Raw genomic sequence first — 144,179 nt, 5'->3', positions numbered from 1 at the left:
CGATGTCCCTCAACCATAGTTCCCAGCATGTATCCCAAACCTCCACCCTTAGCCCACTGGATGCTAGTGTAACTGGTCCATTTTGTGTATAGTGCATTATAGTTTGGGTCTCTTGATTCTATAGTCATTGATGCTTGGCCCCTGGGTCCCATCCACTTTTTTTCCTTTTCTCAATTTGTAGGAAGACAGAAATATGAGACAGAATAAGATGATTCATGTTCTATGACTCTGTAAAAAGGGCAGGAGTCCCTATCTAGGAGCTATAGATAGAATTAAAAAAAGAAAAAAGTGGAGGCAGATGTGGCAAGTTTTGCTTTTTGTTTTTTGGATTTTTTTGCATAGGTGTAGTAAACTTTTGGGAAATTAGAAAAAAAGAGATACAGGTGTTTCTACCCTTGAAGCATACTGTCATAAGACCGACTATAGGCTCTGGTCATGTTAGTTGTCAAACTCTATGGACTTTCTTTATGGTCACAGGAAAAGTTCTGCTCAGTTGCAGTTGTCAAAGTCAGTCTACTATAATTAGAGATCTTGTTTTTTGCCCAGATCTTAGGACGGAGTGTCTTCTGATTTCATCTCATCGTTAGGTGGTGAGATAGGGCAACCTGTCCTTAGAACAAGTTGTTGCTGTTTCCTTGTCGTTAGGGTGTCATATGAACATACCCTGGAGCAAGTTGGTGCCAGAGCAGTATTAGGGCCTCCCCTGGGGGTGGGCGGAGTTTGATTCTTGGTGTTGGTGTAGGTAATTGTGCCAGTTCTATGGTTAAGATCTGCCCACCCAATTTTTTAACAGTTTTTGCAACTTATATAAAACCTATAATACTAATGGTCAATATTTTATGTCTTTTTAATTAGGAATATAACAAAAGACATAAGTAATAACTATTGTGAACTATGTAACTATGGACCTTGTTCTCTCACCCATCACCTATTCAGATATTAAACATAAAAGCATTTGCTTCCATAGGATGGTCATAAACAAATGAAAATGTTTGCAGTCTGGTATCCTTTTCATTTGAGCAGGTTTATTTCTAGGTAAAAGGAAGTCAAATACAAATAATAGGTGGGACTCTACAAGCCACTAGCATGACAAAATGGCAATAAATACTAGGTCATGGTTGAAGTATTTTACTTCAGATAGTTTTATTTACATTTTTTTTACTTCAGATATTTTACTTCAATAGTTCTTAGCACATTATATTTTACAAAATATAAAAATCCAAAAGTGTTTGATATTGCATTGTGAAATTTTAATTTATCTTTTTTTTGGTAAAATTTAAATTTCTGACATAAGTTCTGGCACTGGCAAAACAATCTGGTTGCAACTTAAAAAAAATTCACAACAACTAAGATCTGGAAACAACCTAAGTGCCCAAGAGCAGATGGGTGGATAAAGAAACTGGTGTATATCTATCTATAAACAATGGAATACTACTCCATCATAAGAAAAGATAAAATCCTACAATTTGGGGCCAGTGCAGTGGCACAAAGGGTAAGGTGTCTGTCTTGCCCATGCTAGCCTAGGACAGACCACAATTCAATCCCCTGGTGTCCCATATGGTCCCCCAAGCCGGGAACGATTTCTGAGAGCATAGCCAGGAGTAACCCCTGAGCATCACCAGGTATGGTCAAAAAAAAAAAGAAAAAAGAAAGAAAAACCCTGCAATTTGCCACTTTGGCGATGGAACTGAACTAGAAGCTAGTCAGATGAAAATGGCCAAATGCAGAATGATCTTTCTCAAACATGGAATTTAAGGAAACATAGTAGGAAATATCAAAGACATCAGACCCTGACAATCAACCTACAGAGATCAGTTTAAGTAGGAGTAGAGAAGGGGCTTGGATACAAGGGGTCCATGACACATTAGTGGAGGGACACCTGACATTCTGGTGGTGGGTATGGTATTAGAATATTGTATGTCTGAAAGTTTATTATTATTTTGTGATGTGATGGCACATCCAGTGGTGTTCAAGACTTCCACCTCGCTCGGTACTCAGGAATTACTCCTGGTGGAGCACAGGATGCTGAGATTGAACCTGAGTTAGCTGCATGCAAGGCAAAAGCCCTACCCACTGTACAATGCTCCAGACCTGAAAGTTTATTACTATTATTTTCAGTTGCTCATTTTGTTTTGTTGGGCTACAACCAGTGATGCGAAAATGGCAGCTTTTTCATAAAACAATGAAATTTAGCAAACAATCCAATCTCGTCAGAGAAACTTTTCAAAGTAACGCTATTGCCTTTTTCCTTTAATTATCCGTTTCTTTTTTTTTTTTTTTTGGTTTTTGGGCCACACCCAGTAACGCTCAGGGGTTACTCCTGGCTATGTGCTCAGAAGTTGCTCCTGGCTTGGGGGACCATATGGGACACCGGGGGATCGAACCGCGGTCCGTCCAAGGCTAGCGCAGGCAAGGCAGGCACCTTACCTTTAGCGCCACCGCCCGGCCCCTAATTATCCGATTCTTTTTTTTGTTTGTTTTTTTGTTTTTGGGCCACACCCGGTAACGCTCAGGGGTTACTCCTGGCTATGTGCTCAGAAGTTGCTCTTGGCTTGGGGGACCATATGGGACACCGGGGGATCGAACCGCGGTCCGTCCAAGGCTAGCGCAGGCAAGGCAGGCACCTTACCTTTAGCGCCACCGCCCGGCCCCTAATTATCCGTTTCTTAAACATTAAATTCTCATAAGAATTTAGAGAAGTCTGGGGGCTAGAGAGATAGTGCAACAGGTAGAGCAACTGTCTTGCATGCAGTTGGCCAGGTTCAATCCCTGACATCCTATTTGGTCCTCCTGAGCACTGCCAGGAGTAAATATGACAGCAGAGCTGGGGTAATCTCTGAATACGGTCATGTACACCCCAAAACACACAGAAAAAAATAATTTAGAGAAGTTTAAATTGTAGGAAGTATGAAAAGAAGCAAAACAACCTAAGTACATATGGTGACTTTAAAAAAACACGGATTAAAAATATATTCAGAAGTGATAGAAATGAATGATTGAGTAGATTATTAAATTATAAATACAGGGTCACAGCAATAGCACAGCAGTAGGGCGTTTGCCTTGCATGTCCTGATCTGAGACAGATCCGGGTTCAATTCTGGACATCCCACATGGTACCTTGAGTCTGCCAGGAACAATTTCTAAGCAGAGAGCTGAGGGCCACTGAGTGTGCCCCAAAAACTAACTAAATAAATAATTATAAATATAAAGAAATCAATTAGAAAATATATATTACTTATTAAAAACAGTACAATAAAAGTTAATTTAGGTTATAATTAAGGCAATGAAAAGTTTTCTGGAGAGATGAGTTGCTAAGTAGGTGGAAAAAAATGTAGAAAAGAAAAGAACCTGAACATGGAAGTTATTTTCTGGATGCCATATGCAGCTCAGTATACAATATCTATAATAATAAAGAGTGATAGGAAAAAAAAAAAAAGCTAAGGCCAAGTTCTGTTGTGCATTTAGACTCAGCTCTAAGTGACGGGAAGTCAGTGGAAGGCTCTAAGTAGATGTGAAACATTACTTACCTCTCTACTCACAGCATGGTATTTGTCAAAGTTTGGGGGTACTATAATAAGTTGTGGACAGAGTCTTCTAGCAATAAATCCTGGCATAGCTGCACGAACACCAAACCTTCTAGCATGGTAATTTGATGTAGACTAAAGGAAAACAAACCACATGGGAAAAAATAGATAAAACTAAATGGACACATTGATCGATATATTCATAATAATCACATTGCTGATGTGCATTTTCACTCCAAGGCCATTTCTATTATTGGCCCTTTCTAAAATAAAAGATTCAAAATAAATAAATAAATAAAAATCAAGGTTTGTGTTTCCAAAGCTGCCTCTACTAATGTTCTATATTTTAATGTAACATCAGATAGTACGACTGTGCTATAAAAAGGTTCTTTCAGATTTTCAGAAACTAAATCTCTCTCTAGAAAATATAGCAATTGGATGATAGTTGGTAATGTTGCATGAAAGTAATGGCTTAGTAGTAATATGGAAATAAAGTGACACAAACAATATAGATATTATATAAAATCCACAAAAAGAAATAGCATTGTGTAATGTTATAAAATTAAAATTATCTCTATTTGGAATTTTGGAAAATTTACATGAAGAATTAGGATCAAAGAACTAATATATGATCAACAAAACTAAACCTCCAAAATTAAGTATTTAACCCTTAGAAGAACTTTAAAAAATTAAGATCTGCCAAGGACGGAGAAACCCCATATCTCATAGGGCAAGTGAATTCCTTTTCGAATGACCCCAATATTTACTGTGCCAGGGCAGGAGGGAAAAAAAAAATACAAAAAACACAAAACCTTTGTTATTTATATATATCTTACCTTCATCTATTATTGTTATTATTATTTTTATTTAACTAGCTATTTTGGTCGATTTCTCAGTTTGGATGTGATTATTGAAATTGTTGTCCCCAATTATTCTTATTTTTTTTTCTCTTCCTTTCTTTTCTTTCGTTATGTGCTACGCCATGTTTCTTATTTCAAGACCACGGCGTGTTTTTTGTTTGTTTGTGTTTGTTTTTTGTTTGTTTTGTTTTGTTTTGTTTTTTATCTGTTTTTTTTTTTTTGTGGTGCTTATCGTTATAGCTGGAGTCCTCACTGGATATTTGACACTTCTTTTGGTACTGGTGAAGTGTTTCAACTTCTTTTTCTCCTTCATTTCCCAAATCGATGATGAGAACCTCTAGAAGGATTCTGCCCATTTTTGGGGTATTAAACTCTTACCCCAGTTTATTTATTTTCTCTTTTTCAGGCAAAACCACGCAACTTGAACTAGCTACCCCTGCCCCTACTTAGAGGGGGAAATAAGGGAGGCATCAAGACCAAACTGATGCAAGACTACTAAGTAGTTGGTTAGAGACAGAGGGGACCACATATTCTAGCCGCCCTGGGGGTGAGGGAAGAGGAAAAGGGAGGTAAGACAAAAACGGAGGTGTAGGGAGGGCAATTTGGGGATGGGAATCCCCCCTGATTTTATGTAAATATGTACCTAAAATATTATTGTCAACAATATGTAAGCCACTATGATCAAAATAAAAATTATATTAAAAAAAATTAAGATCTGACTTTTTAAAATTATGATGATTTGAAAAATCTGTTTCAGTGTAAATATTTTATTTGAAAATATTTATTTGAGGGGCCAGGAAGGTGGCGCTAGAGGTAAGGTGTCTGCCTTGCAAGTTCTAGCGTAGGATGGACCGTGGTTCAATCCCCTGGTGTTCCATATGGTCTCCCCAAGCCAGGGGCGATTTCTAAGCGCATAGTCAGGAGTAACCCCTGAGCGTCAAACGGGTGTGGCCCAAAAACAAAACAAAAAAGAATTATTTGAAAAACACTTGAACTGAAAATTATGAGTAAAAGAAGGAGAACATCACTCACTAAACTTTTTATTTAATTAAGTATTGATGGTGATACTTGGCATTACTCTATTTCAGTGCAGTATGCCATAATATAATTTAAACATACTTTTATCATAAATAGAGTCTCAAGAGAAAATGCAAAGAATGCAAAATAGTATATATAGATTAAAAGAAGTACTTGAGAATGATTTGCCACTAGTGTTTTACAAATAACATTAAAAACATCTTGCCCAGGCCGGAGAGATAGCATGAAGGTAGGACATTTGCCTTGCCTGTAGAAGGACGGTGGTTCAAATCTCGGCATCCCATATAATTCCCCCAAGCCTGCCAGGAGTGATTTCTGAGCTTAGAGCCAGGAGTAACCCCTGAGTGCTGCAGGGTGTGACCCAAAAACAAACAAAAACAAAAACCAAAAAAAAAAAAAATCTTGCCTAAGGCAAACTCCTTACCCACTCTACTTTGTTTGGGTAGCAAAAAATGATTTGTTTTGTTTTTATCTTTTTTGTTTTTTGGCCACACCCAGCAGCAATTAGGGTTACTCTAATTGCTGTGTTCTACACTCAGATATTGCCCTATCAGGCTCAGGGGACCATGGGGGAGTCTGGGTATCAAACCCAGGTCTGCCCAGGGTTGGCCACATGCAAGGCAAATGCCCTACCACTATGCTATTGCTCCGGCCCCATCAAGAAAAGTTATTTTAAAGCAGAATTTTGAGGGCTAGGTAAAACACTAAAAGGGCTGAACTAGGAGTCTCAGATTCAATTCGAGGCACTAAATGGTACAAGACAGGGAGCAATCCTGAGCATCAAGTCATGATTAGCTCTAGGGAAGCACCACCGAGTGTGCCTCCAAACCAAACCAAAAGAAAAAATTCTTTTTTTTCCCCTTTATTTTTTCCCCCAACTGATGCTCCAGAGACTCTGGAAGATTCTCAGACAATTGGTTTGGTGGTTTCAATTCAAGGGACAGAGAATGAGATGTTGCTCCGCCTTTCGATGCTGAGGATACACAGGTTTACTCCAGTGGTTCTGGATGCCTCCAAGGTTGTAAATGCCAATACTTGGGGGACCATGTGGTGCTGGAACCCTAACTGTTCCCTAATATATGGTATATATAAAGTTTCCTGTCCCTTTATTTTTCTTTACCTGAAAATTATTTAAGAAAAATAAAACATGTCACTACCATTTCTCATTTCTCAAGTTTATAACATTGGGAATAAATTACTAAAAATCACTGAATATAACTTGCCAAATAGAAATAAAAAATTTGTACCTCAACAGATGGTGAATGAATTCAATAAATGAACACAGAGAAGGTACCCAGAAAATTATATTCAATAAAACTGGTAGAAGATAATAAAGGCTTTTACCTTCATGAATAAGTATGACTTGGTTGAATATGTTAGAAAATTTCTTTTGGGGCTAGAGAAATAGCACAGCAGTAAGGTATTTGTCTTGCAAGGGGCCAAACTGGGAAGGACCCGGTTCAATTCCTGTCATCTAATATGGTCCCCAACCTGCCAGGAATGATTTCTAAGGGTAGAGCCAGTAAGTAACCCCTGAGCGCCGCTGGATGTGGCCCAAAAACCAACCAACCAACCAATCACTCACTCAATCAATAAAGTTTAATAAAAAAAAATTTCCTATTTTGTCTTTATCCTTCCCTTACTTACCAACATACTCATTGATCCCACAGCAATAGGTTTATCCTTCAGTTCTGGATTGTCCCTCATTTCTACAGCTGCGTAGAAAGCATCCATGTCAATGTGCACAATGGTATTGTTCAAGTTCCGGTTCTGCTCCAATTCCAATGCAAATCTGTCTACCTTAATTTTACAAAGTGTTCATATATTTAAGATACATAATAATATTTAAATATCATTAATTACAACATTAGACTTACTTTAAAAAAACAGGTATCTGTTTCTGTCCATCCAGCCATCACAGACCTATATACTCATCTATATTTCACAATTTTTTTTGGTTTTTGGGTCATACCCGGCAGTGCTCAGGTGTTACTCCTGGCTCTACGCTCAGAAATTGCCCCCAGCAGGCTCGGGGGACCATATGGGATGCCGGGATTCGAACCACCGTCCTTCTGCGTCTAAGGCAAACGCCTTACCACTGTGCTATGTCTCTGGCCCCTATATTTCACAATTTTTTAAAAGGCTGCCAATTTCTTTTCCTTCCTTCCTTCCTTCCTTCCTTCCTTCCTTCCTTCCTTCCTTCCTTCCTTCCTTCCTTCCTTCCTTCCTTCCTTCCTTCCTTCCTTTCCTTCCTTCCTTCCTTCCTTTCCTTCCTTCCTTCCTTCCTTCCTTCCTTCCTTCCTTCCTTTCCTTCCTTCCTTCCTTCCTTCCTTCCTTCCTTCCTTCCTTCCTTCCTTCCTTCCTTCCTTCCTTCCTTCCTTCCATCTTTTTTTTTCTTTTTTTTTTAAGTTTTTGGGTCATACTCAGCAATATTCAGGCATTTATCTAGGTTTTTTTCTAGCTCTCACTCAGGAATTACTCCTGGCAGTGCCTAGGGAACCAAATGGGATGCCAGGCATTAAGCCTGGGTTTAGAGTAGGCAAGGCAAGTGCCCTACCCTCTATATACTATTTATCAAGTCCTGAGTACCTTTATTTATTTATTTATTTACTTATTTATTTATTTATTATATATAGGCATAGACACTTCTCAAATATCATTTACTCTAACTTTTTTTTTTGTTTGTTTTTATTGCCCACACCTAGTGGCACTCAGGGGTAACTCCTGGTTCTGCATTTGGAAATCGCTCCTGGCAGGTTTGGGAACCATATGGAATCCTGGGAATCAAATCCGAGTTGGCTGCATGCAAGGCAAATGCCCTACCCACTGTGCTATCTGGCCCCTCTTTCTCTAACTTTTTTTTAAAATCTCTTCATAACTTTAAGACATAATAGGTGAGGGCAAATGCCCTACCACTGTGCTATTGCTCTAGCCCCAAGAATCTTAATATTTAAAGATATTTTTATTTCTTTAGACAGTTTTGAAGTGATAAGAAAGATAAATAAAAAGAGGTAGAAATAGGGGCCAGAGAGATAGCATGGAGGTAGAGCATTTGCCTTGCATGCAGAAGGATAGTGGTTCGAGTTCCGGCATCCCATATGGTCCCCGGAGCATAGACCTAGGAGTAACCCCTGAGCGCTGCTGGGTGTGACCCAAAAAACCAAAAAAAAAAAAAAAAAAAGAGGTAGAAATAATTAAAGCAGAGAAGTAAGAAAAGTGTTTTTATATACCGTATATCTATTCCCATGTATTCCCCCCCCCTTTTTGGGGGGTGGCCTTTACAACAGAGGTTGAAAAACTAAGCAATTTCCTGCTTCCCCGGAAACCAGGGTTGGCTGTGTGACTATTTTACTCAATGTGACATATAGGGAAGTCAGTAAGAACACTAAAGTAAAATCACAAGAAAAGAGAGAAGTAAGCTATTGAATAAGATGAAACAAATAGCAAAGAAGAATAGTTGGCACATGGCACAAATTCCACAAAGGCAATCTATTGCTGAATAGAGCAATGGATACCTGCATTACAAAGCAATCAAAAACTGAGGTGGAGTGAACAGCTAGAAATAAGCAAATGGGGGTGAACAGGAACAAAAAACAATTTCCATCATGTGGAGATTCTGGGAACAGGTTTCTCAGTGGAGAGTTATAGGGGTATAATTCAGCTTTTATTCCTTCTTACTGCACTTTAACCTTGCTTCCATTCCATATAATTATTTTCATGGCCTCCCTTCTTAGCAGTAAAGTGGCAGTATTTGCTTTCTACCTTCAGGCTAAAACTAAATCCTCTTGTAGAAAGATCTACCCTGGTCCAGAAAGTTCCATGGGCAGAATGCATAAAACATATTCTTTGCATGCAGGGGGCCCAGGCTGAAATCTCAAGATTCATAAGGTCAAGTAACCATAGAGCACAAAGCTCTATCTAAGTTGCAACCAAGCACTACGTGTGTGGAAGTGTGGGGAGGTATGACCACCTCCCCCCCAAATAAAGCAAAACAAAACAATCACCCTGAGACATATTTGATGCTAGTAGTTGCAGAGACTCTGCAAATCTGCTTTTATTTCAGCAGCAACTCCCAGAAGAACATCGTTTTCGTTGTTCCAGGCTGCTAATCGTCTGACTCCAAGGCCCCTCTTAGCTTGGAAACAAAGTCTTCAAGAAGGATCAGCTCAGACAGTTCAGAGCAACTTAACTGGATCTCTTTACCCCGCATCATAAAATTAAATGCTACCTTATCTGTATTCCTGCTTTGCCTTTGGCTCTTATTGCATTAGACACTACATAGTGAGTACCATCAGCAATCAGACAATTCTGGCTTTCAGTTCTTTTTTTATAAGAGAAAAGAAGAGGAGATACAGAGGGAAAAAAAAAAGAATGGAATTTATATTACTATATATTTTCCACCTCTGGTTAAAAAAGAAAAAGGAGTGGACTAGAGAGATAGTTCAATGGGCTAGAGCATATGGTGGGAGGGGCATGACCCTGATTTGATCTCCCGTACCCACAAGGTCCCCCTGGAGCACAGATCCTGGGTATGGGAGAGGGAGATGAGGAGAAGAGAGAAATATCTGTAGAGTTTTAGAGAGGGTTTACTAGCAGTGAAACACCAGTTTTTAAAAAACAAGTTTTCAGTATCACTTCCATTTAAAGATTTAAAGCAAAACTATCTCTTCTAGTATCTCTCCATAAATTTTAAAAGAGAGGATAGACCTTTAAAAAAAGATGCAAACAAATAATGGAGCAAAATAAAAACAAGAGCAGCTTAAAATCTACTCTATTAATCTACAAAAATATGTGTATGATATGAGTCAATTGAGAATTAGGGAGCAGCATCCTAAATAGCTTAATCCTGAATCACTGGAGAGGAAAAAGTAATAAGTAGAAAGCAACCAAAGGAAAAAAATACTCTTTAAAATTCATATATTACAGTTGTGACTGTTTCTTTAGCAATCCATTGTCTTTGTGTGTTTAAAGCAAGTGGACAGATGCCAAAGGAAACTTCCCCACTGGATGACTCAGACACTCCACTTTCCTTTACTATCTCTCCTTATCAGCCTGGTTTGAATTCTTTCTTCTATGTCAACCAAACACACACTACCACTTTTTTCAAATTCTACTAAAAATCCTCATTCGTGTATTTTTTTGGGGGGTGGGGGAGCTCACATCTGGCTGGGCACAGGGGTAACTCCTGGCTCTACACTCAAGGTATCAGTCTTGGTGGGGTTGGGAGACCATGTGGGAAGCCAGGGATTGAACCTAGGTTGGTTACATGCAAGGCAAATTTACTTCCTGCCGTGGTATTGCTCCAGCCCCCTCGTTCCTGTAAACTTTTCTTCCATTTTCTATTCCAAGTTCTGACCTGAGTCTCTAGTCTAAACTATATGCCACCCCTTTCAAGCCCTTCACAGTTGCTGTCTTACAATGAAGAAGATTTTAATTTGTGTCCCTGTCTTTCAACTCACTTATTAGTTACATGATGAGGATTAAATCAGTTTGAAAAGGTTGAAATAATTAAAAGATAATCCATGAAAGAAGTACTGCAGTCTAGGATTACTGCTTAATATTAACTATTATTTAAAAAGTAGAACTGACCTTTACTTTGTATCTTATATGCTATAAAACAGGCTAAGTGATTCTTATAGTGATTCATTTATAAGTCAAAACAATCTTGATTGCCTTATAATGACAATTATTACTGCCATTTTATGTAAAATGTTAAGGTTCAGTAAGATCTAAGTTATAAAGCTGCTAAATATTAGAATGAGAAGGAGAAATCAAAATAATTGAATTTTTTCCATTAAAAACATAATATTAAAACATAATATTAAAAAAACATAATATTAAAAAAAAGTTTTTAATATATATATTTTTTTGCTTTTGTTTTTTGGCTTACTCCTGGCTCTGCACTCAGGAATAACTCTTGGCAGAGCTCAGGGGACCATATGGGGTGTTCAGAAGCAAACCCGGGTTAGCTGTGTGCAAGGCAAATTCCCTCCCTATCCATTATACTAACGAGAGCTGGATGGTGTAGCTCAGAAGTAGTGCATTGTTTTTTTTTATGAGTGAGGTCCTGTGATAAATCTTTAGGAGAGCAAAACAAAAAATTTTAACTCTAAAATAAGCTCAATACAAATTCTAAAGGCATGTTTTATGTCCATATTAATGTAATAAATTTAAGAACTCTATTTAAAAAAATAAGGAAAAAATGGGGCCGGACTGATAGCACAGAGGTAGGGCATTTGTTTTGCACGTGGCAGACCTGGGACAAACCTGGGTTCAATTTCCCTCATCCCATATGGGTCCCCCAAGCCTGTTAATAGTGATTTCTGAGTGCAGAGCCAGGAATAACTCCTGAGTGCTGCTGGGTGTGGCCCAAAAAACCAAAACACCACAGAAAAACTCTTCTATTATATTCAGAAAACTATTTCAAAAGTATTTATTTATTTTCATTTTTGACTTACTATTGCCCTAAGAATGTTGAGTAAATCAGATAAAACTCATGCAAACTGATGAAAATGCATTCTGTATAGTCAATTACCAGTTTAAAAAAAAAGACATGGTTGGTTGTCTATTCAATGTATGAATCTAGATTACAATGACATATTTTGAAAGTTACAAAAAAAGATTATGTCCTTAAGAAAACTAATGAAGGTAGAACATAATAATGAATAGAAAGGTTATAAAGATGATTTCACACAGTTTACTTTGCTTGGCAAACAATAGTTCATTCAGTTTTAAACTAATCAAAAAACTCAGACACAATCAAAACTAATAGAAATTTTGTGAGTTCAGGGGGCTGGAGCAATAGCACAGCAGTAGAGCATTTGCCTCGCTCGTGGCATACTGGGACGAACCCAGGTTCCATCCCCAGCATCCCATATGGTCCCCTAAGCCTGCCAGGAGTGATTTCTGAGCACAGGGCTAGGAGTAACTCCTGAGCACCACCAGGTGTGGCCCAATAAGAAATTTTAAAATTTACAAAAAAAAAATTTGTGATTTCAAAACAAATATATTTCCTATAAATTTTTTTCTATTCTCCAATATCTTCTTGACTTCTTAGAATTTCCTCAATCAACTTGTTTTAAAAGTAGTTGAACTGGAGCTGGAGCAATAGTACATAGGGTGTTTGCCTTGCATATGGCTGACCCAGGTTCAATCTAATTCCCATATGGTCCCCGAGCCTGCCAGGAGTTATTCCTGAGTACAGAGCCAGGAGTAACCCCTGAGTACAGCTGGATGTGGCCCAAGCCCCTTTCCTCTGCAAAAAAAAAACCTGTGGCTGAACAAATAAAACATCTAGTTTCTACAAATGGTTTCCACAATATTCTACAATAAATTTTATAAACCTCATGTTCTGTTAAATAATGTAAGGCACTTTTATATTCTTTACTATTACTAGCATATTAAAGGTTTTGAATTTTATTTTATTTTATTTTTGGTTTTGGGGCCATACCCGATGATACTCAGGGGTTACTCCTGGCTATGCACTCAGAAATTGCTCCTGGCTTGGGGGACCATATGGGACACCGGGGGATCGAACTGCTGTCTGTCCTAGGCTAGCTTGAGCAAGGCAGATGCCTTTATGCCCTGTGCCACCACTCCGGCCCCTTGAATTTTAAAATTAAGACAACAAAAAGTTCTATCATCTGTATTCTGCCTTTAAAATTTCATTAAAAATAAAATAAAATTTTATTAATGATATTTTTAGATTATAAATCTCCAAAAGTTGATATCTAGAAAGAAAACTGCCTAATGACTATATCAACACTATTGTGGGAAAATTGACTTCCCTTAAATTTAATGAAATGATGCCTACATTTGTTAAAAAAGAACAATAATCAGGAAAAAAATTAAGAGAAATAGTTAAGAAAGCTATTAAGCTATGGTATCATCTAGTAATTAAAACTGCATGGAACTGATACAGAAATTCTGTTTGCTTGTTTTCGGCTACACTTGACTATTTTCAGGACTTACTCCTGGCTTTGCACTCAGGGATCACTCCTGAAGGGGTTTGAGAAATCATATGTAGTGCTGGGGTTTGAATCCACATCAGCTGAGTTCAAGGCAAGTGTCCTATTTGCTGTACTGTCTAGATAGCCCCAATATAGAAAAAACATTTGATTAGAAGAGTCTAGAAAAAAATTCTAGAACAATGACAATTTATAGGAATTCTCATAGCATTTAAATTCACATGGTATTTATATCTAAATCCCACATAAACTTTATCATAAAACACCTCATTTCAATTTACTGGAGAAAGAGCTCATGATTTACTACATGGTGGTGTAATAAGTGAATCACACTTTAGAAATAAAACCATTTAGGTAAATATTATATTCATCATTTAAAAAAATAACACTTCACATCTTATATGAAATTGAATTTCAAATGATGAAGAGGTGTGAAATTGTACTCCTAAAAATACACAGTTATATAAACTAATGTAACCCAACAGATTTTTTTAATCTTTTTTTAACCCAATAGATTTTTAAAAAGAAATAAACTGAAAAGAAATATATTTTATACCTTAAATGTAATAAATAGATTAAAAGAGTGAACAGGCTCAAATAGCATTTGTATGAAAAATGCCTAAGGAAAAAAAATTTTTTAAATACTGCTGTACTTAATTAAACATTTAAAATTAAAGGGGAAGAGAGCCAAAGCAATAGCACAGTCAAAGGGCATTTGCCATGCATCCAGCTGACCTTAGACGGTCCCGGGTTTGATCCCTGGCATCCCATCTGGCCAACCGAGCCTACCAAGAGCAATTTCTGAGCACAGAGCCAGGAGTAACCACTGAGCACCACTCGGTGTGCCTCCCCCCAAAATATAGGGGAAGAATATGTAAAATAAAAATATAAACCACATATTGGAAAATATTTATGACAAATGACAGGAAAATTACCCTTAATATATAAAATCTATAAATAAAGAAAAGAACATATAGAAATATATGAAATATATATAGAAAGAAATATAGAAAATAGAACTATAGAAAAGAACATACTAGGCAAGTGATCTTGCTCTGGAACCACTAGTCAAATACCAAAATCCATTATCCTTTTCTTCTATATTAAGAGATTTTTAGCTGAGCACATGGTCATCCAGTCACATAACTATTTTACAGCTTCTTTTTCAGTTAGAAATAGCCATAAAACAAAAATTTCAAAACTGAAGTGATGTATGCAACTACATTTTCACTTAGCTAGCAAAGTAGATCTTTTTCTCTTTCAAGTAACTTAGGTCTCTCTTGCATATAAAACATGCACTTTACTACTGTGTCACATCTTCAACCCTAATCATCATTTTTTTTTAATTTGTCACACCCAGCGGTGCACAGGGGCTACTCCTGGCTCTGCAATCACTCAGAAGTCACTCCTGGCAGCTCGAGGGACCAACTGGGATGGCGGGGATTGAACTGGAGCCTGTGTTGGGTTGGCTGCTTGCAAGACAGATGCCCTACTGCTGTGTTATTTCTCTGCTCCCCTAATCATCATTTTTACCAGGGATTTTGGATTGAAGGTAATCTGGTTTAGTCAACAGTAGTAGGAGATGATGAAGCAATATGATGTAGAAGCTGGATGTCTAAATTAATATGGTGATCATAATTAATCAATGATTTGAACTACTTATTATGTGAAAAATAAATAAATTTGTAACTTATTTAAACCATTAGAGTCTGAGGTTTCTTGGTCAGCTACTTAGGCTAAAATTCCCCCAAAGAGAATAAAAGAAGAAATTACCCAAAGCAAAATATACTAATTATCAATATGATTATGACATTTCTTTGTCATAATCAAAAGTTGAAAAATTAAATCTTGAAAAAATGGGGTTGGGAGGGCTTGGGAGTCATATCTGACAGTGCTCAGGGGCTATTACTAGGTATGTGCTTAAGGGTCAATCCTGAAAAAGCTAGAGGAAACATATGGACCATATGTAGTACTGGCAGATGAATCAGGATCTTCTACAAGCAAGGCAAGTATTTTAATTATTTTGTTTGTTTGTTTTGGTTTTGGGGCCACACCTGGAAGCACACAGAGGTTACTCTTGCTCTGAGGTCAGAAGTCACTCCTGGCCTTGCTCAGGGGACAAGATAGAATGCCAGAGATCAGACCCGAGTTGGCCGCCTGCAAGGCAAACACCTTCCCTAATGTGCTATTACTCTGGCCCCCTTAAATCTTAAAATATTTTGCTGGTCCAAATTAATATTTTAGACACTTCATTAACAGAAAATTAACCATCAATTAAATTATTAAAAATAAAGTTTTAGGGCATGAGAGACAGCTCAGGGGCTTAAAAGCATGTTTTTTGTGCAGAAGACCCAGGTCTGACCCAGGTCCTAGAAGCACTTCTGGGTGTTGCCCCCAACAAAACAAATAGGCTGGGGTATGAAGATAGGGCTGGAGAGAAGATATGGCTCAGTGGCAGAGCACAAGATTCAAATGTATGAAATCCTAGATTCAATTTCAAAATTAAAATCTATTGTTAAAATAAAATTTAAATGAAATTTAAAATTTTGTATAATCAACGTTCAAAATTAAGAATCAAAATTTAACATTAGGGGCCCAAGTGATAGTTCAGCGGTAGGGCGTTTTTGCTTTGCACGTGGCTGATCCAGAATGGATCTTGTTTCAATCCTCAGTGTCCCATATGGTCCCCCAAGCTAGGAACAATTTCTGAGCGCATAGCCAGGAGTAACCCCTGAGTGTCACCGGGTGTGGCCCCCAAACAAAACAAAACAAAACAAAACAAAACAAAATCCAACAAAATTAAACATTAAGTAATGTATGGCTATACTAGCATTACTGTTCTTTGACTATGACTTATTCTACCCTACTTCACTTAGCAATGAAAGAATACCTGTAACTGCGCTTTCCTTAGCTGCTGGTCAGTAATTTGAGCTTTTTGATGCATCAAATTTTCAATTCGTTTGTTGACTTGCTTTTCTTTCTTGAGCTCATTTTCATAATATCTGGATCCCTATTTAGAAAACCAAAAAGAAATATAAGAAAAGTGTCTTTAGGAAAGCATAATGTAGTAATATAATGTAAACCTGCCTTTAAAATTTCATGATTGACAGAAAAGATTTCAGTATGTAATAACTGAACTCAAAAATAATTTCTATCCCCTTCCAGATAGGTGATCTTATTCTTTTATGTACAAGTTTCCTTATTTATAAAATTAATTTTTGACTATCTAACTCATAGGACTATTATGAGACAGAATTCAGCATAGTACAAACTGAGGTAAGTACAAATTTGCACTCAGAAAACATCTACTGGACAGGATTCAGAGGGCAAATCCAAGGCTTTAATCAATTGGGTCATCACTTTTCTCCTTTATTATTACTTTGGAAACATTTAAAATTAATTAATTCATTTACTTATTTATTTTTGGCATTTTTAAGCACAATGGTGCTGTTTTGGGGACCATGGAGCACATAGGGGACCCTATGCAGTGTCAGAGATTGAACCCAAGACACCTATGTGCCAGGCAAGTGCTCTACTCGCTGTACTGTCACTCTGGCCCTTAATTTTTATTTGAACTCTATATGCATGAAACCTAACCATTAATAGTATTGTAAATCATGATGCCTAAAATAAAAATTTAAAAAATTTAACCTGTCATTTAAGAAAATGTAGGAAATATTTTTTTTAGAAAGTCATCTATCATTGCATCATTAAACATAATACCTCTCAATTTATCAGGCTAATGAACATTTAGATTATATTTACTTTTTTGCTTATATAAAACTACTACAAGGGCTAGAGAACTAGTACAGTGGGTTGGTACTTGCCTTGCACAGGACAAACCCAGATTCAATCCCTGGCACCATAGAAGGTCTCCTAAGCCTCTTCAGAAGTAATATCGAAGCTCAGAGCCAAGAGTAAATTCTGAGCTCTGCTGGTGTAATCCCAAAATCAAAATCAAAACGAAGAAAATGTTTTGTCTGTTTGTTTTTTATTTTAATCAAAGTGGCTTACAAATCTTTCACAGTAATATTTTAGGTACATAGTGATAGTGAAACAGGGTACTTCAAGGGTGGAGAAACCCTGTATCTCCTAGGTCAAGGGAATTCCCTTTCTAATCTCCCCAATACTTACTGTTCCTATGCAAGAAAACAAAAAAGAGAAAAGCACACACACACAAATTTTTTTTTTAAGTTTTGTTGTTGTTGTTTGTTGCTGTTTTTTTTTCTTTCTTTCTTTTGGGCTTTGTCTTGTTTTTTATTTCAGGACCATGGTTCTTGTATGGCTGCTGTCTATATTGCTCTGGTGCTTTTTGAAATTTTTGTTTGACTGTTTTTTTATATTTTATTTTATTTTAAATTTTTTTGTACTCTTAGATTTTTCTTCCTTTTCCCTCTCTGCTCTTAAAAGAAAATATTTTTTAATTAAAATGAAAACTGAAAATGTTGTGATAAAAATTTTGTACATATTTTTGTGAGGACATATTTTCTAGTTCCTTCATTATATTGATGAGAACAAAATCTTATCCTCATAATTACATAGTACTTAATGTGAAAACATTTGAGGTACTACTAGAATTTTTTCCAAAGTAGTTGATCCATTTTACTCTCCCACAATCAATGCATAAGAGATTCAATATCTCCATATTCTTGCCACATGCTATTTGTCACATTTTTTTAAATTATTAGTCTAGGCTATAATAGTGTGCATGACACTGCATTGTAATTTAATTTGTAATTCCTTAATTATTAAAATGCAGAAAATCTTTATATGTATTTTTGAACTTTTCTATCTTCTCTAGTGAGGGCTCCATGTCTTTTGCTCATTCCAGACTGATTTGTCTTATTAATGAGATATAAAAATTATTTGTTCTGAAGAGATTGCTTGGGTTAGAGAGAGAGAGAGAAAGAGAGAAAGAAAGAGAGAGAGAGAGAGCCCAATGGGCTGAGTGTATGAATTACATGTAGGTGTCCTGGGTTTGATGGTTGGTATCATATGATGCTCTGAGCATCACCAAGAGTTATCCTGAATTAGCCCCTGGACATCACTGGATGTGAGTCCCATTTCTACAAATGAAAAAAAAAATTTAATTCTGGATCTAACTCTTTTATCAGGAGCTAATTTTTGCATGTAATGCAAGATGAATATGATTTTTTGGTTCTTAACTCTTTGCCCTAATTTTTAAAAAAAACTTGTTTACTGTTACTTACAGAGCTGCTAATAACAGGCTTTTAGGTATTCAATGTTCCAGCTCCAAATTCATCAGTGTTGGCCACATGCTTGACTCTCTTGGTTTTGATGTACATAGTGACTTCAATTCCACATCACCAAAATGACCAAGACCTTTCACCAAGTCCCTTTTGTTATCATCAGTCTGTTTCCTCCTTCCTCCTCAGGTCTCTCCTCTTTATTGTCCCTGCATCTTTTACTAAATAGAATAATTTTGGGTCTTGCTATTTTTGTCAAAAGTCAATGAACTATAAATATTTTCTTCTACACATACCTCTATTTATATATTATTCTTTTGTAAAAATTAGATTAGGGCTGGAGAGATAGTACAGCAAGTAAGGCAATTGCCTTGCATGTAATCAACCCAGGCTTGACCCCTGACATCAAATACTATTCCTGAGCACTGCCAGAAATTTTCTCTAAACAGAGAGCCAATATGAAGCCCTAAATAGTACTACATGTCGCCAAACTCCACTCCCTAAGAAAAATTAAATAAATTTAATTTTATTAATTAAACAATCACATTAATTATATTAATTATATAATTAATTATAAACCATAATAAAGACATTAATTACTACCTGATCCTCCCAAGTAGTATTCATGGGGTGCAGGAGTCACTACAAGTAATATCCACATAACCAGATAACTTGTTCCTTACTGCTCTATGCAAGGATCTAGCATATGGTTACTACTTGGGTTCTGTAGTGCTAAGGACAATCAATTCAGTCCAGAGAAGCTCAGGGATCACCAGGATCACACTTGACAGTGCTAGGAGCAGGACATGAGGTATCAGGGATTAAATCAGGGTGGAACCATGCTCTCCAAACTATAGACCCTGAACACCTGTGCGACCTCCTCCAACTATTCTTCCTTATGGCAATAATATACTATTTTTCTAACAGTACATTTATAATAAGTTTTGAAATAGGTAAGTCAAGTAAAAAATCTTGATTGTGTTCAAAATCATTTGGGTTATTTTAGGTGTTTTCCATTTCCATATATATGTGTGTGTATATATATACATATATATGTATATACTATATATACTAGTTTTTTGGCCACACCTGGTGGCACTCAGGGGATACTCCTGGCTCTGTAATCAGAAATTGCTCCTGGTAGGCTTGGAGGACCATATGGGATACTTGGAAATGAACCCATGTAGATCCCAGGTTGGCCACATGCAAGGCAAACGCCCTACTGTGCTGTGCTATCGCTCTGGCCCCAGAAACTAGTCTCCATTTCCATATTATCTCTAGGTCAAGTGAATATAAGAATAATGTCATTTAATGTAAGAATAAAAAATTCAGAAGCTTTTATGAGTGATTATACTAACTCTATAGATCAACCTAGGAGACATGACTTCTTTTTTTTTTTTTTTTTTTGGTTTTTGGGCCACACCCGGTGACGCTCAGGGGTTACTCCTGGCTATGCACTCAGAAGTTGCTCCTGGCTTGGGGGACCATATGGGACACCGGGGGATGGAACCGCGGTCCGTCCTAGGCTAGCGCAGGTAAGGCAGACACCTTACCTTTAGCGCCACCGCCCGGCCCCGAGACATGACTTCTTAACGATAATGATCATACTTTTGCATCTTGAGCATAGAATGTGTCTCCTATTATTTTTCATGCGATGGGTTGAACCCAGGAACTAATATATGCAAAGACTATGCCATTGTGTGGTATGCCCAGTCCCATTGTTTCCCCGTTAAAGTGTTTTTAGTTAAAATGTGGTTGATATTTCATTTGCTTGAAATACTTTAATAAAATTATCCATCCATGTCAATTTATAAAAATTATGTGTGTATGTAATACTTGGTGCTATAAATTTTTGGTGAAAGCTTTTACTTCTAATAAGCTCTCCTATATTTATACTTGCATCTATAGAAAGTTAAGAAATAAAAGACTATTCACTCTACTACCCCTCTGTAAAAACAACAGGTTAGAAATGATTTATGTCTACTAATAAAAATGAATACTGGCTCTTACTAATACATGCAAGCATAAAAAGAATGAAAACAATATCTACTTATACAAAAGATCTCCAAATTATATTGAATAAAACCCCAGATTATACTATTTTAAACTTAAAAATACATATTAGTTCATTCTTTATGCATATATGCACATATGAGATAAAACTACATAGCAAGATAATAGAAAGGTTATTTCATACCTCTTTATAGTTTAACAATATTAATATTACATATAATTACATAATAATATAAAATAATTATGTTCTATGCTTATAATAATTTTATGACCATATATAAAATATACATTATAATGTTCCACTGCTAAAGAAATTGTGGTATATACACACACACAGGAAAATACTATTCAGATATTACTATTACAAAGATGAATTCAATCTTGCATTTTGCTACAATCAGTACTAGAGAGAACATTGGTGTCGTGTTATGCAAAATAAGAAAGAAAAAAGATAAGTATGAGATATATTATTCATATATTGTAAATCAAGAAACAAGCAAGAGAATAGAGAATGTTTAGTTAAAACAAACCCTTAGATTCTGAAAAGTGAGGCAACCAAACGAAAGTGTGGGAAGAGTAGAAGATTAAAGACAGAGAGGACAGATAAAAAGGGATATAAGGTGAAGTGGTGAAGAGATATTGGCATTTTGGTGGTAGGTGTGGAGCAGTAACACTGTATACCCAAAACTGATTATTAGTAATAATTATTAAAATATACATATTAGTGTTTACAAGTATTATAACAAAATTATAATTAAGAGTTTAACTTATTAATTTTCTTTTAAGCAAAGAATTTATTTTTTTTTTTGGTCTTTGGGCCACACCCAGCAGTGCTCAGGGGTTACTCCTGGCTGTCTGCTCTGAAATAGCTCCTGGCAGGCACAGGGGACCATATGGGACACCGGGATTCGAACCAACCACCTTTGGTCCTGGATCGGCTGCTTGCAAGGCAAACGCCGCTGTGCTATCTCTCCGGGCCCTTAAGCAAAGAATTTTAAAGTAAGCATATTGAAGATATTTATTGAAAGATAAACCATACCTTTGTGGCGTCCATTATAATTTTGTTAATTTTTTCTTTATCTAGTCCTTCCATTCCAGCTTTATTATCGTTGAGTCCCATTCTAAGCAGAAGATCCTCTCTACAACTGTCATTCTCCTTTGTACTATCCATGGTATAAACTTTAAGTTAAAGTGACTTTTATTACCTGAAAAGCATATATAAAAAACACTTCTTTTCAAAACATTCATGAGAAAAGTGAACTCTTAAAAGTAACATTGATATTTATATATACCAGACATGGGAGTAAACAAGAAAAAAAACTGTAGGAATTGCATAACTGTCACTCCAAAACTATAGCTTCATTAAACCAATACAGAAAACTAGGAAAGAAACTACTGCTTCTATTACATGATGGTGCTTAGAAGACTTAATGGTCCAGAAAGCATTCCCAGAATTTTGAAGCAATGACTGTTCTCTTAGACTAATGTTAGGAATTAGAACTTTTACTTTGAGTTGGAGAATGCCATTAAATGTATAAAAATATAGGGTTTTATGCTTTGAGATATGTGAAGAATTTAACTGAGACAATATAAAACTATAAATACTGTTATTTGCTTTCTCCCCAGTAACTATTGTGAACATGTTTCCTTTTATTTTTTTTTATTTTTTTCTGGAGAAGGGCACACATGACAGCACTCAGGGGTTACCTCTGGCTCTGCACTCAGAAATTGCCCCTGGAAGGCTCAGGTCCATATGGGATGCCAGGATTTGAACCCAGGTTGTCTGTGTGCAAGGCAAATAACTTTCTGCTGTGCTATAGCTACGGCCCAGTGAACATGTTTCTATATTAATAAAATTTCTACAACCTAAAAAAAATTCACACTATTTAACAAAAAGTAAACCATCTAATCAAACATGGCAAGGAAACCTGGTAAAATACTTCTAAGAAGACAAAAACAGGGGCCAGAGAGATAGCATGAAGGTAAGGAATTTGCCTTTCATGCAGAAGGACGGTGGTTCAAATCCAGACATTCCATATGGTCCCCCATGCCTGCCAGGAGCGATTTCTGAGCATAGAGCCAGGAATAATCCCTGAGTGCTGCTGGGTGTGACCCAAAAACCAAAAAAAAAAAAAAAAAAAATCAGCACACATGAAAAAATGATAAACATCACTTTTCAGTAGTTAAATACAAGTTAATACAGGTTAAATACTTCTAAGTATTTGGAAGTATACAATACTTCTAAGAAGACAAAACATGATCAATACATAAAAAATGATTGATATCACTTTTCAGTAGTTAAATACAAGTTAATCAAGTTAAATTACAATGATCTATTCAAGTCAAGAGTGGTTTATGCAGGGGCTGAGCAGTGGTGCAGGGTGTAAGACGTCTGCCTTGCACATGCTAGCCTAGGACAGACCGCAGTTCGATCCCTGGTATCCCATATGGTCCCCCAAGCCAGGAGTGATTTCTGAGCACAGAGCCAGGAGTAACTCCTGAGTGTCACCGGGTGTGGCCCACCAAACCCAAAAAAATAAAGAGAATGGCCTATGCACACACAAAAAAATAAAGACTGAAACAAGTATTCACAAGAATATGAAGAAAAAGGAGCATTCTATACAGTATGTGAATATAAGGATGTATATAACCTCTCTGAAAAATGGTATGAAGAGGTGTTTTTTTTGTTTGTTTGCTTCTGTCTTTAATTTAGTCACTATAACTTCATTTTCTCTTGTTTCTTTTATCCCACATATGAAAAATATAATTGACTGTCCTCATCACTTTACTCAGCATGATACGCTTCAGATCCATCCATGTGGTAATGAATCACATTATTTCATCTTTCCTTTAGGGCTCTGCAATATTCTATTCTACATATGTACCATAGGTTTCTTTTATTATATAATTTATTTAAGTACTATGGCTACAAGATATATATACAAGCCATAAGATGCACACCCTCCCTACACCAGTGCAACTTTCCCACCACAACTTTCCCACCACCATTGTCCCTCATCCCTTGCCTGTCTTTAAGACAAGCATTGTATTTCTCTATCATTGTCATAGTAATTGTTAGTGTAGTTACTTCTCTAACTGCATTTACCACTCTGTGATAAGCTTCTTATCATGGGCTGGTCCTTCCAACCCTCCTCTTTATTGTCTCTGGGTATTATTATTATATTGTCTTTTTTTTAATCCCACATGAGACTATTATGTGTTTATCTCTCTCCCTCTGACTTATTTCACTCAACATAATAGTCTCCATATCCATCCACGTATAAGCAAATTTCATGACTTTTTTTTTGTGTGTGTGGTTTTTGGGTCACACCCGGCAGTGCTCAGGGGTTACTCCTGGCTCCATGCTCAGAAATTGCTCCTGGCAGGCACGGGGGACCATAAGGGACGCCAGGATTCGAACTGATGACCTTCTGCATGAAAGGTAAATGCCTTACCTCCATGTTATCTCTCCGGCCCCATGATATTTTTTCTAACCCAGCTGCATAGTATTCCATTGTATAGATGTACCATAGTTTCTTTAGCCACTCATCTGTTGTTGGGTATCTGGGTTGTTTCCAGATCCTCACTATTGTAAATAACACTGCTATGAACACAGGAGTACAGAGGGCATTACTTTACCATAGTTTTTTTTTATTAAATCATCCATTCTTGGGCCCGGAGAGATAGCACAGCGGCGTTTGCCTTGCAAGCAGCCGATCCAGGACCAAAGGTGGTTGGTTCGAATCCCAGTGTCCCATATGGTCCCCCGTGCCTGCTAGGAACTATTTCTGAGCAGACAGCCAGGAGTGACCCGTGAGCACTGCCGGGTGTGGCCCAAAAACCAAAAAAAAAAAAATCCATTCTTGTGCACCTGTGTTGTTTATGATTTTGTTATGTTTAATAGTGCTACAATGAACATAAGAATCCAAATAAATATCTTTCTGCACTGTGTTTTTGGGCCTTTGAGGACTATTCCAAGAAAAGTAATTATTGAACCTAGCTTTTTTTTTTTTCTTGACTGTCCATATTGTTTTACAGAAAGGCTGGACTTCCATCAATATTCCTACCAGTAGTGAATAAGGGAAAAGCTAACATTGTGTTTTTATAGTGATGTACTTCATTCAATTGAATATTCATGAGATGAAAAAACTATAAACAGATTTAGTATGTACTTTTGATAAAGGTAATCTCTCAATAATCAGCAGATCTGAGTATTTCAGCTGATTTAGTAGCTCTTCTCCCAATCATAAAAACATGATTAGTTTTAAATTGTTTTGTGTAACATGAATGACACCTTTGTAGGATGCATGGTATGTAAATATTATTTTTGCATTTAGTAGGATTTTTTTAGTCAATTTCAAAAACCAAAACGTTTTACCTTGATGTAACTCCATTTGTTTATTTTTGATTTTCTTTACCAAAGGAGCAGAACCACAAAACTCCACTAAAGCCAGTATTAATGGAAGTGTCTTGCCTGTTTTTTTCAGTGTATTTTATAGATGTTAGGTCTAGTTTTTTCTTTTTTAGGTGGCTAAACAGTGTATTCAATAACTTTTTTTTGAGGGGCATACTTTTTGTTGAAGAGACTTTCCTTTTTCCATTCAATGTTCTTGGTTCTTGATTGTAAATTAACTTCATATCTTTGAAGGTTTATTTCTAGACTTTCAATTCTCTTCCTCTGGCCAGAGTGTATGTTTTTATTCCAATGTCAATGCTTAGATTACCGTAGTTTTCAAGTATAAAATAAAGTCAAGAATAGATATGCTACCCATCTCTTTCCTCAAAATTGCTTTTGTGATTACACAAATTTTAGTTTTATCTGCTCTATGTCCTTAAAGAATGTCATTGGAATTTTGATAAGAACTGCATTGAGTAGATATAATTCTTCAGGTAGGATGGTCATGTTGATAATGTAAATTCTTCTATCCAAGAAAACAGACTAATTTCCCAATTCCTTCTATCTGCTATTAAAAACACAAATTATAGTTTTTAATATGTAAGTATTTTACTACCTTGTGAATGATACCTAAAACACAACTGTTTTAATGTCAGTTCTTTCTTTCCAGGTTTGCATATGGAAAGGCAACAGATTTTTAATTATTGATTTTGTAGTGTGCTACTTTAATATATTGGTACACTGTTTCTAAGTTTTGTGTGTGGAATCCATGGCACTGCCAAGTATGTTTCAAGTCCCCCAAAACAAAAATAAAAGATGTAACATATTACTTGAGATTTCTTGTTTCCAGATGCAAGTTCCCTAGAAATGTCCCTGTGAGCATTGCTTTTGCTTTGTCCTACTTGTTTTAGTTTCTATTTGTTCTTTCCTAATTTATCCAATATTTATTCCACAGTAATTATATATGTTGCTCTCTCCAAATATTAGGCAGGCTTCCTTCCTTCCTCCCTCCCTCCCTTTCTTCCTTCCTCCCCACTCCCTCCCTAGCTTTCCTTCCTTCCTTCCTTCCTTCCTTCCTTCCTTCCTTCCTTCCTTCCTTCCTTCCTTCCTTCCTTCCTTCCTTCCTTCCTTCCTTCCTTCCTTCTTCCTCTCTCCTTCTCCACTCCCTCCCTTCCTAGCTTTCCTTCCTTCCCTTTCCTCCTTCCTTCCTTCCTTCCTTCCTTCCTTCCTTCCTTCCTTCCTTCCTTCCTTCCTTCCTTCCTTCCTTCCTCTCTCCTTCTCCACTCCCTCCCTTCCTAGTTTTCCTTCCTTCCTTCCTTCCTTCCTTCCTTCCTTCCTTCCTTCCTTCCTTCCTTCCTTCCTTCCTTCCTTCCTTCCTCTCTCCTTCTCCACTCCCTCCCTTCCTAGCTTTCCTTCCTTCCTTCCCTTTCCTCCTTCCTTCCTTCCTTCCTTCCTTCCTTCCTTCCTTCCTTCCTTCCTTCTTCCTTCCTTCCTCTCTCCTTCTCCACTCCCTCCCTTCCTAGCTTTCCTTCCTTCCTTCCCTTTCCTCCTTCCTTCCTTCCTTCCTTCCTTCCTTCCTTCCTTCCTTCCTTCCTTCCTTCCTTCCTTCCTTCCTTCCTTCCTTCCTTCCTGTCAATTTCTAATTCATGACATTGTAATCTAAAAGATCATTTATATGATTTAACCTTCATAACTTCACTGATACTTGTTCAGGGCTCTGTGCCCAACAAGTGGTCTATAATGAAGGCTGTTACATATGTACTGGAGAAACACTCTCATGGCTGTTCTGTCATGGACCTGGGCCAGACCATGTGTTTCATGGGAACTTTGTGGCTCACAGGGTGGACTCATTCTAAAGTATTAGGAGACAACATGTATTACAAGTTCTTCCTTCTCTAGAATAAAGATCTCTATGACTAATAATCCCTTTATTGTTCATTCTCTTGCAGGTGGCCAAAGAGCCCAGTAGCTTTTGAAAATGGGGGTGGGAAAGAATATAACAAGTTCATTACTTCCAATATTTCTAACTTTTGGGGTGGCACATCTGGCAGTCCCTTTATTGTTCATTCTCTTGCAGGTGGCCAAAGAGCCCAGTAGTTTTTTGAAAATGGGGGTGGGAGGGTGGGAAAGAGTATAACAAGTTCATTACTTGCAATATTTCTAACTTTTGGGATGGCACAGCTGGCAGTATTTAGAGATCACTCCTGGAAGTGCTTAGGGGGGTCATATGGGATGCAGGGGATTAAACCTAGGTGAGCCACATTCAGGGCAAGAGCCCAATCCGATGTTCTCTCTCTAGCCTCTCTACTATCCCTAATTAACAATGTTTCCCTTGCAGATTTTCTTTTCTTTTTTTCTATTTTTTGTTTTGGGCCACAACCTAGTGGTACTCAGGGATTACACCTAGCAGTGGACCATATGGGATGCCAGGGATCAAACCTGGGTCAGCTTTATGCAAGGCAAGGGCCCTCCCAGCTGTGCCATTGCTCCAGGCACTCTTTGCTGATTTTCTGTCTGATCTTCCCAATGTTGAATGTATTAGTGGCCTGCTACTATTAAGTGTGTTAATGTTTTGGTCTTGAGATTACCATAAAGTTTAAGTCTATAGTTTTAAATTTATATCCTATTTTAAAATGAAAGCAGGTAAATCAAGTTTATAGGAGATCCTATTATTATTCTTTCTTTCCCACACCTTAGGCTTTTCAATTGTCTTACTAATTTTTGGGGGTTTTTTTTTGGGGGGGATCACACCTGGCAGCGCTCAGGGGTTACTCCTGGCTCTGTGCTCAGAAATCACTCCTGGCAGGCTCGGGGGACCATATGGGATGCCAGAATTCAAACTACCGTCCTTCTGCCTGCAAGGCAAACACCCTACCTCCATGCTATCACTCCGGCCCCTTGTCTTATTAGTTTTTAGTGAGCTTTGTATTTTATAGGAAACACTGTTTCTCTAAGACCCTATTTTGTGGCTATCAACCCCCTTAACTGTTGTTTGTCTAAAAAAACCCTTTTCCTTTTAGATACCATGGTTTATAATTAAGTTTCCCTTTATTATTACTTAAAATATTCATAAAATAACTCAAAATATTTAACTCAAAAAGACCTCAAATATTTAAATGATAACAAATGCAGATGACTGTTTTCCTTTTAAGCTAAGGGTCAAAACAGTACATCATTTCTTTATTGGAATTAGGCAAAGAATAATTACTTATTACCAAGTTAGAACATAAAGTTACTGGTACACACACTCCTTTAGTTTCAGTGATACACAAAAGTTGTAAATTGGCTACATAATATGCTGTTACAGCTTGCAAATTTATGCTGGATTTTCTTTTAAATTTTTAAAAATTGCTAAAGGAAAAATATGTGATGTATCTGGGTTGTAATCTGGCTCTACACATTCTCCAATGTTTATAATCACTTTAAGAGAATAGTTGTTTTCGTCTTAGTCTTAATTTTATGTGTTAAAAGTATATGAGGCTTAACGTCTTGACTAGGCGATTTACTAGCTCTCAACTTGGGCAACTTAAACTTCTTGGAACTTAATTTCTTTGTACAAAAATTAAGGATATCCATTTTCAGGATTTTGTTAAGAGTGGATTAAATGTAAAAAACCTAAAACAATGTCTGGCATTGACTAGAAGCTTAATAAATGATACTTCAAAAAGCTAGGATGAAATTTTGTTTTTCAATTCATTAATGATAATCATGCTAGTATTTTTTTCTTCTGAGCCTGTTAGCTGCAATTCCTAAATATTTCCTTCTATAATCAACTAAGACTTATTTTATCAAAAAATATTTACTTTAAATATGGACTTTAAATCTTTACTTGCTCTATAAAAATGTGGTTGTTAAAATATGTCTTCATATAACTATTTTTAGCTTTTCTGCATAGTAAAATACTGTGAAATAATCTATGGAAGATTATGCTATATCTTATTTTTATACTGCTATCAAGAAGTATTATACAAGGGGTATTAATGACTTAAATGATGACTAAGATAAACTGTCTATTGAGAAACTGCTGATACCATAGCAACATGTAAGTCTTATAATAATATTTTTCAGCTCACTTGATTAAGAGGATCTGAAATTACAGTAAAAGCAAAACAATGCAAGGGCTGCAGGAGAAAAACAGGAAGCAAAAGCCATTCACAAAATAACTATCATAAGGATCCTACTAATACATAGAAACTGCTCTTTCTTTATGAATCAAACCTATGAGTAAAATAATTTCTCAATACTAAAGAACAGATGTTAAAAATATCAAAAGTTTGGAAAACAGAAATAAAATGTATACACTCAAAAGAATGGACAGTACTATAACTGCTCATTCACTATAAATGTACCCCATGCACTTTTTTAGAAAACTGTTGTTTTAGGATCACATCTGGTAATGTTCAAAGACTACTCCTGGTGAATTGATTGAGGAACATTCCTGGTAGTACTCAGGGGTCTATGGAGAATATGATCAAATCCAGGTCTCCTGAATGCAAAGCATGAGCATTAGTTCTTTGAGCTATCTCCCAAAAATTTAGAGGTTTTTTTTTTCTTCTTCCTTTTTTTTTAGGCCACATCAGCAATGCTCCTGGCACTACACTCAGGAAACTCCTGGTAGTACTCAAAGAACCATCTGAGATGCTGGGGATTGAACTTGGGTCAGCAGCATGGAAGTACACTACCTGCTGTGCTATCACTCTTGCCCTGACTAGAGATTTTTTAAAATTATTATTAATGTAACCTATAAAGTACTACAAGTAAATTTATTCACAAACACAAGCTTTTAAATACCATAAAAACAAAAGATAATGGGATAGACTTTAAATTTTCCATAAGGTTTTAAATTTTATTCAGGAAAAAGTTATTTTGCTTGAAACATACATGGTTTGGCTCTCCTCCCTACAAGCAACAAAAATTATTATTGCAAAATGTAATTGCAATTATTGCAATAATTGCAATAAAAAATTGCAAAATCCTAAGTGTCTATATGCAGTATATGAAGGAATCAATGAGCACTCAATAGGTACAGACACCTATTGAGGGGTTAAAAGCTACACAGAAACAATAGTATTCAAAATGACTAAGCCTAGATATATGCAAAGTGACTTATGGTCCCCCCCAAGCCAGGGGCAATTTCTGAGCGCTTAGCATCAAATGGATGTGGCCCAAAACAAACAAACGAACAAACAAATATATATATATATATATATATATATTTGATGTTGATAAAAGCCTTAGTATAAGGTCTGATATTTATTCCTCAGCAACCAAGACATAAAAGTCTATCACAGAAATTGTGTGGATGGTAAATAATAGAACAAAGAAAAAGAAAGTAAAGAAGAGTAAGACTTACTAAACATCCAGCTATTTAACAGGATTACCTAACTCAGTGCAAGGAAAACAAAAATATGTGACTGGGACATAGAAAAGAGAGAACAAATTTATATTTGGAATGGAGATATAAATAGCCATCATGGGACAAAGGAAAACAAAGAGAAGAAGAGGTGTTCTTGGCATCTAATGCCTTGGAATAAAGAGATGGAAAATGGGATCAAAGTTCAAAAGTAACGGGTGTGGCTGGAGTGTTAGTATAGTGGGTAGGGCTAGGTAGGGCATTTACCTAGCAAGTGGCTAACCCAAGACTGACCCAGGTTCAAAGAACCTTGGCATCCCATAGAGTCCCCTGAAGCTGCCAGGAGCAATTTCTAAGCTCAGAGACAGGAGTAACCCCTGAGTTTTGCTGGGTGTGGCCCCCAAAACCAAAAACCAAAAACAAGAGTAATGGGTACTGGAGCCAGGGATAGTTCAAAGGACTGAAGTGATGTTTGCATATGGGAGGCCCTGAAAGGAACCCTGGTACCATATGTTTCCTTGACTCCACTAGGAATGGACTCTCAGTATCTCCAGGTATGTGGGTGGGATGGGGTGAAGGCTATCTGTTCTTTTGGGGGAGACTGATTCCACAGAGTTAACAGGCATAACATCAGCTTTTTTTTCTCTATTCTCATGAATTAAAACAAGATGGAAGGCATATTATGAAGGTTTCCTTGTGGCTTACTTTTTCTCCCAAATTCTTACTATTTCCCCCCATTCTGCGTTTCCTATCATTCCTACCAAAGATACAAGTGGAGATAAAAATAAGAGAAAATAGCAATATATAAGAATAATACATATTATATAAATAAAGAATAGTAATGGAGAGGAAGGAAAGGAATGAAGGCAAAGAAAGCAGTACATAAGTATGCAGGAAGAGGGAAATTCTTCCACTGTCTGGCTATGGGGATTATTCAGATATAAAGAATGCATATAGATTGGTCAAATATTAATTACAAGGCTACTTTTGTACTATTATTTAAAAAAAAAAAGAAAAACTTTTTTCCTGTAGTTGGGATTGAACTCAGGATGTTTCAACTCAATTGGTTGAGTTATACCCCTACCCTGACAGACTCTGTAAACTTCATTAATTGACTAGTACATCTGAGTTTCTTTTGGACATGAATAATTAATTTAGGGCAAGGGAGATAGTTTTATAGTTATATTTAGGGAGATAGTTCTGATAGTTCAGTGATCTTGGACACATGTGCTGCATGCAGGGGGCCTGTATTAGATTCCTGGTATAGCAATGCTCCCCCAGGTACAGCTGGGAACAATCCTTGAGCACTGAGCCAGGAGCAGCACTGCCAGGTGTGACTCCCAGAAACAAAAATCATTAATCTGGAGATGCCAGATATTGTTTACAGATAGATAAAATATAATACTACTTATACAAATACATTCATTTATATAGGAAATAATCTCAATATCCCTCATTCACTTGACACAGGTTTAGATTCCTTTTGTGAACACATCTGTAAAAAGATTTTATAATAACTTTGCACAAAACTACAAGATAAATGAGTCAATTTCTTGTAGCCTCTTTTATTTCTGAAACTAGTATTTACCACAGAAAAGGTCATAGGTACTATATTCACTTTTATATATAAATCTACTTTATTATACCCGTTCAATCATCAGTTTAGAAAGGCATATGGCATACTAACAAATAAGATACACATAATAATAATAAAAAGAGGTTGTTTACAGTTATAGTCTCTTAAGTTAGTACTTACTAAAAACACATTCAAAAGTATAGTTAATAATGATGAAGCATGACAGAATTCATAACCAGAAACTGTCTCAGTCTGAACTCAGTATGAGTCATCACAGAGGCAGAAATTCTTTCTACATAATTTTTTTTGGGGGGGGGGGTTGGGCCACATCCAGCAACGCTCAAAGGTTACTTCTGGCTCTGCACTCAGGAATTAACTCTGCAGGCTTGGGTGACCCAATGGGAAACCAGGGATAGAATCCAGGTGGCTGCCTGTAAGGCAAACTCTATAGCCTCTGTACCAATGCTCCAGCCCTGATTATTTTGTGTGTGGGGGTGGGGGGAGTGTTGGGCCATACCCAGTGGTGCTCAGGGGTTACTCCTGGCTCTGTGCTCAGAAATTATTGCTGGCTGGTTCATGGGGATTATATGGGAGGGGATACTGGGGATTAAACCTGGGTTTAATTGCATGCAAGGCAAATGCCCTATCTGCTGTGCTATCGCTTGGGCCCCCCCACATCGATTATTTATTATTTTAAGGCCACACACCAAGCAATTTTGGAAGAGACACACTTAGGGGAGTTGGCGGGAGACCCCTGGAAGTAGCCCCAGTGGTACTTGGAGGGCCATACTGTGCTAGAGATCCAATACAAGGGGCTGGCACATAGTAGGCATATGCTCAATAGAGCGAGTTATCTCCAGGCTCTTAGGTAAGTCTCATTCATATAGGCCTGTATATTAGGAGAGTATAACTGGATAGGTTAGTAGTCAAAAATAAAACAGGAAAAACATAGTTTGAAGAGGCAAGAAGTAAAGACTAATTGAAAATGGCTTAGGGACAGGCAGGGGGCTTTTAAATCTTTTAAAATTTTGAACTTAGTTTAGGAGAAATCTAGAATCTCACATATATACATATGCCATAAGGAGTGATCTATTAATTTATAGTACTTTCAGTGTGATATCAGTTTACATAACTTGATGGCAAGAGATGAACAAACAAGAATAAGCATTTCTTTTTTTATTCCTAATAGAAATTATTTTAACTAGAAAGACCTAGGGCAGTGGCCTACAGAGTTCAATCTGAAATCAGATTCACTAATCAGATTCACAGGATTATAGTATAATTCCTACTACTTTCAGATGGTAGAAATATAGTTTTACCTTAAAAAATAAACTTTTTAAAAGGCCAGAGCTTTAGCATAGTGGGGTAGGGCATTTGCTTTGCACCCAGCTGACCCAGGTTCAATCCCCAGCATCCCATATGATCCCCCGAGTCTGCCAAGAATAATTTCTGAGTGCAGAGCCAGGAGTAACTTCTGATCGCCCCGCTGGATGTGGCCCCAAAACAAAACAAAACAAAACAAAAGTAATTAATTCTTTTGGTTTTTGGGCCACACCCAGTGACACTCAGGGGTTATTCCTGGCTATGCACTCAAAAATTGCTCCTGGCTTGGGGACCACATGGGACTTCAGGGGATTGAACCTCGGTCTGCCCTTGGTTAGCATGTGCAAGGCAAGTGCCCTTATTGCTTGCACCACCACTCTGGCCCCAACAACAAAAAATTTTTTAAAAAAATAGTTTCACAGTTAAATGTGTATCTTTCTGTAATCATCTCTTTGAAAGCAGGAGCCTCAAAAATGATCTCCTTTCCTCAGACTATATTAATAACACCCACAGTAGACAACATGGTACTTTGCATAGTGCATCTTATAAAATTAACTGAAAGGTAATGTACAATACAGTTATCATCATTCTGAATACTTCTATGTAATGAGTACTAGGTATTAACAATAGAGATTATTTTTTAAGAGAATAACAAATTAAAATTTTTTACTCATGGTATTCACTCTTAGTGGCAGCAAAATATGTTTTGTTATCTCTCTCTAAACATTCATCAAGTACAATGTTGTTGATATGTTAAGAATTCATAATGTCATTTGTATGATAAAATTATTTTTGGGGGCTACATCCAGGCTGGTCTATAGCATCACCTGGAAACAATCCTCTACCAAGGAAGACTACACTGCTCAGACATTGTCCTGCTCAAAAGAGACTTCCATTAGCACTGAGAAGACTTAACAACAACAACGACCTGCTTACAGGACAGGGCTCCCTGCATTGCCCTTTGATTGTGAGATGAAACCAGAGGACGCTCCACATCCTGACTTCAATGTTGGATATACAGATTCCAGGATCTTTAATACAGAAGCTTGATACCAACAACAGAGACTGTGTGAAAAATAAAAGTGTGTTGGCACTACAGACAATGTCTTGGATTGGACGATCTAGCTTGCCTGGAGCCTAGAGTTGGTCTTGTGCCAGGAACCTTCAGGGGTCGGGTCTTTTTGTATTTAGGCCAAGGTTATTTCTTTCCATGTCCCTCATATTTTGGTGGGCCTATGCAAACAACAATTGCCACTCTAACACCATTTTTGCTGTGCTCCTTTGACTCTAATCCTTAAAAAGAACCCAGTTAAGATTTGAGGTTAACTTAAGCTAATATGCATGAATATGGAAATGTAAAAAAAATGCTATGCCTGTAATGTTTAAGGAGTTATGTAAGTTTTATGGCTTTAGATTGCCTTGTGTGCTGTTAAGAAATATTATAGTGTGTTACAATCTTAATGTTCTTTGGATGAAATTTCAAAGTTGGGATATCAGCAAGGGGACTTCTGAGAATTATGTTATGTATTGTCCTTCCACTGTAACTTTACCTTGTCCTCTTTCTTTGCATCCTTGTTCTCATAATTAAAAATAAAAAAAATCAAAAAAAATTATTTTTGGGGGAGACTTCACAAAAGATATCACAGAAATTCAAAGGATTGTCAAAGATTACTTTGAGAATTTTGATGTCACTAAATGAGAAATCCTAAAAGAAATGAATTACTTCCCTGGATTCCTATAATCTACCAAGGTTGTATAAAGATGATATTGAATACCTGAACCAACCTATCACTATTGAGAAAATTGAAATTATAATCAAATGTCTTCCCCAAAACAAAAGCCCAGTTCCAGATGAATTCACTAGTGAATTATTTTAAACCTTTTAAAAGGAACTATTGCTAATCTTTTCCAGATCTTCCAGGAAACTGAAAAGAAACATCCCCAAACAGTTTCTTTTTTTGGTTTTTGGTTTTTGGGTCACACCCGGCAGTGCTCAGGTCTTACTCTTGGCTCTATGCTCAGAAATCGCTCCTGGCAGGCTTGAGGGCCCATATGGGATGCCGGGATTCAAACCAGAGTCCTTCTGCATGGAAGGCAAATGCCTTAACTCCCTGCTATCTCTCCAGCCCCTCCCAGTTTCTAAGAAGCAAGCCTCATCTTGATACCAAAAGCAGAGACATCACCACCAAGAAAAAGAGAGAAAATAATCACATTTTGATATCTTTGATAAACTTAGATGTGAAGATCCTCAACAAAATACTAGTAAATAGAATTCAACAATTTCTCAAAAAAAGATCATATACCATGACCACATAGAGTTTACCCCAGGGATGAAAGGATGATCTAACATACACATCAATCAATGTAATACAGCATATCAATAAAATAAAAAACAAAACTCATAGCAATAAATGCAGAGAAAATGCCCATTCATGATAAAAACTCTCAAAAAAAGAGGAAGGGGGAGGGGCTGGAGCAGTGGCGCAGAGCAGTAAGGCATCTCTGCCTTGCCTGCGCTAGCCTAGGACAGACTGTGGTTCAATCCTCTGGCAGCCCATATCATCCCCCAATCCAGGAGCGATTTCTGAGAGCATAGCCACGAGTAACCCCTGAGCATCACTGGGTGTGGCCCTCAAAAAATAACTTAAAAAAAGAGGGAGGGGGAAAATTGAAGGTACTTTCCTTCATATAGTCAAAGGTAAACCATCAGCAAACATTAACTTCAACGGAGAAAAATGAAAAGTTTTTCCTCTAAGATCAGGCACAAACAAGGTTGCCCACTCTCACTTCTTCTATTTAATATAGTACTGCAAGTACTTGCCATAGAAATTAGGCAAGAAAAATATACAAAGGGCATCCAGATAGGAAAAAAAAATGTCAATTTCTTACTATTTATAGATGACCATACTTTATTTAGAAAATCCAATTCTACAAAGAAGTCCTAGAAAGAATAGATTTGTAAAGTGGCAGCCTACAAAATATGCAAAAATTCATGGCTTTCCAAATAATTCCAATAATGAGAATAAAGAGATATTTAAAAAGCAATTGCAATCACAATTTGCTTTAGAAAAATCAAGTACCTTAGAATCAGCCAAATTATAGAGGTGAAAGATCTATAAAAAAACAAACAAACAAAAACACCCCTACAAAACACTACTACTTCAAGAAATAAAAGAGTACAATGAAGAAATGGAAATATGTCCCCTGCTCATGGATTAGAATGATTAACATCATAAAATGGCAGTACTCCCCATAGCACTGAATAGATTCAATGCAATACCTATAAGGATAAGAATACCCATGACATTTTCCAAGAAATAAATGACACTTCTAAAATTTATATAGAAATATAAACCCCTCACTCCCACTTACAGCTAAAGCAATCCTTGGGAAAAAGATGGGAGGCAGGAAAGAAAAACACTGATACAAAAGGATGTGTGTACACCGCTATTCATCACAGTACTCAGGACAATAGCTGAGTTAGAGTCAACCTAGATGTCTTAACAACTGATTAGTAGATCATGAAAATGTGGTACATATATACAATGGAATACTACATAGCTGTAAGGAATGATGCAATAATGCAATTTGCTAGAACATGGATGGAACTGGAAGATATTATGTTAAATGAAGTAAGCCAGAATGAGGATAAATACAGAATGGTATCACTTCTACGTGGTATTTAGAATAACTGCATGAAGAAATGCAATTGTTTAAATGGGGTTGTCTAGAACTCTCTAGGCCCCAGAGTATAATGAGGTGAAGTTAAGAAATTGAGTGGATGGGCCGGAATGGTTGCACAAGTGGTATGGCATTTGCCTTGCATGTGCTAACCTAGGATGTACTGTGGTTAGATCCCCTGGCATCCCATATGGTCCCCCAAGCCAGGAGCAATATTTGAGCACATAGCCAGGAATAACCCTGAGTGTCACTGGGTGTAGCCCAAAATCCCCTCCCCCCCCAAAAAAAAAAACAAAAAGAAAAGAAATTGTGTGGAGGAGAAGAAACACAATATGAAAGAATAGGGGACAGAGTTCAATAGGTTGCAGGTGCATTGGTAGTATTAAAAAAGGACAAAACTAAAATAAATATTCAAGCCAGAGTCAACAACAATGAAATCACAAGACCAAACTTTACCAAAATTAAAAATGGACCTGCTATGCTGGCAGGCTGAAGGCAGTGGGTGGCTTGAGATGGACTGGAAATATTGGTGGAGGGATGTTGATACTGGTGGTGGAACTGGTTCAGAAACATTGTATGTCTACAACCCAACTATGAAAAACTTTGTAAATCATAATTCCAATCTCATTTTTTTAAATAGGGGAGGGTATCATTTTCCTCACTTTCAAACTACTACGAAGTGGTAGTAATTAAGATAGCATGGTATTAGAATAAGGATAAACCCTCAGATCAATGGACTAGAACTGAATATGCTGAGACAGACCCTCAGGTATATACCAGTTAATCTTTAATAAAGAAGCAAAAAATATAAAGTGGAACAATGGAAACTTCTTCAACAAGTGATAATGGGAAGATTGGTTGGCTACATGCAAAAAAATGAAACCAGACCTCTTTCTGATGCTGTGCAGAAAAGTCAAATCAACATAGATTAAATGCCTTGGTATCATACCTGAATCCATAAAGTAGAGGAAAACATAGGCAGAGCTCTCCATAACACTGAAAGTATAAAGACATCTTCAAGAATGAAACAACACTGACCAAGCAAGTAGAAGCAAAAATAAACAAAAAGGTCTACTACATTAAACTAAGAAGCTTCTGCAAAAGAATCAATGGCCAGGATACAAAAACATGCCACAAACTGGGAGAAATTATTGACCAAACACTCATCTGATAAGGAATTTATATCAAAGATATATAAAGCACTGGTAGAACTTTAAAAATCCAACCCCATCAAAAAATGTAGAGAAGAGATGAGCAGAAACTATTCCAAAAAAGGCATACAAATGACCAAAAGATACATGAAAAAATGCTCCACATCATTAATTATCAGAAAGATGCAAATCAATCAAAGATGCAATCAAAACAACGAGATATTCCATAAAGACTGTCACCAAGAAGAACAATAATAGTGCTGGAGTAAAGGCAGGTAGAAAGGGACTCTCATTCATTGCTGGAAGGAATGTAGACTGGTCCATCCTTTTTAGAAAACAATATGGACATTTCTCAAAACACTAGAAATTGAACTATTTTTTTGACCCAACAATATTGCTCTTAGGAATATACCAAGGGATCCAAAAACACAATGCAGAAAAGGCATGTACACTCCCACGTTTGTTCATTGAAGCACTATTCACAATAGCCAGAATCTGGAAATAATTCAAGTGCCTTGGGATAAGTGGGTAAAGAAATTGATACATGGAATACTACAGAGCCATTAGGAAAAATGGAAGTTGATTAAATCTACTTATACATGGATAAATATGAAGAGTATCATGCTGAATGGAATGAGATAGAGAGGGAAATGATCGCACCCATTTGCAGGACATAAAAATCATAGTATAAGAGCTAACACCCAAGGTAATAGAAACAAGGACCATGGTAGGATGCTCACCAAAAAGGGTCATGGGTGTGGGGGAATGCAGTTAGGACAGAAAAGGGATCATTATGACAATGATAGTTGGAAATGACTTCTGGACAACTGGGTGCTGAAAGGAAGTAAAGTGGTATGTATGATACCTTTTCAGTAGCAGTATTGAAAACAATGGTGCCTAAAAGGAAAAGGGGTAAAGACAAAAAAAGACAGAAAGAAAAGTGTCTGGAAAGAAGCAGCTGAGGGTAAGGGTAAAAGAAAAATTGGGGACACTGGATGTTGGAACATTGAATGACTGAAACTCAACCATCAACAACTTTTAACTCTGTATCTCACGGTGATTAAATTAAAAATAAAAAGCCACCCATTTTTCTTCAGAATGGCCTTACTCAGAAGACTATAATATAAATTTTATAAATTTTCAGATATAATAGCTTGATATCTCCATTTTTAAGTTCACAAAAGCGTGTTTCTTCTATAAATATCAAATTGTCATTGGTAATATTTTAGTTTGGAACAGCATTATAAAATATAAATAAACATGATTACGTACATTTACAGGGTAGCTGAAAAAACTGTTTAATTAAAAATGCATCTCTAACATAATAAATGTTATGAAGTACAACATATAATTTGTTATGGACTAAACTGTGTTCCTCCAAAAACTTGAAATTCTAACTTTCCAAAAGGATTCTAACTAGAGAAAAGGCCTATAAGGAAGTAATTAAAGCTAAGTAAGGTTAAGGCTATTAGGGTGGAGCCTGAATCTAAAAGATTCATATTCTTAGAGGAAGTAAAATGGGTTCAGAACTACTCAGTCTGTGACAATTTGCTATAGCATTCTAAGTGACTATTAAGGGCTCTTTATAGCATGATCAGGAAAAAAGATGGACAATGGTTTTCATTTCAACTTGAGACATCTATTGCTATTAGCAATATTGCTAATTGCTATTTGCTATTGCTAATAGCAACACCTGTTGCTATTAGGACTAGTTGCACTCCTCATTATTTTACTGATTAATACTAAAATCTCAAGTGCTGTTTCAATATTTTTGGTTTAATTTCTGTGTTTTGATAATGAGAGCAGAGATAAAGTCTTTGGTATCGTTGGTAGTTAGTGGGGATAAAAGTTAGAATTAAGGTGATGATGGAGGAGAGGGAAAGAAAAGAGGAACTGACAAAAATTCTAGTGGAATGAGCTCTGGCATCAGGACACTTAAGCTCAAAAAAGCATTTATGCTCTTAATAAAGATACATACTTTGGAAATTTATTTAATTTTATGTGGTTATTTCGTGGTCTGGAATATTTAAAGTAGAAATAATAAAAATTTAAAAAATCTAATGGGTTGAATAATGAAGTTGACATAAGAGTGGGTGGATATGTGAAAGTGAAGGGTATTTTCATCTAATCAATTCTACTTTGACAACAAAATGAGCCATTATAATTATTATTCAGCATATTCCCGCACTTTCTTTCACACAATAAACGTTTGTATTCCAAACTTTTTCATCTTTTAGGAAGATGTGAGTCTGAACAGATGGGTCAACCTTGATCTCAGAAAGATACTCCTTTTACAACGAGAAGGCTTACATTCTGATTTTATTATAAAAATCCTTCCATTAGTTAGTCGGATCTCCTCAAAATGACTTTGTACAAAATAAAAAACCCCAGATAGGAGAATGTGTCCCTCAAGAGTTAAGAAACACCATCCTCTTTTAAAGATGGGGGAAAAAAAAAAAACCCTTCGAAATAAAGGCAGAGAAAAATTCTACTCAATGAGACATTTCAAGAGAAAGGTTAACTCCCGCCTAGAAGACACACACACACACACACACACACACACACACACACACACACACACAAGATTTTGCATACACACACAAAATTTTGCGCACACAACACACACACGCACAGACATTTCAAGAGAAAGGTTAACTCCCGCCTAGAAGACACACACACACACACACACAACAAGATTCTGCATACACACACAAAATTTTGCGCACACAACACACATACACACAGACAGACATTTCAAGAGAAAGGTTAACTCCCGCCTAGAAGACACACACACACTAGAAGACACACACACTAGAAGACACACACACACACAGACCCACACACACACTAGAAGACACACACACAGACACACACAGACACACAGACACACACAGACACACACAGACACACACACACACACACACACACACATTTTGCCCGCGAGCCCAACCGCGGAAGTCAGCCCGGGCATCATCAGCCTTCCAGAACCTATGAAGTCATGCGCGGGTGGGTGAGGTTCGTCATAAACACTTGAGGCAGACCTACAAGGGGGGGGGGGGGGAAACCTTTACGCAAATCTGTCAGAGCAAGCCCACCCACCGCTAGAGAGAGAGTGTTTAGTACCCGAGGCGCGGGCGGGAGGCACTCACCGGTAGATCGCTTCAAACCCTGGAACTACAACTCCCAGAAGGCCGCGCGGCGGGCGGAGGCGCGTCTCCCCAGCATGCAACGCGGCGACGTCCCCGTCCCGCCCGCTTCGTCCTTCGCGCCTCCCACTTGGCCGGGCGGCGTCACTCGGGAGGCCCCGAGGTGAGCGGAGCGAGAGGCAGAAGAGGCGGGCGCGCTACGTCTGCTACGTCAGTCGCCGGGGAGGCGGGCGAGAGGGAGGGCGCTGGGCGGGGAGCCGAGGGCAGGGGAGGGGAGAGGGGAGGGGAGAGTAAATAGTGGGCCCGGCAGGAAGATGGCGGCGGCGGTGCTGGCGTGAGGGGACGCTTGGCAGCGGGCTCATTTCCTCTCCGCCCTTCTCCCTCCGCCTGCTGCAGGAGACCGAGGCCGGGTGACAGCTCGGGGGTCCCGGCGACGGCGGCTGACGGCTGGCGGGGCTGGCTCCCTTCGCCGCCCGCCCGCCCTCCCCGCACGCCGCGGAGTCAGGCGCCGCCGGAGCCGCACGGCGGACGCGCCTCGTCCCGCTCCCGCTCCCGCTCCCTGCTCCTTCGCCTCTCGCCGCGCCCGCCCCGGGCCCCGGCCGCCGCCTCCATGTCGGACAACCAGAGCTGGAACTCGTCGGGCTCCGAGGAGGACCCCGAGACGGAGTCGGGGCCCCCTGTGGAGCGCTGCGGGGTGCTCAGCAAGGTGAGCCAGGCGCACACACACGCACACGCACACACATGCACACGCACCCCGCCCCGGACTCACCTGCCGCCCGCGCCGCCCCACCTCACCCCACCCCACCCCAAGCCTCTGGAGGGCATGCCTTGGACCGTGGGGTGCGGCTGGGCCCGAGACACTGGCTGATTCACCGACTGGCCCACCCGCATTGGGGGGCTGCGGAATGGATCGGGGTGTGCCTAGGGTCAAGGACTCAGCCTCGGAGTGACTTGACTCCTGGGGTGAAGCGGGGAAGCGAGAGAAGGGGGTTGTGCACCCCCCTCTCTCCCGCTTGGCGATCCAGTTTGGGGAGCGCACCCGAGCTCTCCCCCCGGCTAGCAGCTGTCTGTCCCCCATTGAGGAATCCGGGTTGGGCCAGCGTAGTTTGTTTGCAAGACGACTAAGTATAGGAGCGGTGCGGAGGGGATGATGGACTTACTAGGCAAGGTTAGTTCCAAGATGCAGAATGGAGTTTAGGGGGGTGATTGGAAACCCCGTTCTGACCGAATTGAATTGGGGACTTGGGGCTGTCAGGTGAGAAGTAATGAGATCTGAGCGAGGAGGACTTTTTTCTACTTGGCCTCTCTCTCATCCTCTACCTAGCAAAGAGCTGGATAAACGTGTGGTCTGATATAATAAATAGCTATCGGAATTGGGAATGTGTCACCATCGAGACCGACTAAGTAGAACACTATTGAAGAAAAGTGTTCTTGAACACAGACAACCAGAGGTTGGGAAGGAAAATCTCATCTTTGGAAGGAGTTTTTAAAAAAAAATTTTAGACCTTAGTCTGGAGTTAGTCGTCGAGGCCTTTAAGGGGCAAGTTTTTCTTTACTCTTTGTGCTTGGTTGGGGCAGGAGGGGTGTTAGTAGTGGTGATGTTTTAGGATTTTTTGGGTTTCCTTTTTCTTTTTTCTCTATGAATAAAGCCCTTTGTCATTTTTTACTTCCTTCTTTTAAAAGAAGTTCTCGAGATAGCTTGAGCTAGCTGTTGGGAAAAGGAGCTCAGGCCAGTCCCTCAACAAGCTGGTCATAAGATACATGATCATGTGCTATTAAGAAATCACCCTGCTTCTGGTATACATTGGCCAAACATTTGGACATTGTTAGTGGACTTACTTCCTATTTAGGCTTCTATGAATGTTTCGGTGTTTCTTAAAGACTGCTGAGGAAGAGTTTAGGAAAAAGAGGAGTTCGTCAGAACTAAGATTGGCAAATTTTAAATTATTTGCAAAACAGAAAATCATAGTGTGCAGATAATTGTAGTCATTATTGGAATTTCAGTGAGAGATTTACAGTAAAGTGAGGCTCCTAAATTTAGAAAATTTGGAATTTATATAGTACACGTCGTGTAATAAATAGGTATGCACTTCCAAATGGATTTTTATTAGTGGTTCTGATAAGTTTTAACAACTTTTCTCATTAGTTGAGAAGAATTCAGAATCTATATTGTGATGATCTTAAGTATTTTACCGAACAAGATGTACTTTTTGACCATCACATTTGGGGAAGGTTTTGACCAGTGGTCTGACTAGTAACCAAGTATATAACAGTGGAAATAGTGTAGTAGGCATGACAGGAAAATGGCAAACTATCTTTTTGTTATTTAAATGCTTAGAAATAAATAGAATTTTGGTGCATATGTAAACTATCCCTAAAATATATCAATGGTTGTATATGTTTCCTGGGAACTTGTTCAGTAGTGCTTTTTGTATGAGTACATATAGTGTATATGATATATGATTATACATTAGTTTTTGGTTTGGGGGCCATACTGAGCAGTGCCCAGTACTGGTTCTGTGCTCAGGAGTCACTCCTGGCACTCTTGGGGGACAATATGGGGTGCTGGGGATCTGTCTCAGGTCAGCCCCTCACAGGGGCAGTTCCCATTGTACTATATCTCTGGCTCCTATCTTATTTTTGATATAGACCTGTTGAGTGAAAAAAATTGTTTTCAGCCTGACCCAACAGTTCTTAGGAGTTATTTCTGTCAGTACCATGGGATCTTATATGCCAAACTCTTGCCCTGTTGACTGAAATTCTATCCATCCTTAGAATCCATCTCAAATACTATCCTTTCCAAGAAGCCTATTATTTGCCCAGCTATTCTAGATCCTTCTTCCCTTGAATTCTACACCCATTTTATTTGCATTGCTTCTAAATGTTCTAGATATTTTCAATTTTTCTTTCTTACTCCTTTCTTTCAATTTAGAATACCGTTAATAAAAGGATTTCGTGCATAAATGTTCTTAACTCCACAACCTCACCAGATGTCTGCTTCCCTCCACCATTGTTTCAGGGTCCCCTCTAAAACATCCCCTATGTTGTTCTCACAGGTTTTTTTTTTTTTTCCTTGAGTTTATGCTAGCTAGACATGGGAAGTAGGGAATCTTTGATTCTCGCACAATGTCTAGCATCTCGCCTTACCTCTATTTGTTAAAAGGAAAGAAGGGAGGTTATTTTCCAAGGAAACAGCAAACACCTGCCTTTTGGGTGTGATAATCGTGACCAACAGGTTCTGCAGTGTCAGGATTTGTTAATTTTATAAAAAAAATAATATAAAATTATGAGCACACAATTATTGTGCTTCTCTTTAGTTATTTTGAAAGGAATCTATTCTAGTGAGCTGTGCTGAATATTAAGCTTCATTTATTATGTGTAATTCTACCTCCACCTTAGAAAATAATATGTGCCTGGCAGTGTTCTAAGACTATTCTTGTTTAATCTCAACAACTCTAGGAGGTAAAGTTTGACAAAGAAATAAATACAGAATGGATAAGTAACTTGACCACAATCACATGGTCTCAAGCTTTCAGAGGGTAAGTAATTGGAAGTGAGGTAGCATTAAGCCATGCCAGTCTAAACAGTTTGTATTACAGGCAGTTTGGATGTGTATATGTAGGTTTTGGAGCTGGAGATTGAGGAAGATTTATATGTAAGAAAAGCAAATAAGCTTAAATAGTAAATAATAAGGAAGTAAAGAGCATTGCTTTATAAAGACTGAATAAGCAATCAGATGTTGGGTATTTCCTTTGAACATGGTAGGGTGTGTATATATATATATATATGTATATGTATATGTATATATATAATAGTACTTAGCCATTCAAATAACATACACGCTGAAACTCAAAAAAGTTCAATAACTTGTCAAAACTCACATCCGTATTAGTAGTGGAGTCTCGTTGATCTTGTTTTTCTGTTCTGTTCATATAATATGCTTCTGCCAGATTTGGAGTATAAATTACTGCAGAAATAGTATAATAAAGGCAGTGGGAGGTGAATTTAGTTTTTTGTTGATTTTGGGGGTGAGTTTGTTTTTTTTTTAATAGAATCTAGTACATCATGCATATAAGACAAGTTCTACACTACTGAGATATATCCCTAGCCTAATGTGTCCCATTGTGTACATCTACATCATTATTTCAAGTCTGTGTCAATATGATGTTAACACATGGGAAGTTTGGAATAAGGAAATGATGATTAGGAAGAGCTCTCAGGGAGGGATTGTAATGAGGGAGCTTAGAAGATTTAAGAGCAGAACCATTTCAAACATGCTGAACTAGGGATTTGCAAAGGAAAGATTTCTCAATGGATAAGGAGTCTGAGCCAAAGCAGTATATTTTTAAAACTCCATTTGATTTCATTTTTGGCAGATATTTAAACTCTTGGAGCATAAAAATAAGCATAATCAAGAATTCCTATCGAGGTTACATTTCTGCCTTTGCAGGTTTATTGATTGTGATCTTTAGTATGCAGCAGTACTTGAGTAACTCAAAAACCATTTATAGATACTGGGCACGTCATCCAACTCTGTTTCTTAAAACAAGTTTTATGTTTGTATATAATAAATTAGGTTTGATCTTTAGAGAAATTTGGGAAAATGAATTATTTTAATGGGGGGGTGTTGGTTTTATTTTGGGGGCTCCATTTATTGGTATTCAGGGGTTACTCTTGACTCTGTACTCAGAAATCACTCCTGGCAGGCTCAGGGACCAAATGGGATGCAGGGTCCAAACCCTGGTCCACTGCATGCAAGGCAAGTGCCTTACTAGCTGCAGTACAGCTATGCCTTATTTTAAATTTGTAGCATTGAATTCTATGGAGAAAATAAAAGGTTGGCATACAAATTCTGAATATTTGATGATGTAGGGACTGGAGTGATTGTGTAGCAGATAGGTTTTTGCCTTGTATGCTTGTGGCCAACCAAAGTTCAATTCCTGGTACACCATATGATTGCCCAAGTGTGGCCCTAAAACAAAAATACCTAAATAAATATTGATGATTCAGTATTTTTTACTTAGTATATTTACTAAAATGCATCTGGTAATTCTACGTAGTTGTTGTAACAAGCATCAAATTTTCAGGTAAGAATACTTTCCAATGGAAATACAATACAGACCATATATCCAGGGGCTGGTGAGGTGGCGCTAGAGGTAAGATATCTGCAAGCGCTAGCCAAGGAAGGACCACGGTTCGATCCCCCGGCGTCCCACATTGTACCCCTAAGCCAGGGACAATTTCTGAGCGCTTAGCCAGGAGTAACCCCTGAGCATCAAACTGGTGTGCCCCCCCCCCCCAAAAAAAAAGAAAAAAGAAACTATATCCAATAGTATATTTTATTCTGTTAAATAAGGGAGTGGCTAAAACATTTTGAAAAAAATGACATGAGTGCTGAACAAGGGAGGTTAAAGGGACAAAAAGCTTTAAAGTAAAATATACTTTGGTTTTAGTCTTCAGATGTTAAAAGCAAATTTTATCCACTTTTGTAAGAAAGAATTACTGAAAATTATATAATTTAGAGAATTTTTCATTTTGATTTTCTATTTTTACTGTTTAATTAGAAATGTTAATGTTTTGATTTTAAAATTGGATTTTTTACTTTATAAAATTTGAGTTTTTGAAATATTGATTAATATTTCCATTTTCTTCCCCCATTTCTTTCTCACCTCCAGTGGACAAACTACATTCATGGGTGGCAGGATCGTTGGGTAGTTTTGAAAAACAATACTTTGAGTTACTACAAATCTGAAGACGAGACAGAGTATGGTTGCAGAGGTTCCATTTGTCTTAGCAAGGCTGTCATCACGGTAAGTTCTTATTCCTCTTCATCTTAAGCAAATATTTATTGTTCATCAGCTATATACCAATAATTTGTCCTTGGCCTTTGGGACACATTTGTAAGCAAAATAAAATGCTTTTCACTGTTGATATCATTGGAGGGCATTTTTTCTGGGCACTGTCCATGATGTATAAGGTCTCTTTCCACACTCTTAAGAGATTAAGCTAGACCTCAAGATGTGCCTACATATTCCTACAGCTTCTCAGAATCCCCTGGACCAGGACTAAGGAGACAAACTATGCAGGAAACAATGAAAAAAAGAAATTCTGATTTGTAGAACATAGTAGTTTTTTTTCCATATAGATTATATTAGAGTGTTTACTGCTGGATGCTTTATATAGTATATAACCTATAAGATAAAACATGTAATATAAATTAAGATTATTTTCGATCTAGTTGGTATGATACCTTTTAATATAGTCTTTAGAAAAAATGTTAGAAGAATAAAATGTTAGCAAAAACAGATGGTAACCTATCTGAAATGGGGAAAGTTTTAAAATTTTAACTTAAAAAGATTCATTTGCCAACTTCTTTTTTTTTTGGGTGGGGGGCACACTCAGTGACGCTCAGGAGTTACTCCACAATATCTAAGAAGTATCTTTTTTTCCACCAGAAGCAGGAAAAAATTTTATATAGAGAGTGCTACTTAAAAACAAGCTACTCTCATTTCTTTAATTTTGTAAATGATGAGGTGTTATTGTGCCTGAATATAGTTTCAGTGTTAACTATTACTTGAAAACATTCATGAATTCCTAAACATGATTCGTAACATAACAATGATTTAACTCATAGTTTCAATTTTTGGCAAGTTTTCAATGGGCACTTGGCCTCTCCTAATGATATTCATTCTGGCTCAATGTGAGGACTGAGGATGATGTGCTGCCTACATGCTGCAATCAATATCAGGGATCACCAGACCTGTTTAGCAATTCATGACATTCTCCAGAGCTGTACTTAGTGATGCTTTGGTCCATACTATGCCAGAAATCAAACCAGGGTTTGATTGATCGAGGCTCATACTTTGCATGTACCTCTGACCCTAGTTCTATTTCCCTTGATTTTCAAATTTTTAAATTTACAAATGATGCTGATATGACAGGCATTGTAGAAACCCTACTTTGAAGTTTTTAATTTTGATGTTTTACTTGACTAGCGATGTACACTGCTGAGCAGTGGCAGTGAACTACAGCCCTCAGCCAGCCACATGATTGTGAGGGTAAACATCTATTCTCTTTCTCACTGACCATACAGTATTTACAGTATTCTACAAATTGGATGGTGTATTCCATACTTGATTATAAAATAGGCTTTGTCTAATAGAGTGTTTAAATATATTGAGGATTATTCTTGTGTAGCTTATCCATAATGTGTGATAACAAGTTTAAAAAAATTGTGCTCGCTTCGGCAGCACATATACTAAAATTGGAACGATACAGAGAAGATTAGCATGGCCCCTGCGCAAGGATGACACGCAAATTCGTGAAGCGTTCCATATTTAAAAAAAAAAAATTGGCATAAATAGACTTGGGAACAGTTTACTTTTTAAACAGCTAGTAGGTTTGGAGTAACCAAAAGTAGCATACTAGTAGAGAGTTGTTCAGTCATTCATAAGTAGAAATGGAAAAACAAATCAAAACACCTGGAAATTAGCTTGCTACTGAACAATCAGTGAGTCAGAAAGGAAATTAAGAGATTCCTAGAAACAAATGAGAATGAGGACAATGACCTCCCAGAACTTGTGGGACCCAGCAAAAACAGTGTTAAGAGGTATGGTCATAGCCATGCAAGTATTCATCAGGATGAAAGAAACAGCTTATAAATAACTTGAAAACACAACTTAAACTAGAAAATTGCCAACAAAAAGATCCCAAAGCAGACTGGAAAAAAGGCAATAAAACTTAACAGCAGAAGTTAATGAACTGGAATTCCCCCCAAAATCTAAACAGTCAAAGAAATCAGAGCTACTACTTTGAAAAAGTAAAATGATCGAAAAGCACTAGCAAGATTCATAAATAAACCAAATCAGAAATGAAAGGGGGAATGTTATAACTTACTACAGAAATATATCTTACCAGAGATAACTTTGAAAATTATGCCATGAAACAATAGAACATAGAAGAAATGGATAAATTCTTAGTCCTATAACTTACCAAGGCTGAATCTCGAATATTTGGATTGGGAGCTGAGAGAAAGCAAAGCAGTAGGTCATTTGCCTTGTACCTGCTGACCTAGGGCAGACGTGGGTTCGATTCCCAGCATTTCATATGGTCCTCCATGCCTGCCAGGAATGACTTCTGTTTTTTTGTTTGTTTGTTTTGTTTTTGTTTTTTGGGTCACACCGGGCAGCACTCAGGGGTTACTCCTGGCTCTACGCTCAGAAATTGTTCCTGGCAGGCTTGGGGGACCATATGGGATAATGGGATTCAAACCACCATCCTTCTGCATGCAAGGCAAACACAGAGCCAGGAGTAACCCCTGAGTGCTGCTGTGTGTGGCCCATATATGGATCACCTAAACAGATCTAATACCTTTTTTTTTTTGGGTCACACCCAGCAGCACTCAGGAGTTACTCCTGCCTCTGTGTTCTAAAGTCGCTCCTGGCAGGCTTGGGGGACCATATGGGATGTTAGGATTCGAACTGGGGTTCGTAATAATTGGCCATGTGCAAGGCAAATGCCTTACGGCTGTTCAATTGCTCTGCCCCCCTCCCCTTTTCAGACCTATCACTTTTGAAGAAGTTAGCTTGTTCATCAAAAGCCTATTTAAATACAAGAGTGTGGGTCCCCGGCATCCCAAGGGTCCCTGTGCCAGAGAAACCCCTGAATATTACCAGGTGTGACCCCAAAACAATATAGGCATATTCCTCCCAAACATCAATAAATTCAAATCCCCCCCCCCATACTTTGGAGGTCTCCCCAAACCAAAACAAATATCTTATTTATATTGGGGTACTGGGTCATACTGGCAATATTCAAGGATTATTTCTGACTGTTTAGAAGTGAACCTAAGTAGAATTTTGGGAACCATAAGTGCTTCTAGGGACTGAACTGGGGCACATAACAAGCAGAAAGAGTTTTAAGACCTGTACTATTATTCTGGTTCCTAACATCATAAATATTTTAAATGTCATAAAATTATGGGTATTGATTTGTTTATTCTCTGAGGGTTTATTTTTCCTTTTGTTTTGGTTTTTGGGCCATAACTGGTAGCGCTCAGGGTTACTCCTAGCTCTGTGCTCAGAAATTGCTCCTGGCAAGTTTGGGGGACCATATGAGATGCTGGGAATCTAACCCAGGTCCATCCCAGGTCAGCCGCGTGCAAGGCAAATGCCCTACTGCTATGCTTTCTCTCTGGCTCCTATTCTCTGAGATTCTGAGATTTTGAACTAAATTTTTTTTTTTTTTTTTTTTTGGTTTTTGGTTTTTGGGTCACACCCAGTAGCTCTCGGGTTACTCCTGGCTTTGTGTTTAGAAATCGCTCCTGGCAGACTCTGGGGACCATATGGAATGCTGGGAATTGAACCTGGGTCTGTCCTGTTTTGGCTGCATGCACAGCAAACACCCTACTGTTGTGCTATTGTTTCAGCTACTGAACTAATATTTTAAATGCTCAACCTAAAACAATCAACTTAGATAGTAATAATAGGGCAGATAAATTCACTAGTGACTTCTTTTAAAACCCTAATAGAAGACTATTGCTAAGCCTTTCAGGCTGTTCCAGGAAGTTGAAGAAACAAAATAATTAAGACTGATATTCTTGGAGACCAGAGCAATAGCAATACCAATAGTGGCAGGGCATTTGCCTTGCATGTGGTCAACCCGGGATGGACCTGTTTTGGTTCCCAGCATCCCACATGGTCTCCTGACCATGCCAGGAGCAATATCTGAGCACAGAGCCCCAAAACCAAAATAAATAAACAAATAAATGTTAAAAAATAAAGACTGATATTCTTGATAAACAGTTGCAAAGTTATTTAATAAAATTGATCCTAGCAACTCATCAAAAAGATCATATACATCACAACAAAGCAAGGATGATTCATCCCTTGTTTGCAAGGATAGTGTGATGTAATGCAAATTAATCAACATAATACATCATATCAATAAAAGAGAAAGAAATAATTCATATGATTATGAAGTAGATACTAAGAAAGCATTTAACAAGATCCAGCAACCACTTATGATAAAAAAAAACTTTGAGGAGGGGCCCGGAGAGATAGCACAGCGGTGTTTGCCTTGCAAGCAGCCGATCCAGGACCAAAGGTGGTTGGTTCGAATCCCAGAGTCCCTTATGGTCCCCCGTGCCTGCCAGGAGCTATTTCTGAGCAGACAGCCAGGAGTAACCCTTGAGTACCGCCAGGTGTGGCCCAAAAACCAAAAAAAAAAAAAAAAAAACCTTTGAGGAAAAGGGATTTGAAGAAACTCCCCTTAATATAGTCAAAGCAACTTACTACTCATAGCAAACATTATACACAATTAAGGGAAAACTAAAGACCTTCCAAGGTCAGGCACATGACAAGGTTACCTACCTCACCACTTCTAGTCAATATAGTACTGGAAGTAATTTCCATAGCAATTAGGTAAGAAAAATATATCAAGGGCATCCAGATAAGAAAGTACTTGTCCTAGCAATGAGGTAAGAAAAAGATAGCGTGGGGCCCGGAAGGTGGCGCTAGAGGTAAGGTGTCTGCCTTGCAAGCACTAGCATAGGACAGACCCCGGTTCCATCCCCCCGTGACTCATATGGTCGCCCCTAAGCCAGGGGCGATTTCTGAGCACTTAGCCAGGAGTAACCCCTGAGAGTCAAATGGGTGTGGCCCAAAAACAAAAACAAAAAAACAAAAAAAAAGAAAGTAAAAGATAGCATCAAGGGCATCTAGATATCAGGCTCTCAGTATTCGCAGATGACATGATACTATATTTAGAAAATCCAAAGGGCTACCAAATATTCATAGAAACAATAGATTTGATGAATAAAGTGGCAGGCTACAAAATTAATATCCAAAACTGCAGGGCTTTTGTAAATACATAAAATAGAGATTAAAGAAACAATCTCATTCACAATTGTGCTTCAGAAATCAAGTACCTAAGAATCAGCTTAACTAAAGAGATAAAAAAACCTATGCAAAGAAAATACAAAACTTCTTTAAGGAAAAGAAAAGCAAACATGAGATAGAAACACATTTTTGCTCATATAACATAAAAACAGCTATACTCCTGATAGCATTGTCCAGATTTATTTCAGTCCCTCTAAGGCAGTGCTTCTCAATTATTTTCTGTCATGCCCGCTAGGAAGAAAACATTTTTTTTGTTTGTTTTTTTGGCCACACCCAATGACGCTCAGGAGTTACTCCTGGCTATGTGCTCAGAAATCACTGCTGGCTTGGGGGACCATTATGGGACACGGTTTGTCCTTACTTACAATGGGACGCAGACACCTTACTGCTTGCGCCACCACTCCAGCCTCACCAGGAGCAATTTCTGAGTGCAGAGTCAGGAGTAATTCCTGAGCACTTCCAAATGTGGCCCCAAAACAAATTAAAAAAAAAAAAGTAGGGGGCCAGTGAGGTGGCGCTAGAGGTAAGGTGTCTGCCTTGCAAGCGCTAGCCAAAAAAGGACCATGGTCTGATCCCCTGGCGTCCCATATGGTCCCCCAAGCCAGGGGCAATCTCTGAGCGCTTAGCCAGGAGTAACCCCTGAGCATCTAACGGGTGTCGCCCGAAAAACCAAAAAAAAAAAAAAAAAAAAAAAGTAGAACCAAGAAAATTTAATTATGAATATGTACACTGAGTAACATATTCAATAAAATTTTTAGTTAAGTGTATTTGCTAAGGGGTAATGTATATAATTTCTATTATAAATTAAGTATTATCAAGGGGCCAGAGTAATAGTAACAAGTTAAGGTGCTTGCCTTACATGCCATCAACTCAAGTTGGTTCTCCAGCATTGGCATATGGTTAGATTGAGAATGCAGAGATTGGAAGTTTAACTTAAAGTATTTTAAGTTTTTAAATTAAAATTTAAATTGTTTAAGATTAAACAGTTTTATTTAGGAAATTGGCTGGGAGAGGGGTTGGAAAGCTTTTATTCATTCATTTCCATAATTCCCAAATGTAAAAAAGAAGAGAAAACCATTTTGTTACATTTTAAAGTTTATAATGAATTCTTAAGATTTTCTTTCTGTATATTTTCCTGATGGATTTCAAGTTAGCCTTACAAACAACATGAAAACAAAGTGAAAACAGATAGGCAGTCAAGGGCCCTGGCATTTAGATTAACTCTAGGAACCTATTCTTTGGTTCTGATCTCCTTAAACTATTAATGATTTTGTCAATTAGCTTTAGTTTTTGGTTGAGTTGGAAGCCACTGAAGTTAAGTTGAACTATTATATGCGACACAATAAACTATTATATTTCACATGATACCACTTAAGGGCATATCCTTAGTTTTACAGATTCAGAGTGAGAGTTCATATAATGGGCGAAAATGAGTCATTTGAATAGAAAATTTGAGAAGAGAAAGGAATGTGAAAAGAGGTTACTGGTTAAGAAGTCAATGAACACCCTCCCTTCTGGACTAGTTTTTGTAATTAGGATTAGGGAGGAGTAAAAGAGAGAAGTGGTTTGGAGACAGGGAGCAGAGAATTGATTAAACCTGCATTGAATCTTATCAGTCTCTATGTGGATTTTGCTCTATATCTATTTCTGCTGAATGAGATTGGAAAATCATTGGAAGTTTGAGGGAAATAATAAGTTGGTCCTTTGTAATAGAATCACGTTGGACTGCTATTAATTGTGTTAATACTTTTGTTGCAGGTGTGAAAAGTGCTATCTACCCCCAAAATAGGGCCCCCTTAGTTCCCTTGCCAGTTATATTGCAGGTGATTTATATGACATTGAAATCAGGAAAGGTAGCCTCAAGAAAAGAGTGAGCAGTCAGAACTATCTCCCGAACAACAGAGGGCGTGGCCCCTCAAAAAAATGTGGGAATGCCAAGAAAAACGTAAGCTAGAGAGAATGAGATAGAGAACAAAGGGGGAAGAGAACACATGCTCTTAAAAATGGGCTTCTCCAGAGGGGAAAAAATAGAGAGAACACATCTCAGGTTTAGATGCTAGTCTATGAATTCTGTTTGTCCTTACAGTTTGGATTTTTTCCAAACTAACTCCATCCACCTGGATTAGTCTGTTGCTAGGGTTATTATCTGGAAGAGTATTGGATTCCTGGAGACCAGTTTTAGTCTTGCTCTACATTTTTGGGGAGTTGATGTTCAGGCTTGGGAGGTGGGGTGGCCACCTTTCTCTGGGTGGACCTTTCTCTTTTCTCTTTCTTAAAAGATCTTTGTAAAATCTCTGCAAAATGTGATCTTCATACCTTTGGGCTACTTTAGGGCTAGTGATTTAGGCAATTTTTTTTCTAAGTTTATATTTCTGCTGCCTGTAATTTGAGGCAGGAATTGGTATAGGAAAATAGAGTAAGACTGTTTAGGAGGTATTGCAAATAAAATAAGAGATAATAATGGTGGCATGGACCCAAATAATAAGAAGAGTACAATGGTGATTACTTGAAGCAATTAATGTTATTTGTAGCCCATTAAAGTGAAGTCAATGGGAGGGTTGACCTCTCTGCCCCACCCACTTTGGCCAGCAGTGCTTGGGAAATGCCTGGTTTACATTAAGTCAATCCTAACTTGATTCGTGGGTCCACTGTCTTTTCTTCCAGAAAAGAATTTCAGGAGGAAGCAAAATTGTGAAGCAAGGTAGATTTTGAGATTTACTTAGAGGAGCTGGATTGATGGTGGTGGGGCATTCGCCTTGCATGCTGCTGACCCGGGTCAGACTCAGCCAGATTTAATCCCCGCCATCCCATGTGGTCCCTTGAGCGTGCCAGGAGCGATTTCTGAGTGCAGAGCTGGCTGTGGCCCCAAAACAAAAACGAAAATAAAAACAAAAAGAAATTTACTTAGAAAGGAGAGGAAAGAAATGGGAATTGTGTTTAATAGAGAACACAAGCCTAGGTAATTCTTACTATTTCCATAAATTACATTTATCTACCTACAATAGTTGGATTCCAGATTTTGATGGTAGAGCTGACAGTTTTAAGATTTGCTGATCTATTCCTTATGGGGTTTGAGATAAATGAAGAGTCAGATGGTTTCAAGGTCTTAGCAACTGGTAGTTAAACATTTACGTAAATGTGGAGGGTCTTCAAGGGAAGTTTGTGAAAAGAGAAAGAATGTCACAATTTGGGGGTGGAGAGAGTATAGTGTATGGTGCTTGCTTATATTGTACATGGCTGAGCCAGGTTTGATTCCTTGCACCCATATGGTCACCTGAGTTCCAAGTGTGAGGGACCCCTTAGTGCAAAACCTGGTGTAAGCATAGCAGGCTGTAACGCATAAATAACCATAACAGAAAGTGCCATTAGAGAAATAACTACACTAACAACTACCATGACAATGTTAAAGAGTGAGAGAAGCTAAATGCTTGTCTCGAATACAGGCAGGGGGAGGAGGGAGATAGGGGCATTGGTGGTGGGAATGTTGCACTGGTGAAGGGGGTGTTCTTTTTTGACTGAAACCTAACTACAATCATGTTTGTAATCATGGTGTTTAAATAAAGATATTAAAAAACAATATTAATAAATAAGTTCAAAAATAACTGAATAAAGTCAGGACTAGAGAGATAGTACAGCTGGTAGAGTACTTGCCTTGCATGCTATTGAACTGGAGGAAGCCATGAGCACAGCCAAAAAAATCAATAAAATTAAATAAAATAAATTACATCAAAAAGAAAGTCACACTTTAGTTTAACCTCTTAATACATACAATATATATATATATACACACAAAAATATATACAAAATATAAAATATATTTTTACAACCAGTTTTCTAAGAGTAGTTTTTTCTATGTAGGTTTGTGTTCTATCATATGTGGTTTATTTATTGAAGGTTGATTTTAAAAAAGGGTTTTAAGAGAGCCTTGTTTATTTCAAAGCTATATTGTAAGAATAAAACTACATACTAATGTAATCAGTTATTTTGAATGTAGTTCCCATTGAAAAAAAATTAAAAAAATGTTTTAAAATAGGGTCTTGAGAAGTAACTCAAATAGTTGAATCTGGGTTTTATCTCCAGCACTACACTGTATTGGCCCTCTGAGCACCACCCCCCACTATACACAACATCTCTAGGTATGATAGCATTTGAGTATAATTGCTTTCCATAGTGTTAAAGTAATTCTACATTTTTTGACAGTCCTCTTAGCTAATAATTGCATGTTATTACCCCTGCTTTATTGAACAGAAATTAGTGTTAAAATTTTAAGTAGCATGCCTAAAATCATAAAAGACTTTATCATCATCTCTGAATCTTTGATAGGCTGAAAATTAGCATGCAATAGAAGATTGCTGCTTATAGATAATGCATACATTATGAGTTGCAGGAAGACCTCAATTGGTAATTAGTAGATGTTAAAATCAGGAGATAGGAAGTTCTGATTTAGATATCTGAAGTTCAGATCTTTCCTGAACTTTCTTCAACAAATTCTGGAAAAAATGGAAAGTATAATTCCCAAAGGTTGTTAATCTTGTGGTTGAAAGTACCTTAGTGTTACTTATTTAGAATGGTGGTGTTCTTGAGGGAAAGAGAAGGGTGGTTTGGGCTCTTCCTTTTCAAATCTCTACCCACCCCCCCATTTGATATTTGTTTGTATTTGATATTTATTTGTTTAGTGTATGTGTGTGTTTGCGTACAGTTAAGATTTGAGAAGGTAGGGAATAGGTTTTTGTATTCGAGGCAGAGGCTGGAAAAAAATCACATTTTACAGGTTTAATTGTTACTAGTCATTAAGAATGTTTTATTGTGGTGCCATGAGGAAACTTAGATGATCATTTGATTTCTCTTGGAGTTCTTAGGGTAACATATATCAAAAAATTGTATTGTGTTACATTTACTCCTCAATACAAATTATTAAACTGGCATAATGGTATGTTGACTGATGCATGTATAAATGTTTTTTTTTTTGTGTGTGTGTGTGTTTTTTGGGCAGTGCTCAGGGGTTATTCCTGGCTCCAGGCTCAGGCAGGCACGGGGGACCATATGGGATACCGGGATTCAACTGATGACCTCCTGCATGAAAGGCAAACACCTTACCTCCATGCTATCTCTCCAGCCCCTAAATATCTTATAAATATGATTGGTCCCAACTTTATCTCCCCAGGATCTGACGCTGGATCTGTTCAGTTTCATTCCCTGTTATCACAACTGCCAAAAGTGATTACTCAGCATGGAACCAAGAGTAAGCTCTGAAAACTTCTATGTATCTTGCAGTTCTTCCCCACCCCTCAAATAGATTTCGAGGGACAATCCATTTATATTTGTATTTGTTTTAGGTCATGCCCAGCAATGCTCCTTGACTTTTGGGTCACACCCGGCAGAGCTCAGTGGTTAATCCTGGCTCTACGCTCAGAAATAGCTCCTGGCAGGCTCGGGGGATGCTGGGATTCGAACCACCGTCCTTCTTGCATGAAAGGCAAACACCCTATCTCTATGCTATCTCTCTGGCCCCCGAGCCCCTCTACCTTATTTTTGCTTAAATTACTCCGTAACTTAAATTCTTTTTTCTTTTTTCAGTTTATTTATTGATTGGTTTTTGGGCCACATTCAGCATTGCTCAGGGGTTACTCCTGGCTCTGTGCTCAGAAATCGCTCCTGGCAAGTTCAAAGAACCATATGGGATGCTAGGAATAGAACTAGGTCCGTCCCAGGTCAGCCGCATGCAAGGCAAAAGATCTACTGCTGTGCTATCTCTCCGGCACCAGTAACTTGAATTTTCCTGAAAAGGAATTAGTAGGCTTAGTAAATTTAGGAACCTCTGCCTTAGACAATGAAGAACTTTCCCAAGATCATGCCATCTTTATTAGATTTAATCTATCTAGTTGGCCTTCTTTAATACTTCTGTCCTTATTTGTATAATCCACCTCACAATGAATAATATCTTGTACTCCATTAGAGGAGTACTCCATTTGTAGTAAAGATTTATTTTGCAGATTAGATAAATGCCTAAAATAATTTTTAACTGACTTTCATAATGTACTACAAATATCTTTCTTGGTTGTTAGCTATATTCATCATTAAATTGACAACCCTTTATTTTTTTGACAACCCTTTATTTTTAAAGTAATACTAAATTTTTTTGTTGGGGTCAGACTCAGTAGTGTTCTGAGTGCTTAAAGCTTAAGTTACACTTTTTTCTCTCAAAGTAATTCCTATCCATTATGAAAAACATAAAAAATATAGAGAATTTGAAAGAAAAATTTACCTGTCATTCTAACACTAAGGATCAACCAATTTTTACATTTTGTTCAGTTTATTTTTCTCTTTTAAAAAACGTTTTTTGAAATATTTTTATTTGTATTTATTAGACCTTTATGAAAGTAGGGCACCTGGGGTTCCACTTAACCTTTATTCAACTTCTCAATGAAGAGCTTAACAGAGCTTTGGTACAGTGTCAAAATCAGTACATGGCATTGATTCAATTTGACACTTTATGTCTACTCATATTTTCTTTTAACTTCTATTTTATTTATTCATTATACCTCTTTTAGCTATATTTGCTTTTTATTATTTCTTTTGTATAGTATATCATTTTCTTTCTTAGTTCTGTTAGCTAACTTTCTATCATCTGCTGTTGTCGTCTTTTAAAAATGTTTAGTCTTTTTGTACCTGAGATTAGATCATGTAGTATATCTGCTACCTCAGAGATTTTCATTGGGGGACGGAGAGATAGCACAGTGCTATGGCATTTGTCTTGCATGTGGCCCACCTGCGAGGGACTGGTCTGTGGAACTAACTAGTCTGTTTGATTTCCGACATCCCATATGGCCCCCCAGCTTACCAGAGGTGATTTCTGAGTGCAAAGCCAGGAGTGACTCCTGAGCGCTGTCGGGTGTGGCCCATGAACCAATCAATCAATCAATAAAGTTTTAAAAGAAAATAAAAAAAAAAGATTTTCATTTAGTTTGATCTTTATCTTTGCTTTGTTTCTTTTAGTGGAGTTGAGAATTGAAGCTTCCAAGTAGTGTCCAGCGGTGGGGGTTGGGGGTAGAAATTCCCTGAAATAGTCACTCAATCTAAGATCCAGTTCAATACTAGGCCATACCAAACACCATCCTGATAGTGCTTGATGGCTTCCATACTACTCTGTTGGTACTTAGGGGCCTTCAGGACTCCATCTGATGTGCTTGGGTAGGTGATGTATAAGGAATTGAATGGGGTTTGTGCTCCTGACTCAGTCTTGTTCTATTTTCCTGGCCTCTCTTGTTTGTTTTTGGCCATTGTTAAGGTTAGGACTGGGGGGACAATTAGTGAGGGACTAATCTCAATTCTAAAATTGGACACCATCAAAATTTATACAGGGATCAGAGTTATAGTAGCAGTTAAGAGTGCTGCCACCATGGCCAACCCAGGTTTAATCTCTGGCATCTTATATGCTCCCCTGCCAGGAATATTTCCTGAATATAGAGCCAGTAGTAACCGCTGAGTATCTCTAGATATGACTCAAAATCAAAGAAACAACCCAAAGCCTAGTACATTATTATAAATGGTATTTTAATGCTATACATACAAATATTTATATAATTTGTGAGGATACTAATCTGTGCTCAGTGATTACTACTGGCTCCGTGCTCAGGGGTTATTCCTGGTGGAGCTTGGAGAACTATATGGGTTGCCAGGGATCTAACCTGGGTCAACTACATGCAAGATAAACACCTTATCTATTGTACTATCTCTTTGATCCCCCCCCCCCAGTGCAATACTTTTTTAGATTTTATTGATTGATTGATTGGTTGGTTGGTTGGTTTTTGGACCACAACCAGGGGCGCTCAGGGTTTACTCCTGGCTCTGCATTTAGATCACCCCTGCCAGGCTGGGGGGGAACCATAAGGGATGCCAGGAGTTGAACCGGTTCCCTCCTGGATTAGCTGCATGCAGGGCAAACACCCTACTGCTGTGCTATCTCTCTGGCCCCTCAATGCAATATTTTTTTTTTTTTTCAAAAAATCAATTGGTACATGAGAAGAATATGAAGATTATAAAAAAAAGCTAGGGTTAATTATGATTCACTGAAGAAAGATACCTAACTTTTTTGATGGGGGAGAATGTGTGTGATGAGATGTTTATTATCTAGACACCAAATTATTTTAATAATATATTTATTTAAACACCATGATTACAAACAAGTTTGTAGTTGGTTTTCAGTTGTAGAAAACAACATCCCCCTTCACCAGTGCAACATTCCCACCACCAATGCCTCCCATTTCTCTCCTCCCCACTTCCCACCTGTATTCGAGACAGGCATTCTATTTTTTTCACTCATTACCATTGTCATGATAATTGTTGGTGTAGTTATTTTTCTAACTGCACTCACCACTGTTTGTGGTGAGCTTCACATCGAGAGCTGGTCCTTCCAGCCCTCATCTCTATTGTCACTGAGCATTATTACAATAATGTCTTTTGTTTTTCTTAAAACCCATAGATGAGTGAGACTATTCTTTCTCTCTCTCCTCTCTCTCTCGCTCTCTCTCACTCTCTCTCACTCTCTCTCTCTCTCTCTCTGACTTATTTCACTCAGCATAATAGTTTCCATCATAATAGTTTCCATGTCCATCCATGTATAGGAAAATTTCATGACTTCATCTCTCCTGATGGCTGCATAGTATTCCATTGTGTATATGTACCACAGTTTGTTTAACCACTCATTTGTTGTTGGGCATCTGGGTTGTTTCCAGATTCTCGCTATTGTAAATAGCGCTAAAATGAATCTAGGTGTTGTTTGGGTTCAGCTTGGTATAAAAATCTACAAGAAAATGTCTTGCCTGGGATAAAAGCTCAGGTCAGAACCAGGGCACAGAGATGATGGTGCCTGACACTCTTGCACCTAAATACACTAGCAATATAATATAGCACCAATTCTTTTTGTACAGGCATACAAAAAAAGGGGAAATTTTATGTATAGAAACGAGCTCTTATCTACTAGGGATAAGAACTCATACATTTTACAATACAGGGACACCTTGAACATATGCCATGTTGTCCCAACTTAGACTCCATGTGATTAGACAGCGACCGTCCAAACCTGAACCCTAGATCTCAGACATAGACCGACATAGTTCTCTGCAACAGCTCCAGGAACCAAACTCCCTCTGGGACATTCTTAATACTGCTCCGACACCAACACATGCCAGATTTGATATGACATCCTGACAATGAGTAAATGGCAACAACTTGATCTAAGAGCAAGTTGTCTTACCTTCCCATCATAAGATGAAACCAGAAGACATGCCATCCTTTGATCTGTGCAAAAGCCAAGATCACGAACTATAGAAGATTGACTGTGTTAAACATGACTGGGCAGAACTTATCCTGGACCAATAAAAAAGTCCCTAGTCTAGGCTTTGGCCTATGATCTGTACAACAACTAAGATCTCTAATTCCAGAGGTCTGACTGTGACAACTGCAATCGAGCAGAACTTCTGGAAACATAATGAAAAACTCCATCCTAGGCTTTGACCTAGGATCCGTACAGAAACCAAGACCACCAACTACAGAAGACAGATTAAAACAACAGTGATGGAACAGAACTTCTAGAACCATAAGGAAAGATTCCATCCTATGATCTGTGTAAATACCAAGACCTCTAGTTACAGAGGCCTGATCTCTTCATCATGACTGAGCGGATAGTTTCCCGATACTCTAAAAGGACCTAGGGGAGAGTAAAGGAACAGGTATGGAACCTGAATTATGCACATGACAGTATACTTCAGAGGTGGAGAAACCCTGTATCTCTTAGGCCAAAGGAATTCCCTTTCTAATCTCGCAATATTTACTGTGCCTATGCCAAAAAAAAAAAAGCACAAATTAAATTTTTTATTGTTGTTGTTTTTCTTTTTTGCTTTTGTTTTTTATGTTTTGAGCTTTGTTTTTTTTTTTTTTTTTTCCAGGACTGGGATTATTGTTTGGTTGTTGCATTTATTGCTGTGGTGCTTTTCAGGTTTTTAGTTTGATTTTTTTTTTTTAAGTATTGTTGCTATGTTTTCCTTTCTTTTCCCCTTTCTTCTCTTAAACAGATATTTATAGCCTCTAGAAGGACTCCTCCCATTTTTGCTTGTTGATTTTTTGCCCCCTCCCTTTTTTTTCTTCTTTCCTTCAAATAGAACCACATAACTTGAACCATCTTGTTCTGCCTCACAAACTGAGGGGGAAATAATGGAGGTTGAGTAGAAATAAAAAATGATCAGACTTAGGTACCAAATTCAAAGCTAATGACAACAGGATCAATACCCAGTCTATAACAAGCTCCACACAGAGGGGACCACTTATACTAGCATCCCTGGGAGCAAAGGAGGAGGATATGGGATGCATGTTGGGGACAGTGGGGAGGAGAGGGAGGACAACATTGGTGGTGGGAATGCCCCTGATTCAATGTCACTATATACCTAAAATTTTACTGTGAAAGGGCCCGGAGAGATAGCACAGTGGCGTTTGCCTTGCAAGCAGCCGATCCAGGACCAAAGGTGGTTGGTTCGAATCCCGGTGTCCCATATGGTCCCCCGTGCCTGCCAGGAGCTGTTTCTGAGCAGACAGCCAGGAGTAACCCCTGAGCATCGCCGGGTGTGCCCCCCCCCCCCCCAAAAAAAAACCCAAAATTTACTGTGAATGATTTGTAATCTACTTTGGTCAAAATAAAAATTATTATAAAAAATGAATCTAGGTGTGCAGAAGGTATTTTTGTATTGTGTTTTTGTGTTCCTAGGGTACATCCTTAGTGGTATAGCTGGATCATATGGGAGCTCAATTTCCAGTTTTATAAATACTGTTTTCCTTTTTTTTTTTTTCCTTTTGTTTTTTGTTTTTGGCCAGTGGTGCTCGGGTTACTTCTGGCTATGAGCTCAGAAATCGCTCCTGGCTTAGGGTACCATGTAGGACGCTGGGGGATAGAACCAGTGTCAGCAGTGTGCAAGGCAAATGTTACCACTGCGCCACCCCTCAATTTCCAGTTTTTTGAGGGATCTCCATATTGTTTTCCATAAAGGCTGAACTAGATGGCATTCCCATCAGCAGTGAATGAGAGTTCCTTTCTTCCCACATCCCCATCAGCACTGATCTTGTTTTTTTGTGTGTGATGTAGACAACAGTTTTTAAGTATATTTCGTTAGCAAACTTGTTTCCTTTGCCCTGTAGACTAATTTTCTCTTTTTCCCACTTCTTTTTTGAAGTGGGTGGAGGAGGCTTAAGGTTTCTGTTTGTTAACAGGCAGTATATCATCTGCCCATTGCTGTTGTCACTCTTCTATGTTACCTCCCCTCAGATGTTGGTGATAGTGAGGGCCACATCTATGCACTTGATTTTGTCGAATTATCTATTTAGCCCTCTTTCAATGTGTTGTAAGTGAAGACTTAAAACAATGTATCAAAAAGTTGATGTTTTCACCAATTTATGTTTACCCTTTCCTTTTTTTGTTACTGTTTTTTTTTGGGGGGGGAGGGGAGGCCTGTAATGCTCAGGGTTTATTTCTGGCTTTGCACTAAGGAATTACTCCTGGTACATGTAGGGGACATTATGAGATGCCGAGATCAAATCTGGGTTGGCCACATGTGAGGCAAGTATTTTCTCTCTCCAGCCCTCCCTTTTTTCTTTTCTTTCTATAATGACCCTTGTTTACAGCATTTTAGTGGTAATACGTTCTTAGTTGCAGTGAGGAATTGCATAGTGAGAGCTTAGCTACAGTGTACACATTTTATTATAATGTCTGGAGATTGCACTTCATGATCGGGGTTCCAAACAGCAGAGCCTGGAGTACATGGGACATAGTCTTACCATCCCCATGCTTGTAGGGCAGATACACCACTGCTTAACTATCCCCAGCAGTAATTTTAGGAATTTACATTTTGATATGGACTAATATACTTTTTTACTGTAATTTTGTTAGAGGTTTCTTTATTTTTACATTTCATTGAGAACTTGCCCTGTTCTTACTAACAAAGCTACACAAAAGCCAAGAAGTTAATTTTTTGTTTGTCATGAAAATTTTACTTAAATACTATAAATAAGAATAAATGTAGTATATGTCTCTAAATAAAATTGATCCTTTTACAGATTTTGTGTACATGGAATTAAAAGGAGGGAGAGCTTTTGGGCCTGGGTGATGTTTTGTATGTTGAAGGCCTGAGTTTTATCCCCAGCATAATCCAGTCCCCTGGGCACCAACCTGAGCAATTCCAAATGCCGCTCCACCCTACCAAGGAAAAGAAAAATCAAGGCCTTAGACATACAAGACGTTCATACACTGAGCTATATAGCCTCAGATTAGTGGTGGTACCAGTGGTTAAGCTAACTCAAAACATTTGATGAGAAGTGCTAGCTGTTTAAAAAAAAAAAAAGTGTTTTGATTGTGTTAACTTATTTGTAGGATTAGTAAATGAAATTTAGTTTTGGTAATTACGTCTTTATTGTATTCCTTATTTGTTAGAATTTGAAAAAAGGTTTTTTTTTTTTTTAAGTCAGGCTGACTTTGTAGATGTTTTTTACTATAGAAGATAGCACATTGGAGTTTATAATTTTCTACTTTTATCCTCACAGCCCCATGATTTTGATGAATGCCGATTTGATATTAGTGTAAATGATAGTGTTTGGTATCTTCGAGCTCAGGACCCAGATCATAGACAGCAGTGGATTGATGCCATTGAACAACACAAGGTAAGATTTTCGTTGTTACCTGAAGCAAGAAATTGATAGTAACTTAAAGAAAATTGTGATCTGAAACACGTTACTGAAGAATTGAACATATATTTGGAAAAAATTAAAACTCTACTGCTATAAATTTTGGGCCATACCCACTGGTGCTCTGGGCTTATTCCTGGTTCTGCACTCAGACCTACCTGCTTTAACCCCAGAATAATTTTATTTCTACCACTTAAGCTGCTGGACTAAGGGAGTTGATTTGATAAGATTTGTAAAAACAAACAAAAAAATAGAATTGTAATTGTTAATTATAACCAAATATGCTCCATTGTGAAAATATCTTTTTAAAAAGGTTAGAGAACTCTATGGTATACAAAGTTATTGACACTTGAGTTTTCGGCATATAATAGTTTAACACCAGTCTTACCACCAGTGTCAGCTCTCATCATCAGTGCTTCCATGCTCAGTTAATCCCTATCCTCCACTCACTATGTAAAACATTTTGATTTTCATATTTAGGATTTCCTTCATAATAATTGCCTTCTATATAGCTAGAAAAGATTTCTGAAATAGCAAAAGACTATAAAATTCCAGTATTTAAGAGCTCCATTATTAATTCTGCGGTCATCTGTAATCATTTGGATAAAGTCTGTTTTGTTTGTTTTGGCCACACCAGTGGTACTCAGGGCTTACTTCTGGCTCTGTACTCAAGAATTACTTCTGGTGGGCTTGGGAGAACTGTAGAGGGTGCCAGGAATTGAACCCACATTGACTACATGCAAGGCAAATACCCTACTCAATGTACTATGGCTCTGGCCCTTTTTTGGATAATGTAAACATTTATCAATCACCTAGTTTTATAAGTATGGAGCTAAGTGTACAAAGGGGCTTGAGCGGTGGCACAGCGATAGGGCATTTGCCTTGCACATGTCTGACCTACGATGGACCGAGGTTTGATCCCCCGGTATCCCAAATGTTTCCCCAAGCCGGGTGTGGCCCAAACCCCCCCCAAAAAAATTCTTATTTATTTTTGGTTTGGAGCCACACCCAGCAGTGTTAAGGGTTTACTCTTGGCTCTGCACTCAATTGTTACTCCTGGATGTGCTTGTATGGGATGCCAAGAAAGAACCCAGGTTGGCCACATGCAAGGCAGAACATTCTGTCTACTGTACTCACTTCAGCCATAATCTTAGTAGTATTTAAAAATTATATAAGAAGTCAAATTCTATAGTTTAAAACCAGTCTTTGGAATAAGTAGTACATAGAATAATGACATAAGATATTAATAAATCTGCATTTGCAGATAATAGATTCTGTAAAATAAGGAATACAGAAAGTTACAAATGACCATGTCTTTGCTGAGTTCAATTTAAGAGAACTTTGTGCTTATTCATGGGCATGTCTTTACTTGTTTACTTGGGTTATCTTCCTCACCTAGCCCCAGCTCTGAAGCACACTTACAAGAAAAACCAGTCAGGCTAGGGATACCACAAGCACTTTTCTTTTTCTCTTTTTGTTTGGTTTTTGGGCCACACCAGGCGGCACCCAGGGGTTGTTCCTGGCTCTGCACTCAGAACTTTCCCTGGCTGGCTGGGGGGTGGGGGGGACTATATGGGATGCCAGGAATCAAACTCAGGTCTGTCCTGGGTTAGCTGCATGCAAGGCAAATGTCCTACCACTATGGTATCTCTCCGGCTCCAATCTTGATATTTTTTTATGAGTTAACTTTTTTTTGGTTTTTGGGTCACACCCGGCAGCACCCAGGGGTTACTCCTGGCTCTACGCCAGTGCTTCTCAATTATTTCTGTCATGCCCCCCTAGGAAGAAAACATTTTTACACCCCCCCACACAACTGTAAATAGTATCTTTATTAAAAAAAAACTTTAGGGGCCGGAGAGATAGCATGGAGGTAAGGCATTTGCCTCTCATGCAGAAGGTCATCGGTTCGAATCCCAGCGTCCCATATGGTCCCCCGTGCTTGCTAAGAGCAACTTCTGAGCATGGAGCCAGGAGTAACTCCTGAGCAACTGCCGGGTGAGACCCAAAAACCAAAAAAAAAAAAACTTTAACCTGCAAAAATAAATAAATAAATAAATAAATAAATAAATATATATATATAAAATAATTTGAGCTGATTTTTTAATCAGAGGTGATGTCTGGACTAATGGCTACAATGAGCACGTTTTGCAATGCGTAGCTTTTCGAAGCCGGGTTTGAAGCAGGACACAGCAACTCTCAGCTCTAGAGACATAAACACGGGACTTATGACAGTGTTTGCTGAGGTCAAACTCGCCCCCTTTATAGAGCCTCGCCCCCCCCCTAGGGGAGCGCGCCCCACTATTTGAGAAGCACTGCGCTATGCTCAGAAATCGCTCCTGGCAGGCTCGGGGGACCATATGAAATGCCGGGATTCGAACCACCGCCCTCCTGCATGCAAAGCAAATGCCCTACCTCTATATGCTATCTCTCCAGCCCCATGAGTTAACTTTTATTTTTTTTTCTACCCTCCCCCAACTTTTATTTCTTGATTATTATGACTCTTTCCTACCAGAAAGAAAACTAATCATGTTGCCTTTTTCTCTCCATAAGCTTTATTTGGAACTATATTGTTTTAAAACGTTTTGTGGATCTTAGTTGTCTTATTATTCAAAAAAATCTAAAATTGGATCTAAAATTGGAAAAATAACAAACATAATTTTATTATTATTAGAATGAAATGAGCAGAAATAAAAAAATATCTTAGTGCAGGGCCAGAGTGATAGCACAGCATTTGCCTTGCACCTGGCTGACCCAGGTTTGATCCCTTGCATCCCATATGGTCCCCTGAGTGTGCCAGGAGTAATTTCTTTTTTTTTTTTTTTTTTTTTTTTTTTTTGGTTTTTGGCCCACACCCGTTGACGCTCAGGGGTTACTCCTGGCTATGCACTCAGAAGTCGCTCCTGGCTTGGGGGACCATATGGGACACCGGGGGATCGAACCGCGGTCCTTCCAAGGCTAGCGCAGGCAAGGCAGGCACCTTACCTCTTGCGCCACCGCCCGGCCCCGCCAGGAGTAATTTCTGATCACAGAGCCAGGAATAACCCCTGAGCACTGCCAGCTATGACCCCTCACCCCAAGAAAAAATCTTAGTGCATTGGAACCAAATTAATATGAATTCAGAAATTGTGGTCTTTGCCATATATATGTGTGTGTGTGTATGTGTGTGTGTGTGTGTGTGCTCTTGAGCCATTATATGTTCACATAACATTAAAAAAATAGGTGATATAAGTAGGTTACTTATCAGAGTTGTTACATATTTTATTATATGTGACATATTAGAAAAAGAAAGGGCTTTGGATACAACATTACATTTGTTAAATTACACCATTTTTTTTTTCTGGATGAAAAGTGCTATATTTGGTGAGAGTAGCTAAATGTGCATATAATGACCTATTTTTGGTATTTAATCAGGGTCAACGTTACCAATGATTAAGGATGTGCTATTATGTGGAACTAAGTTCTTTTTAACTGAGATGACTCTTACATACTTATACTAGTTGATTTGGATTATGGGACCAGTTTTTTTGTTTCAATTAAGAATAGTCCATTTTTCTCTACATATATTGATACTGAATTAGTTTATAGTTGCAATGTCAATGTTATATAGTACATATAATGAATAGGTTTCTAAGTAAATAATCTGTTATAAAAATTTTCTTGTGTTTTAAGAACTCTCAGATTCTTTTACTTCGCAGCTTTCAAATATAAGTTATATTTGTTTTGTTTTGTTTTTGGACCACATTTGGTGGCGCTCAAGGGTTACTTCTGGCTCTACTTCTCTGCTAAGAAATTGCAGGCTTCTTCGGAAACCCGGGATTGAAACCTTGTTGGCCATGTGCAAGGCAAATGCCCTATCTGCTATGCTATCTATCCAGACCTATATAATTTTTAAGTTGAGAAATAATTAGGTAGCGAAGAGATAGTGCAGTGGGTAAGGCACTTGGCCTTGCTTATAGACAACCGGTTTCAATATCCAACATCCATGTAGTACCTTGCACACTACCAGGTGTGACCTTCAAAACAAAACGAGAAACCCAATGCCTTAATGTTGTGTTTTTGATGTTTAAGCACTAGTTTTTGGAGTCAGACTAATTAATAGCTAATTAACAGCTTTTTGTCCTTGTTGAATTATACAAAGGAAGTGCAGTATGTATGTTCCTTTCTATTCCCAAAACCTTCACATTGTTGCCCTGAAAAAATAACAAGCAAGTAAAAATATCTTAGTTAAGATTACCAGAAGCCTTGTACTTCAGAAATGACCAGGATTCACTCGTTCTAACTCAGTTTAATTTAGTCTCTTCCTGATTGTGCCACCTCTCCTAGACAGGATACTAGGAACTGATTCCCTCTTTTTCTCTTCTGATTCTACCAGGTGGGCATTTTATTGCCTTCTTGTGCTGTTAGACCTTTATTAGCTTTTATACGTTAGGATTTTGTATTTCTTTTTTTTTTTTTTTTTTTTTGGTTTTTGGTTTTTGGTTTTTGGGTCACACCCACCAGTGCTCCAGGGGTTACTTCTGGCTCTGTGCTCAGAAATCACTTCTGGCAAGGCTCAGGGGACTATTTGGGATGCCGTGATTCGAACTGTCATCCTTCTGCATGCAAGGCAAACATCCTACTTCCATGCTATCTCTCTGGCTCCATATATTTTGTATTTCTTACTAGAATCTTAGACAAAAACAAAATAAGTACTTTTTATTGATTGGTTGATTGATTGACTGGTTTTTGGGCTACACACAGCGGCACTTAGGGGTTACTCTAGGCTCTGCATTCAGAAATTGCCCCTGGCAGGCTGGAGGACTTTATGGGGATTCTGGGAATTGAACCAGGTCCCTCCCGGGTTGACTACATGCGAGGCAAATGTCCTACCACTGTGCTATCTCTCTGGCCCCCAAAATAAGTACTTTTTAAGGACAAGATTTGATGGTTTTTTTTCCCTTCACCATAGCTTATCTCATGCTGTCTTAAAGTCAAATAAGATAGTGCTTCTGAAAGTTGTTTGAAAACTAAAAGCTGTATTTTGAAAAAAATTGGATGAAAAGAAACTTAGTGTTACGGAGGAGGGAAATTCTCTTAAGCAGTTCTGGAGGCACGGGGACCCTTCTCTGCAATTCCCAGCCAATTAGACCAGTTCTCAGGAGACAGACGGGTGATTCAGTGAAGTAGTTCATGGTTGTGGTGCTGCATAGACGCTGGCAATGCTCAGGTCATACAGGGCCACGGCTGGAGTGACTCAAGGGACCTCAAGGGACCCAGCAGTACTCAGTGACCACATGGTGCTAGAGATCAGACTGGGTTGACTGTATACAAACCATAGACTTTACACTATAGTATCTATCCAACCCCAATTTTTAATTTTATCACTTGTTTATATTTTGCAGTGCTCGTGGTCAAACACATGTGAAGCATGCGCTCCACCACTGAGCCATATTCCAGGTTCCCAAACTGTTTTGGGGAGGCAAATGGGCTTTGGGACACACCTGGCAGAGCTCAGGGCTCTGCTTCTGGCTCTTTTTCTGTGTCTTCCTAGAAATCATTTCTGCCTGACTTGGGGGACCATATAGAAGCCAGATATTGAACTCAGCTTGGCAATGAGCAAGGAAAGTGCCTTAACCAACTGTACTATACCTCTGATCCCAAACTGTTATTTATATAGTAAAGTTATGTCTGTATATTAACAAAGTGCCTCTCTAAGCATTTTCTGCATTAACAGTTTATAAAAGAATTTGATAAACTGTTGGTGATGTTTCTGATAAAGAATCATAATTATAAAGAATCAGAGTTTTTTTTTATTATAGGGATAGGACTTCGATAGTATATTTAGTTCTATACACAAAATTGTTTAGTTATACCTCTTAAATTTCATAGTGATACATATTTTAAGGACCTCAGAAATGAAATTACAGAATTAGTCCTAGAATTTTTGGGCCACACCCGGTAACGCTCAGGGGTTACTCCTGGCTATGCCCTCCGAAGTCGCTCCTGGCTTGGGGGACCACGGTCTGTCCTAGGCTAGTGCTGGCAAGGCAGATACCTTACCTCTAGCGCCACCACGCCGGCCCCGGCAACATAAATTTTTACATTGATTTTTAGCCTATACTTTAAGCGATATTTTGTTTAGATCAATTAATCAGAACCAATTTTCTATAGATATTTGATCATAATGAGTGATGGATGGAGGAAGATGAAATCAGAATTCCTTTTTTCATTTAGGAATTTTATATTTTGAGGGAAGTGCAAATCTGATAGCTACTAAACTAGTTAGGATATTTTCTTTTAATAAAATAAATATTACTAGTTCAAATATTTAAGAGCAGATACATAAGTTCAAATATTTAAGATCCTAAATGAACTTTAATCAAAAAAAAGGATTTTATTATGACCTTAGATGTTTCTGTTACTAATATCAGTAAGATAGTTCCTGTTGGTAGTAGTTAGTTGCTAACTTGCTGTAATCCATCATGATTAGTAGAAAATTAGTACCTAAATATGAATAATGTCATACTATAGAAAACTTTTTCTCTATCACTTTCAATCATTAAACATCTTCTTATATATATATATATATTTTTAATTTTATTTAAACACCGTGATTACAAACAAGACTGTAGTTAGGCTTCAATCACCAAAAGAGCAACCCCTTCACCAGTGCAACATTCCCTGAACCAATGCCCCCATCTCCCTCCTCCCACACCCCCGGCCTGTATTCGAAACAGGCATTTTACTTAACATTAACATTGTCATGGTAGTTGTTAGTGTATTATTTCTCTAACTGCACTCACCCCTTTTTGAGGTGAGTTTCATATTGTGAGCTGGTCCTTCCGGCCCTCATTTCTGGGCATTATCACAATAATGTCTTTTAATTTTTATTCTTAAAACCCATAGATAAGCAGGACTATTCTGTGTGTGTCTCTTTCCCTCTGATTTATTTCCTCAACAAAATAGTTTCCATGTCCATCTATGTATAGGAAAATTTTATGACTTCTTGTCTCCTGATGGCTGCATAATATTCCATTATATATATGTACCGTTTCTTTAGCCATTCATCTGTTGAAGGGCATCTGGGTTGTTTCCAGATTCTGGCTAATGTAAATATTGCTGCAATGAATATAGGTATGAGGAAGAGATTTTTGTATTGGATTTTTGTGTTCCTAGGATATATCCCTAGGAGTGGTATAGCTGGATGATATGGGAGCCCAATTTCCAGGTTTTTGAAGGGCTGGGCTAGACGGCATTCTCACCAGCAGTGAATGAGAGTTCCTTTCTCCCCACATCCCCACCAGCACTTATGTTTTTGTTCTTTGTGATGTGTGCCAGTCTCTGTGGCATGAGATGGTACCTCATTGTTGTTTTGATTCGCATCTCTCTGATAATTAGTAATGTGGAACATTTTTTCATGTACCTTTGGTCATTTGTATTTCTTTGAGAAATTGTTCATTTCTTCTCCCCACTTTTTGATGGGGTTAGTTGTTTTTTTCTTGTTAAGTTCTATCAGTAATGTGTATATCTTAGATATACAAATTAGATATACCCTTTTCTGACAGGTATTGGGTGAATAGTTTCTCCCATTCTGTGGGTGGCTTTTGTATCCTAGGCACTATTTCCTTTGAGGTGCTGAAGCTTCTCAGCTTAATATAACTCCATTTATTTAACTCTGTTTCCACTTATATGGAGAGTGCTGTTTCCACTTTGAAGATACTTTTAGTCTTGATATTATGGAGCGTTTTACCTATGTGTTGTTTAATATAACTTATGGTTTCAGGTCTGATATCCAGGTCCTTAATTTTTCTTAAAACCCATAGATAAGTGAGACTATTTTATCTATCTCTCTCCCTCTGATATTTCAACTCAGCATAATCATTTGGTTTTCTTAATGTTCTGGAACAAAAATAATTTAGTTGTCAAAGACTTTGTTTTTGTAACAGTCACCTGAGCTTACATCTGCACCTTTTACTTCCATATGTTGCTTAAGTAATCTTGGAAAATGGAAATGAAGTTCAGTGACTTATAGAAAACATGTCCATATTCTTATATCTAAGAAAGCATCTTTAACTTCTACCAAGATGATAAAGAGAAATTGGAGGGTTTTTATATTAAAATAGTGAAGAATATATTTAAGTAGTTAATCATTATTAATTATGTAGACAATTGAGAAAAAAGTAACATTTTATGTCAGAATGGAAAAACTCACACATCACTATAAAAATTTCACACAGTTCTATTTAAAAAAAAAAAAAGCCATAGACTTGAACTGTTGAGGATATCCAAATGAATAGAAAGCACATGGCACAACAAACTGTCATTAGAAAATGGAAATTTAAAACCAATGAGGGGGTAGTAAATTATACCTTGTTTTTGTTTTGTTAGTTCACGTATGTGTGTATGTATATGTGTGTGTGTTCCAAACTGCTAAAGCTAAGCATAGTTGTCTATGCAGATTAGATAAATATTGAAAATGTTGAATTTGGACGAGTTCTCAAGTATTAATGCCATATACAGTTTTTTAATTAGGACAGGGTGTACAGAGTAAACCATTCTATCTTTATGAAAGGGAATACTGCCAGGAATCCAAGAAAATTTAGAATGCCTTACATACACAGAAAGTCAGACCTATATATATATTTTTTGTCCCCCAATTTACAATACAGACCAGGCAAAGAGCCTGGGTTGTGGTGTATATGGTGTGCATTTACTGTACCTCCTCTTTCTATACAGTGTAAAGAACACACCTGTGGTTGTGTTCTATCATAACAAAATGTGACTGAATGAGGGAAGTAGAAAGCCTGTCTAGAGTACAGGCCGGTGTGGGGTGGGGAGGAAGGACACTTGGGATATTGGTGATGGGAATGTTACACTGGTGAAGGATTTATATGTATATATACTTATATATATATATATATAAATCAAAAAGAAAAGTAAAGATAAGGCCTCCCAATTCTTACCACAGACCTATATATTTAAGTCTGAGAATTACAACACTTAATTTATTGTTCTGTTGCCTTTTCCAACTTTTTGTGCAGCTCAGTTCTGTAAGGGCTCTCCTGCCAGTATTCAACTTCTAGAAAAAAAGGTTTGTAGCAGGGTTGCCTCAAGAATTAATAATTCAAGACACTCATATGGTAGAAAAACACAGAGATGGGTGGCTTCAAGCCTAGTGGCCCAGAGCCTGACAAACCGACCTCTTTATTGACCAACTCAATCCATAACAGGGGAGGGGAGAATCCAGTGACAGCAAAAGTACCTATTGCTTAGCAAAGCCATAGGCCATTTGCCTTCCACAGGTCCAAAACAGGAAGGATCCAGGATCAATCCCCGGCATCACATATGGTCCCTGGAGCCTTCCAGGACTGATTTCTGAGTGCAGAGCCAAGAGTAACCCCTGAGTGCTGCCCGGTATGATCACCCCCCAAAAAATAAATAAAAAAGTACCTATCACCCACTAACACAGATGGTCCTTTTACATGTAAAAATGGGCAGGTGAAAAGGAAGAAGGAAACTGGTTAAATCTTTGTTGTTGGTAAAATGGTGTAATCCAATAAGTTTCCTTGGATAGGTCTTTTCTGTCACAACTCCTGTTCATAATAACAATCCTACTTTTGCCTTCTCATCCTACTTTTTGTTTTCTTCCTCATAACTTTTTCCTGTTGACTTTATTTTATCTTCAGCTTCTGCTAACTGCCCTCATTTAACATTTCCCAAAAGTAGGGGCTGGAGAGATAGATAGTACAGTAGCTAACCTTGTTTTGTATGAGATTGACCTGGGCAAAATCCCCATTCCCGAAAAGAGGTAAAGTGATATGCATGATACCCTTTCAGTAACAACATTGCAAACAGAGCCTAAAAGGAAAAACAAAAGGGAGAGGAAGAAGAAAAATGACTGCTATAGTGGTAGACCACAAATAGCTTTGTAACTGTATATCTCATAGTAATTCAATTTAAATGTTTTTAAACAATTTAAAAACCTGGGCTTGAGAGATAGCATAGCAGTATGGCATTCACCTTGCATGCAGCCTCCCCAGGAGGGACCCAGTTCCATACCTACCATCCATATGGTCCCACAGCCTGCCAGGGGTGATTTCTGAGTGCAGAGCCATGAGTAACCCCTGAGTACTGCTGTGTGTGGCCCAACAACCAATTAATCAAGTAATAAATAAAGTTAAAAAAATTTTTAAAGATCTCTAGCACCTCTTTGGTTCTGTGAGTGCTCAGAGCCAGGAGTAAGTAAGTCCTGAACACGGCTGGATATAACTTCAAAACAAACAACAAAACCAGTTCCCAAGGTAAATGTCTTAAGAAAATCTGATGGTTTTTTTCTTGTCAGGTTACTTTGAAATAACCAGCCTCAGTCTATTTACAATTGTATTTTACTCTGTTTGATTTTGGTTAATTTGTTTTTTTGGTCCATACCTGGCAGTACTCAGGGGTTACTTCTGCCTCACTTGGGAATTACTCCTGGCAGTACTCATGAAACCATGGAATGCTGGGGATCGAACCCAGTTTGACCTTGCATAAGGCAAAAGCTCTACCAACTGTACTATCACTCTGGTGATAATTGAATATTTATTTTTGCTTTAAAGTTAGTAGGTAATACTAACAGTTAATACAATATTAATGTTCTGAAATGCATTAGATCAGGGGTCTCAAACTCAATTTACCTGGGGGTCGCAGGAGGCAAAGTCTGGGTGATCCTTGAGTGCAAAGTCAGTAGTAAGCCTTGAACATTGGGGGGTATGACCCAAACAACTAAAACAAAACAAAACAAAGATTCCTCTAGGGCAGGGCCACAAAATGTTGTACGGAGGGCCGCAAACGGCCTGTGCGCCGCGAGTTTGAGACCCCTGCATTAGATAATTTGTGTTGTTTACCTGATTTCTTGTTTTGTTTGATTTTGTTATGGGCCACACACAGCAGCTGTGTGTGCTCAGGGGACCATATGGATGCCAAGGATTGAAACCGGGTCAGCCATGTGATGTGCAAGGCAAAATGCCATACCCACTGTACTATCACTCTGGCCATTGATTTTTTTTGTTTTGTTTTTGGGGCCACACCTGTTTGATGCTCAGGGCTAAGATGCTCCTGGCTAAGCACTCAGAAATTGCCCCTGGCTTGGGGGACCATATGGGACGACAGGGGATTGAACCGCGGTCCTTCCTTGGCTAGCGCTTGCAAGGCAGACACCTTACCTCTAGCGCCACCTCACTGGCCCCTGATTTTTATTTTTATTATGTTTACCATATACTGCTACTAACAGATTAATTTCTCTAGCTACTTAGATCTCATTCTTACTCACCTGTGGGTTTTGTTTGTTTTGTTGGTTGATTGAACATTTTGTTTTATTTTGTTTTGTTTTTTAGGCCATACCCCGTGGTGATCAGGTTATTCAGAAATCACTCCTGGCAGGCTCTGGGGACCATATGGGATGCCAGGGATTGACTGATTTGGTAGCATGCAATGCAAATATACTACCTACTGTGCTATCACTCTGGCTCCCTTAACTTGTGTTTTGCTTAAAATACATTAATTTGGGGGCTGGAGTGATGGTGCAAGTGGTAGGGCATTTGCCTTGCATGCGCTAACCTAGGACAGACTGCAGTTCAATTCCCCCAGCATCCCATATGGTCCCCAAACCAGGAGCAGTTTATGAGCACATAGCCAGGAGTAACCCCTGAGCATCACGGGCATGGCCCAAAAAGCAAAAAAATATTAATTTTGATAAGATAAAAAGTTACACTAGAGTAAAATAATTATTCTGCATTCTAACTATAGAAATATTAAAGAAAATGAAGATATATCTTTTATAAAAAACTTTATTTTCATTTTTGCTTAGTTAGGAAAGATTTCTGATGCACTGGGACAGATGGGATTCTGCTTAATTATATCTAAATTTGATATGGAAAAGTAATGGTAGGCGGCAAAACTTACACATATTAACAGCGTTGAAAACTTCCCTAATTTTACTTAGTGGACATTAGCTTAGAGACCAAGCATGCTTTGTATGTAGGATTCCTGGATTGGTTCCTGTTACCATATGGTCCCCAAGCGTAACTGAGAGTGATATCTCAAACATAACTGATAGTATATACCAAGTCATGTTGGGTATGGCTTCAAATCAAATAATACTACCAAGTAAAATTACCTAAAATTTCTTTTTCATCAAATAAGTTTAGTCACTGACTATATTATGTTATCTTCAAATAGTAATTGTTTAACTTTTGGGGAGGGTTGAGCCACTACCTGGCAGGCTCAGGGGAATATGGGAATGTGGGGATCAAACCTGGGTTGACCATGTGCAAACCAAGCTCCCTACCCACTATTCTGTTCCTCCTGTTCCTTAACTTATTTTCTGATTTAAATTTCTTTAATTTCTTGCCTTATTGCTATGGCTAAAACTTCTAATATTATGTTACTAATAGAATAGTAATGGTGAAAGTAAATGTCTTAGCCTTGTTAGCTCTGGATTCATTAAATAGGGCTTTTAATATATTGAAGTGTGTTCCTTCTGTCATGATTTTGCTATGGTTGTATTTTTTTATTTTTGTTTTAAATCATGAACGGTTGTTTACTCTTGGCAAAAGCTTTCTCTATGATTTAAATTTTATCTTTGCTTTTGTAATGGTTTTTTTTTGTTTGTTTTTTTGTTTTGTTTTGTCTTTGGGTCACAGGGCAGTGCTCAGGGGTTACTTCTGGCTCTACACGGCTCTACACTCAGAAATCGCTCCTGGCAGGCTTGGGTTTTTGTAATGTTTTTATTGATTTTTTTGTTTGTTTGTTTTGGTTTGGGGCCACACCCTGGCGGTGTGTTACTCAGGTGTTACTCCTGGCTGCACTCAGAAATCGCCCTGGCTGGCTGGGGGACCATATGGGATGCTGGGAATCCACTAGGTTTGCTACATGAAAGGCAAACACCCTACCAATGCATTATTTCTCCGCCCCCTGCTAGCTTTGTGTCTTTATATGAAATGTATCACCATGGTTAATTTGTGTATATTGAACCATCTTTTCACCCTAGAATGATTTCCATTTGGTCATGGTACATCATCATTTTGTAATTTGTCTTTAAGTTCGTCTATGTAATTCTCCACCTATGTAATTTTACTATTATGGCTTGCTAACATGTTTTTTAGTTCCTTCAGTTCCATTTGTATGGATTCTCACATCTTCTGAAAGAGTTCTTCTTTGAGTTAGTTGAATTGTTCATCTGTAGATTTCTTAATTTCGCAGGTTAGTGACTCCTTGATTTCTATTGCTAAACCATTCAGGCATTTGGGTGGTCTTGGAGATTTTTCCAAGATTTCTCTTCATATCCCCACAGTAGATGTCTTCTTTAGTTTCTCCATTGATCTTTGCATTTAATGGTTTGGAGTGCTGGAGAATCAGAGTATTTCAAAAAGTAATCTATTAAAAATTTTTCTAAAAAGTAATTTATTGAATTATTTGTATGAAATGTGACACAAAAGAAATGATAGATTCAATCTGCCAGGAAGTCTTTGATATAAATTGAAATGACTTTGCCTGGACACACTAGCTTCTGCGTGGTTTGGAAAAAGGAGGAATATGAGGAGGAGGGAAGGCTGGAAAGGAGGTCCCTTTTGAGCTTGGTGAAGGGAATTAGGATGGGAGCCTCCCTGTTCCCGCCCAGCCATAGGCCTGACAAAGAATCAGCAATGATATTGGGACCTGGAAAGAGGCTGGGGAAAGACCCCAAAACACAGCCCCGCTTGTGTTTGATGGATGGGATTAAGATGCCAGGTTCCCTAGTCCCTCCCCGACTCAACCCTGGCTGGTGTCAAAGGGCAGATGAACAGTAATGGTATTGGAACCCATAAGGCTGAGGGAAGCTACATCATCATTTTGCCGTATAGTTTGCTAAATTTTTATTTAGTTTTGCGTCTATATGCATTAGGGACATCTATTTGTAGGGTTTCCTTTATTAGTAATGTTTCTGTCTGACTCGGTGTTAGGATAATGTCCTCAGAAACTATGTGTCTTTCATTTTTGTTTCCGTTGTGTTTTGTAGCTCTGCTATATGTACTGTTTATTCATTAGTTTAGAGTTCTTTTATACTTTACTTTTTCTGAGTTTATTATTGGTTTATCTTTTCATTTTCAATGCTTATCATCCACTGATACATTTCATCGGATACTAATAGAATTGTTTCTTGAAAGTCTACCTTAAGAGTTTAGAATGTTTGAGTGTTTTTTTTTTTTAGATCTTCTTTGTCTTTTATACATACCCGTCCATCGATATAACTGAATTTCTCCATACGTGAGTACCAAGTCTAATCAATTATGGTCTTGTGTTAGCAAATTGACTCAGTGCTAGTGGCTTTGAGATTGTATTGGAGATTTGTGTTCACATGTGCCCATGTAGACATTGTCAGTGTCTTACTGACTTGACCTCTTAATTCAAGGATTCTAGTGTCTATCAGCTTATATGAAATAAAAGTCTGAGCAAGCCGGATAGTGACTAGGAATCATAATCACATGTTGCTTGAGGGTGGCTAAACTTAATATTACATACCCAAATGCCAGAACACTTAAATTGGAACAAGTTTCCAAATCTTAGTCACTTGCTTCCCAGTTCAGTATATGAAAGAATTGCTGGTTGTCCATGAAAGCTGAATGTACATTATAGCCCCATCCATTACACTGTATTTTAGAAGCTTGTAGGTGATTTCTTTCTAGCACCAGCTTAGGGTCTTTGTACCAGTTGTTCCTTTGATACTTCACAGTTTTATATCTCCACCTTGAATTCCACAGCAAAGTTCTATCCTTAAAGGGGGTGAATGAGGTGGGGAGAGACTGCCTAGAGTCAGTAATGTTTTCTGCCTGAATTTCATCAAGCCTATCTTTACTTTTCAAGTTGGCAAGTGTTCTTGTTCCATAGTGGAAAGTCTGGTTCTTAGATCTGGTTCTTAACAGAGATTCTTAACAGGATTTACTGTTTAATTCTGTTTCTGTAGTGAGATCCTGATTGCACACTCAGATTGCTAGCTTGTGCATCCCCTGTACTTTCCATCTGTAGATTGTACACAGATCTTTATTTCACTGCAGCGTTACCAGTTAGTGTTAGTTTCTTAACTGGTGTTTGATTAATAAGTTTTTATGACGTAATTTTTGTAGAAGTGCTATGTAACTGCTACATTTTAAACAGTATTAAAAAGATGCCTGCTTTATTTATATAGTTTTGGGGTCACTCCTTAGGCAGTGCACAGGGGACATTATACGGTACTGGGGATCAAACTAGGTCGACTTTGTAGAAGACAACTCCTTTCCTCCTTTACTATCTCCTCAATCCTCAAAGTCTCTTTTTTTTTTTTTTTTTTTTTTTTAATTTTTATTTTGATCATAATGGTTTACATAGTGTTGACAATAATATTTTAGGTAAATATTTACATAAAATCAGGGGGGATTCCCATCACCAAATTGTCCTCCCTACACCTCCATTTCTGTCCTACCTCCCATTTCCTCTTCCCTCATCCCAGGTCGGCTTGAATATGTGGTCCCCTCTTTATCTAACCCACAACTTAGTAGTCTTGCACCTGTTTGGTCTTGATGCCTCCCTTAGTTCCCCCTCTAACTGGAGGCAGGACTAGCTAGTTCAAGTTGCGTGGTTTTGTTTGAAAAAGAGAAAAGTAATAAACTGGGGTAAGGATCTAATACCCCGAAACTGGGCGGAATCCTTCTAGAGGCTCTCATCATCGATTTGAGAGATGGAGAAAAAGAAGGTGAAACACTCCACCAGTACCAAAAGAAGTGTCAAATATCTAGTGAGGGCTTGAGCTGTATCGATAAGCACCACAAAAAAAAAAAAAAAAAAAACAGGCAAACAAACAAACAACAAAAAGCAAAACAAGCAAAAACAAACAAACAAAAAAAACACACCATGGTCTTGAAATGAGAAACATGGCATAGCACATAACGAAAGAAAAGAAAGGAAGAGAAAATATAAGTATGGTTGGGGACAGTTTCAATAATCACTCCCAAACAGAGAAATCGACCAAAATAGATAGGTGAATAAAAATAATAACAACAATAATAAATGGAGGTAAAAAATATATAGGTAATAACCAAGGTTTTGTGCTTTTTGTATTTTTATTTTTTTCCCTCCTGCCCTGGCACAGTAAATATTGGGGTCATTCGAAAAGGAATTCACTTGGCCTAAGAGATATGGGGTTTCTCCGTCCTTGGAGCATACTGTCATGGGATCAACACTAGACTTTGCTCAGGAGCCTTTACTCTCCCGGTGGTGGTTTTTTTTTTTTTTTTTTTTTGGTGTGTGGAAGACTTCTGTTCTGTGTTTAGAGGTCTCAGTATCTGCACAGCTCCTGAGGTGGGACTTATGATGAAGTCAGTCTTTGTGGTTCTAGAGGTTCTGTTACCTCCGTATCATTTTAAACCATCTTCTGTGGTTGGTGATCTTGGTCTTTGCCTTGATCCTAGGGTGGCACCTAGGATAGCATCTTTCTTTGTGCTTCCAAAAGCCCTGTTCCGTTACAATTTTCTCTGCCGGACCTTTGGGACTGGGGATCCTGGTTATTGTGCAGGTCATAGTTCAAACCCTAAACTAGGGCTTTTTTTTTTTTTTTGGTCCCAAGATGTATACCGTCTGGTCGTAGTTCTAGCAGCCAGTCAACTATAAATCACGATCTTGGCTTTTGGACCTACCAAAGGGTGCCGAGACTTCTGGTTGTGTCTTGTCGTTAGCTGGTAAGGTAGGTTAATCTGCTCTGAGGTCAGGATGTTCAGATTTTCCTCATTGTCAGGAAATCATGTTAGAGTTGGCCCTTGTTGTTGACCCCGCAGTATTAAGGCAGTCCCGGCTGGGATTTGTTTCTTGCCACTGTTGTGAGGAACTGTGCCGTTTCTATGTCTGGGATCCAGGGTTCAAGGCTGGATGAATGGTATCTGATCACCTGAGGTCTAAGTTGATTCCACATGACATATTTTCAAGGTAGGAGATATCCCTGTTTTGTAAACAACTATGAGTTCCCATCTCTAGTAGACAAGAGCTCTTTTTTTTTATATGTAAGATTTCCCCTTTATTTGGTGTGCCTTTGCAGGGGGAAGTGGTGCTTCATTATAATGTCTGTGTATTTGTGGGTGGACAGAGGGGATAACAGAAACAGGTCACATACCCAAAAGCGAGGAAAAGAAAAAAAAAAAAAAAGGAAATAAAAATGTATGCGCTCACAAATGTATATGTAGGACAAACATTTAAAAAATAAATTAATTAATTAAAAAAAAATAAAAAAATTAAAAAAATTAAAAAAAAATTTAAGGTGAGTTAGTGAGGTTTTTTAAGGGACCAAAGTGGTGCAAAAGACTACCTTACATTTGGGGGAGAGTAGGTAAAGAGGTGGTGTATTACCAGTCTTATGCCTATGTTGGAGGTACAGTTTTTCCCATTGTCTTTTGGGTGTTTCCTGTGGTGTGTGGGTTCCCAGGCATCTTCCTATCCCACCCCCTGACCTTCTTCAGATTGGTAAAAATTTGTGGCAGGGAGGTCTTGGAAGAGTTCTTGCGTTGGGGATACTTTTGGACCTAGATCCGGTTTCAAGAAACAGTCCACGTTAGGGGGAGTTGGTAGGGAAGGCGCACAGCATGAGTCCGCAGGGAGTTGGCTGTCTTTTCTTGCAGGAGACGAGGTGTGGGTTTGACTGGGTGTCCCCTCGCCTGGGTGCTGGGTACTGTTTCGTTGGGTAGGAGGTCGGCCTTGATGCCTAATAGATTAAGGATTGAGGGTGAAGAGTTTTAATATGGTGGGAGATCTGGATGGAATTGAGGGGTGAAGGGATAGTTGGATTTCCAGAGGGGAGACAGGGGAAGGTATATGGGAGGGGTATGCAGTGAGAGGAAAGAGAAAATACCTTAGAAAGAAAAGGAGAAGAGAAAGGGGAAAAAGTAAAGAGAGGAATAGAATTAAAAAAAAAAAAGTAGTGAGAAGAGAGGGGAGAATAGCAAGGGAATGCTGGTTAGGTTGAATGTGTTCGAAGAATAGAGCCTGTAGTTTAAGTCTGTACATCACAGGCACTGCTTCGGTGGTCTGACTGGTCACTTGCTTCAATTCCTAAAAGAAGGAATAACCTAGAGATAAAGTATATGTTAGAGAGTTTTCTCGTGGCCCTCTCGTAGTGCATGCTATGTATGGTATCTCGTGTGGTATCCCGAGTTGCCATCTTAGTTTGTCCGCCCTTTGTATCCAAGGGCGCCTGTGGACAGAAAAGCTGAGAGGTTATTTAAAATATAGTAAGATAAAGGCATTAAAACATAGTGCTATGGTATGCTGCCATTGCAGTCGTGATTTCCCTTGGTGTTCTATACTTGTGTTCCTGTATACGAACTCTAAGGGATTATTGTGGGCCTTTGTTTTGGAAGTCTGATTACTTACCTGTTCTCTTAATGCTGTTGTTTCTGTTGTTGCTGCTTTCTTTGTGGTATAATGTGTTGTCAAGTGTTTGTGTTGCTCCTTTTTCATGAATTTTGGACACTGCTCCCACGTATATGTTGAGTATTACAGTGTTCGAAGTTTCTACCCTGTTAAACCCTGTTATTTGATTGTTAGGTATTAGTTGTGTTTAAACTATATGTTCTAGGTGTTTCAGAATAGTGCCACCATTCTGTGTTTATCTTTTGTCTTCTGACTTACTTCGTTTAACATAACATGATCTAAGTCCATCTATGTTGCTGCAAAGTCTGTGATTGTATCGTTTCTGACTGCCATGTAATATTCCATTGTGTATATGTACCACATCTTAATGATCCATTCATCTGTTGTTGGACATCGAGGTTGGTTCCACGATTTGGCTATTATACTGAGTGCTGCAATAAATAGTGGGGTGCATACGTATTTTGGAATGAATGCCCTTCCATCTTGGGGGTATATGCCTAGGAGAGCAATTGCTGGGTCAAATGGCAGCTCAATTCTGAGTTCTTTGAGCACTCTCCAGACTTTTCTCCATAGATGTTGGACTAGGGGGCATTCCCACCAGCAGTGAATGAGAGTTCCTTTCATACCGCATCCCCGCCAACAAAGGTTGTTTCCATTATTTTTGATGTGAGCCATCCTCACTGGTGTAAGGTGGTATCTCATTGTTGTCTTGATTTGGATCTCCCTGATGATGAGTGAAGGTGAGCATGTTTTCATGTGTTTGTTGGCCATCCTTCTGTCTTCCTCAGAGAAGTGTCTATTCATTTCATCTCCCCATTTTTTTATGGCTTTATTTGGTTTTGAGGGTCTCAGCTTTCTGAGTGCTTTGTATGTTCTAGATATCAGGCCTTTATCTGATATGTCGAGTGAAAAGATTTTTTCCCATTCTGTTAGCTGTCTTCTTGCGTTAAGTAGGGTTTGTTTTGCCATGCAGAAGCTTTTTAGTTTGATGTAGTCCCATTTGTTTATATTACATGCTAAAGTTCTTGCCATTGGTGCTCCATTCTCAAAGACCTTTTTGATATATAGGTCTTCGAGTGTTCTGCCTATTTTATCTCGATAAACTTTATAGATTCGGGTCTGATTTCAAGGTCTTTGATCCATTTTGAGTTGACTTTTGTATAAGGGGTGAGATATGGGTCGATTTTCACTTTCTTACATGTGGTTTTCCAGTTGTACCAACACCATTTGTTGAATAGGCTTTCTTTGTTCCATTTCAGATTCTTGCCTCTTTTATCAAATATTAGTTGGCTGTATATCTGGGGGTTTATGTCAGGGAATTCTGTTCTGACCCACTGGTCTGAGGTCCTGTCTCTGTTCCAGTACCATGCTGTTTTAATTACTATGGCTTTATAGTATAGTTTCAAGTTAGGTAAGGAGATGCCTCCCAGCTTCTTGTTTTTCAATATGTGTTTGGCTATCCTGGGTCTTTTGTGGTTCCAGATGAATTTTGTGATTGATTGTTCTATTTCTTTAAAGAATTATGTCTGGATTTGGATAGGGATTGCATTAAATCTATATAAAAGTTTGGGTAAGATAGTCATTTTGACTATGTTAATTCTACCTATCCATGAGCATGGGATGTTCTTCCATTTCTTTAGATCGTCTTCAATTTCTTTCTGAAGTGTTTGAAGTTTTCCTGGTATAGGTCTTTCACTTCTCTTGTAAGGTTTGATTCCTAGATACTTGATATTTTTTGATACTATCTTGAATGGAATTGTATTTTTAATCTCTCTCTCCTCAACTTCATTGTTTGTATATAGAAACGCTACTGTCTTTTGTGTATTTACTTTGTATCCAGCCACTTTGCTGTATTGGTTGATTGTTTCTAGGAGTTTTACTGTGGACTCTTTAGGGTTTTTGATGTAGATCATCATATCGTCGGCAAATAGAGATAGCTTGTGTTCCTCTTTCCCTACTTGAATTCCTTTGATTCCCTTCTCTTGTCGGATTGCTATTGCTCGGACTTCTAAAGTTATATTGAATAAGAGTGGAGAGAGTGGACAGCCTTGTCTAGTTCCTGACCATTGTGGGAATGCTTCTAGTTTCTCGCCGTTAAGTATAATGTTGGCTATAGGCTTTTCATATATAGCTGTAACTATCTTGAGGAAGGTTCCTTCTAATCCTATTTTGCTGAGTGTCTTTAGCATGAAAGGATGTTGGATTTTGTCAAACGCCTTCTCTGCGTCAATTGATATGATCATGTGGTTTTGGTCTTTCATGTTGTTGATGTGATGTATCATATTGATTGATTTGCGTATGTTGAACCAACCTTGCATTCCTGGTATGAATCCCACTTGGTCGTGATGAATGATCTTTTTGATGAAGTGTTGGATTCGGTTTGCTAAGATTTTGTTGAGAATTTTTGCATCTATGTTCATTAGTGAGATTGGTCTGTAGTTTTCTTTCTTAGTGGTGTCTTTGCCTTCTTGGGAATGAGTGTGATATTAGCCTCATAAAAGGAGTTGGGGAGGATTCCTGTTTTTTCTATGGTTTGGAAAAGCCTATGGAAAAGTGGTAGTAAGTCTTCTTGAAATGTTGATAGAATTCACCTGTAAATCCATCTGGGCCTGGGCTTTTGTTCTTAGGGAGTTTTTTAATTACATCTTCAATTTCCTCTGAGGTGATTGGACTGTTTAGACTTTCTAGATCTTCCTTTTCCAGCTTTGGAAGAGGGTGTTTGTCCAAGAATCTGTCGGATTTCTACTGGGTTCTCTAGCCTAGTTGAGTATAGTTGTTTCATAATATGATCTCATATATGTTGTATTTCTGGGGTTCTGTTGTAATCCTCACCCCTTTCATTTGTGATCCTACTGATTTGGGTGTTTTCCCTCTTTTTTTTGGTGAGTTTTGCCAATGGTTTGTCTATCTTGTTTATTTTTTCGAAAAAACCAACTCCTGGTCTCATTGATTTTTTGTATGTTTTCTTAGTTTCGATGTTGTTTATTTCTGCTCTGGTTTTTTTATTTCTTGCCTTCTGGTTGTGGTTGGATTCTCTGTTGCTGTTGCTCCAATTCTTTGAGGTGGTCTTTTAAAACTGTTGGTTTTGTTATTTTCCTGTTTCTTGACATAGGCCTGTATTGCTAGAGTTTCCCCCTAATTACTGCTTTTGCTGTGTCCCATAAATTTTGACATGTTGTCTCTTCATTGTCATTTGTTCTCAAGGAATCTTTTTATTTCTTCCTTGAGTTGTTCTTTGATCCAGGTGTTGTTGAGCAGCATGTTATTTAATCTCCAGGTATTAGTTTTTCTCCATTGCTTCTTCTTGATATCAATTTTAACCTCTGTTGCATAGTGATCTGAAAGGGTACTTCTAATGATCTTTACCTTTGTGGTCTTATATAGGTTGGCTTTGTATCCCAAGACATTGCTCTATTCTGGAGAAGGTTCCATGTGGGCTTGAGAAGAATGTGTATTCTGCTTTCTGGGGATGGAGGGCTCTATATAAGTCTATCAGCCCTAAATCTTCTAAATTTTTCATTTAGAGCTCTTATTTCTTTGCTATTTTTCTGTTTGGTGGATCTGTACAGTGGTGATAGTGGAGTATTCAGGTCCCCTACTATTATCACATTACCCTTCATGTGCTTTCTCCAGGTTTGCCAGTAGTTGCCTCACATATTTTGCTGACTCTAGATTAGGTTGCGTATATATATGACCAGGGTTAAGTGTTTCTTGATCTAATGTTCCCCTGATCAGTAATAGTGTACCCTCTTTGTCTCTGATCACTTTCTTGAGGTTGGAATACAATTTGATCAGATATAAGAATTGCTGTCCTGCTCTTTTTGTTTTCCCATTGGCCCTGGATGATTACTTTCCATCCTTTTATTCTAAGCCTGTGCTTATCCTGTAACTGTAGGTTTGTTTCTTGTAGACAGCAGAAGTCCGGTTTATTTTTCCTAAGCCAGTTCTCTACTATTGTGTCTTTTGATTGGAGAGTTTAGTCCATTTACATTTAGGGAAATTATTGATAGAGAGGACTGTTGTGCAGTTGTTATTGTGTGGGGTGGTTGTTGTTACAATCGGGGGTTTGGATTGTGTAATTCGTCTCTGAGTAAATCGCTTAGTATCGGCTTTAGTTTGCACAAATAGTTCAAGTTCGTTCATATTTGAGAATGTTTTTAGTCTGCCCTCCCATATGAATGATAGTTTGCTGGGTATTGGACCCCTGGGTTGAAATTTCTTTCATTCAGTCGTTTAAATATGTCATTCCACTGTCTTCTATGCTTGAATTATTTCAAATGGGAGATCTGGTTTGATTCTTATGTCTTTTCCTTTGTACTTGAGGTTTTTTTTCTCCCCTTATGCTTTCAGGAGTTCCTCTTTCTCTTTGTTTTTTGCCATTTGGATTATTATGTGTCTTGGTGGTGGGTTTATTAGGGTCTATTTTATTAGGGACTCTCTTGACTTCCTGGATTTGTCCTGAATTGTCTTTCCAAGGGTGGGCAAGTTTCTCTGTTATTATCTCCCTGACTACCTGTTCTTCCCCCTTCCCTATTTTCCTCCCCTTCTGGTATACCTACAATTCTTAGATTGTTCTTTTGTCTTTATTCATTAGATATTGGACTTTTCCTTCCAGTGCTTTGCCTTTTATTTCTTTGTTGGTTTCTTGATCATTTTTTGATTGCAGTTTTCCTTCGAGTTCTTCGATGTGCTTCTCCAACTCTGTGTTTTCTGCTTGTAAGGCTTGTTACTTTGTCTTTTAAATCCTTCACTTCTTTTTGTAGGGAAATCTCTCATGTTCTTTGACATTTCTTCTTTAATTTGGCTGATTCTTTCATCCATGGCTTTCTTATACTCGGTTGCTAGGGTTTTCTTCATCTGTTTTAGTAATTCTTGCATTTCCTTCTTCATGACCGCTTTTAGGTCTTCTTCCCATGGACTCTGTGCGTTTGGTGGACTTGGAAATTTAATAGGGTTTGTCATGTTGTCTCCAGATATTAGGGAATTTCCTTGATTTACGCATAATTCTTTTGTATTTAATGGTGTGTTTTGGAGTGCTGTGGCTTCTAATTTCGGCCTGCCTCTTGGTCCCCCTTCCTGAAGGTGATTCTAGAGGATGCTTGTTGGGTGGGCTTGTTGAACCTGGCTCTTTCTCCTCCCCTTTGCTACCTAGAGTTCGGCCCTCCTGCAGTGGGTATTATTGCTTTTCTACTCCTTATTTCTGTCGGCGGTGCAGTTCCACTCCTGGCCACACTGGTTGCTGGCGCTATTGAGCCTAGCTCCCAATCCCCCCTCCTTTCTCTGGGAGTCAATGGAGCTCTGCCCCCTCCAAGTTTCCCTTGAAGGAGTTCCCTCAGTCCGACCCTTCAGGCTCTGCCCCTCGCCCTTGGGGAGTCCCTGGTCCACTCCAGGGTCCAGGGGGGGTGGAACTGCTCTAGGTCACCTGCGAGTCCAGAAGGCTGGCCCTATCTCCCCCCGTCTATTTGGGTTGCTCAAGTCGCCGTTCCAGGTGCCCACCTGGGGGAAGGGACTTGCCCAAATCACTCTCGCAGGCGCTCGTGGTCCCTGGGATGTGCTGGGCTAGGCTCCCGCGTGAGGCAGCAGGGACTCACCCAGGCCTCCAGGCTGGCGTCTGGGGTCTCCGGGGGATGTGGTGGGCTAGGCGCCCCCCGGTGAAGGAGCAGGGACCCGCACTGGCCTCCCGGGCCGGCGTTCTGGGGTCTTCCGGGGGATTGTGGCGGGCTAGGCGCCCCGTGTGAAAGGGCAAGGACCCGCGCAGGCCTCCCGGGCCGGCGTCTGGAGTCTCCGCGGGATGTGGCGGGCAAGGCGCCCTTGTAAAGGAGCAGGGACCCCGCGCAGGCCTCCCGGGCCGGCGTCTGGGGTCTCCGGGGGATGTGGCGGGTTAGGCGCCCGTGTGAAAGTGGCAAGGACCCGCGCAGGCTCTCGGGCCGGCGTCATGGGGTCTCCGCGGGATGTGGCGGGCTAGGCGCCCGTGTGTGAAAGGGCAAGGGACCGCGCAGGGCCTCCCGGGCCGGCGTCTGGAGTCTCCGCGGGATGTGGCGGGCCCTACGGACCGCCCTTGTAAAGGAGCAGGGACCCGCGCAGGCCTCCCGGGCCGGCGTCTGGGGGTCTCCGGGGGATGTGGCGGGCTAGGCGCCCGTGTGATAAGGGCAAGGACCCGACGCAGGCCTCTCGGGCCGGCGTCTGGGGTCTCCGCAGGATGTGGCGGGGCTAGGCGCCCCGTGTTGAAAGGGCAAGGACCCCGCGCAGGCCGCCCGGGCCGGCGTCTGGAGTCTCCGCGGGAATATGGCGGGCTAGGCGCCCTTGTAAAGGAGCAGGGACCCGCGCAGCGCCTCTCGGGCCGGCGTCTGGGGTCTCGCGGGATGTGGCGGGCTAGGCGCCCGTGTAAAGGACAGGGACCCGCGCAGGCCTTTCGGGCCGGCGTCTGGGGTCTCCGGGGGATGTGCCAGCTAGGCTCCCGCGTGAGGCAGGAGGGACTCACCCAGGCCTCCCGGGCCGGCGTCTGGGGTCTCCGGGGGATGTGGCGGGCTAGGCGCCCGTGTAAAAGGAGCAGGGACCCGGGCGCCGGCGTCTGGGGTCTCCGGGGGATGTGGCGGGCTAGGCCTCAAAGTCTCTTTTTTAAAGGACTCAGCATCCTTTAGAGGGCTCTAAAAGGAGGAAAACCAGAAAACACTTGGAAGCTTGAGCTATTTATCCAAATGAAAAATAGTCAGTGACAAGAACTAGAAGATGTTAGTTGGGAAGTGAGAAATGGGTGGATTTGTGAGAAACCAAAGCAAGACTGAATGTTGAGGCAGCATAGCATTAATGTCATGGGCACTCAAATCTGAAATTGGATCTTGGATCCCTTCCTTCTAGATGATTAACTCTGAAATACTGCAAAATGAATATAATGATAGTACTCATTTTGAAGCCTGAGATAAAATTTCTTAGGCATTCACTTTTACTTCTGGTATTGATATAATCATTTTAGGAATTAATACAGAAAATACACATTTGGAGGCTTTGGAGGCTGGAGAGTATGTAGGGATTAGTTAAAGTCCTTGCCTTACATGTGGCTGGCCCCATTTGATCTCCAGTACCAATCAAATCTCCTTAGTATCAATGGGAAGAAACTCTTGACCCTTGCTGGGAATAGCCTCCAAGCATTAATAGGTATGACCCTCTCCCCTTAATAAAACTTTTTAAACTGTGGTGAATATTGATTTAACAGGCTTCCTTTATACAACCTTTTGACTTAATTTTTTAACCTCTAGTTAATGTCACTACTAAAAAAGTTGTACCTCTTATTTATCCTTTTTTTTTTTTTTAAAGAACTGTTTCTTAAGAATACTAAGGTGGGTTTTAAGGTGTCAAGATTGTTTATATAGAACAGAGGTTCCCAGACTTATTTGACCTATGATACCCTTGCTAAAAAAAATATTGCTTAACACTGTTTGGAAATCTACTTTCTTTAAGCCAAAAAAAAAGTTCCTCCATTTGCATATGAGTATATGCATATAATACATATGCATTATTACTGCTGCTGTGGATCATTGGAGCATGCCCCCAACCCTGGCTATGTGTCTGTAGACAGTATTACTATTTGGAAATGAGAGGTTCATAATTATTTATTTCATAGATTGTGTTTAATAAGCAGCTGTTTGTATAGAGGAGGACTTGTTAGCCTATTGATAAATGTACTTCATATTCTTTGTAGGATGGAATCCAAGATCCTAAAATTATGAGAAAGGAAGATCTAAAATGAGTAAGGCAGCTAATTTATCCTTTATTTTTATAGTAGTTCTAATGTTGTATTGATTATTTTTAGTACTTAAATTATAATAAGCTATGTTTTTTTCTGGAGAGAGGTTAATGTAGTTAGGGATGAGGATACTTTAAATAACTAGACAGTTTTGACACTGAATAATTTAATTTTTGTTTGTTTGTGTTTTGTGTTTTTGGTTTTTGGACCACACTGTGATGCTCAGTCTCAAACTCCTACTCAGGCTCTATTGGTATCCTTTTATAGCTTGCTTTCCTAGTATACTACTTAAAAAAGTCACTGACCCCCTCTAGTGGCCAGAAGATTAACCCTCCCCCCCTGTTTTATTTTAAGTTACAAGGACCTGTAAAAAAAAAAAAAAGAAGTAAACCTTGTTCAATAGACAGGTTAAATAAATGTTTCATTAACACAAAATGGGGTTTTATTTTTATGCTTAGGAATACTAACACATACATTTTAGAATGAGGTTTATTTTATTTTGTTTGGGGCCATACCCAGCTGTGTACAGGGCTCTTCTGGCATGTGGAGTCCTGGGTATTGAACTCAGATCACCATGTGCAAAGCAAATACCTGACCAGCTTTCCTATCCTTCCAGCCTCCGAACAAGACTTATTTGCAGAGCAATTTCTGTAATAAGTCTTTTTTTTTTTTTTTTTTTTTTTTGGTTTTTGGGCCACACCCAGCAGTGCTCAGGGGTTACTCCTGGCTGTCTGCTCAGAAATAGCTCCTGGCAGGCACAGGGGACCATATGGGACACCGGGGTTCAAACCAGCCACCTTTGGTCCAGGATCGGCTGCTTGCAAGGCAAACACCGGGCCCTCTATAATAAATTTTTTTTTGTTTTTGTTTTTGGGCCACACCCGGCAGTGCTCAGAGGTTACTCCTGGCTGTCTGCTCAGAAATAGCTCCTGGCAGGCACGGGGGACCATATGGGACACCGGGATTTGAACCAACCACCTCTGGTCCTGGATCGGCTGCTTGCAAGGCAAACGCCGCTGTGCTATCTCTCCGGGCCCGATCTATAATAAATCTTTTTTTTTTTTTTTTTAGTTTTTGGGCTACACCCGGCGGTGCTCAGGGGTTACTCCTGGCTGTCTACTCAGAAATAGCTCCTGGCAGGCACGGGGGACCATATGGGACACCGGGATTCGAACCAACCACCCTTGGTCCTGGATCGGCTGCTTGCAAGGCAAACGCCGCTGTGCCATCTCTCCGGGCCCAGAATCTTAAAGGAAGTATATATAAAAGAAAAATACCCAGGGCCGGCGAGGTGGCGCTAGAGGTAAGGTGTGTCTGCCTTGCAAGCGCTAGCCAAGGAAGGACTGCGGTTCGATCCCCTGTCGTCCCACATGGTCCCCCCAAGCCAGGGGCAGCTCTGAGCACTTAGCCAGGAGTAACTCCTGAGCATCAAAAAAACCCCAAACCCCCCCCCCCAAAAAAAAGAAAAAAAGAAAAAGAAAAATACCCATACAGTGATAAGTATTGTTGTAAATAGGATTTGATACCTTCAAAATATAACTTGTGGTTTGAGATTATAAGTAAGCACAGCTTCCTTTTTCTTATAGAAAAGTGAAATATGGGATAAAAATATAGTAAGTTTACCTCAGAAGCATACCAATGAGATTTTGAAAGCATCTTGCAAGTTTGTGGGAGAGAGATACATGCAGGTAGTGCTCAGTGGCCCAATGACTATTCTCAGCAGACCAGAATGAGTTCCCTGGATATGGTGCTATTTTGGTTCTCTGTTACCAGGATCTACTAACTCAGTCTCCTCCAGGGTTATACCCATTGGTGTTCAGGAGGCCATGCTGTTTTAGAGAACAAACCAGGATCTCATGCCTGCAAAGTAGGTGCCTCTGACCCCTGTGTTCATTAAGAACATTTAACAGTATATAACAGTATATCCGTTGTGACCATTTCTATCCTTCTTCTGTCCTCCCCCTCTATTTGCACTGCCTTCAAACAGTGCAAATTTTGAGTTTTATAAATTCAAAATGAATATTGTCTTCATAGTGGAAACATTGGGAAGCTAAAATGTGACAACAGCATTACCACTTTACAGAACAGCCTTTATAAGTTTTACCACTATCAAAAATTCATTTTAATAATTAGCTTTTATGGTATATTAAATTTTTGAGAGAAATAGGAAATGAAATTAGACCTCTTTCATGAATAAAATAGTCAAGCTTAAACTATAAAGTTATATAAAGCTATTTCATTTTAATTTGGCAAATCCCTCAAGTAATTTGAGATACTTCCATTGAGTGACTGTGTCATAAAATTACTCTGTGTGGTGGTAGGATCATCAGAAATGTTTTACAGAATAGCAGCATCATTAACACATTCTGAAATTTTTGCTCAGAATGACTAGTTCTTAAACTGTACTGATTTGTGTATGTATATTTGTTAAATTATTTATGTTTGAAGATAGCCAGTACACTTGATGGAATAGAATGAGAAGTCATCATTCAAATTGAATAGCACTGCTATTGTCATTCATGAGAGTTTTCTTTTTCCTTGAAGTATATCATACTCATATATATTATAATACATTACATATAATTTAACATGTAATGAAATTACATATATAAAGCTTTGTAGAGGTCAAGATGCAATTACATTTAACTCAGCCCTCACTATTTACTTACTTATTTCATTCCCACAGAATGTGTATAGCAGTTAACTGTTGTAGTAGCATTTTTGTTTGTTGTAAGCTGATGGTTATAGAACCTGAAAGTAAAAGACAAAAAGATAATAACTATTTTAAAATGGAGAATTCAGAGCACTTGAAAGTATATGCTAATACTTGTTTTTTTTTTTTCTGATCTTAAAAATATTATTTAGATTCACTCATTTAAGACTCATTATAAGGCAGGTAAATGGAGAAGGTAGATACAAAAGCAGTCATTATTCCTCTATTAAATACAAACTTTACATTTTCCTTACCCCCCCATTCCCAAACTTTAGTAACCATTGTTAGACTTTCTGACTTTTAGACCACTAACCCGGCACATAGATAGTATTTAGTATGTTTCTAAATTAAATGGCAATAATGAATTGGCAGGCACTCCAAATGCCAGTGGGTTACGTCTATTTCTTGAGTGAGTTTAGGCTGCTAATTATTATTATAATAACATTACTGACTTAGAATACAACTTTTATTATCTTGTAAGTAGTTTTTAGGTTGTTTTTTTTTTTTTTTCACGTAGTTTACTTTCTGTTTTAGACTGAATCTGGATATGGATCTGAATCCAGCTTGCGCCGGCATGGCTCAATGGTATCACTAGTGTCTGGAGCAAGTGGCTATTCTGCAACTTCCACCTCTTCATTCAAGGTTTGTGACTAAGAATGCTTCGAGGTAAAATAAATCAGTGTGTTTAGTAATGAATGTTTTAAAGATAACATACTAGTTTTAAAAGTAACTTTTTAAGTAAATAATTTGAAATTGTCAGGAAAAAATTAAGAGGTGAAGTATGTTTCATCTGATTATAAAACCATGTCAGATTTTGTTTCATTCATTAGTCAGTGAGAGACAACTTCAAAATTATGGTCAAAGAAGAATCTAAAGGATGTTGAAATGACCTATCACAGGGGTAGCAAACAGGATTTTTACTCTCACTCAAAATGGCAAAATGCAATATGTGTTTAATATATTATTGTTAAAATTATATGCTTTTCTGTGAGTGTTTGTCTGTTTTGGCAGGTCACTGTGTGGTGTGGCTCTCTGACTCTCACAGTTTAAAGTTTTGGCTCTTTGTGTCAAACTTGTTCGCCACCCCTGACCTATTAGATCAATATCAAGAAATTAATAATCAGGGACCAGAGCTATAGCACAGCAAGTAGGATGTTTACCTGGCACACAGCCGACTCAGGATAAACCCCCAGCATCCCATATGGCCCCCTGAGCCTGCCAGGAGCAATTTCTGAGCACAGAGCCAGGAGTAACCCCTGAACATTGCCACTTGTGGGCCACCTAGAAAAGAAAGAAATTAATAATCAGTATATCTTCCCTGAATGAAATAACTTTTTGGATCAGAATAATTTATGTTACCGTTTGTTTCCCACTACTTAACTAGTTATAAAATAGCCCAAATATTAGAAACTCAGACCTTTTCTATAGCTGGTCAACACCTTCTATACAGGGTCCTATATGTGACACTTACTGTTATTTTTTATTTATTAGTTTTTGGGTCACACCGATGGTGCTCAGGGGTTACTCTTGATTATGCTCAGAAATCACTCCTAGCAGGCTTAGGGGACCATATAGGATGCCAGAGATCAAACCTGGGTCGGCCATGTGCAAGGTAAGTAAATGCCCTTCCTGTTGTGCTTTTGCTCCAACCATACTTATGTTCTTTAAAAGAACATCAACTGATACTTTTGGCCATTAAATGTCTTTCAGTTTTCTCACAATATTATTTAATTTGAAAATACTAAATTAACAGATTATCACTTATTGCTATCTAAATTCCTCCTGGTTTATCTTTGTCAAGTCACTAATTGGTTTTCAAGTCTTTCCCAGGCATATTACATTGCTCTTGAGAGCTCTTCCAACCCTATGCCCTTAACCACTGTGAAACTTAATACCAGTGTCATTGATTTGGATTGAATTTTCCCCTCCCTTGCTTTTTGTGTTTTACAGAAAGGTCACAGTTTACGTGAGAAATTGGCCGAAATGGAAACCTTTAGAGATATCCTCTGTAGACAAGTTGATACTCTGCAGAAGTTCTTTGATGCCTGTGCTGATGTTGTCTCCAAGGATGAACTTCAAAGGGATAAAGGTTAATTAGGCTATTACAACTATTTTTACTTGGAGAATGAATGGATTTAAAGCTTCTTGATCTTAAAGGGTAATGTCTTTAAGTGATGTAGGTAATTGTAGTCACTTTTGCTGCAAATCCCCAGTGTAACAGTTTCACTGTCTGTATAACTTGTATACTTAATTTTGTGGTGTTGCAGGTGGAATAGGAAAGTGGTTTAGCTCTGAGCTATATCCCCAAGGTTCATGTTTTGTTTGGTTTTGGGATTTGGAATTTTACCTGGTGGTGCTGCTTAAGGATTACTCCTGACTATTCAAGAATCATTCCTGGAAGTGCTGAGGGACCATATTGGATGCTAGGGATTGAGCCAGGGTTGGCTATGTGTAAGGCAAGCATCTTAACACTGAAGACACCCCCCATATTTATTTACTTACTTACTTACTTACTTACTTATTTATTTATTTATTTATTTATTTATTTATTTTTATGGTTCTGCTGTTCTAAATCTCTAGTCTGAGTTTGTTTTTTTCTTTTTACTGTGATTCACAAAACTTCCATAACAGTTTCAGACACCATTGAAGGTGTTTCAATGATTTTATGCATGCCAATAATCAGCCCAGTTTTTGTATTGTAAGGAACTGGTTCTCAGCATCTAAAATGATTTTGAAACTCTTCATTTTATTAAATATGGGGGCATTCTTATTGATTCCCTATCAGTTTTCTTCTAAAAGAAGAAATATAGTACATATACATATAAAAGTAATCTTATTTGCTCTGGAGGAAAATGAAACTATATCAGAATTATTAAATAATGCTTGTTTGTGCCTCATGTAACTATATTGTTTGACAATTTTTTATTTCTTGCTCTTTTTAAATGTGTTTGACTTGATGTCAGTAATTTTTGTCTTTTCTATTCTTTGTCCCTTTTTGGTGCCTACTTTTGATTTTTTTTTTTTTTTTTGGTTTTTGGGCCACACCCGGCAGTGCTCAGGGGTGACTCCTGGCTGTCTGCTCAGAAATAGCTCCTGGCAGGCACGGGGGACCATATGGGACAACAGGATTCGAACCAACCACCTTAGGTCCTGGATCAGCTGCTTGCAAGGCAAATGCCGCTGTGCTATCTCCCCGGGCCCACTTTTGAATTTTTTAAAAACAATGTTTTTTTGAGCCAGAGAGATGATACAAGGATTGATATACTTTTGCCTTGCACATGGCCAACCCTAGTTTGATCCTGGCACACTGTATATTATTTTGAGCTCTGAGCACTGCCACATGTTGCCCCCAAATCAAAATGATAATAGTATTTGGGAGGGGGGTTTGGGTCACACCTGGCAGTGCTCAGGGGTACTCCTGGCTCTATGCTCAGGAATCACTCCTGGCAAGCACGGAGGACCATATGGGATGCCAGGATTCAAACCACCATCCCTCTGCATGCAAGGCAAACGCCCTACCACTGTGCTATCTCTTCAGCCCAATAATTGTAGTTTTTCGTTAAATCAGCATTTGTTAACTTTTTGTCTGTAACTTATATTAGTGGCTACTTTAGGATTTATAGTATGCACTAATCAGCCTTCAAGTAATATTTTACCACTTCTGTATAGTATAGGAATCTCTTAATAATTATTTCATTTTTCCACACTTTTGAGGCAAGATGCCAATGTTTTTTGTTTTGTTTTTTGAGGTTTTTTTTTGGGGGGGGTCACACCCGGCAGGGGTTACTCCTCGCTCTACGCTTAGAAATCGCTCCTGGCAGGTTCGAGGGACCATATGGGATGCCGGGATTCGAACCACCATCCTTCTGTATGCAAGGCAAATTCACTACCTTCATGCTATCTCCAGCCTTAAGATGCCAATGTTTTTTAAACCAATTCTCAGTGAATTATTAGATTTTCTAGTCTACATCATGGAAATAGGTAATTTTTGCAGCATCTGGGCTTTTAATCTTTTGTTTTGAGTTGTATTGTTTTGTTTTGGGGCCACACCTGGTGGTGCTCAGGAGTTATTCTTGCCTCTGTTCTCAGAAATCGCTCCTGGCAAGCTCCGGGACATCTGGGATACCAGGCATTGAACCTGGGTTCATCCCGGGTCAGTGGAGTAAAGGAAAATGCCCTTACCCCTCTGCTATCACTCTGGCCCTGGCTTTGGAAATCTTTAAAGGTCTTTTCTCAATATCTGTAACTGTGTTCTTTTCCTTGTGAATTCTAGTTTCTTTATCTTTTCAGGGCTGGGAAAAAGGTATTTGGGCCGTACCTGGTGACACTCACAGCTTACTCCTGGCTCTGTGCTGAAGGATTACCCCTAGAAGTGCTCAACAGACCATACACAGTTCTTGGGATTGAGTTTTGGATGGGTTTTGTGTAATCTAGGACATTAAACTTGTGTGTCCATTATCTCTGCAACTTTTCTCTGTACTCTTAGATATATTTCTTCACCCCAAAGTCTGTTAGACAACTTCTAGATTCCCTTCTAACTCATTAGCTTGAAGAAACTCTTGTATGGTAGTCAGCCAGAGCTCTCATTTATTTCCTGACTGTAGTAATTCATTGTCCTTTTATTTCTAATATCTAGTGTGTTGAACACTATTTCTTATATTTTGTTCAGAGTTTTTTACTTTTATGCAAGAGGGTAAATTCAGATCCTTGTACTTCTCGGTCAGAACAAAAGTACATAATCCTTAAGTCCTTAATTTTGTCTAAATTAAGTGAACTTAATCTATATATATTAGATAGAATTTTGACTTTTTGGTATTTAAGGTATTTAGTTCTCTTTTTAAAAAGGAGTTTGAAGAACTAGAGATAGTAGAGTGGGTAGCATGCTTGACTTGCACATAGCTGAGCTTCTCAATCCTGCCAAGAGTGATCTCTGTGCACAGAGCCCTGAGATCCGCCAGGAGTGACCCAAGAAACAAAATATAAAGGTGATTTTTAATGTAAATATTTAAGGAGTAATTTAGATATTATTCATAAGTAGCTCTAGTACTAGACTTAGTTATAGTTTATTAAACATTTATATCATGATATAGACTGGATAGGTTAAAAACAAAATCAGTATTTTATATCTCTGACATGTTCTTGACTATAGCTTGTTTTCCCTACACATCCTTGCCAAGAACATTTTTAATTTGAGCAGAGGCCAAACAGATGCTATAGCAGTTCTTTAAGAAAGTTCAATTTGTCATATCCTGAGACTTTCCTCTGGTGATTTATCTGGAATTTAAAAGAAGCACAGATCCTGGAATGCCTGGACTAATCGTTTTAAGTTTATTTGGGGGATAAACAATTATTCAGTCATCTGAATTTGGAAGCAATCACTGAACTAAAACAACTCCATGTTGATGGATACATTGCCTGTGATAAAAGATGGGCTAATTGAGATATTCTTCATTTGGATGACATAGGATTCTTCACAGTGCATATATGGCAGAGTTGAGCCTTTGGATATATAGATCATAGACTATCACAATAAGTTTTTAACAAGGTTTGTGGACTTGGTCTTTTTGTTTTTGTTATTTTTAAAGCTAGAAATTTATTTCACAGTTATGGACAATATTTTCAAAGAATTTAGTTATTTCTTCTAAGGACTATGAGGAAGGATCTGTTCTAGGCTTCTCTGCTGGATTTGTAGATGTCTCTTTTTCTTGTGTCTTTATATAATATCTTTCTTCTGTGTCCTTATAAGAGGATATTTGGAATTAGACACATATTAGGGCCCACCCTGATAATTTCATTTAATTTGATTACCACTGTAAAAATCCTGTTTACAAAAAGCCATATTCTTAGGTGTTGGGGTTAGGACAGTGATGTTTGAAGTTAAGAGGTGTTGGAGAAATGGTACAAATGGTAACATAACAGGTGATTTTCTATTATCCCATTTTTAAGAAATACTGATAGTTTAAGAATATATATTGAGGGGCCGGAGAGATAGCATGGAGGTAAGGCGTTTGCCTTTCATGCAGGAGGTCATCGGTTCGAATCCCGGTGCCCCATATGGTCCCCCGTGCCTGCCAGGAGCAATTTCTGAGCCTGGAACCAGGAATAACCCCTGAGCACTGCCGGGTGTGACCCAAAAACCACAAAAAAAAAAAAAAAAAGGAAGAAGAAAATAAAGAATGTATATTGAATAGAGGAGAATGCAATTCCAAGATGGCAGAAAAGGGAGTAATTTGAGAGTGTGCCTAGGATGTCTCAATAAAAAGTGCAAAGTCAACAATTAATTACAGAATCCTGCAAAGGGTCCCACTGAGAAAGTTTAATGGAGAATCACAACAGCATGTCTTGGAAATTGTCTTCTGTGGAAAAAGAAGAGGCTTCTGTGACTTGAAAGTTAAGGAGAGGCCTAAACAGAGTTCCATCCAAAAACATCACTGAATCAAAGTGGTCACCTATAGGAGATGAACTCTACTGTGGAAATAGCCAAGAGAAAGCACAAAGATATGGGACATAGGAGCTATGAGGAACATGGCTGTGTGTGGATCCTAATGGTACAGAAAGCAGACTTAGCATCTAAAGTGTAGACAAGCAGGGGTATACTCTGCACTCAACTATTCTAGCTGTAGCTTTACATCCACTAAACTAGGAAGTAATTACTAATAACTATAAACTTGAATTCAGGTTAGCACTGGGCATTGTCTGTTATTGCTAGTAGTCTTGCCACTATTCCTGAGGTGAAACAATTCAACCAACAGAAGAGTAGGCTATGACTAACACTTGAACCTGGAAAGCAAGTGACTGAAAATGGAAGCATATTTCAAAACCAATGCTGGGCATTGCTGCTGATAGCAGTTTGGCTGAGGGCAATCATTTCTTAGGAAAACCGCACCCTCCTCAGGTTAATAGCAGAGCAGACTCTCAGCTAATGGATACATGCAATCCAAGCCAACCCACTTTTAGCTATTAGTAAGTAGGACATTTCTGTACATAGCATTTTCAGTTTACAGGGGTCTCAAACTCGCGGCCCATGGGCCATTTGCGGCCCTCCGTACAGCATTTTGTGGCCCTGCTCTAGAGGAATCTTTTTTTGTTTTGTTTTGTTTTAGTTGTTTGGGTCACACCCCCCAATGTTCAAGGCTTACTACTGACTTTGCACTCAAGGATCACCCCGACTTTGCCTCCTGCGGCCCCCAGGTAAATTGAGTTTGAGACCCCTGGTGTAAAAGATAAGAACATTGGGGCTGGAGTGATAGCACAGCAGTAGGGCATTTGCCTTGCACACCAGAGATTCACGACGGACAGTGGTTTGAATCCCGGCATCCCATATGGTCCCCCATGCCTGCCAGGAGCGATTACTGAGTGCAGAGCTAGAAGTTACCCCTGAGCATCACTGGGTATGACACATAAACAAACAAACAAAAAAAAAGACACAAACATTGAAATATAGAGGACAAGCACAATGATAGCACTACTTAACCAAGTTCACATGTTATCGTCTATACAGACCAATGTGAAAAATACATACTATCCTCACAGAAAAAGGCATAGAGTAGCTAGTAGATAGAAAATGAGATCAGGGCTGGAGAGATAGCACAGCAGTAAGGTGTTTGCCTGCATGCGGAAGTACGGTGGTTCGAATTCCAGCATCCCATATAGTCCCCTGTGCTTGCCAGGGGCGATTTCTGAGCCAGGAGTAACCCCTGAGCACTGCCAGGTGTGACCAAAAAAAAAAAAAAAAAAAGAAAGAAAATGTGCTCAGAAATTGCCCCTGGCTTGGGGGGGACCATATGGGACGCGGGGGATTGAACCGCAGTCCTTCCTTGGCTAGCATTTGCAAGGCAGACACCTTACCTCTAGCACCACCTCGCCAGCCCCGTACTATTCAGTTTTAAACATAAGTCTATAAGGCATGCTGAGGAAGTACAGGCAGAATTGTTACTGATATCAGATGTGAATTGACTATTGACAAAGAAAGCAAAAAATTATAAGGACCTACTGCCAATCCTTTTCAAGCTCTTCCAGGAAATTGAAGAAACAATCACTTCAAAGCAGCTTCTATGAAGTTAACACCACTCTGTTATCAAAAGCAGACAAGAAACACCACAGAAAAAGTCTGTGTCCTTGGTGAATAAAGATGCAAAGATCCTCATCAAAATACTAGCAAATAGAATCCAACAAGTCTTCAAGAAAGTTATACACCATAACCAAGTAAGGAGTCTTCCAGGGATGCAAGGATAGTTTAACATATGCAAATCAATCAATATATCATTTCAATAAAAGAAAAAAATATGATTATTTCAATAGGTGCAGAGAAAACATTCAATAAGGTCCAGCAGTGGATCATGATGAAAACTCAACAAGATGGGAATTAAAGGATCTTTACTTAATATTGTCAGAGCCATTTACCACAAATCCATTGGGAGCATTTTTGTTAATGGGGAAAAATTAAAGCCTTTCCTCTAAGATCTGGCAGAAAACAAGGTTGTCTCCTCTAGTCACTTCTATTCAAATAGTACTGGAAATATGTGCGATAGCAATTAGGCAAGGAAAAAATATCAAGGGCATTCAGATAGAAGGGAAAGAAGTAAAACGCACTGCAGATAGCGTCATTCTGTATCTAAAAATCCTCAAATTCAAAAAAGCTTCTAGGACCAATAGACTTGTATAGTAAAGTGGTAGACTACAAAATTAATACACAAAAATGTATGGCTTTGCTATATACAATGAAAGAGAATTAAAAAATTATCTCAATCACAATTTCTCAGAATCAAGTATCTTGGAGTCAGTTTTACTAAAGAGTGAATAAGACTTATACAATGAAAACTACAGAACACTGCTTCAAGAAATAAGAGAACACTAGGAAGTGGAAACATAACTTTCATTAAAATGTCAGTGCTTGGGGCCAGAATGATAGCACAGTGGTAGAGCATTTGCCTTGCACACTGCTGACCCAGGATGGACCCAGGTTTGATCCCCAGCATCCCATATCGTCCCCCAAGCCTGCCAGGAGTGATTTCTGAGCACAGAGCCAGGGGTAACCCCCGAGTGCCTCCGAATCTGGCCACAAACCAAAAAATTAAAAATCAATACTTCCCAAAGCATTGTACAAATTTAATGTAATCTCATAAAAATACCAACAATATTTTTCAAATAAGTGGAACAATAAATACCCATGAATTGCTAAAGTAATTATTGGCAAAAAAGAAAAAGAAAAAGAAGAAATCACTTTCTCAACTTTATATTATATAGCAGTAGTCATTAAAACCACATGGTATTGGAATAAAGACAGATCCTCTGATTAATGTATTTAACTTGAATATTTAGAGCTGGACCTACAGATTTATGATCAATTAATAAAGCTTCTTCAACAAGTGGTGCTGGGAAAACTGATTATATCCTTAAAAGGGAATTCAGTCCTCTCTTTAACACCATGCACCACTATCAAATCAAAATGGCATCTCTAAGAATGAAACACCACTGGCCAAGCATCTAGAAGCAAAGATAAACAAATGGGACTAAATTAAACAGAGAAGTTCCTGTACCTCAAAGGAAACTAGGATAAAGACTACCCATGGAATGGGAAATACTATTCAGCTAATTCCCAACTGATAATGGGCTAATACTAAGACATATTTAACAAAATAAAAAAGTCTAACCTCATTTGAAAATGAGGAAAAGAAATGAACAAGCATTTTCTCAAAGAAGATATACAGATGGCCAAAGGCACATGAAAAAATGCTCCACATTATTAATCATCAGGGAGATACAAATCACAACAACAATGAGATATCTCATACCACGGAGATTGGCACACAAAGAACAAGAACAACCAGTGCTGGGGTGAGTGCAGGGAGAGCGGAACTCATTCATTGCTGGTGGGAATGCTGACTAGTCCAGCTTTTTAGAAAACCAAATATTCCTCAAAAAAACTGGAAATTGAGCTCCCATATAATCCAGCAATACCATTCCTAGGGATACATCTGAGGAAACTCAAAATACCATGCATTTAAAGTCCTCTGCATTCCTATGTTGCAGCACTATTTACAATAACCAGGATATGGGAACAACCCAAGTGCCCAAGAACAGATGAGTGGCTAAAGAAACTGGCATATCTACACAGTGGAATACTATGCAGCAGTTAGGAAAAAATGAAGTCATGACATTTTCTTATACATGGATATGGAAAGTTATGCCAAATGAAATGAGTCAGGGAAAGAATAATCTCATTTGTAGGATATAAGACATCTAAAAGTATGGTAATAATATCCAGAAACAATAGAGAATGAGGGTTAGGAAGCTTGCCACAAATTGATAAAGGACCACTGTGGCAAAGAAATTTGTAACTGATCACTCTGGCCAAAAATGAGGTGCTTAAAGGAGATAAAGTGATATTCATGTTAATGTACTACATTAACATTAGTACAAAGCACAGTGCCAAAAAGGGTGGAATAAAAAGTAGAAAAGTAAAAAGTCTACCAACAGCCAGTTGAGGGAGGTAGAGAGGAAAAAGTGCACTGGTGAAGGATGGTGTACATTGACTGAAATTCAATCATGAAAAATTTTGTAAACATGATCTTAAAGTAATAAAACAAGAAAAAATAATTACAATGATACTCATGAAATTTGAAAGTTTCTATACTACAAAAGAAATTACTGCAGACAGTAAAAATAAAAACTCCCTGCTGAGTGGTAGAAAGTATTTGTATTTCAAGTATCTTAATGACTGATAATACAGAATAAATAAAAGCAGCCATTTCATACCTTCCAATGAGGGATTATAGAAATATTCTGAATCCTTGATGGCTAAGATAGAAACAAAACCAATACATTTATTCAAACCAATGTTACTAAATTATAATTTTAGCTAATGCAGCATCTGCTTTTGCTTAGAGCCCTCCCTAGCACTTGAAGATACACATTATTGAGCTACGTGTTTACAAGAATTATTTGATGGACCATCAAGAAATAGCTATGTACTAGTACATTTCTCTGCAGACTATAAGTTTAACATATATTTAAAACATTCACAAAACTAAATTATTTAAGTCAGGCAGCCCTGTCTAAAAAATGGGAACAGGAACATACTTTTTCAAAGAGCTTATACAGATGATCAGAATGCATCAAGTAGATTCCCTGGTTATCAGGGAACTGCACTTTTAAAAATGACAGGGCTTGAGAGATAGCTCAACTGACTACTTGTTCTATAAACTAGACCCCAACATTTCATAGTTTTGTAGTAAGTATCTCTATGAATGATTCCCAAGGAGTGTCATTTTATGAAATAAGTCAGAGGGTGGACAAGTGCTAGATGGTGTTATTCATATGTAGTACTTAAAGAAAAGGGGAACAGGACAGAGGGATAGTACAAGTAGAGTTGCCTTGCATGCAGCCAGGTAGAGCCCAAAAAGAAAATTAAGATTGTTTAACCCTGTAGGTCCAGGTCAGTGTTTCTTCTGGTGGGGGCCTGGAAAGATCCAGAGCCTAGTAATAGTAATGTAAGATACAGCTACGGGGTGGCACAGAGTGATTTCTGTATTTTTATTCACTTAAAGAAGGTCAATTTCTAGAGGTGGGTGGATATAGCACAGAATGATTTTGTTCTATATTTTTCTAAAAAGAATGGTAGACCAAATAAGTTTAGGCATTTGATCCAGATACTTTGGGATTACAGAGGACATGATGTCTGACTGAAAAATATTATTTGAGGGGGCTGGAGCAATAGCACAGTGGTAGAGTGTTTGCTTTGTACTTGGTGACCCAGAACGAACCTGGGTTTCATCCCTGGCATCCCATATGGCCCACCTTAGCCAGGGGTAATTTCTGAGCACATTGCCAGGAGGTAACCCCTGAGCGTCACCAGGTGTGGCCCAACCCCCCCCTCCATATTATCTGATTTTAAAATAGTACTACCTTAAACTAAAAGTACTTCTAATCTTGCTCGTATTAGATGAATTAAAGTAGATCGCCTACCATAAGTAATGGTAAATTTAAGAGCTTCAAAAGTTGGATTTTGGAATCTTATGCATATAAGTCAACTATTTTTTGTATGTTTTTTGGTGGTGGTGTACATCTGGCAGGTAACTCAGAAGTAACTAGGGTTACTTCTAGCTCTTACATTCAGATATTAATCTTGGCAGGCTCAGGATGCAGGAGATCAAACCTGGGCCAGCCTCGTGCAAGGCAAGCGCCCTATCCACTTTACTATAATTGTAGCTTCTAAATTAACTTCTTATAATCTGCTCATACTTTTAAGCCTCAAGCAGAATTATAAAATGGCCCCAGATACACAGAAAGGGATTGGAAATCTTAAAGAGAAGTTAATTCTTACCTAAGGTATAAACTACTACTTACATCAATATTTCTCAACCTTTTATATACATTGATCTCTTTTAGTCTTGTTTTCTTCAGGTCCCTCTGTCCAAACAATTGACTCTAGTTTCATGCCAATTCCAAACTTACATATGTGATTTTTCACCTATGATTTCCATGGAATATTGCAGGGGTTGTATGGTCTTAGTTGTGAAATGCTGCCTTCAACAAATGAGGATAGCTACATTATTTGAAAAACCACAGCATATTTGTTGAGTATACCTTTATAACCAGTAAAAATAAAAAGATGAAAAAGATCTTATAGTTATTGATTCAATTAAACCAAAGAATAAATTGGTTGATTTGTATTTTTTTAATTCTAATATTTCTGTATTTTATTTAGTGGTAGAAGATGATGAAGATGACTTTCCTACAACACGTTCTGATGGAGAGTTCTTACATAATACCAATGGCAATAAGGAAAAGAGTAAGTAATACTTTTCCTTCTCTGATTATTTGGGGAAGTTCTTTTTTGTTTTTTTTTTCTGTCTGCTCAGAAATAGCTCCTGGCAGGCACGGGGGACCATATGGGACACCGGGATTCAAACCAACCACCTTAGGTCCTGGATTGGCTGCTTGCAAGGCAAATACTGCTGTGCTATCTCTCTAGCCTGAAAATCAGTTTTAATTCACTTGGTAAATCCACTTGATAACCTTTATTACACATATGATTACAATAACTGTTTTAAAACTTTGTCTTAATTTTACAACATCTGGGTCATGTAAGGTAGTTGGCATGTGTCAGTTTTTTTCTCTCAACAGTTAATTTTTTTATGTTGAGAATTTTTGGATTATATCCTGCATATTTCATATATAATGCTCTAGATTCTTAATCTTATTAGAATTCAAAGGGTTGATTTTCCTTTATTTCTACAGTTGGTCAATCTGACTAGATCTTTGGATGCACATCCTTTTGACAATGAAATCAGATAATTGAGAAACCATTCATTACATAATTACTCTGATGAAGTCCACTAATTTTAAAACCAAATGAATACACACAGAGCTTTCAAAAGCCAATCTCAGAATCATATGTGAACAGAGAGACTCAAAACAATGAAATAGAAATTAAGTTAATAGTCATTTAGAATGATGTTTGATGATTTTTTTAAAATCATGTTTTAAACTTGCGGATATTCCTTTTTATACCAAATGAAGAAAATCATAGGAAAACTATGAGAAATTTTTTTGGCTTTTGTTTGTTTTGATATTATGAGCCACACTCAATGGCGCATAGGAAAACTATGAGAAATTTTTTTGGCTTTTGTTTGTTTTGATATTATGAGCCACACTCAATGGCGCTCAGGTTTTCTCCTGGCTTTGTACTCAAAATCACTCCTGGCAGGCTCAGTTGACCATATGGGATGCCGAGGATTAAACCCAGATTGGTCACGTAAAAGGCAAATGCCCTATCCGCTGTGCTATCACTCTGGCCCCAAAAACTAATAGTTTTAGTATAGATACGGATCCTTAATACTATAAATTCAGCAAGCTAAATCCAGTACTCTGATGTTCTCACAACAAAATTACTTTGCTGCACATTCTCAGAGCATATCTTTGTCATTAAGCAGTAATACATTTTTTAATGGAATAAGAGCCTAAATGATATGGTCATTTCAGTAAACATTGAAAAAGTTAGACCAAAATCTTTACTTGGTAAAATAAACAAAGCAATTCTTTTTTGATTAAAAAAAATATTGAAAAGGGAGTTACAGTGCTTTCTCTAGTTGCCAATAATAATAGAGTATTATTATTATTATATTCATTTTATTGTAAGCTGATTCCTTATGCTTGAAGAGAGAGAACACTGTAATATATGTTCTCAACTAGGGGCAGTTTTCTTTCTCAGGTCACACCCAGCGGCTAAAATTTTTTGGGTTGCAAACTGAAAAAACATGTGGGCTTCTGGTATAGTAGGCTTGAGACCAGATGTATAACTAAAAAAAATTATTTTTGTTTGTTTGTTTGGGTTTTTTTGTTTATTTTTGGGTCACACCTGTTGACGCTCAGGGGTTACTGCTTGTTATGCACTCAGAAATCGCTCCTGGCTTGGGGGGACTACATGGGACACCAGGGAATTGAACTGCAGTCCTTTCTAGGCTAGCGCTTGCAAGGCAGACACCTTACCTCTAGCGCCACCGCTTCGGTCCAACATCCTTTATTTTTAACCATTTTTATTAAGTACTGAGATTTGCAATACTGTTAATTATACCCTCCATGCATATTTCATTCCAGAACAACTCTTATCACCAGAGTTCTCACCTCCCTCCACCAATGCCCCAAGTGCCCCTGACAAATAACCACTCTCCCTTGTCAGCTAGTTCTTTAGATAAAATATCCAATTGGCCATTATTGTCCCCTGACTATGTTTCTTTATATCGCATATGTGAGATAAATATTTTTTTATTGTATGTAACAACTAAGCATCTATAATTCATTCTCCCACCCAAAATAACAGTTACCCTGCCCAGAATGGTTTTAGTCCCATTATTGAGAATAATCTGTTGTAGAGATTAAGAAGGTTCACTGTGTTAAGCTCTGGACTCCACTCCTTATGTCAGTAACCTAGTTTTTCAGTTACTCAACATGGTGTACCTTAGTTTCTGAGTTGATATTGCATATTATAGATATTATATTATATTATATTATATAGATGTAACTTACATAATAAAATGAATTAATGCATAGAAAGTACTTATAACATTGTCAAATAGGATTTCTTAATGACACTTAGTACTAAATGTGAATGTGTATAACTTGATAAAAAGTATTTTAGGAACCAGAGAAATAGAACAGTGGATAAGACACATACCTTATATCTGACTAACCCAGGATTGATCCCTGAGCTCCACACAGAATGAGCACAGAACCAGGAGTAAGTCCTGAACACAGCCAGGTATGACATAAAAACCAAAAGAATTTCTTTTTTGCTTTTTTTGGGGCCATACCCGGTGATGCTCAGGGGTTACTCCTGGCTATTAGCTCAAAAATTGCTCCTGGCTTGGGGGACCATACGGGACACCAGGGGATCGAACTGTGATCCATCCTTGGTCAGCTGCATGCAAGCAAACACCCTGCCGCTTGTGCCACTGCTCCACCTTCTAAAGAATTTGTTTGTTTGTTTAGGGGGTCACACTTGGTGAAGATCAGGAGGTAACTCCTGGCTCTGCACTCAGAAGTCGATCCTGACAGGCTTGGGATACCATATGGGATGTTGGGATTCGAACCGGGGTCCATCTCTGGCCAAAAGAATTTTAAAATTTAGCCAGAGAGATAGCATGGAGGTAAGGTGTTTGCCTTTCATGTGGAGGGATGGTGGTTCGAATCCAGGCATCCCATATGGGCAGGCTGGGGCCTGCCAGGGGCGATTTTCTGAGCTTGGAGCCAGGAGTAACCCCTGAGCACTGCCGGGTGTGACCCAAAAGCCAAAAGCCAAAAAAAAAAAAAAAATCTATCTATATATATATAGATATATATATATATATATCAGTGATGTCACTTCCTTAAAATAAAATATCAAATGGCACAACTTTACTATTTTTTTTTAATGACATAGTAGTTTGAATGTATTTTTTTTTTTTTTTTTTTGGCGGGGAGGCGATGCTCAGGACTTACTCTTGGCTCTGCTCAGGGAACCAAATGGGATACCAGGGATCAAACCTAGATCCTCAGCTTGCAAGGCAAGTGCCCTACCTGTTCTATTATCTCTCCAAACTCTCACTTTTAATGATGAATTCAGTTACCTCTGAGATCAGAAACAAAGTTAGAACCAGAATATCTGTCTTGGTCTTGGGGGGGATTTTAGGTCATACCTGTCATTCCAGTTCAACGATATTAATGGTGAAAGTAAAGCATAGAATGATTCAAATGAACTTTTGGGGTGCAGAGGGTTTGTTTTGTGAAGCACAGGGCTAACTGACTCTGTGCTCTCAGGGCCACTGCTGTAAGTTTTTCAGAGACCTTATATAATGCCAGGGATCAAAATAGGGTCAGCCATTTCCTTAACCTCTATAATATCTGTCTGGCTCCCCCAAACCTCTATAATATCTGTCTGCCCCCCCCAATATGCATTTCAAGACATATTTTCTCAGTTTTCCAAGTATCTTTTCATTTTATAATACATAAATTTATTTTTTGTGCCATCTATTATATAATATAGAACATGGCTTCAGTGTGGTAAAGAATGGTTAGAAATATTTTCAGTGAATGGTTTTCTTTTTTCAGTATTTCCACATATAATGCCAAAAGGAATTAATGGTATAGACTTTAAAGGAGAGGCAATAACTTTTAAAGCAACTACTGCTGGAATTCTTGCTACACTTTCTCATTGTATTGAACTAATGGTTAAACGTGAGGACAGCTGGCAAAAGAGAATGGATAAGGTAAGATTGGTAATTTTTTAATGTTTAAAACAAATTGGATTTTTTTAAGTTATTCATCTTTATTATACAAGCACAGCTTGTTCAAAGAAAATAATATTGCATTGGTATAAGTATCAGGTGGTATCATCATCATCATCATCATTATTATTGTGTATTACTTTTCCTAATTAATGAATTCTTGTACCATATGAATTCTTGATATTATGATTTTTTATAGTAATATTTTAGTTTGACATTTTAGTTGGGTTTTTTTTTTGTTTTTGTTTTTTTGTTTTTGTTTGTTTGTTTTGGTTTTTGGGTCACACCCAGCAGTGCTCAGGGGTTGCTCCTGGCTCTACACTCAGAAATTGCTCCTGTCAGGCTCGGGGGACTAGATGGGATGCTGAGATTCGAACCACCGTCCTTCTGCATGCAAGGCAAACACCCTACGTCCATTCTCTCTCTCCGGCCCCAACATTTTAGTAATTTTTTTAATGAGAATTTTACTCTCATTTCAGCCTTGATAGTTTCAGTTTAGTTTATTTTCTCCTCGAGAGAGCTGTACAGCTTTCCCTGTGGGAGAGGAGCAGCATGGAGACAGAGGAATCTAGATCAGGGTAGTAGTTCCCACCTGTGCTATTAAGGTGGTAAAATTAGATTTTCTGGAGACAGTAAGTGACTTTTTTTTCTGAAAATGGATCCAGCCAGTTTGGAAACCTCTGCTCTGGCCTCTAGGTCATAACCTAGAGCAGAACACTAAGGAAATCTAGCTCAGCACGGATACAATGGCATAATGTCCATGGGTTTAAATATAACTATGTATTTGTCAAAGTTAAATGCTTAGAAGAAAAGAGAACTGTTCCAAAACTCAAATATAGGGGGCCAGAGCGGTAGCAGAAGTAGTACGTGCTAACCTGGGATGGACCTCAGTTTAATCAGTTTAATCCCCCAGTCACCCAAGCCAGGAGCGATTTCTGAGCGCATAGCCAGGAGTAACCTCTGAGCATCACCAGGTATGGCCCAAAAAGCAAAAAAAAAAAAGGGCAAAATAAAACCCGTCAAATATAGGTGATAAGAAGCTACATTGACTGGCAGTATATATTATTTAAAACAGGGTCATGTAACTAATTGTGATAATTGTGAAAAATTTAACAGAGATTTGGGAACACACGTGGTCAAAAATTCAAAATCAAACATGTAAATGAATCAGGTATTTCTGGAAGCACTTAACCTTATATTGGTTATTTTTTAATGTTTTGTTGAGATGTGATAATTTACAAGGCTTTGTTTATTAATAATTTTTTTATTTAAGCACCCTGGTTACAAACATGTTTGTGATTGGGATTCAGCATAAAATACACACCCCCTTTTAACGGTTCAACTTTCCTGCCACCAGTGTCCATTTATCCTCCTTTCGCATCCAGTCTGTCTTTGAGACAGGCATTGTATTTCTCTACCATTTTCATGGTAGTTGTTAGTGTAATTTCTCTAACTGCACTTACCACTCTTTGTGGTAAGCTTCATATCATGGGCTGGTCCTTCTGGCACTCATGTTTATTGTCTCTGGGTATCATTACTACACTGTCTTTTATTTTTCTTAAATCCCACAGATGCGTGAGACTGTTCTGTGTTTCTCTCAGATAAACAGACATATTTCACTTAGCATAATAATTTCCATAGCCATCCATGTAAAGGCAAATTTTGTTACTTCATAATTTTTTTAACAACTATGTAGTATTTTGTGTATATGCACCACAGTTTGTTTAGCTACTCATCAGTTGTTGGGCAGCTGGATTGTTTCCAGACTTTGGCTATTGTAAATAGGGCTGCTATGAACATAGAAGCTCAGTGGGCACTTTTGTGTTCTTAGGGTATATCCTTTGGAGTGGTATTGCTGGATCATATGGGAACTAAATGTCCAGTTTTTTTTAAGGAATATACATATTGTTTTTGAGAAAGGCTGAACTAGACAGCATTCCCATCAACACTGAATGAGAGTTCCTTTCTCCTCACATTCACACCAGCACTTGTTCTTTATGATATATGCCATTCTCTGTGGTGTGAGATGATACTTCATTGTTGTTTAGATTTGCATCTTGCTAATGATTAGTGATGCGAATATTTTTTTCATGTGCCTTTTCTGCCTTTTTTAAGGAAATGTCTGTTTATTTCTTCTCCCCATTTTTTTATGGGGTTAGCTGTTTTTCTCTTGTTAGTTCTATTAGTGCCTTCTATATCTTAGATGTTAGCCCCTTATAGGATGGGTATTGAGGGAATACTTTCTCCCATTTTGTGGTGACCTTTACCCTTGCTGTTTCCTTTGAAGAGCAGAAGCTTCTCAGTTTGATGTGATTCCATTTGTTTATGTCTGATTCTACATGTTTTACAGTGGTGTTCCTCCTGGAAGATGCCTTTAGTCTCAGTGTCATGGAGTGTTTAACCTATATACCTGTAGCCTCAGATCTGATATCAAGGTCTCTAATCAATTTTGATTTGACCTTGTGCATGGTCTTAGATAGTGGTTGTGTTTTCCAATTTTGCATGTGCTAACCAGTTGTCCCAGCACCACTTGTTGAAGAGGTTTTTCTTGCTCCATTTTGTTTCTTGCCCCTTTATCAAAGATTGATTTATATCTGGAATCATTTAGGTACCACGCTGTTTCAATAATTATTGCTTTGTAGTGCAATTTAAAGTTGGGGAAAGTGATGCCTCTCATCTTTTTCCTAAGGGTTGCTTTAGCTATTCTTGGGCTTTTATTGTTCCAAATGAATTTTGGAGACTTTGATCCACTTCTTTGAAGAATGTCATGCGTATCCTGAAAGCGATTGTATTAAATTTGAATAATGTTTTGGGAAATATTGCCATTTTAATTGTTAATCCTTCTAGTCCATCGACAGGTTATATGTCTCCATTTCCTGTGTCCTCTTTTATTTCCTTTTTTGTTTTTGTTTTTGGTTTTGGTTTTGGTTTTGGTTTTTGGGCCACACCCAGCGGTACTCAGGGATGACTCCTGGCTGTCTGCTCAGAAATAGTCATGGCAGGCACGGGGGACCATATGGGACACTGGGATTCAAACGAACCACCTTTGGTCCTGGATCGGCTGTTTGCATGGCAAACGCCACTGTGCTATCTCTCCGGGGCCCCCTCTTTTATTTCTTGAAGCAATGTTTCATAGTTTTCTTTGTATAGGTCCTTCACTTCTTTATAGTTAAGTTGGCTCCAGGGTATTTAAATTTCTGTGGTACTATTGTGAATCGGATATTTTTTAATGTATTTTGTCTCGATCATTTGTGTATATGAAAGGCCATTAGGTTTTTGTTTGTGTATTAATATTGTAGCCTGCCATTTTGCTACATTTACCTTGTAGCCTGACACTTTGCCTTGCATGAATCTATTGTTTCTAGGAGCATTTTAATAGTCTTTAGGATTTTCTAAGTATAGTATAATGTCATATGCAAACAGTAAGAGCTTGACTTCTTCCTTTTCTATTTGGATCCCCTTGATATCCATTTCTTGCCTAATTGCTATAGCAAATACTTTAAGTACTGTGTTGAATAGGAGTGGCTGGGGGGGGGGGCAGGCAAAATATTTTTTTAAAATAGCATCTAGCACCTCTTTTTTTTTTTTTTTTTTTTTTTTTTTTTTGGTTTTTGGGCCACACCCGGCAGTACTCAGGGGTTACTCCTGGCTGTCTGCTCAGAAATAGCTCCTGGCAGGCACTGGGGACCATATGGGACACCGGAATTTGAACCAACCACCTTTGGTCCTGGATCCGCTGCTTGCAAGGCAATCGCCGCTGTGCTATCTCTCTGGACCCCCTCAATTATTTTTTATAATATCTTTATTTAAGCACCTAATTACAGACATTATTGTAGTTGGGTTTCAGTCATATAAAGAACACCCCCCTTTACCAGTGCAACATTCCCATCACCAGTGCCCCAAGTCTCTCCCCCCCCACACCCCTATCTGTATTCAAGACACGCTTTCTACATCTCTCATTCATTGACATTGTCACCATAATTGTCAGTGTAGTTAACTTGATGATTTTTATATATATATTTGTACATCCCTGTAATAACAGATCAGTATGTGAACTCTTTATAACTTTATTTTATAACTTTATTATTTTATTTATTAGAAAATAACTTTTCTAATACCCCAGAAGGTTTTCTCTATGCCGTCTTTGTTCATTGCATTCTATCATCTCAAGATTCATCATCTCAATTAAATATAGAATAGAGACAGTTTGGCAGAATTTATTTAGATACATAAATCTTAGCAATATGGCTTATCATTTGTGTATGAGAAAGATATTTTCTTGGACATAATAATACTTTAATGTTTCACAGTCATTTTTTCCAAGTTACTAAGTTTCAGTGAAATGCAGGCAAGAGCTTCACTTGATAGAAATATCTTGTTTTGCTTTGTTTGATTTCCAAATAGGAATCAGAAAAGAGAAGACGAACAGAAGAAGCATATAAAAATGCCATGATAGAACTTAAGAAAAAATCTCATTTTGGAGGACCAGATTATGAGGTATGAATTGATGTTTTGGTCTTAAAGAAACATGTAAGCCATGTCTATGACAGTTGTGCTAAATTTTAAATAATATTTTTGAAGCCTATAAATTTAAATAATGGCTGAGAAGTGAATAGGAGAATAGAGCCTCAAAGCCCCGCCTTTGTTAATTTTTTGTTTTAATTTTTTGTTTTGCTAAGTTGTGCTCAAACACTATTGCTTTATTCAAGATTTCTTATAGGTGTGTCAAGTGACAGAATCATTACACCTTAAACTTAAGGTGTAAGGCAGGTGAAAACTTTACAGTTTAACTGGAAAGATCCTTTTGGGGGATTTTATGGTATTTTTGTTTTTGTTTGGGGGTCATGCCCATTTGTGTTTAGGGCTTACTCATTGGCTCTGTACCCTTGGATCACTCTGGCAGTGCTGAGTGACCACATGTGGTGCGAGAATGGAACCAGGATCCAACACATGCAAACTAAGTACCCTACCTGTTTTAAATCTCTCCTACTCACACTCAGAAAAATCTCAACAGATGAACAAACTTTTGAGTGTCTTTCATTCATTTAAATATTTAGGGACCCTTAAACCAAGTTTGTCTTTACTTTTATTTAGAGACAAAGCTACTCCACTTAAAAATTCATCTCTTGGGGCCAGTGAGGTGGCGCTAGAGGTAAGGTGTCTGCCTTGCAAGCGCTAGCCAAGGAAGGACCGCTGTTCAATCCCCTGGCGTTCATATGGTCCCCCCAAGCCAGGGGCAATTTCTGAGCGCTTAGCCAGGAATAACCCCTGAGCATCAAACGGGTGTGGCCCCCCCAAAAAAACAAACAAAAAAAAATTCATCTCTTAACCACAGCAGGAATATAGTTTGTTTGTTTCCATTATACTTAAATAACTGTGTATTTCTGGCACATTTAAAATTGCTGAGGGGCTGGAGCGGTATGGCATCTGCCTTGCCCGCACTAACCTAGGACAGACCAAAGTTCGACCCTGGCATCCCATATGGTCCCCCAAGCCAGGAGTGTCACCCGGTGTGGCCCAAAAACCAAAAAAAAGAAAAAGAAAAAAAGAATTGCTGAGCTAAGACTCTTGTTTATAGGGGAGGGAAATTTCCTAGGAATTTTTGTTTTAATAGATTCTCCGAACAATTTCCCTTTCACATAATTTCTATGTCATAATTTGCTATCCCCTTCCCGTCAGTCATTTTAAAATAAAATTCTTGGGGTCCAGAAAGATAACTCAAAAGTCCAAGGTAAATGTTACATTACAGGTTTTCTGCATCCAAGTGCAGCTCCACAAATCCCACTTGCAGCAATTCCCAAACTCCAAATTGGGAGTTACCACATGCTCTGCTGACTAGCCCAAAAAATAAAATGAAAAATTCTTAGCACATTATCTTAAACAGAATTAGGCAGCAGATTTAATCTGACCTGTGGACCCTAGTGTACCAACTCCTCTCTAAATCCTAGCTTCTTCAGCTGAGGGATTGATCCCATATGGGTTCATATAACTGAAATGTGCAGAGTTATAAACATTTCATTTTCAATTTTACCTTAGAGTTAATGCTGAGATACCTGTATTTTCTGTTTTTCCTAAATCAATTATACCCGCTTTTTCTTCTATGTGTTTGAATAGGAAGGCCCAAATAGTCTGATTAATGAAGAAGAATTCTTTGATGCTGTTGAAGCTGCTCTTGACAGACAAGATAAAATAGAAGAACAGGTAATATATATATTTAAAACTTTTAAATAAAGTCAGAGGACCAGAGCGATGACTCAAAGAGCACATACTTGTGTGTGTGTGGGGGGGGGGGTCCCCTGAGTTTGATCTTGAGCATTGGTCCTACAAGCACCACTGGTGTACCCTTCCCCACCAAATAATTGTATAATGCATAAATAAAATTCTAAGTTGATATTTATTTGAACAATTGTAGCTATTGATGACTTACTTTACATAGAATTTAATAATCCTAAACCTAGTAACCTACAGCTACAAAATGAGCTGGGTATATGAGTTATAAATGTTAAGACATTTTATGTCTTTTTATATATGCTTTCAAGTAATAGAAAATAAAAGGTGAAGAATATTTGTTTAAAGGACCTGTGCAGGGCCAGAGTGAATAGTACAGAGGAGAGGGTGTTTTCCTTGCACACAGTCAACCAGGATTTGATTACCAGCATCTCATAGAGTCTCCTGAGCCTCCCAGGAATAATTACTGGGTGCAGAGCTAGGAATAACCCCTGAGCACCACCAAGTATGGACTAAAACCCTAAAAAAACAAAAATGAAAAAAGACCTATCATGTAAATGTTAAAGTAAATATTATCTTCTCATCAAAGTAAATTACTTTATTATAATTTTGTTAATATTAACATATTTGAATACAGTGCTGTGAATTTCTCCTTACTTAGTAAGAATCTTTGGAATCAAAAGGAAAAAGATCAAGCGTTTTTCTTCTGTTACTGACATCCGATTTTTATTAGTTTTTGCCTTCACTGTCTTTATAGTCAAATTGCATCACTTTTTGTTTTGGGGCCACACACAGCAGTGCTCAAGGATCACCCTAGTGGGGCTCAGTGGACCATAGCGGTCAAAGAGATTGCATAGTGGTAGGGCATTTGACTTGCACACAGCTGATCCAGGATGGACCTGGGTTTGATTCCTGGCGTCCCATATGGGCCCCCAAGCCAGCCAGGAGCAATTTCTGAGCATAGAGCCAGGAGTAACCCCTGAGTGCTTCAAATGTAGCCCAAAACCAAAAACCAAAAAATAAATAAATAATTGAGCCCTGTTTGATTGTGCAGCAGAAGCACCTTACCCACTGTATATATCCAGCCCAATGCTTCCTCTCTTTTGACTTTGTCCTGTGGCTTATTATCACATCAGAAGTTATATCTAGTTTTTTCTATGAAAAATGAAGAGAATGGGGGCCATCAAGGTGGCGCTAGAGGTAAGGTGTCTGCCTTGCAAGCGCTAGCCAAGGAAGGACTGCGGTTCGACACCCCTCCCCCCCCCCCCCGCGTCCCATATGGTCCCCCCAAGCCATGGGGCAATTTCTGAGCGCTTAGCCAGGAGTAACCCCTGAGCATCAAACAGGTGTGACCCGAAAAACCAAAAAAAAAAAGAAGATAAATATTTAATGAGAAACCGTCTCACTGGCTTTAATATGTTAGTTAAATGTCAGTTTTTTTATTTAGAGTTTAAGATCATTCAAAATTACTATAAGCTTCAGCAAAAAGAAACATTTATTTATAGAAGCCTATTAACTCAATTTCAGTCTTAATATTTTGGTAGCTCTTTAAAACATGAAATAATAAAATAATTAAACATCAGGATTTTTCTTACTGATATGACAACTATTATTACAAATGTGTTAACACTATACACTGTTATGTTTCAATAATGTAGGAAGTTAACTCTGAGATTCAGATCATTCCAAACATTCAGTATATACCGTATATACTCGAGTATTATCCAATACCGCCCCCCCCCCCCAATTTTACCCTAAAAACTGGTAAAATGTAGTGACTTGAGTATAAGCCAAGGTGGAAAATGCAGCAGACACTGGTAAATTTCAATAATAAAAGTATATACCCAAAACAATTACAATAATTGAGGAATCAGTAGGTTAAAATGTTTTTCAATATTTATTTAGCAACAATAACTTTAAAATTTTAAATAAAGTGCAAAAAACCGTAGCTTAACAGGTAATCAAGCTAAATCACAAAGGTTAAAATCCTTCAAAACTGGATTTCTCCTCATCATCATCTGTATGTTGAAGCTGAGCTTTAGCTGTATCTGACATGAGGGTATCAGCATAGACATTGTCATCATCACTGAGTTCGCAGATAACATCATCGCTACTGTCAGTCTCATACAAAGTGCAGAATCTTGTGGGTTAAATAGTTCAGTGGCAGACAGTTCATTATGACCGGAGTATATATGGAGTTCAGGTTTACAGGCACAAATTTTGTGCGGAGAAACTCGGCTTATACTCGTGTATATATGTTATGTTGCACAGAACTCTTAAAATACAACATAGGTACTCTTCAGTGACAGAATTTTGAGTTTATATTTGGAAAGATATGTCATAAAAAGATGTACAGCAAATTTAGATAGCAAGAATGAGATGTGAGTGTTTGCGTTCAGATAGCCTTAAATAATATTAAGTTACTGATACGAAAGTAGAGGAGCTAAAGAGGAGAATAATAAGACAAAGATAGGATTCTTTAAAGAAAAGAGCCAAATTATATATGATATGTTTTGGAACATAATTTGAATAAATAGTAATCTATTGCTTTATTCTATTTGTTAATGATACATAAGCCTGTGATCTCTCCTGATGAGATATATGAGTAACTAACTTTCGCAGGAGTGTTAAGATTGATTCATAGGGCCCGGAGAGATAGCACAGCGGCGTTTGCCTTGCAAACGGCCGATCCAGGACCAAAGGTGGTTGGTTCAAATCCCGGTGTCCCATATGGTCCCCCGTGCCTGCCAGGAGCTATTTCTGAGCAGACAGCCAGGAGTAAGCCCTGAGCCATGCTGGGTGTGACCCAAAAAAACAAAAAAAAAAAAAAAAAAAAAGATTGATTCATAGTAAATGATACTCTGAAATTTTAGAGACTGATTTGAACCAAAATCAAAGAACCGATTTATCACTTTTGGTAATCTTCTAATCCAATATGCAGAAAAATTTATTTGGAATATGTGAAATGTCAAAATTTGATGAAATTGGTGTTTATAAGTATTATAGAGTTCAATTAAGTATTTATAGTTTCAGATTATGTTACTCATTCTTAAGTCTCAAAATATGCTTTAAAAACTCTCCATTTTAACATGTTTTCTTAGACACAAAGTGAAAAGATCAGGTTGCATTGGCCTACATCCATGCCATCTGGAGATGCCTTTTCCGCTCTGGGAACTCATAGGTTTGTCCAAAAGGTAAGCTTATGTGAAGAGTTTACTGAAAGTATTTCTTCACTGCTGATGTAATTGTCTTGTTTATATAGGTTTTCTATCTTTTATTGATTTTAACCAATGATATTTTTAATTCATATTTTGTTCCTTATACATCTCTAAAACAGCTTCTAAACATACATATTTTTGTTTATAAAAGGAAAAGGCATGTGGATGAAGCTGGATAGGAAACGGCTAGTTTAAAATAGTTACTAGAGGTTAGCCAGCATATTAAATCTTTCTACTTTGGGTATAAGTGATTTGTTGTATTGGAAACAATGTAATCATTCTAGAAAAAATTTGTAGCATAACTAATACATAATAGGTGCTTAAAAGTACTTGCTGCTGAGCTTCTTTCATATAGTGCTTTGTTCTCCTTCTTTATCTTGTGTTTGGAAGTTGGTACTGAATGCTCTGTTGTGCCTTTGTTCTGATTACTTGGTTTTTTCTTTGTCTGTCTCTGGTAGCCCTATAGTCGCTCTTCCTCCATGTCTTCCATTGATCTAGTCAGTGCCTCTGATGATGTTCACAGATTCAGCTCCCAGGTACTGTATGAATGATGAATGTGGATTCTAGTCTTTTTCTGCTATATTACAACCTGCTTTCTAATTTTTAGAAATCTTTGGTTAGACCATTTATTTGGGTTTTAATTTTCAAATAGTAATAATAAATATTAAAAAGACCTTTCTTTTCTATTAGTTTCTTCCTTGGGCTGACATGTGCCTTTGTATCTGCTGTTGTGAATAGCTTAGAATATTGCAATCTAGGATATATTATACAAGATTTAAAATTGAAACTATAAAAGGTACCTGCATTTTATTACCTACTTATTTTAAAATGTTAATATGCCTCAGGGTTTTTTTTGGGGGGTGGGTACACTCAATGGTAGTCAGAGCTTACTCTTAGCTTTGTGCTCAGGGATTACTCAATCAGTATTCAGGGGACAGTGTGCCATCCTGAGAATCAAGCATGAGTCAGCTGCATGCAGCTGCCTTACCTGCTATAATAGCTCTCCAGACCCAAGTACCTGTTTTTTTAAATATCATGTAATATTTTTATCTCTGACAGTATTCAACAACTTTGCTAGGCTTGATCTATAGCATACATAACATTAAAACAGGTTTCAGAAATCTCATTTAAATCTAAAATATAATAAGTTACATTTAGCTGTAAAATTAATTATTAATATATTTATTTTTTACCATTATAATTCTAAGATGTTTGTATTTTCCTTGTGCAGATTAGCCTTAAATAAACTGTTTCTGCTTATATGCTTTATAGAAATTAAAGATTATTTAGCATTTGTTAGGGTTCATGGAATTTACAAAGGGAGCTGTGTGCTTGTACTCTCTGCCTTCATAAAGATTAAATTGTCATTGGTAGAATTCGTTTTTCATTTGAAGAATTATTTTCAGCATCAGCTGAAATAATTAAAATTCTTTTTAATCTTGACATCTTAGTAAAAATTGTATCTTTATTCTAATTGCATTTTTAAAATGGATTAAGTTATATTAAAATCTGTTTCTGGTCAGAATTATCAAGCTTAAACTCCTAGTCACCTCTATGATCTTGAAGAAATTTTCTGACTTGTTGACTTGTTGTGCTGCATTTCTGTGATCTAATTAGGGCTCTGATTTAGCTCCTAAGCTTCTTGGATTATAACCGTATGTGGAATCACATAACTAAACCTGGGGATCACAGAATAATTTATTTTAAAATAAATATGTCACATATGATCTATAAACATTTGGTTCGTATGCCTGTTCCTTATACTGGAGTTGCATAAAATCTTCTCTAATGAAAAGAAGTCACTAGTAGAAAAATTTATGAAGCCTTAGTGTAGCTAACCTACTTAGAAAATTTACATTAGCATTATAGTAATGTTTTTTAACTAATACATATTTCTCTATCGAGTATTTTAGCAAAAGTTTTAAGCCTGGGGCCGGCGAGGTGGCGCTAGAGGTAAGGTGTGTGCCTTGCAAGCGCTAGCCAAGGATCAGGAGCACGGTTCGATCCCCCGGCGTCCCATATGGTCCCCCCAAGCCAGGGGCAATTTCTGAGTGCTTAGCCAGGAGTAACCCCTGAGCATCAAACAGGTGTGGCCCGAAACCCCCCCCAAAATAAAGTTTTAAGCCATAATTTATTGATTTCTATTTTGTTTACATTTGCATACAAAATTTAAATGTTTTTAACTTTCTGTAGTGAAAATTAAACAGCTTAAAATCCTTTTTCTGTAACTTTTTATCTTCAATATTTTGGGGAAAGATTTGGCTATTCTTTATCAGAAATTTATCACCTATAATCTGACTTACCAATATCTTTTTTTTTTAACTTACCCATTTATACATCCTATAATCACAGTAAATCAGCAACAAAACAGATAGTACTGTGAGATTTTGGTTTATTCTGCTAAGCTCTACTTTGCATTAAAGTAATGAAATTATAGGCTAAAAGTCATCTCATCGATATTGTGACCATTTTCTCTTAAAACAGAGGAATACAAAGGCTACTTATCAATGAAAATGTAATGAGAGCATGAAAAGAATGTCAGTCAGTTTTGGGTCCCAAGAATCAGGGCCCAAACCCATGCATTAAAACAATTAAAGCCTTCAACTATGAATGATTGTATCACCTAAAATGCAGTTGCTTAGATTTGTACAAGTTTTACCCAGTTATAACTTCTTTATGGAATGTCTATGTGTAAGTTGGGGAAAAGCTTCTCATTTTATTTTGTTTCAGTACAAAGCTCATGGTTGATCAGGTTCTGCTATAGCTTTTAATTATCCTGTTTTTTTATATACTGAAAGAGTTAAAAATGAGCATAAATAACTCTTAAAGTCTTCAAGTATTTATTGTCCTTACTAACTAAAGCTAAAACCTTTTTTGTTGACTCAGGCTCTGCTAATTATTGATTGATTTTTGTGTCTACATACAAGTATTAGCTCATGACTTTTATTCTTGGTGGAATGAGTTTATGGTCCTGGTTCAAAAGAATAATTAATATAGAATTATTTCAAATCAAAACTATACATCTTCTAGGGAATTAGTAGCCTTTCATGAATTGTCTGATGGACAAATGTGAAAATACTGTGTGTTAGCTCATTTTCTCTAGATCTTTTTTCATTGATTTTTAGGTCCAAAAAACATCAAGGATATGATTCTTGAAATTTAGCTAAGTCTAATCAAACTTTGAAATACAAACTGCAATAAAACTCAATGGGCTTGACAACATGCTTTGCGTGTTCAGGATGCCTGTATTCTTCCCCATATAGCATCCAATTGTCTGAGCATTGGAACCCCTATACTCATAAGAACTATATCAGGAATATTCTCTGAGCACTCCTAGCTATGACTACTGCAAATAAAAAATAATGAGAATAATAAAACATGAAATACTATAAAAGCAAGTAAATCTAATGTTTTGATGCCTTTTTAATTTAAAAATATGCTTTTATTTACTGTTGGTCTTATTGTAATATAGATCTTACTTAATATTTTGTTGCAGTAATCATAAAATTATAAAAGTGAAACTTTTTACTTGTGTCACTTATTTTTTGGTCACATTCAGCAGTGCTCTAGACTTGGTGCCAATGATTCTAGTTGGGGTCACCACATGCAAGGCAAGCATCTTATTTCCATATTTTTTTCTTCAGCCCTACGTCATTTCTTCCTAACTTTAATGTTACATCTTAAGGAATAAAGATTTCATGATGAAGATTTGTGCAGAAATGGCAATTACTATCATAATTGAATACTTTATTCGTTTCTTAATTTTCTTGGACTATATCCCTCAATACTTCTTGTTTATTTCCCTTTTTCTCTCATTTTTCTCCCTTTATGAGAAATTAGATATTGCGACTATCAGGTTTGCCTTCATGTATGTGGTTGATACTGGGATTTGAACTCCGCTGTCTACAGCCAGACAGCTGATTTAAGCCTCTGGCTCATTGTTTGAGATTCATTATTTTATTACTTTATTGCACCTTTTCATGAGCTTTTAAATCAAAGAAGTGAATCTGAATACTATATTGAAAACTATTTTTGTTTTTGAAGTAAAAACAGGTTTTTATTTAGAAATCCAGAAGGAGGGGAGTGGGTAAAAAAAAATCCAAAAGAAGGAATTAGAGGGAGAACACACAAGAGTGTGGGCCTTTCCAAAAAAAGAGAGAACCCTGATACATATCTCAGAGTTCAAGTATGCTTTAAAGTCCATATATCAAGAGGGAGAGGTGGGTGGCATGTGGTCAGGTTGTACCCAGCAACACATGTGGGCACAGGAGCCAGGCAGTATGTATACGTGCCAGAATTTTGAAAACGTTTTATGACTACAGTAATAATTGCTATGAAATTTATTTTCCAATATCTATCTAGAAAAGAAATGTTAGTGTGCATTGTTTTATGGTATTTCTTACCAGTTTATACTTTGTGGAGTCTGACTTGTTTCGTTTTGTTTTTAACCATTTGTTCTGTGAACATTCCAAATGTTTATATACTTCCTGACAAAATGATACTGATTTTTTAATAGAATTTATTTTTGAGAGTCATTTTTTTATATTTATTGGACATGTATTGGACTCACACATACAAGGCAAGTATTCTGCCACTGAGCCACATACTCAGCCAGCATTTTTTCTGCTTCTGCTTCTTCTAATAAATATACAGAGACTGGTAGGGCAGGGGAGGGGAGGGAAGGAACCTTGGGACAATGATGAAGAAATATTGTCACTCTAAGCATAGAGCATTAAGACTGAGCTGCTTAGAGAATGGCTAGAGCAGTAACACAGCAGGTAAGGCATTCGCCTTGCATACAGCAGACCTGGATTCAATCCCTAGCACCCATTATAGTTTCCTGAAATAAACAACAATAAAAAAATACTGGACCAGAAAGACTGCAGCAATTAGGGTGCTTACCTTGAATTTGACCAACTCTGGTTTGATCCCCTATAACACATATGGGCCATTGAGTACTACCAAGAGTGATTCCTGATCATAGAGCTAGAGCATTATCAGGTGTGGTCCAAAGCAACAATAAAATAAATTCACTATAATAATGATACTATCGTAAAACATGATTATCTCAACAAAAAATGTGTTTAAAAAGAGAAAGGGGTGGGGCCGGAGAGATAGCATGGAGATAAGGCATTTGCCTTTCATGCAGGTCATTGGTTCGAATCCCGGCATCCCATATGGTCCCCTGAACCTGCCAGGAGTGATTTCTGAGCTTGGAGCCAGGAGTAACCGCTGAGTGCTGCCGAGTGTGACTCAAAAATCAAAAAAAAAAAAAAAAAGGAAGGAAGGAAGGAAGGAAGGAAGGAAAGGAGGGAGGGAGGGAAGAAGGAAGGGAGGGAGGGAGGGAGGGACGGAGGGAGGGAGGGAGGGAGGGAAAAGAAAGAAAGAAAAAGAAGGGGTCTTGGATATATATAATCTAGGCCTGTGGTAGTAGAGCTCTTAGATTTATGATCTCTTAGGCCTGATCCCTGGTCCTCAAGGGAGTAAAATAAAAAAGGAAAGAAGAGAAGAAAGGGCAAAGGAAAATATAGGTGTTTTTAACTTTATTGGAAAAGTACATATTCAATAAATTGTGGGTTGGAGTTCATGCTTACATGCAGGAAGCCCCAGTTTGGTTGACAGCATCTCTTGATCCCCTGAGTACTACTTGGAGTCACCCCAAGCACTGAGCCAGTAGGAATTTCTTTCTATTGCCAGAGTGGCTAAAATAACACATAACAAATTAGAAAGATAACTTTTAGGGACCAGAGAACTACAACAGAGGTAAGGCATTTGCCTGGCATGCAGCTGACCACAGTTTGATTTCTAGCACCATATATGGTTCCCTGAACATTACCAAACCTCACACCCTGAAACAAAAGTTACAATAATTTTGCAGCCAGAATTAATAATTTTTTAACTCTTGAAATAGAAAAATATCAGCATATTTCTATGTCAGGATATGTCAAAGATGAGTGAATCTAGCGAGTGCTGTTTATAGTTTTATATATACTGGCTGGGACTTTGTTCATCTTTTTTTTTTCTTTTTTTGAAATCACATTAACTGTCCTCCATCAGTCTTTCTTAGCCTTTCAAAGCAAATTTCAGAATTAGAGAGGTATGCAGGCTTTTCCAGGACACCCTTTACGTGATATTTTCTAGGTCTTTATAAAATTATATAGTTTACCATTTTTAACTTCTCTCATCTGTAACTCAATATCATTCACATTGTTTTGAGGGTTATGAGTAGAGGAATAAAATATATTTTTGTTCAGTACAAAAGTGTTACTGTTGAGGGGCCGGAGTTGTGGCACAGGCAGTAGGGTGTTTGCCTTGCACTATCTAACCTAGAACAGACCGTGGTTCTATCCCCGGCATCCCATATGGTCCCTCAAGCCAGGGGCAATTTCTGAGCACATAGCCACATAGCCAGGAATGACCCCTCAACATCACCAGGTGTGGCCCAAACACCAAAAAGAAAAAAAAAAGTTGTTGTTCAGTACAAATATGGGCCAGAGGGATCCTCTAGGAGGGTGTAAGGCATATGCTTGGCATGTGGCAAACCTCAGTTCCATTCCTAGCACTGCATGGTAGCTCCTGAGCATTACTGTGTGTGGCCACAAAAAAATAATAATAATAATAATAAAATTGCCAGATCCAGCCCTGGAGTGGCCTGAGCAGCACCATATCCTCAGATTCTTATTTATTGCTGAATATAGCAATATAAAAATATCGCACTTTTATAACTTGCACTCTTGCCAAACTGGATTGCTGAGAATTCTTCAGGGATCCCCAGGTCTCCTGACAATGCATTTTAGAATCTCATCATAAGCTCTTTTATCTGAGCATAAACAGCCTTTTTGAATAAGTATTGCCAGTTAAGACACTTAAGGTTCATCCCTACTTTCAGTATCAAAAAAATATAAGCTCAAGAAGCGGCAGAAATGTATCTCATAGCATCATTCTGTATAGGAATATCATTCCAGTGAATAATAATTTAAAGTTTTTTTTCTCATTCTCCCTAGCCTTTAATATATTTTAAAATATATGTAAACCTAGTTCTTATCCTATAGTCCTACTAAACACAATGATTATGGGACCAGTACAGCAGGTGGGGCACTTGCATTACATGAGACTGACCTGGGTTCAATCTCTGTTACCCCCCATAAAGTCCCCCAAAGACTGCCAGAAGTAACCCCTCATTGCAGTACCAGGAAGTAAGCCTAAGAACCACCAGGTATAATCCAAAATCAAATAATATTTAACAATAGACTTTAGGTATAAACAGTTAAACTTTAGAGTAAGCGTTTTAAATTAGAATATAAGTTCATGTTTTATAAAGCTTTCTGCTGACTTCTCTAATATACTTAATACATAGAACAAAATTATAAAAAGCTAGCAAGTAAAGTATATCTAAATAACGAAGGAGCCAACTCTCAAAAATTTTAGCATTACCAAGATGAAAGAATCTTACTGAAGATTGAGTGTTTGAAATAATTGACTTGCTTATGTAAGATGTATAAAGGTAACTTAAATTTAAAAGCACTTAAGTTTTAGTAAAATCATTGGAACTTGGGCTGGAGTGATAGCAAAGCAGTAGGGCATTTGCCTGCACATGACAGACCTGGGACAAGTTTGAACACAAGTTTAAGCCCTGGCATCCCATATGCTTTCCCAAACCTGCCAGAGGCAATTTCTTAGTGCAGAGCCAGGATTACCCCTGAGAGCTGCTGTGGGTGTGGCCCAACCCCCTCTCCCCAATGTTGGAAAGCCAAAAGATAATTTGTAAATGTTGACCTACATGAGTTTTAGCATTGTTTCTAAAAGAATTTTGTACAGTGAAATTGGGATCAGATAAATAGGAGATTGTTTAGATAATTTGATTTAAATTTATAACAAGTTTTTCTTGGGCCAGAGTGATAGTACAGTGAAAAGGTGCTTGCTTTGCAGTAGCAAACCTGGGTTCAATTAATGGCATCTCACATTGGTTCCTCAAGCCCAAGGACATTTTTCATGTCTGTAACATAGTACAGCAGATAGAGTGGTTTGCCTTGCACACAGCCAACCTGGGTTCAATTCCTGGCATCCCATATGGTTCCCTGAGCCACCACCAGGAGTGATCCATTGGATATAGAGCCAGGAGTAAGCCCTGAGCACTGCCTGCTGAGTGGGACACAAAAAAGAAAAGAATAATAACATTACCAATCTTTTTTTTCTCACATTTCTCTTCCTGTCATTAACATGGAAATAATAACTAATGTTTACTAAGATCTCAATCCTTATATAAAATCCTACTAACCTTTGTTGCTCAGCTTTCTAAGAACATTATTTCTCATCTGCAGTGAACTGAATGAATATCACTGTTTTAAACATACTGAAATAACATAAAGAGACATAATTTCTTATATCTTTATTTTTCTTTTCAAGGTTGAAGAGATGGTGCAGAACCACATGACTTATTCATTACAGGATGTAGGGGGAGATGCCAATTGGCAGTTGGTTGTAGAAGAAGGAGAAATGAAGGTAATTTCTAGCCATATGATATGCTTCATTAATTGAACCACTGTTAACAATTATGTCATCATTTCAAATTTATAGAAATAAGCACAACATCTTAAATATATTTAAACAAACATATAATAATAGAAGCACCAGGTACCATCAAGACCTTTTGCTCCCCTGGATAAAAATCACTTTGCCTATGCCATTAGGAAAATAAAATTCAGAAGATATAAATAAATTACAATTAGATGATGGTTCTCCATTTGAATATATCTGTTTGTGGATTTGTGGGGGGTTTTGTTTTATTTTTGGTTTTGGTTTTTTTGCCATACCTGCCAGTACTAAGGGCTTATTATTCCTAGCAGAACCATGTAGGATGCTGGGAATCAAACCTAAGCCAGCTAGCTGTGTGTTAGGCAAGTCTTCTGTTCCAACTGTGATTTTTATTTTTATTTTTATTTTTTTAATTTTTGGACCAAATGCTCGGAGATCTGTTCAGGGTCTGTTCCTGGCTCTGCTACTTAGGAATCACTCCTACTGGTGCATGGGGGACTATGTTAATGCCAGGAATCAAACTTGGGTTGGCCATGTGCATGGCAAGTATTCTACCTCTTGTACTATAAGTCTGGCCCCTCAATATTTTTAAACAATTCACATTAACTAATCATATGTATATTTTTTATGATTGAAATTTACTACAAATATTTAGTTTTTACTATTTTATGAGTTGTATTTATTTGACACTAATTTTTTATTTAGCAGAATAATTGTTTTATAAATAGATTTTTATAAATTCTGTAAGGCAACTAACTTATTTTGAAGGAGGGAATTTTTTATTTATTTTGGGATATTTTGCTTGTTTTTTTCTCTGAGGCACACCTCTTGGTTTGGTGTGTTTGGGGCTTACTCTTGGTTCTGCACTCAAAATTACTCAAGGTGAGACTCAGGGACAGCTAAATTTTTCTAAACAAATTTTAAAATATTTTCGCCTTAGGTCTATAGAAGAGAAGTGGAAGAAAATGGGATTGTTCTGGATCCTTTGAAAGCTACTCATGCAGTTAAAGGAGTTACAGGCCACGAGGTCTGCAATTACTTTTGGAATGTTGATGTTCGCAATGACTGGGAAAGTAAGCTGCCATTACTAATATGTCAATATTAATTATTTTTTGTATTCATAACGTGGTCTTTTTTTTTAAACTCTGACCTATAGTTCACAAAATCAGTATAGTTTAGCTTACATTTAAATCAGTATAAAGTCAATATAGTTTATCTTACATTTATTTGTTTTGGTTTTGGGTTCACACTCAGCTATTCTTTGGGGTTACTCCTTGCTCTGTGCTCAAAAATCACTCCTGACAGGGTTGAGGGACCATATACGGGATGCCAGGGATCAAACCCAGGTCCGTCCTGGGTCAGCAGTTTGCAAGGCAAACGCCTTACCGCTATGCTATCAGTTCAGCCTTAGTCGACCTTACATTTTTGTTTTGTTTTGTTTATTTCTTTCTTTTTTTTGACCTTACATTTAAATAAAACATTTTACTATGCAGAATATTTGTCTCTGATAGTCTTTAATCCAACACCTTAATGCTACAAAATAGGTAATAAAGTAAAATTCAGGTGTCATCTTCCATGAAACTGCTGTTATTTGTATAGAGTTATTTGCTCCTGGCAGGCTCGGGGGACCACATGGGATGCCAGGATTCGAACCACTGTCCTGCATGCAAAGCAAATGCCTTACCTCCATGCTATCTCCCCAGCCCTAAGATACTAAATTTATAAATACATATACTTCTGAGGGGCAGAAGCAATAGGGCAGCAGTTGGGAGTTTGCCTTGCATGTGGCTAACCCAGGACCGGCCTGGGTTCAATCTCCGGTGTCCCCGAGCCAGGATCAATTTCTGAACGCATAGCCAGGAGTAACCCTTGCATCAATAGGTGTGACCCAAAAACATATATATATATACACACACACACTTCTGAACATCATGTTTTACTTAATTTTGGGGGAATAAGGCGAGAAAGGGGGAAATGGTCATGCCCAGGAGTATTGTGGGACTACTCAGTTTGTAGGACCACATTATTATTGACTCAATCAGGGTTGGCTATCTGCAAGGGAAGTGCTTTAAACCCATACTAAACTCTCCAACCGAGCATCACATTTATTAATAGACAATTCAGTAATCTTTTTATAAATATATTTTATTCACCTGACAGTAACATTTTATTCAGCTTCCGTCACATTCTGAATAAAGTAAATATATATCATAATATATTAGAATAAATCATAATATTTTAGTGATATATTTGTTAATATATTTTTTTATTTCAGCAACTATAGAGAACTTCCATGTGGTGGAAACGTTAGCTGATAATGCAATCATCGTTCATCAGACTCACAAGGTAAAGATCGATTTGTGTCAGTTGAATTCTATGTAGTTCAAACTAAGACATAAATTCTCTGAAATAAAATTTGGTAGGAGACTGCATGCCACAAAGATCCATAGATCCATATTAAAAATTCTTGGATTGGGGCCAGAGCGGTGTTGCGGAACAGTAAGGCATCTGCCTTGCTGGTGCTAGTCTAAGATGGATTGCGGTTTGATCCCCTGCTGTCCCATATGGTCCCCCAAGTCAGGAGCGTTTTCTGAGCACATAGCCAGGAGTAACCCCTGAACATTACCAGGTGTGGCCAAAAACAAACAAACAAAATAAATTTCTTGGATAACCACATACTTGAAAGGCAGAACAACTCATTTAAAACAGAATAGGTATAGGAAAAAAACTAAAATATTTAAAAAGTGTTGGTTTTCTAATTATATGCTCTAAATTTAGAAAAGAAAATAATAAAATTAAGTATTTTCCTGACATTTCTAGTTTCTACATGAGATAAATTACAGTTACCATAATGAAAATGAATCCTTTTCCTAAGGAAGCAATGATAAGGAAAAAGGAAAAATATGTTATTGACCGTTGGACTAATGGATTAAAAAGATCTGACTGGAAGGGAAAACTGAGCATGACTGTTCATAGCAGAGCACACAGAAACATGGTCTTTATATTGGTTCTTTTTTTACTTTCTTTCTTTGTCTGCTTTTCTAGATATTTAAATTATAGAACTAATATTTCTCTTACCTTATTCTGCTCTTCTGAAAACTGCCAAATAATGTATTATATAAAGAATAATAAAAGGAAATAAATTTCTGGAGAAATCCACCAAGAGCAATATTGTATGTTATTGAAGAAACATAATGATTCAGTAGGTACTTCCTTTTTTCCTAACCAGTGGGCACTTTATTTTTTCTCTTTTTCAAATTATTTTTTAACTGAGCAGTATATTTGAACATATTTGAGGTTTTCTCTTATCTCTTGAGCTCAGCCTTGTCATTCGAGGCATCTTATCTTAAATGATGATGGGCTTCATGGCATATGGTAGCTGTTAAAGAAATCTGTAACATAGACTGGGGGTGTGGTTCACTGGTAGAGTGCTTGTATTGCGTATGTGAGGCCTTAGGCTCAATACCAGCATCATACATGGAAGAAAAAATAGGTAACAGTGATTCTGTTTTATATTAATATTTCAGATATCTAAGTAAACCTAAAACTTAGGAATTGTTAAAATACCAATTAGTTGCCCTGGAACTTGAAGATCAATATCTCAAAAAATTTAGAATTAGGGACTAGAAAAAGAGCACAGCAGTAGGGAGTTTGCCTTATAAACAGCCGACCCAGGGTGAACCTAGGTTCGATTCCCTGCATCCCATATGGTTCCTCAAGCCTGCCAGGAGCAATTTCTGAGCACAGTGCCAGGAGTAACCCCTGAGCGCCACAGGGTGTGACCCAAAAACAAAAATAAAAAAAAATTAAAACAAGAAGAATTTATTTATGAAGATAAAATAATCCTATTAGAAATATACTGGAAGCATTTTTATTTAGAGATTTATGAAAGGGAAGATTATATAAATTTTGTGAGGTGTATTTTCCCAAAACTAAAATGAAAATTAATTCAAAATAGGCATCTTCAGGCTGGAGTGGTAGCACAGTGGTGTAGGGCATTTGCCTTGCATGCGGCTGACCCAGGACATATGCAAGTTTGATACCCGGCATCCCATGCGGTCACCCCAGCCAGGAGCAATTTCTGAGCACAGCCAGGAATAACTCCTGAGTGCTGCAGGGTGTGGCCCCAAAAACCAACCCCCCCAAAAAAGGCATCTTCTATATAACAAAATTTATTCAAACATGTCTTAAAGAGTTAAAATGACAAGTTTACATTATTACCACAATTTTTTTAATAGTAGACTGCTTCTCCTCTTAAAGTTTACTCCTGCAAAGCCATCAGTCTATTTTTCATAATTCTTTGGTAGATATTCTCAGATGCTTTCCACTTAAAATGTTCATATTTTGGCCTCAACTTTTATTTATGTATATGTTTCACTAATAGTTCCTTATTATTTATGAAAAATAGTTTGTATTTCAAAATATTTTTACTTCTTCACAGAGAGTGTGGCCTGCTTCTCAGAGAGATGTATTATATCTTTCTGCCATTCGAAAGATACCAGCTAAGACTGAAAATGACCCTGAAACTTGGATAGTATGTAATTTTTCTGTGGATCATGATAGTGCTCCCGTAAGTACATTATATAAATGTCTCTATAATTGTCCCATGTATACCCAAATATGCGATGTGGTGCATAAGTGATAAATATATATAAAACATCACTGGTAAGGAGGGTGTTCTTTATATGTGTATATATGTGTGTGTGTGTGTGTGTGTGTGTGTGTGTGTGTGTGTGTGTGTGTGTGTGTGTGTATAAAGCTGAAACCCAACTACAAACATGGCTTGTAATCATGGTGTTTAAATAAAAATATGTGGGCCCGGAGAGATAGCACAGTGGCGTTTGCCTTGCAAGCAGCCGATCCAGGACCAAAGGTGGTTGGTTCGAATCCCGGTGTCCCATATGGTCCTCCGTGCCTGCCAGGAGCTATTTCTGAGCAGACAGCCAGGAGTAACCCCTGAGCATCACCAGGTGTGGCCCAAAAACCAAAATTAATTAATTAATTAATTAATTAATTAAAATAGTGGGGCCGGGAAGGTGGCGCTAGAGGTAAGGTGTCTGCCTTGCAAGCGCTAGCGTAGGACGGACCACGGTTCGATCCCCCGCCGTCCCATATGGTCCCCCCAAGCCAGGGGCGATTTCTGAGCGCATAGCCAGGAGTAACCTCTGAGCGTCAAACGGGTGTGGCCCAAACCCCCCCAAAAATAAATAAAAATAAATATATGTATAAAAAATAAATATAACACACAGATAACTTGATTTAATAAAACTTCTTAGATTTTATGTTGAGTGGCATCTTGAAACATTTTCAGCCGTGTGTCATCTGAGGCAGTAGTCACAGATGTAAACATCCCAGCGGGTCTATTTGCTTTTTGAGGTTAACTGAGACAGTGCTGACCCAAGTAGCCAATGTAGATTTCTTCCCATAGTTCCTTCTTAGGCCATAATCAGCTACAAACAGAATCTCTGCTTTTGACCTTCCTTTAGTTTTTATTTTGTTCATTAAAGGAGGAAAATCATTCCTGGTGTCCTTTCACTTTATTATGTCATTTACTGGTCAATTTTAGTTTACACAGTGAATTATTTTTTTTTAATTTTTTATTTTTAATTATGAGAACATAGATGCAAAGAAAGAGGACAAGGTAAAGTTACAGTGGAAGGACAATCACCCATAACATAATTCTCAGAAGAAGTCCCCTTGCTGATATCTTAACTTTGAACTTTAAGCCAAAGAACATTAAGACAAACAAAATAGAATCCATGTACAATTACTTTGTCCCTCAAGTCCCCAGATTGTAACACATTATAATATTTCTTAACAGCACACAAGGCAATCTAAAGCCATAAAACTTATGTAACTCCTTAAACATTAGAGGCATAGTATTTTTACATTTCCATGTACATGCATATTAGCTTAAGTTAACCTCAAATTTTAAGTGGGTTTTTTTTTAAGGATTAGAGTCAAAGGAGCACAGTAAAAACGGTGTTAGAGTGGCCATTGTTGTTTGCATAGGCCCACCAAAATATGAGAGGCATGGAAAGGAATAACCTTGGCCTAAATACAAAGAGACCCTACCCCTGAAGTTTCCTGGCATAAGACCAACTCTAGGTACACAGTGAATTATTAGCCTGATAGAAATCACTGTGTTTCCCGGCATATAAGACGACTTTTGAAACAAAAATCAGCCAAAAATCGGGGGTCGTATATTCCGAAAAATATTTCGATATGCCACTAAATGAAAATTGTCTGGATATTGCCACGAAACAAATTTTCCGACTCAATCCTGCATCAATCATTGCAAGTCTGTCGGACCACCTCTCTAACTCAGCCAATCCAAGCAGGTTTTTTTATGCATGCAAATTATATAATGTTCAGTACCCAATCTACACTGTAAAAAAAATCCTGCTCAGATTGACCAGAGTCAGAGAGAAAATCTATTACAGTAAAACCTTTGAGCCTTTGTTTGTTGTGATTGGCTCACTGTGGTACATAACAGGTGCAGCACAGGAACGTTCTGTCTTATACAGTGAATATAAAATTAGGGGGCTGTCTTATACGCTGGAAAATACGGTACAAAAATACTGAGCTTCTCTACTGATGATTTTGTTTTCTTTTTGTAGCTAAACAATCGATGTGTTCGTGCCAAAATAAACATTGCTATGATTTGTCAAACCTTGGTAAGCCCACCAGAGGGAAACCAGGAGATCAGCAGGGACAACATTCTTTGCAAGATTACATATGTAGCTAATGGTATGTATATCATTACTTGTTTTTTACTACTAGTGATGAGGTTATTACTATCTGTATTTAAACACCTTGATTACAAATATGATTGTAGTTGGGTTTCTGTCATGTAAAGAATACCCCTCTTCACCAGTGCAACATTCCCATCACCAATGTCTCAAATCTCCCTCCTCCCCACCCCCACCTATACTCTAGACAGGCTTTCTGCTTCCCTCATTCATTCACATTGTTATGATAGTTCTCAAGGAGTTATTTTTCTGACTGCACTCATCACTCTTTGTGATGAGCTTCAGTTCATGAGCTGGACCTTCCAGCCCTCCTCTCTTTTCTCACTGAGAATTATTGCAAAATGTCTTTCATTTTTCTTAAAACCGTAGATGAGTGAGTCTATTTTGCATCTCTCTCTATCTTTCCCTCTGGCTCTTTTCACTCAGCATAATAGATGTGCATCCATGTATAGGAAAATTTCATGACTTCATCACTCCTGACATTGTGTATTTATACTACAGTTTCTTTAGCCATTTATTTGTTGAAGGGCATCTTGGTTGTTTCCAGAGTCTGGCTATTGTAAATAGTGCTACAATGAATATACACACACCACCGCGCACGCGTTCACACACACACACACACACACACACACCTTAATATGAAGGGCATCTTGGTTGTTTCCAGAGTCTGGCATGCACACACACACACACACACACACACACACACACACACACACACAAATAGTGCTATTGTAATAGTGCTGCAATGAATATACACACACCACCGCACGCGCACACACAAATAGTGCTGCAATGAATATACACACACCACTACACACACACACACACACACACACACACACACACACACACACCTTAATATATTCTCATCTGTTTATCTCTGCTTCCACTTGTTTGGAGAGTGCAGTTTCCTCCTTGAAGATGCCTTTAGTCTAATGTCACGGAGGGTTTTACCTAGATGTTGTTCTGTATACCTTATGGTTTTAGATCTGATATCAAGGTCTTTAATCCATTTGGATTTACCTTTGTACATGGTGTTAGCTGGGGGTCTGAGTTCGCTTTTTTGCAAGTGGCTAACCAGTTGTGCTATCACCACTTGTTGAAGAGGCTTTCCTTGCTCCATTTAGGTTTTCTTGCTCCTTTATCAAAAATTAGGTGCTTGTATGCCTAGGGAACATTCTCGTGACTTCTCAAGCCTATTCCACTGATCTGAGGTCTGTCTTTATTCCAATACCATGCTGTTTTGATAACTGTTGCTTTGTAGTACAGTTTAAAGTTGGGTAAAGTGATGCCTCCCATATTCTTTCCCCAATGATTGCTTTAGCTATTTGAGGGTGTTTATTGTTCCAAATGAATTTTAAAAGTGCTTGATCCACTTCTTTGAAGAATGTCATGGGTATCTTTAGAGGGATCGCATTAAATCTGTACAATGCTTTGAGAAGTATTGCCATTTTAATGATGTTAATCCACTGCTGGACATCTGTGTTTTTCATTTCCTTTGTTATTTTACTACACCTATACTAATTGCAGAATCCCTTTAATCATGTATTTGAAGATACAGATCTATAACTTAATATATTTAAAGACCTTTGTGCCTAAGGATATATGCTGTATGATTGTATTTTATGAGTAAATCTGCCTCAAGTAATCTAAAATATTGCAGTATTAGCATTCACTTGTTTTAAGAACCAAGAACATTTTAAAAGGGAAGGTCTTATTTGTTACCTGTTCTTATTTGGTAGATAATTAAGGAATTAATGACTTTATAGAAGTAATGTTTTAAAATAGAAACATTCTTTAAAACAAAATGAGGCTCAAATGTGTATTGGGAAATTCTATCTTAACAGCTTTTAATTTTCTGTTATGTATCGCAGTAAACCCTGGAGGATGGGCACCAGCTTCAGTGTTGCGGGCAGTGGCAAAGCGAGAGTACCCAAAGTTTCTAAAACGTTTTACTTCTTACGTACAAGAGAAAACTGCAGGAAAACCAATTATATTCTAGTATTAACAGGTACTGGAAACTTACTCTTTTCTCTATTGACATTTTTTTGAGTCATAACTTTAGTTATTTACCTAGTTGTTGAAGGTTGCTTTGCATTTGTGATGTTTCCAATAAAGTATTTTAACTTTATGAAAGTATATAGTCATAGTTACAAACTGTATTTTTCCCTTTTCAGAAAGTACAGTTATATTTTGTGTAAATTCTTCCTGATTGTATGTGTTTATATAGTGGTATTGAAATACAGTTTTGAAATATTTATTGAAGAGCATGTTGTTTAATGGTAGAGCACATGCCTTGAATGTTTGAGGCATGATCCTTATCGCTGCAAAAAATAAGCTTATTCTATACTTACTGTTTTTCAGCTTCTTTTTTTCTATTTGGCACTATATGAATAAACATATAAAAACCTAATTCTTCTGACTCAGGAATGTTGCAGACTCTATTAAGAAGATATTGTTAGGGGTCGGAGCGGTGCAGTGATAGGGCATTTGCCTTGCATGCAACTGACCTAGGACAGATCACGGTGCAATTCCCTGGTGTCCCATATGGTCCCCCAAGCCAGGAGCGATTTCTTAGTGTGGAACAGGACCCCTGAGCATCACCAGGTGTGGCCCAAAAACCAAAAAATAAATAAATAAATAAATAAATAAATAAATAAATAAATAAAGACATTGTTTTTTTTTGTTTGTTTTGGTTTTGGTTTTGGTTTTGGTTTTGGGCTACACCCAGCGTTGCTCAGGGGTTACTCCTGGCTGTCTGCTCAGAAATAGCTCCTGGCAGGCACGGGGGACCATATGGGACACTGGGATTCAAACCAACCATCTTTGGTCCTTGATCAGCTGCTTGCAAGGCAAACGCCCTGTGCTATCTCTCGGGGCCCAAAAAGACATTGTTAGTGTTGTCCCAGGCATTAACTGTCCAAACATCAATCCCATCCCATCTTGCTCTTCCCTTCACGAGTATCCCCAATTTTCCACGCACCACCATGCAGACACAAATTAATTTCATATTGCTTGCTAAAACACAAAGTCAATGGAATTATCAAAGCTTAGATCAACGTGGGTGAATTTGAAATGATTGTTCGATCTGCATGATGTTACTAAAGTCTAAAACTTTACAGGATGTGGTTGATGCTAGTTGAGCCTCTGTGTTACTGTTTAGGCTCACTGAACTTGGAAGATTACTTTGTCATAAGATTTCCTGTGATATTACTGGGCTTACACCACTATGAAATAAATTGAGGTGTTGTGCAGTCCAGACAAATTCGGTGGCTTGGAAGTTTGACAAGGTTAAATTGTGGAGCTAGGTTGTTTCTGTTGTGTAAGGGGAGGCATTGGGATGCTGTCATTTATGCAGATAGGGAACCTGCTGCCTCCTTTCTGAAAATGAACCACAGAGGTATAAAGATGAATCATCTATGAAGTATAAGCCGTCATTATTTTCTTTGAGAATTTTTTTTGTATTTTTGGTTTTACACTCAGGATTTTTGGGCTTGAGGGACCACATGGGGTGTCAGGGATTGAACCTAGGTTGTCCCTGTGCAAGGCAAAAATCCTATCTACTATTATTCCACCACTTATGTGCTCATAATTGTTCTGTGCTCTCTCTCTCTCTCTCTCTTTTTTTTCATTTGTTTTGGGGCCACACACAGGTGTGCTCAGGGTGACTCCTGCTTTTGGCTCTACACTCAGAAATCACTTCTGACAGGCTTGGGGACCATATGGGATGCTAGGAATCAATACTGAGTTGGCTGCAATGCAAATCAAACACCTTACCCACTGTGCTGTTGCTCTAGCCCTCACACATAATTCTTAATTGATACTTAAGTAGAAATACCTGTCTGTGGAGTAAAAACTTAGAGTTTGTATTTCCTGTTTATTTACCAGTAGCACATTGTACTTTTACATTTTTTCCTAACTTTGAAAAGATTTCTTAGGGGCCGGAGAGATAGCACAGAGGTAAGACATTTGCCTTTGACACAGAAGGATGGTGGTTCGAATCCTGGCATCCCATACGGTCCCTGAGCCTGCCAGGAGCGATTTCTGAGCGCAGAGCCAGGAGTAACCCCTGAGCGCTGCCGGGTGTGACCCAAAAACCAAAAAAAAAAAAAAAAAAAAAGATTTCCTGGAGGTGGAGTGATAGCACAGCAGTGGGGCATTTGTCTTGCACATGGCCAATCCAGGACACACCCTGCTTCTATTCTCAGTATTCCACTTAGACCCCTGAATGCCACTGGATGTGGCCCAGAAGCATAAATAAATAAATAAATAAATAAATAAATAAATAAATAAATAAATAAATAGTTTTTTTTAAAAAATGAAGAGATTTTGTATCTCTTCTGTTCTTAGTGATGTTTATGGTTCTAAATATGTGTATGGTTAATAATTTGTCTTGTTTTTGTTTATTTTGGTGTCACACTTAAGAGATGCTCAAGGCTAAAACCTTGAGCTTTATGCTAAGGAATCACTCATAACAGGTTCCAGGGATTGGGGTGTCAGGGATTGAACCTGGTTCAGTTTCATGCAAGGCAAATGCCCTATAATCTATATTATTGCCCTGGCCCCAGTTTTGCATTATTAAAAGTGGAAATTTACTAGATGCTACTTTTCAATAGAGATTCTGAATTCAGAGGACAGGAGGAATCTGTTCTAGTAGTTTTATAACTGCTGGCAAAAATGTATTTGCTGAATTTTTTTTGTCATTTCCTTTAATGCAGTGACTGAAGCAAGGCTGTGTGACATTCCATGTTGGAGGAAAAACTAAAAAGAAAAAGTGAATGCTCTGAGCTGGAACATAGGATCTACAGCCTTGTCTACGGCCCAGCACCTTGGTCTTGTGTACAAAAGTGAAGAAATACTGCAATAGCAAAGCTGAACATTTTAACACTAGCTGTCTCCTGCTAGATCTCCTAACTCAGCATATAATTGTATAAATACATGTACAATTACATGTATATGGCTATATTTTTATTTGCTTCTTCCTAGAAGAGAAAAAAAATCAACTTTGAATCACAACTAGGAATTGATGCTTTAATTTTTGGAAATTTTTCCAGAATTTTTAATTTACTATAGTCTGGCCTAAGATCCTGTATTATTACCAGATTTTGTGCGCAAAAGAAAGCTACAGAAGTTGAAGGGACCTGTGGCTTGCACTTTCTGTGCACCAGATATCTGGATGGGAATCTTTTTTTGAGGCCTGCAGTCAAATATGTGTCCAGAATTTTTTGACTTTTTTGCTTTGTATAATCATAGAATTCATTGCTGCTGGTTTATATAATGATTCATGTTGCTGTGTAGTATCTCATAACTGAGGGCTGTCTAATAATATGTTTATTGCCTTTTCTATAGTCTTACTCCCATGAAGAGCCTTGGTTCTGATGGAGAAAGAATTAAGAGCTTTATCCCCCTCCCCAGATACCTATATATTTTTATTGTATTTTTTAGTTGTGACTATGTATTACAGACTTTTTTTCAGTGTGTTACAAACACAATTTGAGTCCCTAAATTGATTCTGCCAGTGTCCAAACATAAACATCTATAAAAAAATCTTTGAGTATAATTTTCTGATAAAGTGGTTAGGATACAATGAGCTCATATTATTCCTCGAAGTTGTAGGAGGAAGTTGTTATTACTTGTTTAAATAGACTGGTTGGCTTTGAAATTTGAATCAATATTTTTAATATTCAGTGGAACTATGTTTGTAACTTCTAAGCTCATTTTTTAAAATAATGTTGCAAGATAGTCATAGAAAATATGAGCAATGCTCCTGTTTGCCTGATTAGAATCGTCAGCAGAGTTACTAGTAAAGGATTCCATATGATTCAAACTGAAATTCTTCCGTTGACTGTTTGTAACTTATATGTAAAATATCTATTTTTAGTTTTAGGCCTCTGAAAAACATTGAAGCATGGAGTTGAGGCAAGGAATGCTACTCATTGAAGTAAAAATGACTGCCCACTTCAGAATCTTCATTGTCCTTATCCACAGATGTGCTTACACAAATCAGAGGCATTTTGTAGGTGCTTTGCTGATTTACTCATCCTTGTAGAAACACAGAAATCAAACCCATTTGTAAAGTAGAAAGTTCAAGAAAGATGTGGAATACGCCTGTAAATATATATATTTCACACATGGTAATGGTTTCTTAATGAAAAATGCAAGATGATAATTTAATGATGGGATTAGTATGACACTTAATATGCACAATCCTGGAAGTGATTTCTTGCATCAAATGTAGTGGTATTTATTCTGTACAGAGAGAAAGTACATATAAAACATGCTTACATGCACGCAGATTTCATGCTTCATAAATCTTTTCTATTTTTTAATTTACCTTTCTCTAAAGATGTGCATGGAATATGCCTTATTATAGAAAAATGCTGTTCATAATTTGACTGCGTGGAAAAGTGCCTATATGGTGGTAATGCTACTAAGGCAAATAAAACAAATTATATCAGTTTACTACATCACCAGTTAACATTTTATATTGTGATGTTTAAAAAAAGTTTATACCTCAAATGTGTATTTTATTTTACAATCAGCTGTGGAGTTGGGATGGGATTGTGGGAGGGTTGGGGGAAGAAAGGGTTTATTCATCATACTGCTGATGGGAAGCTTATAGAAAATCTTATATGCCCACTATTATAAATGTTTCCCTGTTTGCCATTTCTGGTAACTATCATGAACACAGGACAAGCAACCTTTCATAACTAAATTGAATAACTTATTTTACAAAGGTTTGAAATGTTTACAAAGCAGTATCTAAATCTAATTACCATTAGTTGCATTTGCACTAAATGTTGATATACTTTTGCAAAATATTCTGTAAATAAAATGATTACACTAAAAATATTTGTATTAAAAAGTGGAAAGATACATTTTACCTTTCAATAATTACACTGGTACTTCACTAGAGTTAATACTGTCCAACCAGGTTTTGAAATAAGTTGGGGAATATGAAGCGTTTAAGAGATCAAAATTTTGACTATTCACACGCTCTAGGATTATTTTCATATGGCTGATTCCTACACACTGAATATACATAATGTTTTCTCATTCACAAGTATTTCCTACTTCTCTTCCCTAAGCCCTGCTCCCCCCAAAGAAAGTATCCATTTATTTTTAAACTCTTTTCTATAACTAATTTTAAGAGTAAGTCAGTTACTCTTTTGTGACTGAAACTTGAGAAACATTGGTGATGGGGGCTTTTTTTCCCTGAGTGCCCACCGTACAGGACAAGAGACCATAGTGTTTCACTTGAAACTTCAGACTCGTTATTTTCTAATGAAGGTAATAAAGGCATCGCTTCATTGGGATTGCCACCAGGGCAGCCAGGCCAAGGAGGAGCGGATAATTCTTTTTTGTGAGAGAAATGTAGAAACAGTAAGGAAAAGAGAAATGGATTTCCCATTTGTTCATTTTCATCAGCTAATGTGTGCACCTATACAACACCAGTAGCAGTTGCTGTTGAGAATTTTTAGTTGGGCTGAGCTGGTTCTCTTGTGAATTTGTGCTGGTTATGGTTTTCAGTTCTTTGTTCATTGACACACTTTCCTCCAGTATTTAGTCCTAATTGTACAGACATTGTATTTGGATTATTGTCATTGTTTATCTACAAACTCAAAACATAATCATTTTAAAGTACCTTGGGAGTGTGTAGAGTATATTCTATAATAGATTTATAATCCTAATAATGTTTTTTTTTAAATCATAAAGTTGGATCTTCCATGTTACAATCACAAAATAAAAACCAGTATATTTAAAAGTGGAAAAGTATTAAAATTATTATGGACAAAAAAAAATGGGTGCTTGTTTTCTTTAATCCTAAATACTACCTTACATAATTCTTTGAATAGTTAAAAAATAGTGGTTAAAATTTCATAAAGATCATTGTTTCTCAAACTATAGAATTGTAGGCAAGTTAAAGATCAAGGAAATAGTTGCAGTCTAACCTAGCCATTTGTCAGCTTTGGAGTACATCTGGAAGTTTCCAGGTGTTACTCCTGGTGATGTTCAAGTACCATGAGGTACCAGGGGTGGAATGTAGGCCTCTTGTAAAAACTCCAATCCCAGGCAATCTAAATTTGCACTTAACTAAAACAATGGAATCTAGATCAAATACATCATAGATAGGGCCGGAGAGATAGCAAGGAGGTAGGGTGTTTGCTTTCCATGCAGAAGGATGGTGGTTCGAATCCCATATAGTCCCCCGAGCCTGCCAGGAGCAATTTCTGAGCGCAGAGCCAGGAGTAACTAACCCCTGAGCGCTTCCGGGTGTGAACCAAAAAAAAAAATATATAGATGACTAAAAGTAATATTTTGACTTTCATATGGATATATCTATACATGAGTTTATGTAGTGGTTTATGATATAAAATGAATTTTAGTTTGGTATTTGTACAATGAAAGCATAATACTAACATGTACTTAAAATGCCATAGCATGTGCAGCTGTAAACTATCTCATTTAATAGGTTCAGCCCCAGTTGTTAAACTCATGTGTTTATTCCATAGAACAAACCATGTGGTCAGAAATGAAAAATTACGTTATTAGGCCCACTGCATATTTCTCTCATAGTGATTAAACCATCCAAACAGGGGCCGGAGTGATATTACATCAGGTAAGGTACTGGCCTTGCACATGTTGACTGGAGTTCAATTCTCAACACACCATGTGGTGTCCCCTCACCCCAGCATCTTTGGGTGTGGTCCCTAAACCAAAAGTAGATACCTCCAAACAGTGCAATCATTAAGCCAAGCCAATTATGGGATGAAGGCTAAAAAGAAAAATCTGGAGTTTAATTTACTTGCAAGTCATATGGTACACCAGTGTTTTCACACTGATGTTATTTTCATTGTGAATTTTGCCTTGGATTCAACTTTGGAACAGAACCAGCAAATAAGGTGTTCTGTTTAATTCGAATTGAGTTTTTATAGCACCTTTTGACATTTTAATATTATCTTGCTATTTGGGC

General features: G+C 38.0%; 2 protein-coding genes and 2 non-coding genes across 4 annotated transcripts in view; 2 read left to right on the top strand and 2 right to left on the bottom strand.

Moving 5' to 3' along the window:
• Positions 1 to 21,809, bottom strand: part of POLK (DNA polymerase kappa) — a 49,192-nt gene extending 27,383 nt beyond the window's left edge. The window contains exons 1-4 of the mRNA XM_049768753.1: positions 21,649 to 21,809; positions 16,280 to 16,399; positions 7,070 to 7,222; positions 3,528 to 3,659 (exon numbers count right to left, since the gene is read on the bottom strand). Of these exons, the coding sequence (XP_049624710.1) occupies positions 3,528 to 3,659; positions 7,070 to 7,222; positions 16,280 to 16,399; positions 21,649 to 21,780 (537 nt within the window). The 5' untranslated portion in view covers positions 21,781 to 21,809. The remainder of the gene's footprint in view (positions 1 to 3,527; positions 3,660 to 7,069; positions 7,223 to 16,279; positions 16,400 to 21,648) is intronic.
• Positions 21,810 to 41,817: 20,008 nt separating this feature from the next.
• On the top strand, positions 41,818 to 143,007 carry CERT1 (ceramide transporter 1). Its single transcript, XM_049768792.1, has 18 exons — positions 41,818 to 41,941; positions 46,911 to 47,045; positions 64,719 to 64,835; positions 94,241 to 94,348; positions 95,657 to 95,795; positions 106,416 to 106,499; positions 110,297 to 110,454; positions 114,877 to 114,969; positions 116,587 to 116,673; positions 119,802 to 119,894; positions 120,377 to 120,454; positions 128,325 to 128,420; positions 129,394 to 129,526; positions 130,729 to 130,799; positions 132,895 to 133,023; positions 135,074 to 135,203; positions 137,080 to 137,216; positions 139,924 to 143,007. The coding sequence occupies exons 1-17, from the start codon at positions 41,846 to 41,848 to the stop codon at positions 137,205 to 137,207; spliced, it is 1,875 nt and encodes a 624-aa protein (XP_049624749.1). The 5' UTR covers positions 41,818 to 41,845; the 3' UTR covers positions 137,208 to 137,216; positions 139,924 to 143,007.
• LOC126003056 (U6 spliceosomal RNA) lies at positions 48,470 to 48,576 on the top strand. Its single transcript, XR_007493600.1, has one exon. It is a non-coding gene; the product is annotated as a U6 spliceosomal RNA (small nuclear RNA).
• On the bottom strand, positions 73,483 to 73,611 carry LOC126002733 (small nucleolar RNA SNORA51). The gene has a single exon (XR_007493391.1). It is a non-coding gene; the product is annotated as a small nucleolar RNA SNORA51 (small nucleolar RNA).
• Positions 143,008 to 144,179: the final 1,172 nt, after the last annotated feature.

The sequence above is a fragment of the Suncus etruscus genome, chromosome 2, assembly GCF_024139225.1.
Source record: "Suncus etruscus isolate mSunEtr1 chromosome 2, mSunEtr1.pri.cur, whole genome shotgun sequence".
In the NCBI taxonomy this organism is placed as follows: domain Eukaryota; kingdom Metazoa; phylum Chordata; class Mammalia; order Eulipotyphla; family Soricidae; genus Suncus; species Suncus etruscus.
This window is presented reverse-complemented; position numbering and strand designations above follow the sequence as displayed.

What these genes read in the sequence shown, in the direction of transcription:
- CERT1 (XM_049768792.1), top strand. Translation starts at nt 41,846, where the DNA reads ATGTCGGACAACCAGAGCTGGAACTCGTCGGGCTCCGAGGAGGACCCC. An exon ending in GCTGCGGGGTGCTCAGCAAG is followed by an intron (nt 41,942 to 46,910) that starts GTGAGCCAGGCG and finishes TCTCACCTCCAG; the next exon opens with TGGACAAACTACATTCATGG. An exon ending in CTTCCACCTCTTCATTCAAG is followed by an intron (nt 94,349 to 95,656) that starts GTTTGTGACTAA and finishes TGTGTTTTACAG; the next exon opens with AAAGGTCACAGTTTACGTGA.